The sequence below is a fragment of the Myodes glareolus genome, chromosome 25 (genome assembly GCF_982192425.1).
Source record: "Myodes glareolus chromosome 25, mMyoGla1.1, whole genome shotgun sequence".
NCBI lineage: Eukaryota > Metazoa > Chordata > Mammalia > Rodentia > Cricetidae > Myodes > Myodes glareolus.
This window is the reverse complement of record NC_142050.1, coordinates 45,405,777-45,544,355: the sequence shown is the minus strand read 5'-3', so window position 1 is coordinate 45,544,355 and position 138,579 is coordinate 45,405,777. Positions and strand designations below refer to the sequence as shown.

The 138,579-nt window shown below is 45.3% G+C and overlaps 2 protein-coding genes, 1 long non-coding RNA gene, 1 other non-coding gene and 1 pseudogene across 8 annotated transcripts; 4 read left to right on the top strand and 1 right to left on the bottom strand.

The window, feature by feature from the left end:
* Positions 1 to 794: 794 nt before the first annotated feature.
* Trnac-gca (transfer RNA cysteine (anticodon GCA)) lies at positions 795 to 866 on the top strand. The gene has a single exon. It is a non-coding gene; the product is annotated as a tRNA-Cys (tRNA).
* Positions 867 to 45,367: 44,501 nt separating this feature from the next.
* Positions 45,368 to 67,819, top strand: Znf746 (zinc finger protein 746). Of its 5 annotated transcripts, none has more exons than XM_085683571.2 (7): positions 45,371 to 45,652; positions 48,282 to 48,581; positions 48,712 to 48,793; positions 49,536 to 49,667; positions 63,250 to 63,441; positions 64,037 to 64,162; positions 65,221 to 67,819. In XM_085683571.2, exons 1-7 carry the CDS (start codon positions 45,629 to 45,631, stop codon positions 66,336 to 66,338), a joined length of 1,974 nt encoding a protein of 657 aa, XP_085539697.2. In that variant the 5' UTR covers positions 45,371 to 45,628; the 3' UTR covers positions 66,339 to 67,819. The 5 variants fall into 5 exon arrangements, with proteins under 5 accessions (XP_085539701.2, XP_085539697.2, XP_085539700.2 ...); XM_085683574.2 differs by having other exon boundaries at positions 45,373 to 45,652; positions 49,536 to 49,649; XM_085683570.2 differs by having other exon boundaries at positions 45,373 to 45,652; positions 65,218 to 67,819.
* Positions 67,041 to 75,871, top strand: LOC146889561 (glyceraldehyde-3-phosphate dehydrogenase pseudogene; annotated as a pseudogene).
* Positions 75,872 to 79,229: 3,358 nt separating this feature from the next.
* LOC148117907 (uncharacterized) lies at positions 79,230 to 83,413 on the bottom strand. Its single transcript, XR_015736696.1, has 2 exons — positions 82,514 to 83,413; positions 79,230 to 81,100 (listed from the first exon to the last, which is right to left on the bottom strand). It is a non-coding gene; the product is annotated as an uncharacterized LOC148117907 (long non-coding RNA).
* Positions 83,414 to 83,636: 223 nt separating this feature from the next.
* On the top strand, positions 83,637 to 111,041 carry Znf777 (zinc finger protein 777). Its single transcript, XM_085683565.2, is given in 9 exon segments — positions 83,637 to 83,825; positions 84,125 to 84,179; positions 86,901 to 87,065; positions 87,067 to 87,342; positions 87,344 to 87,760; positions 88,894 to 89,020; positions 92,448 to 92,561; positions 106,541 to 106,792; positions 109,440 to 111,041. Coding segments are annotated over 7 exon segments (2,514 nt in total). The 5' UTR covers positions 83,637 to 83,825; positions 84,125 to 84,179; positions 86,901 to 86,915; the 3' UTR covers positions 110,618 to 111,041.
* Positions 111,042 to 138,579: the final 27,538 nt, after the last annotated feature.

The following is a 138,579-nucleotide window of genomic DNA, read 5'->3' as shown; positions in this document are numbered from 1 at the left end:
CCCTTGGGAAGTCCCTCCTGAGGCCCCAGTGAAGCCCCTTTTACATGCTGTTCCCCCCGCCCAGCCTGTGCTTTGATTTCTGCTACTTCGGAGGACAGACTTGGGCCATATTTGTGTCCAATTGAGACTAAGACTCTGAGGAAGAGGAAAATGACTGACATTTCTTTTGTTGTTGTTTGTGGTTTTTCAAGACAGGGATTCTCTGTAGCTTTGGAGTCGGTCCTGGAACTAGCTCATGTAGACAAGGCTGGCCTCAACCTCACTGAGATCTGCGTGCCTCTGCCTCCCCAGTGCTGGGATTAAAGGCCTGTGCCACCACTGCCCGGCCGACTGATATTTATTTGTGTCCTCAACATGGCTGAGAGTGACCACAACATAGAAAGTGTCATGGTGTTTGTTGAGTGAATAAATGATATTGTGAAATAAAGGGCATCCTCCTCATATCTAGTAAAGGGCATCCTCCTAAAATTCTTTCCAGGCAAAAGATTTGAACCATTGAAAATTTAGAACCATCACCTCTCGCCTTGGCCACTCAAGGGAAATTAGGTGTGTACTTAAGAAAAATATGAGTTAAGGGTTCTTTCCAGGGCCAAAGCTGAAGTCTTTAACAAGCTTGAGAGAAAGGACATTGAAATGGGCAGATGTTGGAGAGGAGGAAGTGGAGGGCTGACTTAAGTAAAAATCTTGTCAGGTCAAGATCAAAAGGAGAACCAGTAGATCCTGAACATATAGGAAGCCTAGGTGTGGTGCCAAGGTTGAAGACGTGCTAATGACATGCTGCCTTAAGTATAAGTGGGGGTATAGCTCAGGGGTAGAGCATTTGACTGCAGATCAAGAGGTCCCTGGTTCAAATCCAGGTGCCCCCTTGCTTAAATATGATTTTGGTAGTTAGCTTATCACATTCACCTTGGGGAGGACCTCAGTGTCGATAAAAGTTCTCCTCTAGGTGAGAGTTCTTGAATAAACTCCATAACCTATCTCTCTCTCTCTCTCTCTCTCTCACTCTTTCTCTCTCTCTCTCTCTCACTGAGCTCCATCACACAGAGTAATTTCATGTCTTACATGGGGATGACTTAGCCTCTTAAGAGAATTCTCACTCAAGGGCCCAAACACTCATGACTCTGAGTCCACACTTTACCCGCATTAGCACAGTGATCAGGAACTAGAAATGATGGATTGACAGAACACAAGAAGATTTCCCAGAAAGGAAGATATAGGGTTGCATCAGGTTTAACAAGTACTCAACACAGTGGATGACATGTGAACTCGGTGACAAATGCCAAAGAAATCTAAGACCAGAGGGAAGATCTTAAAAACCTAGGTTTCTAGGAGGTGACTCACACAGGACTGAAATCGTCATGGTAATTAGCCTTCCTATGCCAGTTCGTGAAGCACAACTAATAAAACCTAGAGACAGAAATTATGGTTCAACCTTAAGACCAGATAATAAAAGCAGCCGCCACTATCTGCTACCTATAACTCATTCTGAAAATGTTGTCCAGCCTTCAGGAAGCCTCAAAATGAGACTGAACCTGAGAGCTGTTTCCCTCTGTTCTATAATTCTCTCCAGTCTGGGATTAAGGGCATGCACCACTACTGCCTGGTTTCTATGGCAGGCTAGGGCAAGTACTGGGATTAAGTTGAGTGCCATTGTGGCTATTGGGATTAAAGGTGAGTGTCATATTGCCTGGTCTGTAAGGCTGGCCAATGTGGCTGTTTTACTTTTCTTATCTTCAAGCAAGCTTTATTATTAAAATACGGATGAAATGACACTAAAATTTCTTAACACTAGAAGACAATAAGAAACATGTTTGGGGGTTTCAGGATACCTCTGGCCAACAACTCAAAGGGTTGTACCCCATGCCTGGAACTGCATGTTTTATTTGACAATCTATGGATTCTCAGATGAGCAGAATTCCCTGTGTACAATAATTCCAATTAAGCTCTGGGATTCCAGGGCTGCTCCAGGACTGTTCAGACTATCACCATAGCTCTGTATTGCTCACCAGAACTTGCTGAGAGATCCCTGTTGCTGAAGACACTGTACATATTAGTCACAGAGGGTAGGGACCCAAGTTGATACTGACCAGGAAGCTTTTTCCCTGTTGACTAATTTTGGTTGAGCTGGAAGGTGATTTGCAAACTGTCCTACCCAGCATTGTACTCTAAGAAGTGCAATGTAGTGGCATTTCCATTGTATTTTAATAAATAAAGACTGCCTGAAGATCTGAGTTAAAACAGTTCCACTGGTCAGTCTTACAGACCAGATTATGGTAACACACACCCTTAATCTCAGTAGCTATAATGACCCGCACCTTCAATCCCATAGCCACACTGGTTGCCACAGAAACTGAGTGGTGCATGCCGTTAATGACAGTGGTGACTTTAATCCTGCCCTAGAGAGAACTATAAAATTAGAGGAAACTGTTCTCAACACAGTTCCATTCTGAGATTCCAAGAGGCAAGATCGCCGTTTCTGACTGAGGTTGAGGTAAGAGCCACTGGCTGACTGTTTTGCTTTTCTTATCTTCAGGTTGAACCCCAATTTTTCTTCCTGTGTTTTTTAAATCATGTTTAATTTGGCACCCATATGGATTCCGAAGCCATGACTACTGAGTCCAGCTCAAATAGTGCGCGGCCGAAGGTCTCCCACACCCCACACACACACCTGGCTTGTCATCATCTACTAAGTGTTTTTCCCAAAAATCCCGCCACAGTGGAACTTCCCCTTTGGTGTGCAAGCCGCATGCTGACGTGGCAATTTCATGGACTTGTGCACACTTTTCCCCCTGCTGCTCTCCCTGCCTTGTGGCGACTTCTACAGCTTCCAGTTTGTGTTCCCCGACAACAATTTACTAAAATCTCATAACGCAGGTAAGTTCATTTGATTAATAAATAAATCAATAAATTTGTAAGTTATATAATTGCAGACAGTATCCTAATCGAGGAATTTAATTGCCTTTTTTCTTGTATTATGGACGATATACTGCAAACCCTATATGGTTTTTCTGATACACTCATTTATTTGATATTGTGACTTAGCTTTGATTTTTATATTATAGCCTTAAAAAGGTTATGATGACAGAGATAAGAATGAGTCATTTTTATAAATAATACAGTCTTTATGGACTAATAATGAACAGCTAGCTGACAGGATTTATACCTTCAAAAATCAAAAGGTAACTGAAAAGATCAATGCCATTGAAAAAGATAACATTAATTTGACAGAAAAATTCTATCCGTGTCAAAGGGTGCTGAAAAATCATCTGAAAGAATTCATACTGTTGACTTTGACAATCAAAATCTGTTAAAACATTGTGATACTTAGCAAATAGAAATCTCTCCAGGAAGGCACTCGGCATCCCATCCAAATAATATCCAAGGGTGGGAATTTATCGTTAATGGAACAACTTCATACCTTGGAATCATATTTGCAGAATGAGGTTCAGCGGTTATGTGAGTCGATGAAATCACTAGAAATATTCACAGGTCAAGAGATTTAGACTTTACAAAAGACAGTGGTGAAAATATTTGAAATGACTGAGGAAATTATCAGAATTGATGAGGAGGGGATGGAGGTACAAGCACAGGATTTAGCATTGCCAGTATATGTTAGAGTCAAAGATGACTTACCAAGGGTTTTAGCTACTTATCCAATAATCACCTCTGACAAACCATCCAATACTAAATACCCAAAAGGACTCAGAGAATGTAAATGGAAACAATTTCAGGATACAGTCACTTATTTCACCGAGATCAAGGCAGCAGGAACTTTACAAGTTAGTCACATCACATCTACCCTTAACAGCAGAGAAGAATGAACGCGCGCATGCTCGTTAGTGCTGAGCTCACGTCCACACTCACACTGCCCAGGGTCCCTGCCTAGGGAACAGTGCTGTGTCCTCATGTATCAGTTGACCTAATCATCAAGACAATCCCTACTGACAGGGACACAGGCCAACCTGATCTAGACACTGTATCCTTTGTGGAGACTTTATTTCTAAGGTGATTCTACAGTGTGTCAAACTGACAATTAAAACTTACTATACCAATGAGGATGAGGGAAAAAATGCAGATGGGGGGAAACAAGAAGGCAGAGAGGACTCAACACAGATCAGAGGTCAGCTGTGTGCACTGTATGAATGTACTTTGGGGGTTCCAGGCTTTGGGTTAGTGGGTGATTATAATGTAGCTGAGAATGGAACCCACCGAAGTAAATGGGGCATAGAAGCTCTGATTCCAGAAACCTCAGCTAATGAAGACATTATAATCATGGGTGCCCTGCCTAAGATGAATGCAGTAAGTCAGCAACCAGATTCCAATATAAATAAGGGGGCACCTGGATTTGAACCAGGGACCTCTTGATCTGCAGTCAAATGCTCTACCCCTGAGCTATACCCCCACTGGTACCAGTGTGCCCAGTTAAACATTTCATTTGTGTGGTGATAAATTTTGACTATAAAGCTAAATTACAGGTCCTCTGAGACCTACTTTCCAGAAGCAGCCAGACCTGACTGGTGAGATGCCTTCCTCGGCTCTGAAGCTCTCCAGGTCGATCTCTTTGTTTCTTCTTCTCTCATACAATGCATCCTGACTGAAGCCTGCCCTCCCTCCACTCTTCCTAGTTCTCCCCCAACCTCCCCGATCCCCCAGACCCACTGAACCGCTGTTCCTTTCAGAAAAGGCAGGCCTCCCAGGGATAACAACTGAATGTGGAATAATGATGCAATCAGACTGGGCACAAACCCTCATATCAACGCTGAATGAGGCAACCCAGTAGGAGAGAAAGGGTCCTAAGAGCAGGGGAAAGGGTCAGGGACACCCCCACTCACATTGTCAGGAGTCCCACATTATCATCTATGCAGAGGCCCTAGCATAGACACAGGCAGGCTCTGTGACTGTTGCTCCCAGTATCTGTGAGCCCCTATGAGCCCTGCTTAGTTGATTCTATGGGCCTTGTTTACTGATGTTTTTGACCCCTGGGGCTCCTGCAATCCTCCTCCCACTCTTCCCTGGAGTTATCTGAGCTCCCCCTGATGACTGACTCTTCCTGGTTCATATTTTGTTTCCTCTTTTTCTGTTGTGTTGTGCTTTGTGTTTTGCTTTTTGGTTTGTTTTTGTTTTTTGGCTTTTACTGGCCTTTTGTGGGTTTCACACCCTGCATTTCACTCTCACTCATTTCCCCAACCCCTCATCTCTGCCTTGTGCCTTTGAGACCTTCCCCCCACCAAGGAAAACAAACTTTAAAAGCATTGCCAAAAGAAGAAAGATTGAATTCACAACCTGTTGTTAAAGCTGTATTGTGGCCCAGTGAGTCACACTGTATTCCTCTTCGTCCACACATCTTTACTTGTGTTTATTGAAGGGATCATTGGTCTGACTCAGGGCCTCTGGCTTCTGCTACCCTATCAATACTGGCCCTCCTGGGACTCCTCCTGGGTGTCCTGTTGTTTTTGCTGTGTCATGGAGATCCTGTAGCTTTGGATCTGCAGAACTGGCCCCTTCACAATCTCCAGCAGTTCATAGACGAGGTGGATGCTGAAGTGGGATAAGTCATAGCCCTGACTCAGCTGTCCCTCATCGTCACAAGGGCCAGCCCTCCAACATAGCTCACCCAGTGCAGCAGGCAGCAGCAGGACCTGTTCTCCTGCTCTCCTGCCCTCAGGTCTGGCTCACAGTCCTCACCATCAGGGCCAGATCTACTGTTTTCCCAGGGGAGGTGTATGGCCTGCTCTCCTGATTGCTACAGTCAGTGGGGTAGAGGGCCAGATCCTCTGATCTCATGCCCCGAGGCCACCTCTTCTGCATGCTGAAGTTTGCCATGGGTTGGAGGGAGGGCATAGTTCCCTCATCCAATGCACCACATGTCATACGAGGAAGGGACAGACCAGCTCTCCATGCTGCCTGATTGTGGTGTAGGGCCAACTCCCCACTCTCATGACCTCAGGGTCAGCTCTCCCACCCACCACAGGAAGTGAGGGGCGAGGTAGAGGAAGAACTTTTCTCCCTCACACACTGCACCATATGGCAGAAGAGGGGTGGAGCTATAGTCCCCATGCTCTTTTGTAGTTGGGGATCCCCTGCACCCCATTAGCAGGTGCGGCTCTACTGTACTGGAAGGTGAGGTGTGCAGGGCCCACCCTCCTGAGTGCTGCAGTTGGTGAGGAGCGGGGCTGCCACTCAAGGTTCCCAGGGCCCCGGCTGGCACTGGAGCAGCACCACTGCAGGGTCCTCTCTCCCTGGTACAGCAGCTGAGAGGGGCTTTAACCTGAGAGAATGAAACAAGAGAGCAGTGGGCTCTGCAAAGGAAGAAACTCACATGGGTAATGTCCACCCGCCACAGAAAGCCCGGTTCTGGGATTTGTGTCCTTAGTTCTGAATACATGTTCACCAGACAACAATGGAGGGAGAAAATTAAGGTTAGGCCCTCCTTTCTGATCCCTGGACACTGGATATCTGTGTGGATGCTGACCTGGGAAATTCAGAAGAATATTCCACCACAGTCCTTGCCTTCCCTTTAAGAGGCCAACAGAACCAGAGAAACTAAATAGATGCAGGAGGAGTGGAGACATTAAATAAGAATAGGAGAGACACGGAGCTTGTAGGAGGAGAAAGGAGACAGCCATCCTTCACATGGTTTGTCCACGTCCAAAGATCCAGATCAAAGGTGGGTCGTCTCACTTCAAATGATTTATTTAAGAAAAACACAAAACACAGGGCTGGAGAGAAACCTCAGGGCTTCAATTCCCTGCACCCACATGGCCGCTCACAGCTGTCTGTAACTCCAGTTCAAGTAGATCTGACACAGACTTACATGCAGGCAAAACATTAATCGGTGCTCACAACATAAAAATAAATAATCTAAAATAAAAGGAGAAAAGCCCTCGCAGGTGTACCCAGCTAGTTGAGTCTGGTTCAGCCCTGGTGTGGTGAGGTTGGAGGCCAGGAATAGTTAGTACAGGGTTTGAAGTCTTCCCTCCATGAGTCCTCCCTATGAGTCCTCCCCATGAGTCCTCCCCATGAGTCCTCCCCAGGACCCTCATCCAGTACCGCAGCCTAAGCTGGCCACCCCTGCCCACCTCTAATCCTTAGGTCCTCCCCACATCAACCTCTCTGCCTTGACAGATATTGCACATGCGGTGCTAGGGTCTAGCTAGGTTAATCATCTTAGCTTCCCTTCACACACCCTCTCCGAGATCCAGATTATCCCTAAGCTTCAGGTTTGGACCAGAATGCCCATCAACCATCACCCCCGTGTCTACCTGACTTCCTTCCATCTAAGTCATCTCTATCCTTTAAGCCCAACCCGGCTCACACATCCTGGGTCTGCCCCAACTTGTTCTGTTCATATCAGACATAGAACTAACCAAAGATGTCCACATGCCCAAATCTCAACACAAAATATAAACAATATGAAAAGCCAAGGCAGTAGCTGCCCCCCTGCAAAAATAACCACCAGTCCTATAGAAATGTTCACCAAAGAGAATTGCCTCGGTGAACCCCCAGGACACAGAATTTAAAAGTACCTCATGAACTTTGTGACACAGCAAGAAGGCCCCTCACGGAGGCAGCCCCTCTCCAGACGTCCCAGCCTCTAAATCTATGAGATGCACCCTTCTCTTTATTGAAAATTCCCCATGGCAGAGCTCATCACTACAACACCACCAAAGGGACAAAGCCCATCCTCACCTGATACAAATGTCACAGGAGCTCAACATTGCTTCTTGGATGTTTAGTAATCATCTCAAATTTGGCATTTCCAAAACCACATTGATCCCCTTCCTGAACCATCTCTTCTTCAAGTCTTTCCCCTTCTCATTAAGCAGCCACTCTGACCTCCTAGCTGTCTGGTTAATTTAGTGAAAATGGGGAGTTTGCATACTTCCTACCTGGTGCACAGAGCCACTGGCAAGCTCTAGGTGCTTTACATATAACTTTGGGGAAGCTATCTCCACCCATTTTCCACCAGAGAGCCAACCAAGAGGCTTCACTTTATCTGACACTAGTGTGTCTCAGTAGAAGTTTCCTCTCCTTGTCCTTTCCATGTGGAATTAACACTTCTGCATAGGAAGACAAACACTCAAGACCACACAGGCTGGGAAGATAGAAGTCCAATATAGAAGAGAATAGCTTGAAACTGTGTGTAGTGGACCCAGTCAGACCTGGGTACCTCCTCTCTTTCATGAAGAATCTATATCCCAGGGCATGGTAGGGAAAGGAAGGTGGAATTCTGACACCAAGGTTATATGCAAAAGCAGTAGGTAAAGACTATAACTGGATTTGAACTCATGAACCTCTTGATCTGCAGTCAAATAACCTAACCCCTGTGGAGGAATGGTACTTAGCTAACAATTTTCTTTTGTTTGGTAATATTCAGACCTGTAAAAGTTAAACTGCAGGGCCCCCTCAGGCCGGCTCCCTAGAAGCTGCTAGACATGACAAGCAAGATGGATCCTTCAGCTCCACAGCCCTCCAGGCTGTCCTGGGATGGGGACAAGAAAGAGGAGAGAAGCCGCCTGCTGCCCTGAGCCCATTTCACGCTGCTGCCCTGGGTCAGCTCCTGGGCTGGCCAGCTGGGTCCTGCTTTGGCCCAGACAAACCTCCTCTCCTCCATGAAGACAGAATGGGCAGATGTCACACAGATGTTTTCAGTGCCTAGCTGGCCTTTGCACCAACACTCCAGAATCCCTCACAGCCTACAGTGAGCAGCTGAGCCAGGCTTCTGGCCTCCGAGGTGAAGGAAATGAGCGGTGTCACTGGCATAGGAGAAGCAGCTCAGGTTTCATCCACCGTAGACAGAAAACCTGGGTTCTGATTTCTCCCAGTTCTGACCCCCAATGTCCAAACTACTGTGTATGACAAGAAGAGAATGAAAAAACACTTTAGGGTTGGTGGTTGCCATCTGCTCCTGGCAAGTTGTCTCTGCGTACAGATGTCTTCTCTGGCCTAGAGAACTGTCCATCACAACCCCTACCTACTCTCTGAGAGTTTAATAGACTCAGAAATTCCAAATATACAAACATATGAGCTAGACACTGGGAATAAGAGGGACATTCAAACCACAGAAAGAGACAGGAGGCAGTTTTCCGTCTCTATGTCGTGTTCAAGGGTTGGCCTGTGGCTTCCAATTCTATCAAGGAACATAATGAGAATAAATGAAAGAAAAGTAGAACTGAATATAATCAACAACTCGTATGAGTGAGAAAATAAACAGCAATTAAACAAAAAACAAAAAACAAAAACAAAAGAGCAAGCAGGGGATACCCAGGCTTGAACCAGTGAACTCAGGAACTGAAGTCAGATCTTCTACCCATGAGCTGTATCCCACTGCTCTGCCCAGAAGGTCTCCTAACCACCTTTTATAGTCACAGACATACACAGCGGTCCCATATGAGACAGGAAATGTCTCCTTATCTCTGGAGAGTAAGACTAATACAGAATTCTTCCAAATCCAATCCAAAAAGATCCTTCCCCGATCCGCAGTGTCCCCAGCTCTACCCTGCTCACACATGTCTTCACATCTCCTCTTCAGGCTGTGGGTACAGCAGACATAGACTACACGCATAATATTCCTCATGTCATAGACCACTAAAGCCCCGGTGGGAAGATACCGTGTCTAAATTCTTCGAGACACCTGTAGTACCTACATCAGAACACACCCGTCCAGCCTGTGGGTCTGTACATTCCCTGGTCGTGACTGGACAATGACGGAGTTCTGAGAACCACCCGGAAGACACCATAGAACAAGGACCTTTAGAAAGCATCTCTATGGAAACAGCTCTGCTGTGATCCTTACCCCACTACATGAATGTGTCCGCGGTATTCCTATCAAAATACCTCTCACAAGTATTTTTCCAGGGTAAACATTGCTCTTAAAATTTATCATTTAAAAAAAAAAACCCTCTCAGTTCTTCGTGTATCACTCCTGACATCTAGAGACGGCCATTTTTATAGCTTGGATTCTTTCTTCTAGATAAACTCAGTGAGATGTGCTTTGTCTAAGATAATCACATTAGAAATCACTAACGCTTCTGTGGAAAAGAGTTTTAATTCACGACTCCCATCTGTTCTCATTGTCAGAGGTACACACCGCAACTTTAAGTTCAATTTCTTTGTTTTTATTATGGTTAAGAGTGCTCACAACTCATCTAACTGTGCTAGGGAGAACTAAGAAATCTGGGAGGACTTTGTTTTCCTGGAGTTAGTGACAACCCCATGTTCTACTCGGCTTTGATTGTCAACTTGACACAGCCTGGGGTCACCTGAGAGAAGCTTCAGTTGGGGGTTGCCTGTATCAGATCGGCCTTCATCATTTTATCTTTTTATGATTTCATTGATGTTTTTATCTTTCTTCAACATATTTGGTGACTCCCCTTGATTACTAATTGACATTGGAAGGGTGGTACCATTCTCTAGGTGGGTAGTCCTGACCTGAATAAGAAACAAAGCTAAGCATGGGTCGGCCAGAAAGCCGGCAAACTTGTTTCTCCATGGTTTCTGCTTCAAGTTCCTGCTTAGCTCTCACCATAACCCTCTCAATGGAGGACTGTTCCTTAGATGTGAGCCCTAAACCCTGCCCTCCGCTAAGGTGTCTTCACAGCAACAGATCAGGAACTAGGATGCCTGCGTTTGCAACTGCCTCGTCTCCTTAAAGTATCCAGAGTTTCCCGACCTGTGAGGTCTCTATAAATGCCTTTCAGGTGCCTGGCAGTGGTGGCGCACGCCTTTAATTCCAGCACTCAGGAGGTAGAGGCAGGCGGATCTCTGTGAGTTCAGGGCCAGCCTGGTCTACAAGAGCTAGTTCCAGGACAGGCCACAAAGCTACAGAGAAACCTGGTCTCAAAAAACAAAAACAAACAAACAAATAAAATTCTTCTCAAGACCGTGTTCCATACAGGAATGCTTCAGATCATGAATTCTTCCACTTTGTTTGCCAGTAGTGAGCCAAGCTCCCGCTCACTTTGTCCTGCTGACACCAAAAAGTTCAAGGCACAGTCACGGCCCCATGACATCACCGTCACAAAAAAAAAAAAAAAAAAAAAAAAAAAAAAACAAAACTTTCTCTCTGATGTGTGGGGGCTCCTCTTTCCCACATTTCTAGTGTTGAATTTAAAAAAACAAAAAATCTTCACCTTACCAGGTGACTTCGCCCCATTGCTTTCTGTGAGAGCCGAATGAGAGGAAATTGCTCAAGACTTTGGTGTCTAATGACGCGGCCATTCTGTTTGTGAACTGACTCACGGTCTGGATGGCACTGATTTAAGGACAAATGTGAGTCCTTTCTATTGTGACTATGTTTCCTGATGTCTTCTAGTATCTAGTGTTCTGCTTAGCCACTGTGGCTTCCTGCCCTGTGTGTGTCTACTGTTTCTTACGCAGGTTACATTTTTAAGAGCTTCCTTCTGGCTCTGATGTTCTTTGGTGTGCACTTTGACAGACTTGGTGATGATCATTTTTTTTTAATCTATTGTGCTCAGTTCTAGAAAGATCTTTTCTAACGGAAAACCTTGACTTTCATTATGAGAAAGCTTATCGGATTTTGTTCTTCCATCATTTTATCTTTCTATGATTTTCATTAGTTTTTATTTATTTTCAATTATGTGTACTATCCTGTGTCTGTGTATGGATATGTGCATGTGATACTCGGTTCCTGCCAAGGCCAGAACAAGGCATCAATTCCCCTGGATCTGGACTTACAGGTCACTGTAACTTGTCAGATGTGGGTGCTGAGAACCAAACTCGGGTCCTCTAGAAGAGCATTATATACTCTTAACCATTACACCATCTCTCCAGTCCCTCGTGAGCTGTTTTTTTATACATTTTAGTTTTAAAAATATATTTTAGTTTTAATTTTAAGAAGACATTAATTTGCCTTTTTTACCTTTTTAAGACTGTTTATTGTTTCTAAATTTACCTTAATATTTTCTATATTTTATTTCTTCCTTTTTTAATTTCTTAAGAGGAAAACAAGCTGTAGAATGGTTCTACTCACATCCAGGATGAATCCTCCCTCCTCAGATAAGCTTCTGAGCCCTAAAACACACACAGAGATATACTTCCTTGGTGAATATTAAGCCAGCCAATCTGACCACTGGAATTAACCATCACACTCACCAAGTCTCAGTTTCATAGAAGACAATTATGTCAAATTCCGGGTCCTTCCAACGAGAGACTGCCAGCCCTGCCTAATGTGCAGCACTAGGGTTCAGAGGCTGGGAGAATAACAGATTGAATTTGGCTACGAGACTCTCTGGAGCTGGCACCTAAATGGGCGTCGAGCCTGACACCAGCAGTGCCCACCTCTCTTGACCCGCTTCCCGGCACTGTGTGTTGAGTAGCTTTGCTCCATCACACAGTTCCACGCATGACAATCCACCTCAGCACCAGCCCAGGAACAGCACAACTACATGGGCATGGAAGGAGGCCTTGAAGTAGGAACAAAAATAAACATGTCTTTCTTTCCAGTGTCTATCTCAGGCCTTTGTTCATAGCAGCAGAAACCTGGAGAGCAGAGAAGCTGTGCACAGAGGAGATCCCAGCTTCTCTCCACCACGGAGGAATCTCACCATGAGTGCTGGAATTTGGTTTTCCCTCGCCACCTCTCTTGGAGGTATAGTGTTGCTTTGTTGAAGTGTGTGTGTGTGTGTGTGCGCGCACGCGCGCGCATATGCGTGTGTTCTGTCTCTGAATTTGTCACTCTAGGAGACCATCTGATCTCCCTGTGGTGTGGGAGAATGAGAAGAGGAAAACTCAACTATGGACATTTTCTTGATGGATGATTGAAGTAGGAGGGCCAGGTTCGCAGTGGGCGGTGCCACCCTTTAAGGACGCAGTCTCAGGAATCCCTGAGGAACAGCCCATTAAGCAGCCCTCCTCCATACCTCTGCCTCTCCTCTTCCTGCCTCCAGGTACCTGCCTTGAGTTTCGGCCCTGATTTTCTTTGGCAACAGACAACAGTATCAGTATTTGGGAGTAGAAGACAAAATAAACCTTTTTTCCCCCAAGTTGCTTTTGGTCATAGTGTTTTATCACAGGAATAACAAAGTAATGAAGACAGAAGCCTTTATGCCTAACTCCTTTGTTAAAAAGACCTACTCATGGAGCGGGCCTGGGAGAGCGAACTCCACAGGAACAGGAACGAGCCAGAAATGGAGGAAAACACAAACAAAAAATTGGAAGACAATCTTCTAAACTTTCTTTAAGACAAATCTCTTAAAGGAAACCAAGAAAAAAGCAATGAAAGAAACTATTCAAAACTTGAAAACTGAAATAGAGACAATAAGGAAAACATAAGCTGAGGGAATTACAGAAACAGAAATCATGAGAAAATGATCAGGAACCACAAATGCAAGTATAAACAGCAGAATACAAGAAAGGGAAGAGAGAATCTCAAACATTGAAGATACAATAGAGGAAATAGACTCATCAGTTAAAGAAAACATTACATCTAACAAAAGCTTAACCCAAAATATCCAGGAAATATGGGACACAATGAAAAGACCAAACCTACGAATAATAGAGATAGAAGAAAGTGAAGTCCAACTCAAAAGCACAGAAAATATATTTAACAAAATCAAAGAAGAAAACTTCCCCAACCTAAAGAAAGATATGCCTGTGAATATACAAGAAGCTTACAGAACACCAAATAGACTGGATCAAAAAAAAAAAATCCCCTCGTCACATAATAATCAAAACACTAAACATACAGAATAAAGAAAGAATATTAAGAGCTGCAAAGAAAAAAGGCCAAGTAACTTATAAAGGTAGACCTATCAGAATTATACCTGACTTCTCAATGGAGACAATGAAAACCAGAAGGTCCTGGTCAAGTATTATGCAGACATTAAGAGACCACAGATGCCAGCCCAGACTACTATACCCAGCAAAACTTTCAATCACCATGGAAGGACAAAACAAGATATTCCATGATAAAAGCCAGATTTAACCAATACCTAGCTACAAACCCATCTCTACGCAAAGTACTAGAAGGAAAACTCCCACCCAAGGAAGTTGGCTACATCAACAAAAACACAGACAATTAATTATCTCACAACAACAAATCCCAAAGAAGGAAAAAAAACACACAAATTAACACCACCAACTGGTGCGAGAGAATTGTCTGTATTCTGTCAATCATGTATTTTAATAAAACACTGATTAGCCAGGCAGGAAGTATAAGCGGGTCAACCAGACAGGAAGAAGAAGAAGATGAGAACAGGAATATTCTGGGAAGCAGGAAGCTCCCTCTGCCACTCCTGCGCAGACCACCGAAGAGGCAGGATGTAACCTGCCCAGCTGAGAAAGGTACTGAGCTGTGTGGCTAATGTAGATAAGGATAATGGGGTAACATAAGTTATAAGAGCTAATAAGTAGCCTGACCTAATGGGCCAATCAGTTTATAACCTAATGTAGACTCCGTGTGATTTTCTTTGGAACTTGCCAGCTGTGAAGTACTGGGTGGGACAGAAACCCCAACAAGCTGGCCCCTCATGCTACAACCAACAACGAAAACTAAATTAGCAGGAGATAGCAATCACTGGTCACTAATATCTCTTAATATAAATGAACTCATCTCACCTATAAAAAGATACAAGGTAACAGATTGGATACAAAAAAAGAAACCATCCTTCTGCTGAATACAAGAAACACACCTCAACCTCAAAGCCAGACATTAATTCAGAGTAAAGGGTTGGGAAAAAGTTTCCAATCAAATGGACCTAAGAAACAAGCTGCTGTAGCTATCCTAATATCTAACAAAATAGACTTTAAACTAAAATCAATCAAAAGAAACAAAGAAGGACATTTTATATTAGTCACAGGAAAACTCCATCAAGAGGAAATCTCAATACCGAATATCTATTCCCCAAATACAAGAGCATCCTCATGTGTAAAAGAAACACTTCTAAAGTTTAAATAATACATTAAACCCCAAACACTAATAGTGGGAGACTTCAACACTCCACTCTCACCACTGGACAGGTCTGTCAGACAAAAAAAATGAACAAAGAAATAAGAAAACTAGCAGATGTTATGACTCAAATGGACTCAAAAGACATCTATAGAATATTCCATCCAAACATACAAGAACATACCTTCTTCTCAGCACCTCATGGAACCTTCTCAAAAACTGACCACATATTCGATCACAAAACAAACCTCAACAGATAGAAAAAAAAATGGAATAACCCCATGTTTCTTATCAGATCACCATGACTTAAAACTAGAATTCAACAGCAACTTTAATTCCAGAAAGCCCACAAGCACATGGAAATTAAACAGTGCTCAACTGAATCATCAATGGGTCAAGAAAGAAATAAAGAGAGAAATGAAAAAGTTCCTAAAATTCAATGAAAATGACCACACAACATACCCAAATTTATGGGACACAGTGAAAGCAGTGTTAAGAGGCAAGTTCATAGCACTAAATGCCTACATAAAGAAGTTGGGAAAATCCCACACTAGTGAATTAACAGAACATTTGAAAACTTTAGAACAAAAAGAAGCAAACTCACCCAAGAGAACTTGATGACAGGAAATAATCAAATTGAGAGCTGAAATCAACAAAAAGAAACAAAGAAAACAATACAAAGAATCAATGAGACAAAGAGTTAGTTCTTCAAGAAAATCAACAAAATAGACAAACCATTATCCAAACTAACCAAAGACAGAGAGAGAATATCCAAATTAACAAAATCAGAAATGAAAAGAGGGACATAACAAAAGACACAGAGAGAATCCAGAGTATCATCAGGTCATATTTTGAAAATCTGTACTCCACAAAATTGGAAAACTTAAAGGAAATGGACAACTTTCTGGATAAATATCACTTACCAAAATTAAATCAAGACCAGATAAGCAAATTTCTGCTGGAGAAATAGAGACAGTCATCAAAAGTCTCCCAACAACAACAAAAAAAAAGCCTAGGACCAGATGGTTTCAGCTCAGAATCTACAAGATTTTCAAAGAAGAACTAATATCAAGACTCCTCAAATTGTTCCACTCAATAGAAACAGAAGGAACATTACCAAACTCTTTTTGTGAGGGAACAACTACCCTGTACCCAAACCACAGAAAGACATTACTAAGAAAGATAATTTCAGACTAATCTCACTCATGAACATTGATGCAAAAATACTAAATAAAATACTGGCAAATCAAATCCAAGAACACATCAGAACCAGCATCCACTGTGATCAAGTCAGCTTCATCCCAGAGATGCAGGGATAGTTCAACATATGAAAATCTATCAACATAATTCAATATATAAACAAACTGAAAAATAAAAACCACATGATCATATCATTAGATGCTGAAAAAGCTTTCAACAAAATACAACATCCCTTCATGATAAAGGTCTTGGAGAGAGCAGGGATACAAGGAACATACCTAAACATAATAAAGGCAATACACAGCAAGTCAACAGCCAACATCAAACTTAATGGAGAGAAACTCACAACGATCCCACTGAGATCAGGAACAAGACAAGGTTGTCCACTCTCTCCATATCTATTCAGTATAGTTCTTGAGGTCCTAGCTAGAGCAATAGGGCACCAAAAGGAGATCAAGGGGATACAAATCAGAAAAGAAGTCAGACTCTCACTGTTTGCTGATGATATGATAGTTTACATGAGTGACCTCAAAAATTCTACCAAGAAGCTTCTACGACTCATAAACACTTCAATAATGTAGCAGGATATAAGATTAACTCAAAAAAATTAGTAGCCCTTTTATTACACAGATGATAAATTGGCCTAAAAAGAAACTGGAGAAACATCACCACTCAAACTAGCCACAAATAGCATAAAATATCTCGGAGTAACTCTAACCAAACAAGTGGAAGACTTGTATGACAAGAACTTTAAATCTTTGAAGAAAGAAATTGAAGAAGACATCAGAAAGTGGAAAGATCTCCCATGCTCTAGAGTGGGTAGAATTAATATAGCAAAAATGGCAATCTTACCAAAAGCTATCTACATATTAAATGCATTGCCCATCAAAATCCCAGCAGTTTTTCACAGACCTCGAAATAATGGTACTCAACTTCATATCGAAAAGGAAAATACCCAGGCTAGCCAAAAGAATCCTGTACAATAAAAGAACTTCTGGAGGCATCACAGTCCCTGACTTCAAATTCTACTACAGAGCTACAGTACTGAAAACAGCCTGGTATTGGCATAAAAACAGACAGGAGGACCAATGGAACTGAATCAAAGACCCAAATTTTAATCCACACACCTTCAAACACCTGATTTTGACAAAGAAGCAAAAAATATCAAATGGAAAAAAGAAAGCATATTTAACAAATGGTGCTGGCATAACTGGATATCAGCATGTAGAAGACTGAATATAGATTTATATCTCTTACCTTGCACAAAACTCAAGTCCAAATGGATCAAAGACCTCAACATAAAATCAGTCACACTGAACCTCATAGAAGAGAAAGTGGGAAGTACACTTTAATGCATTGGCACAGGAGACCACTTTCTAAATATAATCCCAATAGCATAGACACTTAGAGAAACAACTAATAAATGGTGAAATGGGTTAATTAAAAATATGTTGCAGATCCCCAGTGACAGCCGGCCAGGTGGCAGGAGGCAGGGAGCAGGGGGTCCCCGAGAGCAGCCAGTCCCAGACAGGAATGGCTGCAGGTCCCCGAGCACTGGCTGCTCCCAGGCGAGGGAGACATGCGGTGGCCAGCAAGAGACAGAGACATGGATAGGCAGGCCATGCAGAGTGAGGTTGGATATTTATTAAGTGGGTTATGGAATGAAGAGGGAGAAGGAGAAGAGCAGAGAGAGAGAGAGAGAGAGAGAGAGAGAGAGAGAGAGAGAGAGAGAGGTTATTTCCTGGGCCTGAAACTTGTCCTACAGAAGTGAATAGCTTGCTTAACTTGTGAACTAAGATGGCTGGACTATGACCAAATACAGGTCTTTGCTCCCAGCATCTGCCTGCCTCAGCAGATAGAGGAGGGGTGGCATGGCTTGGGACAGAACAGATCATTGCAAATGGGACCTCTTGAAACTGAAAAGTTTCTCTAAAGCAAAGGACATGGTCAACAAGACAAAACGGCAGCCGACAGACTGGGAAAAGATCTTCACCAACCCCACATCGGACAGAGGTCTGATCTCCAAAATATACAAAGAACTCATGAAATTAGTCATCGAAAGAACAAATAATCCAATTTTAAAAAGTGGAGTACAGACCTAAACAGAGAAACCTCAACAGAGGAATCTAAAATGGCTGAAAGACACTTAAGGAAATGCTCAGCATCCTTAGTCATCAGAGAAATGCAAATCAAAACAACTCTGAAGGATTAGGAAGATTGCCGTGTGTGGCCTTGTTGGAGAAAGTGTGTCACTCAGGGAAGGTTTTTGAAGTTCCAGAAGCCCATGATCTCTCTGCCTGCAGATCCGGATGTAGCTCTCAGCTCCTGCTCCAGCATCTGTGCCACCATGTTCCCACCATGGTGATAATGGACTCACCTCTGAAACTGTAAGCAAGCCCCAGTTAATTCTTTTCTAACAGTTGCCTTGGTCATGGGATCTCGTCATAGCAAGAGAACAGAGACTAAGAAGTTGGTACTTGGAGCGGGGGGGGAGGGGGTATTGCTGTGATAGGCCTGACCATGCTACTTGTTGATAGAATGTGGACTTTGGAACTTTGGATAAAGAAAGCAATTGAATGCTTTAAGCAGAGCTTAACGGGCCATCCTAATAGGAGCATGGAAGACAAGGGTTAAGGTAATTTGCACTGTGAGGGCCCAGCTCAAGAAGTTCAAAAGGGGAAGGATGTTTGTAAGTGGCCTAGGGGCCTTTCTTGCTGCTTTTTGTCCTTGTCCTAAAAGTCTGACTGAGGCTAAACTGAAGGCTTTTGGATGAATGAAATTGGCAACAGAGATTTCAAGGCAGCCTGGTATTGACTGTGTCATGTGGTTCTTAGTGGCCACTCTTAGACAGAGCTACAATAAAAAGGAACAAGCTGAGCAAGGAAAAAATGCAAAATGTACAGTTTAAGGAGAAAAGAAACAGCAAGAAATGTAATATTGGAGCCATGTTCAGTGCTCAAGGACATAAAAGGTTTAAAGAAAAAACCTGATGCTAAGTGGATAAAGGGAGGTCAGGGAAGACCCACCATCGGTTTCCAACTCGTGGAAAGGAATAAAAAGAAATTTGAAGCAGTCAAGGAAGGCGCCCGAACCGAAGCAGAACGTGATGCAAATGCACTTCCAGGACGGGAGTAGAGCACCAGTCCCATCAAGCAGAGGAACTCGGCAGCTTCAGCCACTTGGTTCTGGTCTTCCTGTCAATGATGCAAAAAAATGGACTGTGGAATTTCTCTCCATGGCTAGGGACAGTGACTGAGGCCAAGTGTGTGTCATGTGTGTCCCTGCTTGGAGGCCTAGGGAGGTCATTGTGTTAAGCTGTGAAGCTGAAGCCAGGATTGCCTTGGAGACCCCAGAATGCCGAAGAAGCCCTGCTGAAGAGAGCTGTTAATAGGGAGTGGACCAGTCCAAGAGAAAGCAGTGTTTTGCAGTCAATAAAAGTGGAAGAAGTTGGAGATCCTAAGCTTGCTTTGACATCCGACCTGGTAGAGTTTGGAGTTTGCCCAGCTGGTTTTAGTCTTGCTTTGGTCCAGTATTTCCTCTCTATGATCCCTTTCCTACATTTTAGAATGGTAATGTACATCCTGTGCTATTGTGTGTTGGAAGTATGTGATCTGCTTTTTCATTTTGATTTCACAAGGGATTACAGTTAAGAGATCACTTGAATCTCAGAAGAGATTTGGAACTTTAGACTTTTTAAATAAGTCTGAGACTGAGAGACACTATGGAGACCTTTGAAGCTGTACTAAACGCATTTTGCATTACAATATGGATGGCTACCAGCCTATGGGAGCCAGGGTGTAGAATGTGGTGGTTTGAATAAAACTGATCTTCATAGGCCCACAGGGACTGACACTATGAGGAAGTGTGGTCTTGTGAGAGTAGGTGTGGCTTTGTTGGAGGAAGTACGTCACTAGTGGGTGGGCTGTGAGGTCTCAGATGCTCAAGTCATCCCAGTGGCTCAGTCTGTTTCTGCTTCCTGCTGACCCAGATGCAGAAGTCTCAGCTCCCTCTCTAGCACCATGGCTGCCTTGCTTCCCACCGTGACAACAATGGACTAAACCTCTGAACTGTAAGTCACCCACAATTAAATGTCTTCCTTTGTGAGAGTTGCATGGTCATGGTGTGGTGCGGGAGAATTGTCTGTGTTCTGTCAATCATGTTTTAAATAAACGCTGATTGGCCAGGCAGGAGATATAGGCGGGAAAACAAGACAGGAAGTGAAAATGATGTAAGGAGAGCAGGAGATTTCTGGGAAGGAGGAAGCTGATTCCTCCCACTTCTGCCCAGATCACCAAAGCAGCAGAATGTGAGCTGCCCCACTGAAAAAGGTATTGAGCCACGTGGCTAACATAGATCAGAAAAATGGGTTAATCAAGATGTGAGAATTAGCCAGTAAGAAGCCTGACCTAACGGGCCAATCAGCATTATAACTTATAGAGATCTCTTGTGTGATTTTACTTTGGGACTAAACAGCTGGGGGAACTGGGCAGGACAAAAACCCCAACAAGCAGGCCCGGCCTTTTCATGTTACAGTGGTGTCTCTTCACAGCAATAGAAATCCTATCCTAACTAATACAGTTCATTTTGATTTGTTTATTTTTGTTTTATCAAATTTTATTTTGTTATTATTCCTTAGATACTTGTTTGTTTTCTAATGAAAAACAGAAAGAGTGTGGAGTCAGATGGGAGGGGAGGTGGGGAGAAACTGGCAAGAGAGAGAACTATAATCAGAATGTATGAAAAATATGTATTTCAATAAGAGAAAAAAATATTTTGGAAGTCAGGAGTGGTGGCCCACATCTTTAATCCCAGTACTTGGGAAGGCAGGGATAGGAAGATCTCTCTGAGTTTGAGGTCAGTCTGGTCTATATAGGAATTCCAAGAAAGCCAGAAAGACTGCATAGAGAAATCCTGATGCAGAAGAAAATCTATTTTGATCATCTTCAATCAGCCAGTTCATTTGTGTTACCATTACTTCTGATGTGGTTATACTTGCAATTTGAGCCTGTTTGTTCCTGTTTTTCTTCTTTGCCGAATGTGGCTGACATGGCGGATGACTGAGAAGCCATTGATAATGGCACTGGGACTTGTTTCTTCTGCATGTACTGGCTTTTTGGGATCCTAGTCTGTTTGGATGCTCACCTTCCTAGACCTGGAGGGAGCGGGGAGGAACTTGGACTTCGAGACCAACCTGATCTATAAAGTGAGTTCCAGGATAGCCAGAGCTACACAGAAAAAAAAAAACTTCCCCAAAAAGAAAAACAAACAAACAAACAAACAAAGTAAAAAAGATCTTGGAACTGGGGTGATGGCTCAGCCTGTAAAGATTTTATCGTATAAGCATAAGGACCTCAGTGAGGATCCCTAGCACCATGTAATCTCAGCACTGGGGCAACAGAAACAGGAGGCTCCCTGCAGTCTCACTGAACTGGTGATCTCCGGGTTCAGCGGGGAGCCTGGAGAGAGGCTGACTCAATGGTTAAGACCCTTGTTCTTGCAGAGGACTCTGGTTTAGGTCCTAGTGCCACATGGTGACTCACAACCATCCATAACACCAGTTTCAAAGTATCTGGTCTCCTTCTGACCTCCTCAGGCACAGACACCCAAGAGGTACACACATAAACACAGGTAAAATACCCATACACATAAATAGAAGATAAATCTCTAAAGATTGTTTTGGATAAGATGGAGAACTCCTGGACTCCACACACATGTACATTCATACACACACACACACACACACACACACACACACACCCCTTCAAAACATTCCATTTTATCATCTCTTATTTCTTTCTCTGTTGCCGTAATAAAATACCACGACCAAATGTAACTTAAAGGAGAAAAGGGGTCGACATGCCATACGATGCCAGAGGGAGTGCCATCATGGAGCAGGGATGGCAGCCAGAGCGGGAAGCTGGATTTTGTTTTCATCCACACCCAGGAAGCGAGACAGACTATAAGCCCTCAAGCCCGTCCCCACTGACATTCTTCCTGCAGCAAGTCTCCACCTCCCAAAGGTATCACAACCTCCCCAAGCAGCACCACCAACTGGACCAAGTCTTTAAAGACACTTCTGATTCAAGCCACATCATCTGCACTAAATTTTGCATTATGCATCTTTATTTTGTTGCGATTCCTTTGTAGGTTATAATAGACATTGTCTTTTGGGGGGTGTTTTTGAGACAGGGTTTCTCTGTGCAGCCTTGGCTGTCCTGGGATTCGCTCTGTAAACAGGTTAACCTCAAACTTACAGAGATCTGCCTCCTTAGTGCTGGGATTAAAGTTGTGCACCACCACCACCTGGCTACCACACTTAACGTAAGCATTTTATAACTGAACTTCTACCCTGTCTTTCCTGCCCTGTGTGCTATTACGGCCACATATTTTATATATTTACATTATAACTTCAGGGTATACAGGGATTTGTTTAATCCCTGGTTTGTCTTTTTCAAAATTGTTTGGATTAGTCTAGATTCTGGCACTGTGTATACACAGGGTAGAGACTTTCTGATGCCGTAAGCTGGGGCACTCTGCTAGGACACTTCCATCATCCATGGGTTTCTATATTTCACTGCCTCATTCCAGGATCTTGAAAATGATTATTTCACATTCTCACCATGTCTTGATTGTTTGAGGTTGGGTGATAAAAATACAGTTAGAATTAGCACGAATCTTGGTCAAGAGGTATCTACTCCTTCAAAAAAAAAAATTATGGACTTGGCTCTGGTCTTGCCGCACTGTGAGGACCTGCATTTGGACCCCAGTCCCTGTGTAGAAGCCAGGCATCCAATGCACAGTTCCAACTCAGGCAGCACTGGCAGGATGGAGACAGGCAGCTCACCAGAGCTCACTGGCTAGACCTCCTTGCCAAATAGGTGAGCTCCAGGTTCAGTGAGAGACCCTGACTCAAAATAAAGGACAGAGACCAGCAAAATGGCTCAGTGGACAAAGGCTCTTGCTATCAAGACTGAGGATGTGAGTTGAACACCAGACCCCACATGGTAGAAGGAGAGAACCAATGCCCATGAGCTGTCCTCTGACCTCTGCACACTGGCATACACACATGCTGGCTGGGTTTTGTCTATATCTTGGAAGAGGGAATCTTAATTGAGAAAACGCCTCCATAAGATTGATCTGTAGACAAGTGGGAGGGCCCATCTCACTGTGGGTTGTACCACCCCTGGGCAGGTTGTCTTGAGTTGTATAAGAAAGCTGAGCAAGCATGATAGGCAAGCTAATAGCAACACCCCTCCATGGCTTCTGCCTCAGTTCCTGCTTTTAGGTTTCTCCCCTGACTTCCCTTAATGAAAGAGTCTAAGTTGAGAGTTGTGAGGTAAAATTAGCACCTTTCCCACCAAAATTGATTTTGTTCATAATATTTTATCACAGCAATGTAAACCCTAACACACACACACACACACACACACACACACACTGCACAGTAGGAGAGTAGATGACAAATGTAATTTAAAATAAAAAGGTGGAGAGCAATAGAGGAAGGCACTTGATGTCAGTCTTGTCTGCAGGCACACACATGTAGCACACACATGTAGCACACACCACACATATACATACAAAAAAGAATAATCTATATGAGCTTCCCAGTCTGGAGCCCTGCCAACTCCTCACACTCAGCACGGGCTACACTGACTATCCTGTCCCCTCATGCCCGTGGTCTTCCCCATCTGGAGTCTTCGTGTAGGAACAAGCCATGAGTTTTCATCTAAGCCAGAGCCTGAGCCACTCCTCAGATGTTCTTTCCTTTAACCCTGTAACTCTTAACGAATCTGACCAGTTCGACCTCACCTGTCTCCCAGCTTTTCTCTTTCCTCCCTGCTCTACTCATGTGAAGGCCAGCATCATTTCTCTAGTGGCAGTTTGGCCTGTATCAGCTCGGTGTGACTGGAACTACTTTCCCAGTATGGTCTCCCCAGGTAGACTCAGGTAAGAGCTAAGCCAAAGCAGCCTCCCATTACTCTCTGAACGTGTTCGTTGCGGGGCTCACAGACACAGCAATCTCACGCTTGCGCTGCTTCTTCCCAGTGGCCAGCCCTGTCCATTAGCAGCTGTCCCAAGGCCACCACAAAACACATAGCTGAGTATCTACAGGAACTGGAGTTACAGGCAGTTGTGAGCTGCCATGTGGGTGCTGGGAATTGAACCCAGGTCCTCTGGAAGAGCAGTCAGTGCTCTCAACCGTTGAGTCATTTCTCCAGCCCTAATTTTTTTCCGATTATTGATAACGATCGATTGATCTATCGAAGTATCGCTATTAGAGCCAGGCGGGACTCAAACCCGGGTCCTCTGGCACAGGAGCGTTAGGCGCTCTTAGCAACTGAGCCACCGCTCAAGCTGCTTAGAGCACATTACTTATTTACCGCGTGGGCAGCTGGAGAAGGGAACTGTGTCAAGGTCAGACATCCAGGCCTAGAGTCTTCCTCAGATAAGGCTAGGCAGAGAGCAGGAAGCCCACACTGGGAGGCAGTCCTCCATATTGTGCCAAGCCTGGAGAGAGCTCTAAGCTGTGGTAGATTGCAACCTCTAACCCATTCCCAAGCAAGCTGCTAGGTGTCTGTGGTCCTGGGTTCTCCCTTTACTGCAACTAACTGGCCCCAATCTCTAGACTACAAAAAGGCTGGCTAGTTAGTGACTGTTCTTTGATCTTTCAGCTCCCCCTTCTGGACCGTTCGCTCTAACTCGCTCCATAACCATGCACGATCTTATTCCTGGGACAGTTCCTCCATCCAGTAATACTTAATGATCCACTTCACTGACCGCCACATCTCACCAGCTAGACTTCCTGTTGACTTTTTTCACGTGAGCAGAAATCATCCAGGTCTGCAGGCCATCCATACTCAGCTACAGACATCACGTTTAAAATCACGTGTATATCCTCACATCCAAATCAAGAAATAGCAAATGAGTCAAAGAAGTAATGACTATGAGCTGGAAGAGACGGGGTGGCAAGTGGCCCCTCTATCCTGCCCTCCCCCCACCCTCACATGGGCACGTGTGTGTGGGTGGGGGGGTTGGCTCAGCCTTCAAATCACTTTAGTATTTTATATAAATATTAAAACAAATATTTACATAAATATTAAAATAAAATAAAACCACAAATAAGAGGAGATAAACCAAATTAAAAATGAAAACCATTAGACAGGATAGCAAACCCCTTTAATTCCAGCACACAGAAGACAGAGGCAGAAGGATCTCTGAGTTTGAGGCCAGCCTGGTCTTCATAGTGAATTCCAGGACAGCCAGACCTGCATAGTGAGATCCTGTCTCCGCCCCCCCCAAAAGAAAAATAACTAAATAATAGACAACATTAACCTGGTAGTAAAATCACATTAATAACATGATCCACTGGTAATATTACCTAAGAAAAAAGAGATGTTGAATTGCAATGAAATATTAAACTTTATTCAAGAAGTTGTTTGAGGGTAACTTTCTTCTTTTTGTTTGTTTTGTTTTTTTTCAGACAGGTCTCATGTCGCCTAGCTTGGCCTCAAAGTCACTTATGTACCCTAGATCTCCTTTCCCTCCTGTCTCAGCCTTCTGAGAGCAGAAATGGCCTTTGTTTGGGTAAGACTATATTTTGGCACTTGGGGGAACGAGAGTTCTATTTGAGGAACACTGGGCATGTAACTAATAGAGGGAGACAGGAAAGTATGGTGGTGGTAGAAAGAAAACGCACACCACACGCTTCCTAATTCTTCCCATGTCTAGGCCATTCAAAACGCCTCTGGAAGAAACTGAGAGCGCTTGACAAACAGTGCATTCCGGGGATGCACCGGACCTGGGAACTTGATGGTGTGTGGAGCATTTTGTGCGAGAACTTAAGGGAGCTCAGAAGCTTATGGGCACATGTCAGGCAGCACATGAAAAACTCCCTGCTAGATAAGTTTGGGGTAACTTGAGTAAAACATTAAAATACGTTATAGCTCATTAAAGAATCTGTGAAGTCCTATTAACAAACTCCTTTTAACTTGCAGTGAACAAAGGAAAGCTCTTCTTTATTGAAAAGTTAAAGAATGTAAATGATGTGATAAATTTTTAAACTCACTTGTTGCGGGCTCCTTCAGCCAATAGCCTTTAAGATACCGGCCCACCCGGATTCTCTGAATGTGGCTGGCATGGGGTCTTTCGGAAAAGCCATTGACAATGACTCTGGGACTTGTTTCCTCTGCATATACTGGATTTTTGGGATCCAGTCTGTTTGGATACTCACCTTCCTGGACCTGGGGGTGGGGGGGACTTGAACTTCCCACAGGGCAGGAAACCCTGACTGCTCTTAGGGATGGAGAGGGAGGAGGAGAGGGAGTGGGGGGAGTGGGAGGGTGTTGGGAGGAGGGGCGGAAATGGAAACTTTTATAATTTAATAAACTTTGAAAAAAAAGCAAAAAAAAAAAAGATACCGGCCCACTTTGTGCGTGGTCTCGTGTACTATAAATGCAGACAAAACATGTGTGTGGGGGGGGTCTCTTGGCTGCTGGATTCAGTTCCAGTTCCCAGCGCATACAGAGGACTGCAGATCGCCACTCCATCTGTGAGTTTATCCCCAGATAAATAAACCTTTGCTGTACTCTAGTCTGAGATATTGTGGAACTCTTTTGTATGCCAACAAATTGGTACCTACCATCTGGGGCATAGATCCACATAAGACCCAAAAAAGCTTAAAAAGAGAAAAAGAAGGCTTCTAGAACCACAGAAATAGGAGCCAAGCACAGCTTCTTAGTAGCCACATTTTTTTTTCAGACAGGCTCTGTTTGCTGGCCACAAGTAGTGGTGCAGCTTTTTTAAGGCCGGCTTCCTGGTTCATGCTGATATCACAGAACAGCTCTTTCGAGAGGTCCTGTCATGGAGCAGTTAAGTGGGGCTTCTGAGCAGAGTGCTACACGGTGCTTACTGGTGACAGAGACCCACTGCATCCCTGGAGCTGGGGTGGGTAGCATGACTCACAGAGCTGACGGCAAACACATCTCCACCATGTTGGACTGGGTGGAGCCAAAGGGCAAAGCAGCCTTAGTCCTAGCCCCACTGCTTAGCATTTTCAGAGGTGCGCCTGGTCAGAATATGATTATAGATAATAATAAAGATGGATTCAGACATAAAAGACCTTTCAATGAGTCACAGTGTGTTTTTAAAATGTACATAGGCTTGGGAGAGAGAAGAAAAGGAGTATAAGCAGTTATAAAAAGTAGTTTTAAAAAATAAAAACAAAGTCTTTAAAGAGACAGTAAAAGTAATATAAAAGATTACAGACAGTCATAGATTAAAGGAGTAAAGAAAAATAAGTCACATAAAAATGGAATATACACAGAGAATCTGGATGGTGTATATTATTGTGTTTTCTTTAAATTTTTTGACTGCAGAGAGATATTTGATTCTGGAGACTGTTAAGCTAAACCAACATATATTTTAAAGATATCTTGACTTCAAAATTTGAGTTTAAGGATATGTTACTTTGGAAAAGAGGTTCCGCTTTTGTTTCCACACAAGTTGAGAACCTGTGGATTCTTTCCAGGCTGATGTGGTTTGATGGAACAAGATCCCCAAAAGGTCTCTGTGAACCCCTAAAAATATTTCTCCCAACAAACAGCAGGAAGCAGTTTGGAGAAAACTGTGCCCAAATTCCCAAAAATATTGTTTATAAATATTTGTTTTCATTTTAAAAGTGTTGGTTATAAGTGATCAATGGTCACAGTCTATTTTTTTAAATAGATGGATAGATAGATATATAGATAGATAAGAGGGATATGATCTATAAAGATGAATATTTTATATTGATAAACAGTTTGGTCTATTGATACAAATTTAAGGTCCTGTTTCAGTTCCTGCATCCAGGTTCCTGCCTTGAGTTCTTGTTTTGACTTCCCCTGATGATGGACTGTAACCTATAAACCAAATAAACTCTTGCCTCCTTGAAAAAAAAATTTAAGGTCAATTTGCCACACTGTATGTATATATTTCTGTTCTTGTTTAAGGTATTGTGTTTGTGCAGCTCATTTAAAAATATAATGTATAGGGGCTGGAGAGATGGCTCAGCAGTTAAGAGCATTGCCTCCTCTTCCAAAAGTCCTGAGTTCAATTTCCGGCAACCACATAGTGGCTCACAACCATCTGTAATGGGGTCTGGTGCCCTCTTCTGGCCTTCAGGCATACATGCAGATAAAATATTGTATACATAATAAATAAATAAATATTAAAAATGTAATGTATAGTTAAGAAATACAGATTAATAGATAGTCATATGTAATAATCAAACATTGTAGTCATGTTAGTTAGGTTTTCTAGATATACAGAGATAAGTTTCACATAAATTTGTAATCATCAAAGAACTGTAGAATATGGCATTTAAATAACTTAGGATTCTGTTGACATGAGACTTGATTGCTCTTGGAAGCACTGGTCTATTCCTGAGATAATGTTGGGCACTGAAGACACTCCACTTAGAGCTTGTTTTCTTCTTGACAGAACTGGCCTTTGGTTAAAGAAATGCTCCACCATAACCACTGACAAAATTCACAGTTGGTATCCAGACTGGGCAAGCAGGATACAAGCAAAAAGACTGTCAAACCATGCCAAGACAGGGTAAGACAGTTTTTCAAATTTTTCTGCCTCTTTCTTGCCAACATTGGGGCAACCAACTGTGGCTAAGACCTAAAGTATCTGACAGACCATTTTCAAACGAGACTTTGGGTGATTGCCCAGGTAGCCAGTTGTCTCTGTCATTTCTGGACCTTTTGGAAGTTGCTTGATTGCACTTCCTGTTTACTCAAGTAATATTATTTCCCTTCTCAGGGCTTTGATGGGGTTAAAGACTAGATAGTCATAGTTACTTTCCTTTCATGACTTAGCCAAGCCATTTTTAATATTAGACTTAGAGTCCTTGGGATAGGATAACTACTAAAACATTTAGTATATGTTTCTTGTTTGATGTTGTTCATGATGGTTGTAATTCTAATTTTATGTATGTTTTTGTCTCTTTTTTTCCCTGGACAGTACTTGATATTTGTTCTTATTATATATAGTTTTGTATTAGGCTTAGAACTCTCTTATTTAAACAAAAGGGGGGCTGTGGGAACTCCTTCAGCCAATAACTTTTAAGATACCAGACCATTTTGGGCATGGTCTCATGTACTATAAATGCAGATAAAAAATGTGTGAAGGGGGCTGGAGAGATGGCTCAGCAGTTAAGAGCATTACCTGCTCTTCCAAAGGTCCTGAGTTCAATTCCCAGCAACCACATGGTGACTCACAACCATCTGAAATGAGATCTGATGCCCTCTTCTGCAGGCAGACACACAGACAGAATATTGTATACATAATAAATAAATAAATAATATTTTTTAAAAGCTGTGTGCAGGTCTCTTTGCAGCTGGATTCAGTTCCAGTTCCCCGTGCATGCAGAGGACTGCAGATTGCTACTCTTTCTGTGAGTTTATCCCCAGATAAATAAACCTTTAGTAACGTATACTCCATTCCAGGTTATTGTGGAACTCTTTTGTAGGCCAACACTCACTATTCTATGGTGATCATCCTAACCATTGAATGGGATCAGAATCATTGATAGGTACTAATTTTTCTGGACAAGAATTCTTGTGGAACAGACTATGGAAATATATGTCAGATGTCATTTTAATTGAACCGTGTGTGGTAGTTTGAATGTAATTGGCCCCCATAAGCTCATAGGAATGGCACTATTAGTGGGTGTGGCCTTGCTGGAGGATGTGTGTCAATGTGGGGGTGAGCCTTCCAGTCTCCTGTGCTCTAGATACTGCCCAGTGTCTCAGACCAGTTCCCGTTGCCTCCAAGTCAAGCTGTAGAGTCCTCAGCTCCTTCTCCAGCACCTTGTCTGCCTCCCTCTTGCACCATGATGATAATGGACTAAATGTCTGAAAATGAAAGCCACCCCAATTAAATGGTTTTTTTTCTTTATAAGAGCTGCTGTGTTCATGGTATCTCTTCACAGCAGCAGGAACCCTAAGACAGGTGTGCTGCATTTGTTTAACTGTCTACAGGTGTGTCGCATTGTTTCCTTTCTTCAGTTAGACATTTTGGCCCATTGTTGAGCCCTACATATTCGTTCTCCTAGGGTTTTATTTGTGAGACTCCGCTATGCTGGTGAACCTATGCTGGATGCAGAATGCAAAGCAAGCAGCTCTGACTTCTTGGACATCAGAAAGGCTAGAGAACTGATATAGACTAAATCAGTCTGGAAGCCCTTGAAGCCATGGCCCTGAGCTCATGCAAATCAAAGGCCGCTATCGCCGACATTGTTTGGATAATTGAGAAATAAAGGGTATAGTTTAAAATATATATATATTATTTTTTTAATTTCATGTGTATATGTGGGAATGGGAATGTGAGTGCAGATGTCCCTAGAGGCGTGAGGAATCTGATCCTCTGAAGCCTAAGCTAAAGATGGTTGTTAACTACCTGATGTAGGTGTTGGGAACTGAACTCAGGTCCTCTGGAAGAGCAGCAAGTGCTCTTAATTGCTGAGCCATCTCTCCAGTCACAGCTGTACTTTAAAGAAGTAAGTCACAAAACAATCCCACACCAGTTTGAAATTATGATTAATAAAAGGGTTATTTATTTAAAGGGAGAAACTTACAGATCACCATCCTAGACAACAGCCTCCTGCATGACCAGGAAAAGCATCTGGAAGCCAGAAGTGGAGTCCAAAGCAAGAGCGCGAACAGAGGGCTTTAAAGTGAAAGATACCACGCCCCAGTGGACTGGTATCTCAAAGGCTATTGGCTGAAGGAGCAGAAGGAGCTCCCACAGCATCTCCCCCTTTTGTTTAAGTAAGAGAGTTTTAAACCTACTACAAAATTAAATACAATAAGAACAAATATCCTATTTTAACTATCTTAAGTCTTATATATTAAATAACTTGGCCAAGCCATGAGAGGAAAGTAACTACATTTATATAGTCTTTAACCCCATTGAAGATCCGAGAAGGGAAATAATTTTATCTGAGTAATTAGGAAGTGTAAACAAACAACTTTTAAAACATGCAACAAATCACAGAGACAACTGCTTACCTGGACAATCACCCAAAGTCACGTTTGTAGTGTTGAAGCAACCAACTTTGGCTAAGACCTAGAATAACTGACAGATTATTTTTAAAGGCAAGAAATTTTGGCAAGATTTGACAATTTTGTTTATTCATTTTTGGATATTATATATTTTGTCAGCAGTTGGGGTATGGGCAATTCCTTGCCCAGAGGCTGGTTTTGTCAAGAAGACGACAAGTTCCAAGTGGAGTGTCTTTAGTGTTCAACAATCTCTCAGGAATAGATTGGTGTTGCCAGGGGCGATTGTGTCTCATGATCACAGAACTCTAAGTTAGATTAAATGTCATTTTTTACAGCTCTTTGAAGAGGTTGAAGATTATTTATACAGAATATAATCTCTATGTATCTACAGAACCTGATTAATCTAACTATAAATATGACAAACATAGATGACTATTGATCTACAATTCTTAATACCTATCTAACTTAAAGACTAAGAGAATAAACAACCGTGCAATAAATGAGGACAATCCAAATGTAAATATATATATTAATACATAAACAATATATAAGTGTCTTAATCAGAGGTAGAAATATACACTGTAATATGGTAAATATGTATATATTAATACAATATATATATCAATACATAAAAAATGTTTTAAACAGAGATAGAAGTATGTGTGTATACAATATTTAATATAATTTAACTTTGTATCCATATACAAAAATCTATGCCAGTGTAATTATCTATAAACAATAACTCACAAATACCAATCTATTATAATTAATCTTTGCAAAAAGTCAGTATAGGGTTCTCCCTGTCCCTGCATAACCACAGTATATGACTCTATCTTTTTTTCTGGTTTTGGAATTCTATTTCAGGCATTTAAGTTTGTTTTGTGGCATAGGGACAATACTTCTTCATCATAAAGAGCTTGGACCTGTGAATCAGCGTAAGCTCCTACGACAAAAATTTGATCCTGTGAAACCTCCACACCTTTTGCTCTGTTTTGTTGTTCCATATGTTTGGATTCTTCTCTGAAATAAGCTCCAAACATCAAGGAAGATTCATCTTTTAACACCACTGAAGCTAACTTGGAGAAAGCATGGGGTATAGCCCTGACATTAGAAGCCCAAGTTCTTATCATTTTCTTAACAAATGTAGAGTGCAAGCCATAATTAATGTCAGCTTAATTAATTCTCTTTAGGTCATTCATTCCTACTGGCGTCCATCTAGCTTTTTTGGCTCCGATGCTTTGTCAGAATAAATTATAGGTTATGTCGCTAAAACCCTGGGTAAACCAGTTTTGACAGTTGGTGGAGGCATTGTATCCTATCCTTGTATCTTTTCACCTGATTCATCAGCTCCGATAATTTCCTCAATCATTTCAAATTTCTTAATCATTGTCTCACGTAAGGCCTGGGTCTCCTGACCTGCAAAGGTTTTTAGTGAATTTTTTTATGGTATTAATTTTTTGGTCCTCATTTTGTACCTGTGATTTCAAGGTTTTAATGTTTTCTTTTAAAGATAACATCTCCTCCTTGAACTGCCCCTGGATATCATGTAAGTTGTCATCCTGGAGGTATATTCTGTCTGTTACCTTATCAAAACTCTGTGATAACTTCTGAAAGTCAAATTCAACAGCCTGGAGGCTTTTAGGTAAGTTCCTAGTACCCTTAGATAAGGAGTCAATTTTTTTATCATAGTATTAATCCTATCAATTAATGCCATATACTTCCATAATGATATAATATGAAGAAGGAAACTGAAACCTAATAACCAGGAAATTGAGGTATCTCCATAGGCATATAAGCCTCTTGCGATTTTTTTTTAAAGTGGCAGCAAAAACCGTGGCAAGAGTCCCATTAAAAATGAAACCTGCCATTTTACCTGTTAACCAGCAGATGGCACTGTTTCTGAGTCGTGACTGGAACCATTGCAAGGGTTATGACAAATCCTGTTTTAAAATCTGTTCTATTATTTGTTTAAAAACTGGGGGGGAAATTAGTCACTTGAGAGATTAGATGTAGTACACAGAGAGAAAACCCAGAGGCCGGGCACAGAGCACAAAAAGTCAGAGAGCTTCTAGTGGCTGATGAAAAGGATGGCCCACCCCGGCCCAGACATGCCTGCTCTGCTGCTCCGCAGGGGGTCGAGACACAGTCGCTGAGAGAGAAGCCGATTGTGGATCCCAGTGTCCCTATGCTGGGACCAAGGGTCACGTTACAAACACAGCAGCGCTCCCAATCAGTTATGGCAGGGATTTTATTTTTTTTATTTTTTTTAAATATTTATTTATTATGTATACAATATTCTGTCTATGTGTATGTCTGCAGGCCAGAAGAGGGCACCAGACCTCATTACAGATGATTGTGAGCCACCATGTGGTTGCCTGGAATTGAACTCAGGACCTTTAGAAGAGCAGGCAATGCTCTTAACCACTGAGCCATCTCTCCAGTCCCTATGGCAGGGATTTTAAACAGCATTGCTGGGACTTTAAAGGGAGATTTTGTCCCAAGGGGTTGGCAACTGCTTGTGCTTGTGCTGTGAGCTCTGTGACTCACGTTGGGGGGGAGGGGATTTAAAAACCCGCTCAGAATAGATCAATCAGGCTGATAGAGACTGTCCCGGCCTGTGGATCCCCAGAGGCGTGGAGGTTACTGCTGGCTGCACACACAGGCTGTGGCTGGTGGGGGAGGGGCTCGAGCCAAGCCAGAGGGTGGAGGGGAGATGGGAGAGTTTGTCCCACGTTGGGCGCCACTTAAAGAAGTAAGTCACAAAACAATCCCACGCCAGTTTGGAATTATGATTAATAAAAGGGTTATTTATTTAAAGGGAAAAATTTACAGATCACCGTCCTAGACAACAGCCTCCTGCATGACCAGGAAAAGCATCTGGAAGCCAGAAGCAGAGTCCGAAGCAAGAGCGTGGAAAGGAGGGATGGCACTGCTTTTTTTTTTAAAGCAAAAGATACCACGCCCCAAATAAACTTTGAAAGAAAAGAAAAAAGATACCATGCCCCAGTGGGCTGGTATCTCAAAGGCTATTGACTGAGGGAGCAGAAGGAGCTCCCACAGCAGTAGTTTTTTCAAAGGGGTGTGTGTGTGTGTAGACATGCAGACATTGCAGTCGTGCACATTCACGTGTGTGTGTGTGCTTGCGCATGCATGTCTGGTGCCCACAGAGGTCAAATGGGTGTAGAATCCCCTGGAACTGGAATTACAAGCAATTATGAGTGCTGGGAACCAAACTCAGAGCCTCTGCAAGAGCAGCACGTGCTCTGTGGTGGTCTGAATGAAAGTGACCCCATAGGCTGATGTATCTGCATGCTTAGTCCCCAATTTCGTAAATTATTTGGAAAGGATTAGGAGGTGCGACCTTGTTAGAGGAAATATGGCCTTACTAGAGGAGGTGTATCATTGTGAATAGGCTTTGAGGTTTCAAACATCCTCTCTCTCTCTCTCTCTCTCTCTCTCTCTCTCTCTCTCTCTCTTCTCTCTCTCCCCTCTCTCTCCCCTGTCTCTCCCCTCTCTCCTCTCTCTCTCTTCTCTCTTCTCTCTCTTTCTCACTCCCTCTCTGTCTCTCTCCCTCTCTCTCCTCTCTCTCTCCTCTCTCTTTCTCCTCTCTCTCCTCTCTCTCTTTCTCGTTCCCTCTCTGTCTCTCTCCCCCTCTCTCTCTCCTCTCTCCTCTCTCTCCTCTCTCTCTTTCTCGTTCCCTCTCTGTCTCTCTCTTCTCTCTCTCTTCTCTCTCTCTCCTCTCTCTCTCCTCTCTCTCTTTCTCGTTCCCTCTCTGTCTCTCTCCCCCCCTCTCTCTCCTCTCCCCTCCCCTCTGTCCTCTCTCTCTACCTGCTACCAGATCAGGATGTAAAGTTCTCAGCTTCTTCTCCAGCACTGTACTTGCTTGCATGCTACTATGTTTCCTGTCGTGAGTTTCAGAGGACTAAGCCTCTGAAACTAAGCAAGCCCCAGTTAAATTGCTTTCCTTTTTAAGAAGTTGCCATGGTCACAGTATCTCTTCACAGAAATAGAACATATAGACCATTGACTAAACTCTTAACCGCTGAACTCATTCCTCCAGCCTAAAGCCTCTGGGTTGTATAATGGGTGGTTGATTATATCATCTGTTAACTGCTTGATTATCTGGGGATATATTATAGGAGAAAGTTTCTTGTCGTTTAGGACAGTCTAACTCTATCACCCAGACTGTTCTGGAACTCACCTTGTAGCCCACGCTGGCTCTGAACTTTCTGTCTCCTGCCTCAGCCCCCCTAGTTCAGGATTACAGGTTTGTGTATCCTCCCCTGCTCAGGGTAGAAAGCTTGTGTTTTTAGAAAATACATATCGAAGTATTCCAACCATATTTCTAATGATTCAAGAAACATACAAAGGCATACATGTATCCTTTTATGAGAAATGCAAAGAGAGATTCAACACAGATATGGTCACTGCGGCTGAGACTGAAATGATGGACCCACAAACCAAGAAAGGAATAGCCCCCAGAAGCCGGAAGAGGCAAGCATGGTACCCCGTCTTGACCCATATCTTGATGGCATGTTGGTGAAACTTATTCTCAACTTCTGGCTCACAGAGCTGGAGTATAATAACTGCTGTTGAAGTCACGTAGTCTGTGGTATTTTATTTCTCTGTTTTTGAGATAGGGTCTATTATGTAGCTCTAGCTGCCCTGGAACTCACTATGTAGACCAGGCTGGTCTCAAACTCACAGATAATCCACCTACTTCTGCTTCCTGAAGGCTAGAATTTCTATATTTCCTTGATCGGTTTTTCTCCTTCCAAACCCAGGTCCTCTGCAAGAGCAATAAGTTCTCTTAACCAGTGAGCCATCTTCTTGAACCTTTCCAAACATTTTATATTATCTCCTCATAGTTTCGTTGCTGGCTTCTGAATCTACTCTTTCAGTTTAGACTTTTTTTTTTTTTCCGAGACAGGGTTTCTCTATGCTGCCCTCACTGTGCTAGAGCTATCTCTGTAGAGCAGGTAGGCCTCAAAATCACAGAGGCCCATCTGCCTCTGCCTCTGCAGGGATTAAAGGGGTGTGGAACCAGCCCCTGGCCAGTTCAGTCTTCTGAAAGCTGTTGAAGCGGACTTGCTGGCTCAGCAATTTCTCAGTTTGGGTAAGTGTTCTATCTCTGCACAATGAAATGGAAATTGTCTTTCCAGTCGTTGGGTATCATCTTATATTTGGAAATTAATAGAATTAATTGTGAATTTCAAAGTCTTCCATCTTTGCTGATTTTTCCTCTACTTCTTCTATCAGTTATAAGGAGAAGTTGTTCAAATCACCCATCATGGTTAGATATTTGAAAGTTTTTATTTTATTCCTCTTAATTTTAGTTTTTATATGTTTTTGAGGCTATGGTGTTTATGCATTAACACTTAAATATGAGGTCAGCAAGATGGCTCCAAAGGTAAAGGCATTACCACCCAGCCTGGTGATGTGAGTCCAATCCCAGGAACCCACATGATGGACAGAGAGAAATGACTCCTGAAAGTTGTCCTCACCTCCACTCATGTGCCATGGTGGGTGACATACATACATGTGCATACACACACACATACATAGTAAATGTAATTTTAAAATAAACTTAAACATGCTATATATTTCTGCTCTACTGACATTAGTCATGTTATGAAATTTCATTAAGAAATTTCTAAGAAGGTTTCTTAAATTTCAGAATAAATTAAATTGTAAATTTCTCTACTTTCTTTCTGTTAGGTGTACATAGCACACTGTCTTATCATTTTATTGCTGCTGGTCTGGTATGCTGGTAGCTTATCAGGACCTCTCTTCCTGGGAGTTGGAGACTGCAGTCACCCTCTCCCTGTGTCTCACCTGGACTTTTCTTCTCACCTCTTAATATCTGCTACCCTTCCCTCAACGCAATTGTTCGTACAACTCCAAGGGTAATCTTGTCAAGTATCTATTCCGTATTTCATGCTCGGCTCCAAATGCACCAGTTACTTCCCAGATCCTAAATCAATGGTAGTCTTTATTTGATATTTATTATTTTATGCTCATGAGTGTTTTGCCTGCATTGTATGTCTGTGCACTATTTGAATGCCTTATCCCTGTGGAGGTCAGAAGAGGATGTTGGATCCCCCGGAATTAGAATTACAGATGGTTATGAGCCTCCATGTTGGGGCTGAGAACCAAACTTTGAACCTCTTCAAGAAGTGCTAAGCCATCTCTCCAAACCCCATCCTCTTCACGTTTCCTTGCACACCACTAGACAATGAAATCCTTAAGGAAGACTGTGACTTTCAACCTTCTGCTCAGCCCTGGGAGTCTGTGCTGAACCAGGGACCATGCCTACCTATCTACCTAGGTCAATTATAAGTCTTTTGCCCAGATGAAGATAAAAATTGTTCCATTTTTCTGTATTTGGGGCCCAGGCTCTTTCTCCCCACATCTCCCAGCAACAATAAATGCCATTGAAAAATTTTTTAAAATACAAGAATCCCTGAGTTTGGGATTAGAAGATACTTGTTTCTTTATTCTATGCCTGCCCAGCATACCTAAAACCAGCCAGAAGCCCCAGTAAGAATTCCATGTAAACTTGACTAATCCCTGTCAAGTGGGTTTGTCTGTACCCAAGCTAGAGAGGACTCAGTGTCCCTGTAAAGCGTTCTTAATTTCTGACTGGCCTTTGATGTGACATCTTTCTCCCACTCTAAGTTATAAAGCCGTGTTGTATTGACTGTGAGGTCATCAACATTGATGAGTCAACCGTCAGCCTTATAAAACTTAAGAATCTCTTGTAAATATGAGTCAGGGTCTGAGTAAGAAGCTTGTCTCTGTTATAATTACTAATGTCATTGCTGGGGCGCTCTGGACTCTTGCATGCTGGTGTTCCCGAACTACAAAGTGAGAAACTCAACTTTTTATGCCTAGACCATTATTCTCAAAAAGCCACGGAGAACTTAGTCATTCTGCGACTTTTCCCGGGAAGATGTGAGTAAACGCCTCCCCCACCCCCAGAGAGTACACCAAAGAAACTCTTCTACCCCGGTCTAGCTTGGTTAGCCAGTGAGTTTTGGGGGGTTACACACAGGACTCAAAGGAAGCGGCACCACCCGAAACCGACTCCAATGTAGGGATTACTCAGAGAAGCTGCATCCTGGAGATCCTTGCAGGCCTTGCAGTCAGCATCATCAGAGAGGGTGCCCCGCCCCCAGCACTGGTTACAGCTCTTCTCAGCTTGGGGAAGGGGCTGACAATCTTGGAACTTTGTAAACATCCTGGATCTTGTAGTTTCATTAGCTTCCCAAGTCTTGCGAGTCTCCTTCCTCTGAGGATTATTTTAACGTGGAACTTAAATGGCATTAATTACATGGAAATTTAGTAACCTTAGTTCCTGACGTTTTCAAATAAACACACACACTGGTACTTCTTTTATGAGTCTGGATTTTTTTCTTATTTGAAGTTTACTTAAAGACAGCCCCGCCTGGCTTTTATTTCATGACTTTCTTCCTCTGCTGGAGCGGTGACCCCCTTTCCTGTCCTGGAGAGCTCAGGCCTAAAGCCCTGCGACCTGTGGAGAAGGGGTTCTGTCCACCCCTTTCTGCTGCTCAGAGCGCTATCCCTAGGGAACGCAGAGGCCCTGGGACGGGCCACCCTCTAAGCAGTTCTCGGTCACTGGCACCCTTGTTCTTAAGCTCTGACATCAACCCTCACAATAACTGTGACTACAGAGGGGTCTAGAAAACAGAAGGCAATCGTGGACCTCAGGGGTTTTCCCCACACGTGCTGTATGTCCATCTCATCTCTGGTTCAAAGTCACGTCAAAATCTTACCTCCACTGGTCCGAGAGTGTTGTCTTTCTGATGAAAATCCCACCTCAGGGCTGTTTCTCAGGCTGAAGCTTGGGCCTCTCCAAAGAAGTAGCCAGAGCAGTACTGATATGGGAACAAGAGGAGCAACAGAGGGCTCTTCCCACATTTTTTTTTCTTTGTTTTGTTTTGTTTACTGTTTTTTTTTTTAAGGCAGGGTTTCTGTAGCTTTTGAGCCTCTCCTGGAAGTCGCTCTTGTAGGCCAGGCTGTCCTCGAACTCACAGAGATCCTCCTGCCTCTGCCTCCCGAGTGCTGGGATTAAAGGCACGGTGCCACCACTGCCTGGCTAGAGGGCTTTTTTCTTTTAAGATTGACTTTTCATTTTATGTATGTATATCAGTGTTTGCCTGTATGTATGTCTGCACTGTGACAGCTCCCCTGGAACTGGAGTTACAAACAGTTGCTAGCTGTTGTGTGGGTGTTGCGGTGCCTGGGCCCTCTGGAGGAACAACACGTAACCACTGAACCATCTTTCCAGTCCAAGGGAGGGCTCTTGAAGCAGCGCATCCTTGATTTTTACCCAGTAGTCAATAAATCAAACAAACTTTTAAAAATGTTTTATTATGTTGATTGATTGATAGATTGATTGATTTAGTGTATGCGTGTACATGCATACACTCAAGTACCCACACATACGTGTCATAGCAGCGTGTGACGGTCAGAGGACAACTTGTGGGCCCTGGTTCTCGGCTACCTTATAGGTTTCAGAGATTGAAGCTCAGTGGGCAGACCTAATGGCAGGTGCTCTAACCCATTAAGCAATCTCTCTAGACCAAACTAATCTTTTAAGAATTTATAATTTATTACTTTATGTGTATATTTTGGTTTTGTGGGTATGTGATGGCGTATGTTTTGTTTTGTTTGTGTTTGTTTTTTGAGCTGCATACACGTCTGTGCCTTGATACTTGGTGCTTGTCTCTGAGGCAAGTGGATTTGCTTCTCTGTGCCTTCCACTTTGCCAGAAGGGAGTGTAAGAAACCTCATGTTGTGAACTACCATACAGATGCTAGAATCAAATCTAAGTCATCTGGAAGAGAATCTTGTGCGCTTAACTCCTGAGCCACCTCACCAGCAAGCCATGTCTCCAGAGCTTCCCCCAAACAATCCTTTAAAACTCAAACAAGTGTGGAGTTTTATAAAGGAGACTACAAGATTTACGTGGATTGTTACAGTGTGACAAGTCGATACTTCTGGCCCTGAGGAACATGTGGCAACTTTTAAAGTATTTTATATTTATTTATCTTATTTTAAGTGTATAGGTGTTTTGTCTGCATGCATGTGTATGCACCACTTGTGTGTCTGATGCCCAAGGAAGTCAATATAGGGTGTCAGATCCCCTGGAACTGGAGTTACAGATGGTTGGGAGCCACCATGTGTGTGCTGGGAGTCAAACCTGGGTCCTCTCCAATAGAACAAGTGCTCTTAACCACTGATTCATCCCTCCAGCTCCCAAATGCTCATTTTTTTTTAGTGCACTGGTGTAGGATGTTTGTGAGGTACACAGTCACAGACATCCCAGCCCAGGTCCCCAGATCCGTGTAGTTTGGATAGTGAATGTGTACTAAAATCCATGAAGTTCAAGGCTTGGCCCCCAGTGTGGTGTTAATGGAGATGGTGGAACCTTCAAGTGGGAACCAACTGGAAATCTTAAGTTCAGAGGGCATTGTGAACCCCAACTTCCTCCTTACTCTGACTTGCTGGCCATGAGGTGAGTGGAATTCGCTCCTCTGTGTACTTCCACTTAACTAAATTAGAGAGTCTTCCCAGTCCTGGAGGGAAACTCGAAAACCATGAGCCATATGACTGGAGAGGTGACTTAGCTGTTAAGATCTGACATCCTCTTCTAGTGTGTGCGTGTGTGTGTGTGTGTGCGTGTGTGTGCGTGTGCACAGGGGTGTGTTCATGCACACATGCACTGATAAATATATTTACACAAATGTGAGCACACATACCTAAATAATAAAATCAATTAGGTCAAAATAAGCTTTTCATTGTTCGTTTTGTATCAGGTATTCAGCTACAGCGACAGACAGCTGTCTAGTCACTTATTTCCTCCATTGTTCAAGCTTTAATCACACTGGCCTTCTCTCCTTTTTCTAAAATTTATCTGTCTGCTTCAGGTTTTTCCCAGGCTGACACCAACTCCCACCATTATTGCCACCCTCAGGTCAGAAACTCTCTACTAAAATTCTGCCTATCCTACAAGATCAGTTCAAATTTTACCTTCTCTGTCAAGTCTTACCATTTTGAAGAAAAGAAAATGATGAAAAATATTTTTAATTTTTATCTTACATGTGTGGGTGTTTTGTCTGTGCTCTATGTGTCTGCTGTGGAGGTGAGAAGGGGGTGTTCGGTCCTTCCCTACTGGAGCTACAGGTGGTTGTGAGCTGTTGCTTGGGTGCTGGGAACTGAACCCAGGTCCTCTGCAACGAGTGCTCTGAACCCCTGAATCATCTCTCCAACTCCAAGATGTATTTAGACACATACATCTCTTGCATACTTTCTTAGCAGTTGGCTAGTCTTGGGATGCAAAGAAAAGCAAGCTGTGGTTCTTCCGTCACTTAGGAACGTCCATCCTCAACAGGCCAGAGCAAACAGTGGGATGCAAATTGGAAGAGGTCTGTGGAGTTAAAGCGTTCTCATGCCCACAGATCCCTTTGAAAGAAAGTAATTCAAGGTAATTCTCTCTATATAACCTCAGTGACAATCTGTGCCAAGTACCTGACAGTGCCGTTCTGGCCTCCTACCTATTGAGGGCCTTGGTTCAATGCTGCCCTGCATTGGATGGCAAGAACTAACCAACTAGATCCCTCCCCCAGAATTCCTTTGGGGGACTCACAGGTGATCTCTTAAACCCAGGCAACGCCCTATCAGGATGCTTGTGTCCTCAAGGATGGAGAGCTCTTTCACCAAGGAAGCGGTGGGAGGAAACAGCAGGAGTCCTGAGGCTAACTCCATGTCCACAGGCAGCAGCAAGGCCCTTTCTCTCTGAGCAGTGGCTTCAGGCAGAATGAAATGGGCTGACCTGCCAGGAATGGTGGTGTACCAGGCCTATAGTCCTAGCACTTGGAAGGCTGAGGAAGGAAGATCATAAGTCAGAGTAGACTGGACTTATATTGGGTATTGGGGCCGGGTAGGAGGCCTGTGAGACTATAAGCAAATAATCATGTAGAGGGACTAGCAACTGGTTGTTAGTTGCTGCTCTTCTCCTGCTCCTTCTCCCCTCCTCCTCCTCCTCTTCTTCTTCATCTTATTCTTCTCTTCTTCAGCTACTTCTTCTTTTCCTCTCCTCCTCTTCTTTTTTTTTCTTCTTTTGTTCCCCTTTTTTTGTTTTTTGAGACAAGGTTTATCTGTGTAACAGAGTCCTAGCTATCCTGGAACTCACTCTGCAGACCAGGTTGGCCTCAAACTCACGGAGATCCACTTGCCTCTTCCTCCTGAGTGCTGAGATTAGAGGCAATCACCTCCACCACAGCTCCTTAAACAGCAGGTATGGACTCTATACAAAGCTGTGAGACTGAGCATGAGGCTCGTGAAACGCAATGGGGGCCTGAAACATTTGGCAGCAGTGAAAGGTCTCTGAAGGCATGAAGACAAAAACTTAATTTAGAATCAAATGTGTAGCCCAGCATGGTGGTTTATGCCTGCAATCCCACCACCCTGGCAGAGACAGAGGCAGGAGGATCTCCACTATAAATTCAAGGTCAGTTGTCTGGATAGGGAGGTTCCAAGACAGCCTGGGTTTTGTGTCAAGACCTTGTGCCTCAAGATAAGCAAGCAATCAATAAATAAACAAAACACAAAACGAATTCTTGGTGCATCTAGCATCACCTGCCTGTGTTGCACTGAACAACCTCACTGAAAACTGGGTTCTGACCTGAACCCAGGCACTTTGTGCTGCACCCTCCGTCACAGCACACAACACCAACAAACACTGACTGGGACGCCTGGGCTCAGACTCAGAACTGCTGTGTTATAAACTGCATTGCTTTCCCAGTCGTACGCTTATATAGAGACATAATGGTTTACAGAAAATTAAGACAAGATTGTCCTACCATCTTTATCAGTATGTAAGTTTCGTACTGTATTATAGCACGACTTTGGACTATTGTATATGTGAATGTTGGAAATGTAAAACTGCTGTGTGAAACACTGACATGAATTTCATTTTTTAAAAAAAATCCAAAGAAATTTTGGATTGAGATTAGGGTAGAATTTCCAACAATTTCTGAAATGGTTCAAAACAAAACTGCCATTCTGTACTACGTACTTACGCAAAGTGCAGTTCTCCGTATTAAAAATTATGAAATCAAAATATTCAATCACTCTCAGCAGATGTTCCCCATCCAGGATTATCAAATGTTCAGCCAAGATTTATTTTTTTTTTCTTTTTGGTTTTTTGAGACGGGGTTTTATGTCCTGGAACTCACTCTGTAGACCAGGCTGGCGTCAAACTCAGAGATCTGCCTGCCTCTGCCTCCAAAATGCTGGGATTAAAGGCTAAAGGCATGTGCTACCACCACCACCCAGCTCTGGCTCCAAGATTTAATTCTTAGCATAAAAATAAATAGGCATATCTATCACATTAGTACGCAACTTGATTTTCCCTGTAAATAATTGGTAAGGTTATACATATGCCAAAGAGTCATTCTAGAATAAATCTATGCTTACTATGAGAAAATGTTTGATTTGGAGACTCATTTATATATACATAAGGTCATAAAAAATTTTCTCAGCAATCTGAAGCATAAAAACTCTAAGAACTGAGATTGGAGAGATGGCTCAGTGGTTAAGAAGCTGGCTGTTTTCGTAAAGTACCTGGGTTGGATTTCCAGCACCCACATGGCAGCTCACAAGCATCTGTAGATCTAGTTCCAAGGGATCTAATGCCCTCTTCTGTGCACAAGTGGTACACAAGCATCCGTGCAGGCAAAACACTCAAACACATTAAACAAAAATGTTTTTAATTTTAAATCTCTAAGAAGGTCTGAACTAAGGCACAGTGGAAGGCTTAAGGGAATGCTGGGCTTCAGCTGGGTCCAGTATTAAAGCAAGTTAGTATCTCCTAGGTGCTGACTCGTCTCTTCTCACACCCCTACAGGCCACGCCTGCTGAGGAGAGAATGGGAGGGAGTGTTAAGGTCTCAGTCAGTGTCTCAGGGTTACTATTGCTGTGATGAAACACCATGACCAAAGCAACTTGGGAAGGAAGGGGGTTTATGTGGCCTACACTTCCACATCATTATTCATCAAAGGACATGTGACCTCCCTCCCACACCCACACGTGAGTACACATATTTACATACAGACACATGTATACATAATCAAAAATAAAAGTATATCATAAATAACCATAGCAACAGCAAAAAGATCTCAGCCACTAGCTAGCCCAGGTCTTACAAGTTCCTACTTGGGGGTTGGCACAGAAGGCAATTCTCAAAGGCAATACCTCTTTGTTGCCACACGGGGGCTCCACACCAGGCTTCTGGAGGAATTTTACATTTTAATTTTTTTCTTCTTTCCCTTGTTATTACAAAACAAATACATGAATTGAAAAGGTTAGGAAATGCCCCCCAAACAGTCTGTGGTCTCTCTATTAACATAAAACTATTGACACTGCGTTAATGTATATGCTTCCAAATCTGCCTAAACTTCGCAAGACATAAAATTTTATATGAATATTTATATGACCATTAGCTGAACATGAATAATACACAGGATAACATACATCCTAATATACACACATTTTAATCTCTCTCTATATATACATATATATATATATATATAATCAATATCTTTCAGTGAATACCTAATGTCCAGGTATATCATGGGAGGGGATCGGATCTCTGGAAGCTGGACTTACAGATGGTTGTGAGTTGTCATGTGGATGCTAGAAACCAAAACCCCGCCCTCTACAAGAACAAGTGCTTTTAGCTGCAATCCCTCCAGCTCCACTCAAAACATTTTTAAACGACGGCGTTTTATTCCACGTTTGTCATTTAAATGTTTATTATAATACACATATTATAGAAAATCCTACACGAATGCCTCCTGTGACTTATCAAGCCTTTTTTCCGTTGTTGGAAGTAGTCATTCCATTTCAAGGCAAAGATAGTTGTGCTACAACTGGCCAGTTGCAGATGCGACCGAGCCAGGGGTACGCACTGCCCGCCGAGTTTTATCCAGCCAAACCAAGATGCCACTGCTGTCTGTCCCTCCCGCCCCAACACTTGCGCCGCAGGACCGCAAGGGGCGGGGCGATGAGCGGGGGCGGGGCTGGAGGCCGGAGTGAGGCGGGGCCTCGCGAGGAGGGCGGGGCCGGGGGCGGCGGCGGGCGGGTGCTGGAGCTGCCGTTCGCCGCTCGAGCTGCAGGTGGAGCTGTGCCGCCGCGCTGCCTCCAGGAAGCCTCACGGGCCTTCGTCGGCCTGGCCGCGGCGCCGGCTCCCAGGATGCAGTGTGGAGTGGCCGGGCGCTGACGGTGGCGGTGCGGCTGCGGGCAGAGCGGCGGGAGGCCGGCCTGCGAGGAGCGCGGCGGGGAAGGCAGCGTTGCTGCCGGCGGAGAGGACCCGGCGGCCGGGCCTGCGTGGGGCCGCGCGCCGCGGCGTCGACTTCCTCCGCGCCGGGCAGGACAGCGCAGGGCCATGGCCGAGGCGGCCGCGGCTCCGGTAAGGGCGGCCCGCGCGCTTGGCCCGCGCGGCCTCGGGCCCCGGAAGGCCGGGGCCCAGCACACAGTGCCGCAGGCCCCAGGAGGACTTCCGGGCCAGACCGGGCCTGCGGGTCCTAGGGCTGCGGCGAGCGGCCGCGAGGTCCGCCGGGGCCTACCGGACCGGGTGGAGCCGGGCGCCGGGAACGGCCGTCCGCGCTCCAGAGGCCGACCCGCGCCAAGTTCCCGGTCTGCGCGTCCCCGGGCCGGGCTCCTTCCTCAGCGCCGGGCCGGTACTTCCCTCCCCCAGCTCCCCCAGCGGCCTGGTGGCACCTGGGAGGTGTCCGACGTCGATTCCGCATACACTGAGCACCCACTGTGTGCCCGGCCCTCCCCGGGCGGCGCGCGAGGGCTGCTCCCATTTGTCCAGCCAGGCTGGCGCTGTGCTCAGCCCGGTTTAGGCATGATTTCTGTCCGCACTACAAACCTGTGGGGTAGTTACTATTATAGTTATTATTTTGTACAAAAGAGAAGCTGGAGGCCCAGCGAAGTTAACTTGCCGAGAATCTCGGAGAGAAAGTGTGGGAAGACAGTGCTTACAGTTCAGTGACTGTGATAAGGAAAGCAGACAGGTACAGGAGTAGCCATATGGTCAAACAGAAAGAGCTTGTAGCAACCTGGTGGAAACGAAGTTCGAATAAGCAGGTGCTTAGCAGACCCTGTTCCTCCTACCTGGCCAGGTAATCTATGCTTCTGTGAGCTGAGTTAACTAGGGCTTCGGCCGAGAGAGGCAATGCACAGAGACAGGACAGTACAGGACCCGTCCCCAGAGAGATGGTTTTGGTTATGAGCTGCAGAGTTGGAAGGGGCTGGAAGGCCTGGACTTCGTCATGTGGGTGGGGAGCAGTGGAAGGCTTTGGCGTCCCTGCCTGTTCTGCAGTTGGTTGTTCCACCTTCCCTTTGAGTGAGCAAGATGCTAGGCTTAAGCAGAGCACAAGCCACATAGTTCAAAGGTCCATGGACCCCACAAAAATAGTTCAAACAACAACAACCACAAAAAACTCGACCCATTGTTCAGATGTTGAACAAGAATACCATCACTGAGGGAGATGTTTGTGCAGATGCCCTTTTGTGTAACACAGAGGTTGCAGCAGAGGGAATGGTGGCAAAGTACAAGGATACATCTGAAATAGACTCTGGGAAGAAGAGGCCAGGGGTATCCTCCCACATCAGATTTTCCCTTACAACAGTTCTGCCCATCAGAATCGATCTTCTGAGACCCACTGAAAGTCCTCAGTCAGAGCTAACGTGCCTCCTGTACAGCCTGAGAAACTCTGGAGCACCATGCAGACCAGCTTTTCTGCCTCTGGTCAAGCCCCCTTGGTCTCATTTTCTGATGTGTCTTTCCACATTCTGGTTCCCGGTGACTCAGATGAGTCCACACTAGTTCCTAGATGTCACTTTTATTTTACAAGTAGTCATCCACCTTTTCTTGTTAAAGAGTATCCTTCTGGAATGTAAGGAACATCTGTCTTCAGGCACTGACCAGAAGAGGCACCCATGCAGGTATCTCCAATCAGTCCTGGGGGTTGCACCTTGGATGTACATGGAGGAGCTCTTCCCGTGCCCCACCCAAAATGTGTTCTTCATCTCCAGTGGGCAGTCACTAAAGCCTCTGTGCCGTTCCCAATGGCAGGGATGTATCAGTCTTGTGATTGTTGTTGCATGTGTAATAGTCTACCTTCCCCACCAGATTAAGTATGTCCCTGATCTCAGGACAGCTCGTGTCTGAGACTGATTCGTACCTTGCAGGAATTTCAGTCCAACTCTTAATGCCAGGCATTAACAGTCACTTCAGGACTTGGGGTGGTAAAGGCAAGGAGGAGCAAGGGTTCAGCACCATCCAAGCAGGTTCTAGGTCAGCCTGGACTATGTGAGACTTCATCACATAAACAAATACTCATCTCTTTGATTGGTTAAAGTTGGCAGTAATTTTAGCTCATGGGGAAGGGGCAGTTAGGAAGGGATCAAATCAGGTTGTCCTGGAGGAAAGGGGGTTGGCCATTGAGCTTATCTGTCTGTAAGAGGGGACATGAGATGCTCTTCTAAAAAGCACTTGAGCAACCCTTGTTTGTGCCTCTCAGTTGAAGCAGCTGGAGTTTTTGCTGGGTCATCATCAGGCAGTTCCTGTGTGATTGTGACAGAAGTGCAGGCTGGGCCCTAGTCAATCTGCAGTTTATCGTTTCTCCACTAAAACGCCCCGGCAATGCTAAGTCACTGTTTATTTTGCAAAATCGCACTGTGTGTTTACCATGTGTTTAGCGCTGTACTGTGGAAAGAAACAATGTCCACCAGGAGAGATGTTCAGTGTAGGGACATACAGGAGCTGACTGAATAGGGTGGAAAGGGCCAAGGTAGAAATCTGCACAGTGTGCTGTGGGGTCCTGAGCAAGGCACCTTCCAGCCTCAGGCCAGATCTTTAAACCCAAAGAGGTTGTCACTAAGGCAAGATCTGGTGCATGACATAGGATGTTCCTACTGTTCCTACTTCCAGCATACTTGGGCTCTCCACTCCCAGCTTGGCTCCCCCATGCGTGGGATAGAAGGATCACAATGTGAAAAATAATGCTGGTTTCTCCTCTTTCTTGAAGATTTCTCCATGGACAATGGCAGCTACAATTCAGGCCATGGAGAGGAAGATTGAATCACAGGCCGCTCGACTGCTTTCTCTAGAAGGCCGAACTGGGATGGCAGAGAAGAAGCTGGCTGACTGTGAGAAGACAGCTGTGGAGTTCAGCAACCAGCTGGAGGGCAAGTGGGCCGTGCTGGGGACCCTGCTGCAGGAGTACGGGCTGCTGCAGCGGCGGCTGGAGAACGTGGAGAATCTGTTGCGCAACCGGAACTTCTGGATTCTGAGACTTCCCCCTGGCAGCAAGGGCGAGGTCCCCAAGGTAGCTTTTGGGGGCCCTGGGATGGGGAGCCCAAGGGTCCATGCCTGCAAGGATGTGGGTGAGTGAGTGTGAATTGTGGTTTCGGGTTCCTGTGACCTTTGATGATGTGGCTGTGTATTTTTCTGAGCAGGAGTGGGGCAAGCTGGAGGACTGGCAGAAGGAGCTCTACAAGCATGTGATGAGGGGCAACTATGAGACGCTGGTGTCCCTGGGTAAGGCCTGACACATGCCTCTGTAAGGTGGGATGTGTGAGTCCCCAGACCTCTTTGTGATACAGTTTTCAGTGTTGTCTATATAGATCCCTAGATACTGTGAACAAGGAGACTCCTCCCGTGTTGTGGGGTGAAGAGTCGGGTACTCCCTTCTGTTTGGAGTAGCAGACCTAGGAAAGCGATAGCCTCTGTCCTCACCAGGCCCAAAGTGTGGACATCTCTGCTTTTGCCGAGACTAGAGTGCAGGTGTGCCACAGCTCTCCAGTGTTTTTAATCCACTCTACTTTAGCGAAGGGATTGTTCTTTCACCCTCAATTGGGTGACTTTTATGTGACACTCCACAGGGTGCCCCAGAGCCCTGTAACTCCAGCCCCCTCCTCTTGGCCTTACTTTCTAATCAGGAGTGTTTGGTGGACCGTGAGTGAGTGCACTCACAGTATGTTCTGCTTTGCAGGCATGCTGCTGCTTAGTGTGGCTCTGTATCCCACACTGCTAGATCTGTGGACAGATGACTCTTGGGGTGGGGTCTTTCATGTGCATTGTTCAGTATGCAGTAGCACTCTCCCAGTCCCTAGAGTTGACACAAGCTCGTCCCTAGACGTTGCAGCAGAATGCCTACCATTGAGAACTGCTGTTTGATACCAGTCAAGACATTTAGTTTCTAGGCTATTAGTGATTTTACAGCAGCCTGTCACCATTTCTGATGAGAATGTGGCCAAATTAACCCTCTGTCTTTCCTCAGACTATGCCATCTCCAAACCCGAGGTCCTCTCCCAGATTGAACAAGGCAAGGAGCCATGCACTTGGCGTCGCACCGGCCCCAAGGTCCCGGAAGTTCCTGTGGACCCAAGTCCAGGTGAAGGGTTGGGAAAAGGTCAGGGACACACCAGGTGACCAAATGAACATAGAAAAATAAAGGTCGGGGGCTAGAGAGATGGCTCAGTGGTTAAGAGCATTGCCTGCTCTTCCAAAGGTCCAGAGTTCAATTCCCAGCAACCACATGGTGGCTCACAACCATCTGTCATGATGTCTGGTGCACTCTTCTGGCCTGCAGGCACACAAGCAGACAGAATACTGTATACATAATAAATAAATAAATCTTTAAAAAAAAAAAGAAAAAGAAAGGTCTAGGGTTGGTACTACTCTTCTTTTCAGAAAGACAGGGTGTTTCAAATGTAAATCCTTCATGGTTGAGTCATAACTGACTTACTCAGCCATGGTGTAGAAACTAGTAGTTTGTATCCTGACATAGATAGCACAGCCAGACGCAGGGTCACAGGGTCAGGGAGGAGAGGCAGTGAGGAGCGCGAGCTGCTCAGGGAGACACCCAGTTCTAAACACTGGAAGTCTCCAAACCCAGTGTGACTAGGGTCGGGGTTTATTTCAGGTGCCTTGGGTACCGAACACAGTGTCTCACATTTCTCTGAAGAATAGGGATGCCGGGTTCCTACATGGAAGACCTTGCTGAGTCATTTGCAAGAGACATTGACTCTGCTAAGCCTCTGCCTCCCTTTCCTGCCCTTCGCCTGTCCTGCCACTTGGGTTTGTCATTTTTGACACTGTGTCACTCAGATCTTCCCGTGGTTAATTCCTGTGTAGTTAATTGTGTTGAGTTTTGTTGGTACCAAGGACGGTGGGTCAGCTGGATGGTGGAAAGGTGTCTACTGAGTTCGCTGCCTGTGGGGGACAGATGTCACCTTGACTTCCAAGCCAAGGGTGAAAGGTTCCTGGTGTCTGCTTTTATTTCTTAGTGTTTGTAACATGTGGTACTTTCCCTGGTGAGAACCAGTAGGGTCCAAGAAACAGCCAGTTGGTGGCCCTCAGTCTCCACTGCCCATTGGAATTTGTCGCAGGAGTCGCATGCTGCCTGTCTTCCCTCCTCAGTCCTGGCATCTGGGTCCCTGCCCTCCTCTCATTCTTGATTGAGTCAGGGCATGCCCTTGTCAGGCCTCATCTCTTCTCTTCACACGCTAATATCTCCATGGTACTTCTCAGGACCCAGCATGGGCCCAGTGTATTCCCCGTGCCCCTTTGACGCTGGGCTTCCAGGAGGCAGGTGTCCTTGCTGAGCTCTCCTCTGGACACTGCCCTGAGAGCTCTGCGCTCCTCTTCAGCCTCACTACTTGTGAAGATTGCTAGAGCCATGTAGCGGTCCTGCCACTCTTGATGTTTGCTTCATCCCTTCCACTGTCCCCATCCCTGGTGTGTGTTCCACAGCCACTTCCTGCTTCTAGTTCTTCCGGTCCTTAGAGCCTCAAGTCCAACAGGCCCTCGATCTGTAGGACCTTCAGAGCCTCCTCACTCTCTCCTCATCCTCCTCTCCTGTGGTCATCACTAATTGCCCCCTTCATACACTCTCTCACTTTCCCTCTGATTATTCTGTCTACTTGGCAAAACCGTAATCTCAGAGAAATCATCTGCCTGCTCTGCACCTGCATCTGGTATTCCTGACCAGCATTTAGTGGGGCTTTTTATCTGCCAGTAGTCACCAGCATTATCTCAGTTGCCTCACTAGCTCAGGCTGGCAAATTATGGCTCAGAGACCAAACCTAGCCCTATTTATAGAGACCTCACAACCAACAATTTCAGTTTAGTATTAAAAGATCATTTTTAATTTTAAAAATCTACTCTTACAGGGAAGGGCTAAAGAGGTGGATCAGTGGTTAAGAGTACATGTTGCTTTTGTAAAGGACCCAGGTTCTTTTCCCAGCACCTACATGGTGTTTCACAACCATCTGTAATACCATTCTAAGGAATCTGATACCTTTTGCATCAAGCACACATGTGGTGCATGTACATACATATAGACTGAACATTCACATACATGAGATAAAATAAATCTAAAATCTATCCATATATGGATATATCATATATATCATAGGTATAATATATATTAGTGGTTTTTTGTTTTAAGAAAAAAATTCTCATGGCCCTCTGACTCCTGGTGCCCTGCTGTTCTGTGCCTGCTGCTCTGCTTACCTGACCACTCTGTGATCTTTGGATGTTTTTTGATATCCTTTCTGCCTGGCCCAAGACTCTGCCTTATGCCACCTTCACAAGGGCAGCAGACATCCCCGCCCTTGATCCCACTCCTCTCCCAGAACTGCCCCATCTCTCTGGCCTCCAGTCAGGCTTCAGAGGGAGCATATACATTTCCAAGCCATCCCTTTTAATCTGGGTGCCTCTTCCACTAATCCTGACCATCTCAGTCTCCAGTGAACTGCTAGTGCCAAAATGCTGGCCTTCCTCATGGTGTCTGGAGTGTTTGCCCCATAACTCACTGTCTTAATCCATTCTCTGTTATTACTGAATACCATAGACTGGGTCATTATAGAGTCCCCCACAGTCCTAGCCTGGAGGCTGGAGAGTTAAGGTCAAAGGGCCATACCTGGTGAGACCCTTCTTGATGAAAGCAACAAGGATATCCCATTGTGGGACAGCAAATCCTCCTTCCCCTTGTTACAGAGCCACTCAGGCTATTTTGGGGAATCCCACACTCCTGACCTTATCTAATCCTGATTGCCTCCAAAGGCTCCGCCTCTAATACCATTAACAAGAATCAAGAGACTAAGTTTCCAGCACAGGGATTCCAGGGACCCACCCAACCATAGCACTGCTTCCTGAAGTCATGTCTTTGGAGACACAGGACAACTCCATCTCCTGTGGTTCCTGCCCCACCCCTGATGTCCTTCCTTTGCTGTTTCCTGTGGCCTTGGGACCTTTCTGAAATGGTATCCCCCTCATCCTCACAGTCCCTTCCTCATGACAGCTTAGGTCTCAGCACCTATGTTTAGGTGTGTGCCCCTAGCCTTGACGTCTGCCTGAATTTCCCACTGCCTACGCTGTGTCTCCACTTGGATGGCGCATAGATAGCCATGGCAAGTGTATCCAAGGCAAGCTAGTAGCCTCTCTGTGAAACCCATTCTTCCCTCGTTCTCCTTGGCTTCTCCATCCATCCATCTGTAAACCAAAAACCCAAGTTCTCTGGCCCTCTGTTTACAACACACATCCACTTTCTCTCTCCTTAGCCCTCCCACTCAGTTATCTAGACTGATTCCAAGCCTCAGTCTCTTGCTGAGAGATTGACATCATTGGTCCTGCCTTTAGCCCCTACAGTCTGCTTGGACCCAGCAGAGAGCCCCGTAAAATGCACGTTCTAACTTTTCCATCCAGTCTCCACAGCCAGCCGTCCTCCCATCTTCCTGTCTTTCTGCTCTCATCCCACCGTCCTCTAAGCTTCTGGGTCCCAATCCCTGAATGCTGTACTTCTTCAGAGCCACTACAGGAAGGCCTTTGAGTGGGACTTTCCTCAGAGTTCCCCATCTAATATTCTAGTCTCTCTTTGTTCCAGGTGTTGTGTATTTGTCTATTCTTTATATGCATGTCCTCCCTCCCATTTATAAATCTATAAATATAGACAATAAAAAGTATGTGTTTTTTGTTCATGGAATCATTCCATACTCAGAATATTTCATAACAGAGTAGGAATTCAGGAAGTGATTTTGAGTGTATGCTCAGTCCATCCTTTAAGATATGTCTATGGTTTGGTATTTGGAATGTGTCTCTGGTATCGTTAGCTGCCTTTGCAGACTCAGTCAGTCTCTGTTACTGGATTTTTCTTTTCTTTTCTTTTATTACTCTTTTCATCTTTTGGGGTCTGCCACCTAGCTCCCATATAAGTTACACAGAAACTTTTTTTTCTTATAAATGCCTTAGCCTCCCTTTTTCTAGCCAACTTTTTTTTTTTAACTTAAATTATCCCGTCTACCTTTTGCCTCTGGGCTTTTTCCTTTTCTTACTTCTGTATACCTTACTTTCACTCTTACTCCATGACTGGCTGTGTGGCTGGCCCTCTAGTCCTCTTTTCCTTGTTCTCTTGCTCCTTGATCTCTCTTGCTTCCCTATCCCTCTCTTTATCCTGTTTATTCTCTCTGCTGCCAGCCCCACCTATCCTTTCTCCTGCCTTGCTATTGCCCATTCAGCTCTTTAATAGACCAATAGGGTATTTTAGACAGACACAGTAACACTGCTTCATAGAGTTAAACAAACGCAACATAAAAGAATGCAGCACATCTTTGCATCCTTAAAGCAGATGTTCCACAGCATAAACAACTGTAACACATCTTAAAATAATATTCCACAAGCCCACTCTTCATGCAGTTACTACTTGCCCTTGTGTTTTAGAAAGCCAACATAAATGTCGTTTTATCTTCACGCTGTATTTCACATTTGTCTGTACTAACGCATTAGGGTGTTGCTGCTGTGGAAGACAGTGCTGCTGCTTTAGTTCAGGCCTTCCAGCCACAGCCTCAGTACTTGTGTTAGAGGCGGGGCCTATTGCACCTGGACCAGGCTTTTCAGCAGGTGCTTGATATTTGAAAAACAGCTATAGCTGGGTGTGACACATCCCTGTAATCTCAGCATTTGAAAGAAGAAGACTCTTGATCAGCTAGGAGTACATTAGTGAAGGCTCTCAAACAAGATAAAAGAAAAATCTAGACATCTTAATGTATGCCAGTGTTTTGAAGGCTGAGACAGATAGATTGCAATGAGTCCCAGGCCACCCAGGGCTACATAGTAAGACCCTATAGCAATAAAACAGCAACAACAAAAGAAGAAAGAAACTGTTGCAGTGTATTTTCCAGTAATGTCTATTTTTTTCACTGCCAAAAGCAGCATGGTAGTGGCATCCTTGAGCACATCTTTGTATCAACACGTAAATGTTTCTTTGGAGCAGACTAAGGTGCTTCCCTGTGTCAGTCTTGGTCACCGCTTGCAGTACCACTGCCCTCCCCAGAATCAACAGAAGCCTCTTCCATCAGCATTATGAAATGTGTTTCTGACATCTTTTCACAATTAGCATTTGACAGTGAGGCAGGTGTGAAATTGTATCTCAGTTTAATTTCTCTTTCTCCAACAGAATATCACAGCACACAGAGGAAAAGAGTCTGTTCACCTCAGGGCAGACAGAAAGCAAAGCAAAGATGTTATCTTAATTTTTTCTTCCTTAAAAGATTTATTTTATGTATGTGAATGTCTTGTCTGCATTTATGTATGTACACCATGTATGTGCAGCTCCTACAGAGGCCAGAAGAGGGCATCATATTCCCTCTAGAACTAGAGTTATGGACTGTTGTGAGCCGCCATGTGAATGCTGGGAACTGAACCTGGGTTCCAGGCAAGAACAACAAATGCTCTTAGCAGCTGAGCCATCTCTGCAATCCCTTTGAATATTTTTAAATTACACTTTAAATTTAGGGGTATGGGTGTGCATGTACACTTGCACATGCCATGGTACACATGGAAGTCAGAGGCCAGCTTGTAGGTTCTCTTAGACCATGTGGACCCTGGGGAGCAAACTCAGGAGCTACACATTGAGCCATCTCACCAGCCCATGTATTTTCCAAATACATTTTTTAAGGTTTTTAATCCATCTAGAATTAATATTTATATAGGCTGCAAAGGAGAATTTTAAATTTTTCCATGGGTACAGTGGCACATGTCTCTAACCAACTGGAAGTGTAGGCAGGAAAATCAGAAACTTTTTTTTTTTTTTTTTTGGTTTTTTGAAACAGGGTTTCTCTGTGTATCTTTGGCTATCCTGGAATTCACTCTGTAGACCGGGCTGGCCTCAGACTCACAGAGATCCTCCTGCCTCTGCCTCCAAAGTGATGGGATTAAAGGCATGTGCCACCACTCCCAGCCAAAAATGGGAAACTCAGAATCACCCTTGACTACTGAGAAAGTTGGAGGGTTGGCTAACAGGCCCTGCCCAAAATACTTGCCACCAAGCCTAGTGACCTGGGTTTAATCCTTAGGACCCACATAGTAAGAGAGAACCACTCCTAAAAGTTTCCCTCTGACCTCTACACATATGGGCACTGGCACTCACACACACATATGCAATAATAATAAATGTTTAAAAACTAATTGGAGACCAGCTTAAAATACATGAGACCCTGACTCAAAGCATACATTAATTAGTAAATACTCCTGTCCCAGCTGGTTTGTAATATCACCTCCAGCTTGAACTAGTTTCTGCATACCCACAAGGCTGTTGGAGGGCTCTTTGTTCTCTCTGTTGCTCTATCTGTTTCTACCAACACCACATTGTTAAGCTCCTCCAAACCTTAACTCATGGATCAAACCTGCCCTGCTTGCTCTTTGAACTGTTCTGCTGTTGTTGGATCTTTGTTCTTTGATATGCATTTTGGAATCTTTATGTTCTCAAGAAAAATCTTCTTGGGAGCATGGGTGAATTGTATTCGCTTGCTTTATAACTTAACTTCTGGAGAATTGCCATCATTACAACTCTGAGCTTTTCTGTCTACAGGAAGACTCATTTATTGACAGTTTCTTAGGTGGTTGAATAAGGTTTCACAGTCTTGTTCTGGTAGTTGTTTCTCTAAAAGATAGGGTTTTCTTTTAAACTTAATTTTGTGTTTTATATAGTTGTAACAGGGATACTTGTGATATGCTTTGACTTCATTAGGTTAAAAAAAATGCCGCTCTTATTAGGTATGATGAGTCATCTGTTCAGACATCTTTGGTTCTTTAAACCTTTACAGAAAAGTCATAGTGGTGCTAGGGATAAAGCCCAGGGACCTATACAACATTGTTTTTCTGCTCTAACAATAAGATATTGTGGAATAGACACCTTTGCTGCTAATGTTTCTAGAGTTTCCACCTACACTGTCATTTTATCACGTGGTTTGTTTTGTTTTCAGCACTAAAGATCAAACTCAGGGCCTTGTTCATGGCAGGCTAGCATTCTATCACTGAGCTATATCCCAGCCTCCTTTTAAGTTTATTCTTGATTTTTCACTTGACATGGCGTCACCCTGTGCTACCCAGACTTGCCTTGCACTTGAAATCCTGCCTTGCCTGCTGAGCACTGGGACTGTTACCTGGGAGATTTCTTGGGTGCTTATCTTAAAGGAAAGAATTCATCAGAGTGGCTCAGTTTAAGCTATGATTTACTTAGCACAGTTAAGCAAAGTCATAGTGTGTTCCATATAGCTGGGGAATAAGCTGACCCAAGGGTGGGTAGCTGAAAAAGATCTTGCACTTGTTATTTTTGTAAGAAGTGTTATGAATATTTATGAGGTGCATAGCCTATTTGTGTGGTAAGGTAACCTTTTCCCTCCAAAATCATGGTACACTGGAGCACATTTCTAGGGCATTTCTTCCCCTGCTCTTTTTTAGAAACCCACTAAAGAGATCAAAAATCACAATATCGATGATATTTTGAAACCTGGGTCCTGGGAGGGTACATATCCTTTGTTAGTTCACATGTGTGGCAACTGGGAAAGTGCCCCCTCCTTCTAGTGGAAATAACCTAACTGCAGTTTAAGAATGTTCAGCCACAGAATGGCATTTTGAACATAGACCCAGCTACCAAGATAACGGATTCCATTTCCTTGGTTACCTCACATCTGAAGCCTGCTTACTGAGACTCAGGATTACAGGTGTGTGTCATCATATCTGGCTTGGAATTTTCTTTAAAGTGTCTTCTAAAGGGGGCTGGAGAGATGGCTCAGCGGTTAAGATCACTGGCAGCTCTTCCAGAGGACTTGGGTTCAATTCCCAGCACCCACATGGCAGCTCACAAATGCTTGTAACTCCAGTTTCAAGGGATCCAACACTGTCATATTAGGCAAAACTCCAATACACGTGAAATAAGAAAAAAAAAATCTTCTCAAGGGCCAGGCATGGTGGTGCACACCTTTAATTTGGGAGGCAGAGGCAGATAGATCTCTGATGTACATAACAAGAGTCAAGTGAATCTCTGGTCTGCATAGCAAGTTCCAAGCCAGCCTAGAAACCAAGACCACATAGTGAGACCCTGTCTCAAAAAAACAAAGTATCTAGCTGGGTGGTGGTGTACATCTTTAATCCCAGCACTTATAAGGCAAGGGCAGATGGATCTCTTGTTAGTTCAAAGCCTGCCTGGTCTACAGAGTGAGTCTAGGGCAGCCAGGACTGTAACGTCCATACTACTAAGTGTACTATGGTCCTGTAGCGCCTGTCCTACATGTACTACAATACGACGCCTGTAGCTTACTGCCTGCACTATGGAAAGGTTGGCAAGCTGTGCAAGGGCCTGGAGATTGAAACACACACAGACACACAGAGACAGAAAGACGGGTCATCCTTGAAACAAGAATGCCAACTTTATTGTGTTCCAGGGTAGCTTATATAGTGTCTTCCCTGACCAGTGGCCACGCCCTAGGTCTCGGGATCTTTCAGCTGCAAGCACAGGAAAACAAGCTGTTTACTCTGGCAGGCAAAGGGTCATAGAAAATCCAAGGTCTGGGTTTCCACAGTCCTCGACATAGGACTACACAGTGAAACCCTGTTGTTAAGACCACTCTTTCTGCTCTTCCGGAAGACCCAAGTTCTGTTCCCCAGCATCCGTGTCAGGCTGCTTAAATTATTTTAGACTATTCTATTTAATCAGCAATTTATTATATAGTTTTAAATAAAATACAGTTTTATGGCATAGCCGTGTATACCTATAATCATGACATTCAGAAGGTAAGACTATCAGAAATTTGAGACTGTCTCAAAAAACAAAGGCTGAGGATGTAACTCGGTGATAGAGTTCTTGCCTAATATGCAGGGTCCTAGGTGCTGCCTTCAGCACCATGCACACATGCATACACCCATTTCCTTCTACTTGTATCTAGCCAAAAGTTGTGGGTGGTTTTGGGCAGTTGTGTGGAAATCCAGCATAGAGACTTGTGCACCTGGTCACCAAGCACTTTATCTCATCTCCAGCCAGAAGTGTTGATTGTGGACAAGTATTATCATCAAACATAGAGGGTTTCTTTTGGTTTGTTTGTTGTTGTTTGTTTGGTTTGTTTTGTTTGGGGTTTTTTTTTGAGACAGGGTTTCTCTGTGTAGTCCCAGCTGTCCTGAAACTAGCTCTTATAGACCAGGCTGACCTCAAACTCACGGAGATCTGCCTCCCGAGAGCTGGGATTAAAGGCATGCACCACCACCACTCGACCTCCTTTTATTTTTTAATAGTGTGATTTTTCTGCATCATACATAATATGAAAAATACCCAGGAACAGGATGGTGAAGTATCTAGAATGCAGTGAACAACTTGGATGCCAAACACCTAGCATGAGAATTGAGCGCCACTAGAACCTTCCAGAGTCTGAGTCCCTCCCAAGTCCCAGCCCTTCCCTTTTTATTAACAACCAGAAATCAGGCACTGAGCAAATCATTCCCTACCTTTCTTTATATTGTTATTTTCTGTGTGTATTACCAAAAACCATTGTTTGTTTTGGCCTAGTTTTAGAGTTTTTATGAATGATGCCATGGTGCAGATTTTCTACTTGAGCTTGCTTTTCTCTTTGGACATTTGTGCTTGAGCCCTCTATGTTGATAGAAAACCAATAACTTGTTCATGTCCATGATTTCTCTTTCAAAGTTTTTAATTAACACATTGCATTCACTTCTTTTATTGTTGGGGAGTATTTGCATTTTGTCTATGTTTTGGGTTATCTGGGGTTAGTTGTGAGTTTTGGTTTGGTTTGGTTGTTTTGCTATAAGGACATGCTGTTGTGAAAATTCTTAGGCATTTGCAAAGGTTTCTCAATTATAGACTGGAAATGATGCCCGTACTGTCAAAGTGATCCTGGAGTGGGGTTATCAGCAGGCCCTGGGCTCCTGCCTCATTCAAAAGGTGTTTTTATTTCTGACCATCATGTGGGAGTGAAGTGGCTTTGAGCGCATGTGAGATGGAGCACTGTGTGCTGTGTTCGTGGGCCAGTCTTCTACTTGTTTGCTTAGTTGTTTTCCGTATTTATTTGTAGTTCTTTACAAGTATGGATATGAATCTTCGTATGTGTACTGATACTTTCTCAAGTTGAAGTGGTTTTTTGATTGTCTTGTGTGCTGGAGCTGGAACTCCAGGCCGTGTATGCAGTAGACAGTCCTCTTCTGCTGAACAGTGTGCTCCGTGCTGGATTTTAAAACCCAGATGCTTCTCAGGCCACTTTACTTAGATTTGATAGTCTTTCCCTGTACGCATGAGTCTTTTGTGTCTCCAGCAATTAAGAAATATTTCCCAGTTTCCAGATCGTAACGTCTTGTATTTCTTACTGAAGGTTTCAAGCTTTGCTTCACACATTCAAGTCCTTAGCCCGGCAGGATTAGGCTTAGGCTGTTTGCTGAGCAGCAGAAAAGACCTTGGTACTTTCTTACTAGCACCTTGTTTTTTTCCTGTACCAGTATGAGGAAACTTTCACTGCCTAATCAAGTACCATGAAAATTACAAGTGGGGTTTTGAAATTGCAAAGTATTGACGCTTTTCACTCTCATAGAGTCACGTTACACTTGATGACCTGCAGTCCTTAAGATATCTCACTAAGTTTTCATAACTTAATGCTCAGAAGGTCTTATACTTTTCCTTTATATTCCTATGATCCATGTGTGCTTTGGTTTTTTTGTTGCTGTTGTTGTTTTAATTGCTGTGCTTAATGGTACCTTGTTTTAACTAGCAGTTTCTCTTTATTGCTGATTTATGGGGACTGGAGGCAGGAAACACCCCTCCCGTCTAGCAGGCGCTCTGTGGAGATGCTGTTTTCAGTCCTCTGCCCTTCATGCAGCCAGCTCTGATAGTGTGAAGCAGCACATCACACTGGAGAGGTGAGGATCGGGAGCTAGAATAGTGTAGTCCCTGCACCGGCTACCTCCTGAGACAAGTGTTTTCATCTTCTCTGCTAGGAACAGACTCCGGCCCAGCCCAGGTTAACTTCTGATACTAGGGTCTTTGTAAAAATGTTTTGTCCACAGACGAACGTGAAAGTCTGAATTATCATCATAAAAATAGCTTAACCTCACCGCTTTCCTCCTTTGTTTCTTGTGTTAAGATCCATGACAGGAGAAAAATAGCAATTGTTTGGCTCCTCAGAACACTAGTAATATATTAAAAAGGTAGTTGTGAGGCCAGGTGTGGTGACGCACAACTTTAGCCCAGCTCTGGGAGACAGGCAGGTGGATTTCTCTTGAGTTCAAGGCCAGCCTGCTCTACAGAGTGAGCTCCAGAACAGTTAGGTATACAGGTCTACACAGAGAAACCCTGTTTCAAAAAAACAAAAAAGAAGGAAAGAAAGAGTAGTTGCCTCTCATTTGTTGACATTTCTAGAAATCTTGCTGAAATTCTTATTAATATTAAATAACTTTTCTAATAATTGTCTAATTCCAAATTTTCTGAGAAATTAATTACATCATTAATTAATAAAGATGTATTGGTTTTTGTTGTCAAATCTGTAATGACTTCAGTAGAAAATAGACACCCTAGTGTGATATAGATGTAATAGTGGGTACCCTAGTGATGTACGTGATAATGGACACCCTAGTGATTCATGATTTTAAAGAGACTGCTTTGAACTTTCCACATTGAAAATGCCACTAAACAAGTCCTACAGTTCCAGGAGGCTAGGGGTTTCCAATATCCAACAGGAGGGACTACAGACTTTTATAGAATGGATTTGTTGTTGACTTTGGCGTCTATCGAGATGATACTTGTTTGTTTGCTCCTGTAGTGTACTAATACAGTAAATTACGTTATTTCCTAAAGTTGAGCCAACCTTGTGGTCCTGGAATAAGACTTACTGCATCATGGCCATTTGTGTACATTGTAGATTTGTTATGTCGCGTGCTCGTCAGTTAGACTGTAATTTACCTTTTGTAGACCGCCTCCTCCTGCTTTTAGTATTAAAGATATAAGCCATTATGTGGTCTCCATTGTTATTTGCTCAGTTTGCTTGATGTTGGAATGATCTACTCTGGGTGTTCAGAAGACACCATTGAAGCCACATGGGTCTCAAATTTTTTTGCTGGAGGCTTTAGACAGATTTAGTGTATTTTAGTTATAAGATTATTTAAGTATTCTGTTCCTTTTGGGGTATTTTGGCACACTGTTCATTTAGAATACCATTCACAGTGTGTTCCTTACCATGCTAACCTAAGCTGCAGCGTGCTCAGTCAGGGTGTTCTCTCCTTTCTCCTCATACTTTTACTAGAGAGGAACTGGCTTAATATTCTTTTCAGCAAACTAATCTTATGTTCTCTGCATTGTTTTCCCATATTCTAATTTACTGATTCCACTCTCATGTCTTTCCTCCTCTCTCAAACTGGCAATTAAACCTAGGGCTTCACATATGCTAGGCCAGTACTCTCTACCGCTGTTTTTGTTTATTCCCCACTTTTTGAGGCAGGGTCTCAGAACATGGCCCAGGTTACCAGAAATAATGTGCTTACGATCCTCTCCCACTGCCTACCAAGAAGCCGGGACCAGAGGCCTGAGCACAGGGCAGCTTCCTTTTGCTCTTTAAAGGCTTTTGTTTTGAGGCCAGCCTGGTCTACACAGTGAATTCCAGGACAGCTGCTGCTACATAGAGAGACCCTGCGTTAGTGTTTAGGCATTTGTACTGACCTGCCTTTAGGGTCCTGACAGGATACGTCCTCAGCTGCAGCCACTAAGGGCACCTCCTGTGCGCATTTGCTATCTTCCCTTTTAAAAGATCGACCTTGCCCACCCCCATCTCTCTCTTCTCTTTTCCTTTCTCTTCTGCCACTCTTGTCCCTGCCCCTCTCTCTGCCCACTTTTCTGTCCCTTCTCTTTCCTCTTCCAATAAACTTCCTATGTGAGCTTTTTGTTACATAGCGTGCCTTCTCTTTGCGGCATTTTTTGAATTACCCTGTCTCAAATAAATAAATAAATAAATAAATAAATAAATAAAGGCTTTTGTTGTCGGCATTGCTTCATTTGTGATACTTTGCATTACCTGATAGCCCATTAATTTTCATTTTGTCTTTTCTGCTATAAATGTGCAAAAGTATGTGTGTGTAGGGGTTGGTGAGCACCTGCCGGCTCAAGGAGCCATCAGTCCAGTCCCCAGCACTGCGTAAAAAAAGGATGGTACATTCAGGTAATCCCAGGACTTGGGAGGTAGCGGCAGATGGATCAGAAGTGTAAGATCGGACTGGAGAGATGGCTCAGCGGTTAACAGCACTGTGGTTGCTCTTCCAGAGGACCTGAGTTCAATTCCTAGCAATGACACGGCAGCTCACAACCATCTGTAATGAGATCTGGTGCCCCTTCCTGGCCCGCAGGTGTACGTGCATGTTCCTCACTCTGTCCTCTAAATGAATTGCTTTCCTTTTCCTCTGGACTCTTTCTTTTAAGCTCATGCAGGATAAGATAGAGTTGAGAGGTTAAGCATTCCTTATTACATACATATGAGAGCAAAACTCCAGGGCAGCTAGGACTTACCCTTGGATCAGCCTAGCCCTGAACCTGTCTGCGTGTTTTTCCTTCTCACCAGCCCACGTACCCAATGCCATGACTTTCTTGCACTGTTAGACCCTAAGGATCTCCTTGATCATATAGACAGCCAGCTCAGACCTGAGGGGCTCACATGCTCTCCTTTTCCTAGGCTCTGGAGCTCCAGTTCCTGCCCCTGACCTCCTGATGCAGATCAAGCAGGAAGGTGAGCTCCAGCTGCAGGAGCAGCAGGCTCTAGGTGTGGAAGCCTGGGCCGCTGGACAGCCAGATATTGGGGAAGAGCCCTGGGGCCTCAGCCAGTTGGACTCTGGGGCAGGAGACATCTCCACAGATGCTACCTCTGGTAAGTAATTGAGACAGGGGAGCAGATTCTGGCATGAGTTTTAGGGACTGAGGGTAGAGGTTGGGAAGGTGCCTAAAAGCATATGAGGAACTGTGAGCTCTCAGAAGCCTAGGAGTTGCAAAGAGGGCTCAGTGATTAAGAGCAGAGTGCTCTTTCCAGGGACACAGGTTCAATTCCCAGCACCCACATGGCAGACTGTCTTAAGGGGATCTGATGGCCTCTTCTGGCCTCTGAGGGTACAAGGCATGCATATGGTGCACAGACATACATGCAGGCAAAACACCCATCTGTATAAAATAAAAATAAATCTTAAAAAGAAAAAAAATCTGGCCTGACAAGAAGCTTTTCAAACCTTCCTTGAGGCATAGGCTCGCCTTTTGTTGGAGAAAGGTGAGTTGATAACATCTGACTTTTCCAGTGCTTCAGAGAAGGGAGCAAAACACACTGACTTCAGAGAGGCCAATGCACATGGACATTCAGAGCAGGGCTTTCAGGGTTTCACTGCCCTCCCTCACCCTTCAGTTTTCATGTTCACTATTCTCCCATGTCCTTGTCCTTCCCCTAACCCACAGGCTACAATTTCTCTTCCTTACAGGTGTCCATTCCAACTTTTCAACCACCATCCCGCCCACTTCCTGGCAAGCAGATCTCCCTCCCCACCACCCCTCTTCAGCATGCTCAGATGGGACACTGAAGCTCAACACAGCAGCATCCACAGAAGGTACAGGAGTAGCAGGAAAGGAGAATGAGTGCCTGGCCTGGGAGCCCATTCTTACTGGTCAATTGTCCCATCCTTCCAGCCACCATGCACTGAGTCTGATCTTACTCAGTGCCTTCTGCTCTCTTCTCCTTCAGAACTCTCTGATTTGAACAGTCTTTCTTGAGAATGCCGATACTTTTTTATAGATAGTTCCTTTTGTGTAGAGTTAGCCAGTCTATTCATATTTGAATATGAATATGAATTTGAATATGAAGAAAGGCTGGTTTCTTGGAGGACAGGCCTTCCCCTCCCCCCAAGCAACCTGTGGCTCCCATGGCACAGATGCAGACAGACTGAGCTAAAACCACTTCCTAGATATCAGTTCTGCCAAAGACAGCGGAAGCCAAAGTTGGAAAGAACAACTCTCACATTCTTGTATTCATTCTCTTGTTTGAAGGCCAATTATCTGTCACCTTAATAAAAATTTCTGTCATCTTTTGCCACCCATAAATACACTAAAAATCCAATAACAAGCCTTGGGGTTAAAATTCAATATATTTAGATAAAGTCAAACAGTTCTATTTGTTCAGTAACATTTTGGTCATCAGGTAACTGCAGTTACTGTGTACCAGATGACATGCTGAGGTACCTTTGGATCTGTTGTCCAAGCTAATCTTGTTGCCCTGTGGAGTTGGGCATTCACAGTGGAGCTGTGGTTAAGAAATGTGTCTGACAGCTGTACAGAGTCCCAGATGCCTCAGAGGCCAAGCTTGTGCTTATGCATTATTTTTAGTACATGGCCATCACATTCAGAATCCCTTTCTTAGAATAAACTCATGATTTAACAGCCAAAGAAAGAGAAAACAGAATCTGGGGATGAAATTTAGGGTTGCTTTTACAGTGGGGAAGTCACCGGGCCAGATCAAGCTTTTGGCTGGCCTCTCAAACAGGACGGACTGCTCGTCTGAGCTGTGGTGTTCCGATGGGGCAGGCTGATTGCTGCGCTTTCAGATGAAGGGCTGACCCTTTGTCCTTTAAAAAGGTCCAGAATGATCTCTGCTCTTTTCTCTTCTCAGCAGACGTAAAAATTGTTATCAAAACAGAAGTCCAGGAAGAGGAGGTGGTGGCCACACCTGTGCATCCCACCGACCTGGAGGCTCATGGGACTTTGTTTGCACCAGGCCAAGCTGCAAGATTCTTTCCTAGCCCTGTCCAGGAAGGAGCATGGGAAAGTCAGGGCAGTTCTTTCCCTAGCCAGGACACGGTGCTTGGGCTGCGGGAGCCCACTAGACCAGAGAGGGACATTGGTGAGCTCAGCCCTGCCATAGCACAGGAGGAGGCCCCTCCAGGGGATTGGCTCTTCGGTGGTGTCAGGTGGGGCTGGAATTTCCGGTGTAAACCTCCAGTGGGCCTGAACCCAAGGACGGTGCCTGAGGGGCTCCCGTTTTCCTCTCCTGACAATGGAGATGCCATCTTGGACCCCAGCCAGGCCTCAAGACCCTTCAACGATCCCTGCAAATATCCCGGCCGGACAAAAGGCTTTGGTCATAAGCCGGGACAGAAGAAACACCCAGCAGCGCCACCCGGAGGGCGGCCCTTCGCCTGTGCCACATGCGGAAAGAGCTTCCAGCTGCAGGTGAGCCTGAGTGCTCACCAGCGCAGCTGTGGACTGCCTGACGGGGCGGGCACAGGGGCAGCTTCTACCGCTACTGGAGGTGGAGGTAGCAGTAGTGGTGGTGGCGGAGGCAGCAGCGGAGGCGGGGGTAGCGCACGGGACAGCAGCGCCCTGCGATGCGGGGAGTGTGGCCGCTGCTTCACACGCCCTGCACACCTCATCCGCCACCGCATGTTACACACTGGCGAGCGACCCTTCCCTTGCACGGAGTGTGAGAAACGTTTCACAGAGCGTTCCAAGCTTATCGACCACTACCGAACGCACACGGGTGTGCGGCCCTTCACCTGCACAGTGTGTGGCAAGAGCTTCATCCGCAAGGACCATCTCCGCAAGCACCAGCGCAACCACCCTGCAGTGGCCAAGGCGCCCACCCATGGGCAGCCACTCCCACCACTGCCAGCTCCTCCTGACCCCTTCAAGAGCCCCGCAGCCAAAGGACCCATGGCTTCCACAGACCTTGTGACTGACTGGACTTGTGGCCTAAGTGTCCTGGGACCCGCTGATGGTGGAGGGGACCTGTGAGGGCCCCCAACCCTTCTGTGGTCCCTGCAGGCCACAAATGTACAAAGTCCCGTGTGCAGACAGCAGGGTGGCCAGAAAGCTCAGAAGCAAAAAGGGAGACTTGGCAGAGAACCAAATTTCCCTGTTGCTGAACTGATCATTGGAAAGAAACTATCAATGCAGCCTCCACGTAAAGAGAGTAGGATTCCATCTGTGAGACTGAACATCTTAGTAGAATCTTAAGTAATTTAATTACAAACCCGTTTTTGTTTTTCTCTTTAATTCTTGAGAAAAAAAGATGGAAAACAGTAGCAACACCGGTTGAAGTTCTGAGGTGTACTTGTGGCTTTCAGGGGTGTGTGTCCACCTTGTCTTACTAGTGTTGGAAAGGTGGTCATTGGGAAGACCAGGCAAGGGTATTCCCAACCTTGGATCATACAGTCCTGTGGCAGGCGAGTTCCCATTCTGTCCGGGCAGCTGGTCTGGACCTTAGGCCCTGGGTGACGAGGACACTGCGGCCTAGACAGCTTCCGCTCAGCAGTAAGGACTCCTTACTTTCTGAAAAGACCCTAATGCCCAGCCCTGACTTTTCCTTTTTTGAGCCATCGGTGGTACCTGTCCAAGGTGGTAACATTCACTGTAGTAGTGACTCCTGGACCTGGCTAGGAAGAGTCGTATTGCACTGTAGTAGTGTTAGATCTGGAGGGTGTTGGGCCCTCGAACATGAGGTCACAGAAAGCCAGGGCCACCCATCTTGGGCTGTGTCTATCATCCATAGATGCTTCCCTTGGCTGCCCATTGTGCAGTATGTTCGTTTTCAAAATGGCTCCACCTCACATTGGGAAGCAGCAGATGGGTGGTTCTTTTTAAAGAACAAATAAAGGGCTCAAAGGGGACACAGCCTCTAAGTACAAGTACGGTGTGTTCCAGGAACTGGGAAGAGCTCCAGCTGAGTCTCGGTTCTCGTGGAACACCAGTTTAGGGAAGGAGAGGTTTTTGAGGTCTTGCCCTCTTAAAAAAATTGTCCTATACAAATGGATCAAATCATCAGGACACAGAGAACGGCCTCGGCAGCTCAAGCTGGACGGCCCCCAGTATGTGTGCTTCCGCATGACTAGACACACAGGTAGTTGGAATGCCAGGTAACTGGGTAAGTGGCTTCCTCAGGCTTGCCTGGATTATCTTCACAATGGAATTAGAGCTAGGTCCAAGTTTCTGTCAATACAGTGCTGTCCCCACCACACATAGCCATTCCCATTTTGTTAAAGCGGCCACTGGTCCTCTTCCCCAAGTGGATAATGACTCCCTGAGGAGGGCAGAGACCATAGTGCCCATTCGACTCCCTTCTGCGTACTTTTATTAGAAATAGACTAGTTAAGAAGATTGTTTCTATGTACTGTATATTTTGTACCTGTTTACACTTCTAATATTGATATAACTGATATTTTGAAAAACAAATGAACAGAAAACATCCTGTTAAAATAAAACCTAACCAGCACCAAGGCTGTTTGATGGATCCATTCTTAGACAGTTGGCCATTTTCCCTGCTGCTTCTGAACAGCTTCTCTATGAGCCCATGCCCCGAGCCCACAGCTAACACTTGGCCACTCTGGGAACATGAGAGGGTGATTTCAGGGCAGTTTGACTCCCTGGAGATAAACTGGATTTTGGAGAGAGAATCAAAACCTACCAATCACTTTGCTACAGACTGTAAATTCAGTTTATATACTTTAGTTTACTCTGAGATGGTATTCAGGAAGATAGGATACTCTTGGAGAAAACTATGGAATATCAAGAAAATGGATTTAAACTATTGAGTCCTCCCACCCTTCCTTGCCTGGAGAGGTGGCAGTACCTCTAGATGAAACCTGGTTTTGCTGCTTCCAGTGGCATTTCTGCCATACTCCCACCCAAGGGCTAATCAGTGTTGACATTTTACCTCATACTTTTGGAATTTTTCATCTTTGTCATAATTTTTTAAGGAAAAGAAAAAAAATATTTTTTGGGCTGGAGAGATAGCTTAACAGTTAAGAGCACTTGTTGTTCTTGCAGAGGACCCAAGTTCAATTCCCAGCACCCGTGTTAGGTGCTGTGAGCCTCCTGTAATTCTAGCTCCAGTGGCTCTGACACCTGGCCCTCAGAGACACCTGCACTCATGAGCACACGCTCCCACACAGATATGCATAATTAAGAATAAAGATATATACAATTTTATTTTTCACTTATTTCATAATATTTTTTCCATGAAGGACATAAGAATGTGACAGAGGGATGGTTCTACCAGGCCCATGATGGAGAATCATAACAATGCCTAACTCTTTGCTAACTTGACCCCTTCCTTCACTTCTGGTCATCTCTCCCATTGGATGTCCCCAGTACTGAAATCCAGCAAGGAGGCCTACCCAGTTCACTGCACCCTTGCTCTACCCAACCCCTCCACTCCTGCATGCATTCCCACACTCTGCAATGCAAAACTAACAAGCCAGAGAGCCTGGCCGTGGTTCCCCAATAAAGAATTTCTCCATCCTGGGTTGAGTGCCACTTTCCAGATGACAAGACAAGATGGGTGAAGCTGCATTTTAACCATATCAGTAACATCAAGTGGTGGTGCATTCCTTCATCCCAGCAACTAGAAGGCAAAGGCAGGAGGGTCTACATAGTTCCAAGTAAGCCAGGACTTTTCATAGTGAGACCCTGTAAAAACAAATAAATAAATAAAACACAGCTGGAAAGTAACTATCATTTTTTAAAAGTTCTTTTCATGTGTGTGCTTATGTGTGTTCATGTGTGCTATGTGTGTACAGCAGCCCTCAGAAGTCAGAAGAGGGTATTACATTCCCTGGAACTGGAGTTGCAGGCACCTGTGAGCCACTACACTGGTTCTAAAAATCAAACTAGGTCCTGTGCAAGAGCAGCAAGTCCTTTCATCTGCTAAGACATTATCTCCAACCCAACTGTGATCTTTCTGAACACTTAAGTCTCCTACATCACTGAAAGTCTCACTGCCAAAGAGGCCCTGCTCCATGCTCCCTGGCTGGCAAAGGAGTCTCCATTGCCCGCTGGTTAAAATCTAAAACTGAGCATAGCACTTCTAACCCGGGGGGGGGGGGGGATTCGTTGTGCTTTCCCATGTTCCATTTGCATCTCACCCTAGACAAACTGAGCCACTGCTCCCCTGAACTCTATGCCACAGCAACCGCAAACAATATCCACCTTCCCTTGTCCCCAGTCCATCTGGTACATTCCTACCTCCCCTTGCTCCTGGCTCAAAGAATCGTGCAGCCTCCCCTGGTCTCTGCCAGTGGAACTGACACCATCTCTGCCTATGTCCCAGACTCCTGTGTAGACTCCATCTGTCACCTTGTCCCACCCTTTTCTACCTTGTAGATGTCTATGAAAGTTGCCCATTTAAAAACACAACAACAGGCTTAGAAAACAAGGCCTTTTTTTTCTTTGACAATTGTAAGGCAGAGTTTCTAATTTGGGTGTAATTGACATAGTATCCTACAATGTACACATGATTGTTTAAAAATATTAAAAGACCATTTAGACAATAATATATACTGTCCACTAATTTCTATGTCAATTTTTAAATGCGGGGTATCAGGTATGGTGGCTCACATCTATTAATACCAGCATTTGGGGAGCTGAGGCTGAAGGATCACTTTGAGTTTTAGGTCAGCTAGGCTACATAATAAACTTTCCAAGCCAGTCTAGGCTGCAGAGTGAGGCCATTTTAAACAAGGGGGTGGCGGGGGTGGGGAGCCACTGGAGAGATGGTTCAATGGGAGCACTTGATCTTGCAGAGGACCTGGGTTTAATGCTCATGGTAGCTCACACCCATCCATAAGTACAGTTCTGGGACACCCTCTTCTGACCCTCTTCTGACCTCCACAAGTACAAAACATGCATAGCACACATACATACATGCATGCAAAACACTCATATACATAAATCTAAAGAAGCTTTTTAAGTAATAAATGCAGATATTGTGAACCATATGACCCAAACATATTTCTGATATGCATATCTTGAAATTCTGAATATGATTTAATAAACATGCTTTCAGATACAAAGCTAAGACAAAAAATAAAGGGAAAGACTATATGCCCAAAATGAAGAAAACTGCATGCCCAAGTTACAATCATAGAAGTCCCTCTTGCACCTGTCTGGGGTTGGGTGGGTCTGGAGAAGGACACAGCCATAAGTCCAAGGATTCCCCAAAACTGGACTCCACAGAAACCTTGTACACCATGTCATCAGCACACACGAGCTTCCAAAACACGTCCTGGTACCATAGCACCATGTGAAGGTGAAGGTGGGTCTCCTGGGAAGCAGATGCTAAAACAATTTGAAGCACAAGAAGTTTACTTGTGAAGATGAAAGGAAGAGGAAGCCAGTTTTTACAGGCCACAGGCAGGTGGAGCACCTGTGACAGGAAGATGCAAGGAAGCAGGTTTGGAAATCAGGAGCACAGCAGGATGTAGACCTGGCAGTTTCAACCTGCCAAAAGGTGATCTAGAGCCCACTGAAGGACTCCAACCCTAACCCTAAATGGCCAGGCCCCAACCGCCTGCTTCTCAGTCCCTGTCAAGCAGAACATGAAAACCAAAGCATTTCCCAAAGGTGTCCACGGCAAGCTGAATGCGAGTCCTTAAACTGAGATCCAAGTTGTAGAGCAGCATGGCTGCCACAGATGACAAACGCTGGTCTAGCTCAAGCTGGGCTCTGGCCGTGGTAAGAGCAAAACCCTCCTTGAGAATTCAAAACCAGAATTTGGAGTCGGGCAATGGTGGTGCACACCTTTAATCCCAGCACTCTGGAGGCTGAGGCAATCTGGTTTATAAAGTTCAAGGACAGCCAGAGCTGCACAGAGAAACCCTGTGGAAAACAAACAAACAAACAAAAAGACAAACAAAACAAAGCAAAAAAACAAACAACAGAGCTTGTATCTGTTAGTACCATACCTAGCAGGTTAGGGGTTCAAATTTACACTATCCGAGGGGTTGATATATGGGCAGAAAAACTGGGCAGAGAACAAAGATACAACTGAAGTTTCCAGGTGAAGCAGGGTTGGCAACAGGAGGAACCACCCCAGAATATGGACCTCAAACCCTGCTCAATATAAACACACAAACTATTACAAAACCAGAAACAATCTCGCTGAGAGGTGGTGGTACACGCCTTTAATCCCAGTACTCTGGAAGCAGAGACAAGCAGACTTCTATAAGTTCGAGGCCAGCCTGGTTCACAGAACGAGTTCCAGGATAGCCAAAGCTACACAGAAAAACTGTCTCAAAAATAATAATAATAAATAGAAACAAAACAATCTACCATTATTAAGAAACACTAACATCATGGTTGTATTCAAGAACTCAAATTCATATAAAGATACTCCTAAAGTCAGATGCTGTGGCTCACACCTCTAATTCCAGTACATGGGAGGCAAAGGCAAGTAGATCTTTGTGAATTCGAGGCCAGCCTGATCTACACAGTGAGTCCAGGACAGTCAGAGCTACATAGTAAGACCCTGTCTCAAAAAACAAAAGATAATATGACTGTTTAGTGCGTATAAAACTAACAGCACAAAGGGGCAAAGTAGAAAATGCATAGTCAATAGAAACCACTAAGCCTTCAATCTTCTATGCAACTGTGAACCCTACAAGCTACAATAAAATCAGCCTTGTAAGATGTGCCCATTGGTCCAATAGTGGCATGAATGTCATGGGAGTAACTGACCCCTTCTGACTGGATTTAAGCCCCATTCCACAGATGGAACCTATACCTGGCACCATTATCAGGGCCAAGAACCTGTGGCTAGACAGGCCTTAGGCTCTAGGGTAGAACGTACTATTATTCTCTCCGCTAAAGGGACACAGCATTAAACTGACTCCTGCTATAGATTAGTGTGTCTCTCAAACCTCACCAGCCTCATCAGAAAAGCTATTTAGTGCACAGCAATTAACACAGAGGCCCACATTTGGTCAACGTGCAAAGAATAAGGAACTACCAAGCGTTTGCCCCTAAATGGTGCATCCTTATCACTCTCTTCTTCCACCAAGGCTCAGGGATCGTGGTGGGAAAAGGGGTGAGGGGTGGAAGGATTATGAGAGCCAAAGGTGGTAGGTGACTACACGAGAACCCAGCAAGGTGGCTGCAAGTGTGAATTCACAGCAAGCACAATACCTGCCACAGCTCAAGCCAAACAAAATCCCAGCACGGAGGGAGAGGGTGGGCACAAAGCCAACCCTTGCTGTGTTGCTATTGGTAAATAGACAGTTGCCAAGACAAGGGGAGTTAGTTTTCTTTAAGAATATGGTCCTGGGTAGGTGAAACACTCTACAGTGGATGGCCACACAATGATATAAACAGTGCTAATTGGATTGGATTTTTTCTTTCTTTCGCTCTCTTTTTTTTTTTTTTTTTTTTTTTGGATTTTTTTGAAACAGGGTTTCTCTGTGTTGCTTTGGAGCCTGTCCAGGAATGAGCTCTTGTAGACCAGGCTGGCCTTGACTCACAGAGACCCGCCTGCCTCTGTTGGGATTAAAGGCATGTGCCAGCCCAGCATCCCTGATGTGGGGAGCCCTGTGACCCATAGCGTCTGCATCAGGAGGGCTACACGGAGAAACCCTGTCCTGGCAGGGGAGGGGGGAACAGGTGGGAAGGTATTTCTAGACAATCATGGGATCCCACATTTTCTTTAAGATTTATACATGAGCGCTCTATCTGCATGTATGACTTTATGCAAGACGGGGCATCGGATCCCACTATAGATGGTTGTGAGTCACCATTTGGATGCTAGGAATTGAACTCGGGACCTCTGGAAGAGCATTCAGTGCTCTTAACGACTGAGCCATCTTTCCAGCCCTCTATCTTACAGCTTTAATCCTAGCAATTAGGAGGCAGTGACAGGTATATCTTCTGAATTTGAGGCCAGCCTTGTCTACACATGGAGTTCCAGGCCAGTCAGGGCTACATAGTGAGAACCTGTTGCGAAAACAAATAAATAAGGTATTTCCAGAAGTAAAAGAACAGCATCTTAGTTAAGGTGTGTCGGTTTCTGGGGCTGTGATGAAACCCCAGGACCAAGAAGCAATCTGGGGAGGAAGGGGTTCACGTGGCTCACACTTCCACATCGCAGTCCATCACTGAAGGAAGTCAGAACAGGAACCCAACAGGGAAGGAACCTGGAGGCAGGAGCTGATGCAGACTCCATGGAGGGGAGTTGCTTACTGGCTTGTCCCTTATGGCTTGCTCAGCCTGCTTTCTTATAGAACCTAGGACCACATGCCCAGGGATGTGGGCTGGGCCTTCCCCCATCTATCATTAATTAAGAAAATGTCCTACAGGTGGATCTTATGGAGGCATTTCAAATAAGGTTCCCTCCTTTCAGATGACTTAAGCTTGTGTCAATATGACATAAAACTAGCCAGGACATATCATCACAAAAAATGGGGGAAAAAAACGTAATGACCTGATTAAACAACAGAACCACCAATAGTTGAAAAGAATCATGGTCCTCATTCATCAGTATTGGGGAGAACTCATTCCAAAGCCCTTACCCCATAGTATTTGTATATAGCCTATGCACATCCTCCCAGATGGCTTCAATCACATCAGTATTTCTAGTGCCATCTAACACAATACAAATGCTATACAAATAGTTGGTATACTGTATTATTTAGGGATTAGTGACTATTTTTTTTAAATATTTTATGTCTAATCCCACAAATACTGAGAACTAACGGTAGCTACATTAAAGAGAAGAAAGATCCTAGAATGAAGAGGAGAGAAATGATAAGTGGAAACTGTAGCTTTGGAGCCTATCCTGTAGACCAGGCTGGCCTTAAACTCACAGAGATCTGCCGTCTCTGCCTTCTGAGTGCTGGGATTAAAGGCGTGCGCCACCACTGCCGGCAGGCCCTGGGATTTCAAAGGTCAGAGATGTCAGAAGTAGTGTACCCCTGTAACCACAGTACCATGGAGGCAGAGACATCAGGAATTTAAAACTAGCCTGAGCTACATGAGCTTCTGTCTTTAAAAAGTTTTTAAATAAAATTAATTTTTTAAAAAGAAACAAAAAGACAGATGCCAATTTGATTTAGGCTCTTCTGAGACAGGGTCTCACTTTGTAATACTGGCTAGCCTAGAATTTACTATACAGACTAAGCTGGCCTCAAACTTACAAAGATCCACCTACCTCTGTCTCTACTGAGTGCTGGGATTATTGGTTATGTGCCACCAAATCCAGTGAATCAGGTTTTAGACTTTTTAAGTCAACCATACAATTTAAAATGTTCATTCACAACACTAAAAGAATAGCAGAATGGCACCTAGCAGAGGGAAAAACGAAGAAAACCTGCTTTGTTGAGCATAGTTGTGTATGCATTTAATTCCAATACTCAGGGACAGAGGCGAAAGAACCTGTTGAGTTCCAGGCAGCCTGGGGTATATAGTGAAACTCTATCGTAAGGAAAGAAAGGAAGGGAGGGAAGGAAGGAGGGAGGAAGAAGAGCAGGCTCTGTGATCCTCCAGAGACAGCCATATCTTCTCTCCTCATGCAGTACCAGCTCGGCCCTGAGAGTGAATGGATTTGGTAGTATTGGGCACCTGGTTACCAGGGCAGCCATCAATTCTGGCAAAGTGGATACTGTTGCCATCAATGACTCTCACTGATCTCAACTACAAGGTCTACATGTTCCAGTATGGCTCTACCCACAAGTTCAATGGTACAGTTAGGACTGAGGACGGGAAACTTGTCATCGATGGGAAGGTCATCTCTATCTTCCAGGAGTGAGATCCTGGCAACATCAACTGGGGTGATGCTGGGGCCAAGCGTGCTGTGCAGTCTACTGGGTTCTCCACCACCATGGAGGTCAGGGCACATTTGAATGGTGGGACCAAAAGGGCCATCATCACTGCACCTTCTGTCAGTGCCCCAAGGCTTGTGAAGGGTGTGGACCATGAGAAGTATGACAACTCCCTCAAGATTTTCAGCAATTCTTCCTGCACCACCAACTGCTTAGATCCCCTGGTCAAGGTCACCCACGTCAATGTCAACATTGTACGACTCATGACCACAGTCCATGCGAGCACTGCCACCCAAAAGACTGTGGGGGCCCCTCTGGGAAGCTGTGATGTGATAGCCAAGAGACTACCCAGAACATCATCCTTTGCATCCACTGGTGTTGCCAAGGCTGTGGGCAAGGTCATCCCAGAGCTGAACAAAGCTCACCGGGTTGGCCTTCTGTGTTCTACCCTTAACATGTCTACCTTGAATCTGACATGCCACCTAGAGAAAGCTGCCAAGTATAATGACATCAAGAAGGTGCTGAAGCAGGCAGGGTAGGGCGCACTAAAGGGCATCCTGGGCTACACTGAGGACCAGGTTGTCTCCTGCGACTTTTCCTCCTACCCACTCTTCCTCCTTTGATGCTGGGGTTGACATTGTTCTCAGTGAGAATTCTGCAAAGCTCGTATCCTGGTATAAAAACGAATAGAGCTACAGCAACAGGGTGGTGGGTATCATGGCTACATGGCCTCACAAAGAGTAAGCAGCCCTGGCCCACGCACCCCAGTGAGAACTGAAAAGAGAGAACTTCACTCCGCTGTGAAGGAGTGCCTGTCCCAGCTGAGCGGCTCCCCTCAGCTGCTGTCCCAGACCTAGAAGGGGCGGGGTTTACGGAATCCTACTCTCCTTGTAACCCAAAAAGTAAAATTAATAGGGAGGGGCGAGGAAGATGGTTCAGCAGGCTAAGGTGCGTGCCCTCAAGTCTGATGACCTGAGCTGATCCATGGGGCCCACACAGCTCTGTCCTCTCACTTCATGCGTGCCTCCTCACACACAAAATACACAGGTGAATGCTAATCTCTGTATTATTCCAGCTTTAGTGCATGAGCTGCGGCAGCTACAGACAGCACTAATATTAAAGCCTTGTGGGACTTGGCTTTTTGTTGTTGTTGTTTTGTTTGGTTTGTTTTTTTTAATAAATAAGTCAGTTTTATTTATTTTTTAACTTTATTTCTTTTAATTTTTATGATTTATTTATCTTTTATTTTATGTGCGTTGGTGTGAAGGTGTCAGATCCCCTGGAACTGGATTTTCAGACAGTTGTGAGCTGTCATGTGGGTGCTGGGAATTGAACCCGGGTCCTCTGGAAGAGCAGTCAGTGCTCTTAACCGCTGAGCCATTTCTCCAACCCCCTTGTTTGGTTTTTTTTGAGACAAGGTTTCACTGTGTATCCCTGTAACAAGCTATATAAACCCGACTGGCATGGAACTCAGAGATCTACCTGCCACAGCCTCTTGAGTTCTGGGATTAAAGGTGTATGCCACCATGCCTAATTTAAAAAATGCTTTTTATTTTTGTGTGTGTGTTTAAGTGTTTGTACCATATATCTGCGGGTGCCCAAAGGAGCATTACGAAGGCGTCAGTGTCTCTGGAGCTGGAGGCGTGGGTGGTTGTGAGCCTCCCGATGTGGGTGCTGGGAACAGGACTGTGTCCTCTGGAAAGACTGCAGCTGCTCTTCGTCACCGAGCCGTCTTTTCAGCCTTCATTTTTTTAATGACGGGAAAATCCAAACCTTCACTATGAAGTAGAAAAGTTCTTTGGATGAAGAACAAACTGTGCTTTCAAGTTTCAGAAGCATGAACCCACTGGGGCAGGAAATCATTTTTCTTTTCCTAGTGACTGTCCTGTTCCCGCACTGTGTCAAACCTTCCTTTCTCACTGGCTGTTCGGTACCATAATGACACCTCGCTAAGATGCCAAAAGGTTTCGTTGCTTGTGCTCATCAAGAAAAGCACCATGCTTCTCTGATCCTGACTGCATTTAGGGTTCAGTGTGAAACATTCAGCAAAGAACTGGATGGCTCAGCAGCTGTGACCCAGCAGAACTCTTCCCGCCTTCCCTCCTAGCTTTCTTTCTCTTCCCGTATTTTCTTTGCTCAGACTTTGGCCTAGACTTAATTTTGAGACAGGGTTTCCTTAGCCCTGACCAGCTTGTAACTCAGAGATCTACCTGCCTCTGCCTCCTAAGCAAATTAAGGATTAAAAGTGTGTGCCACCATACCCAGCTAATGGCCTAGACTCTCACAGAGTCTTCTGGCTTTAGGAGTTTATACAGGAGCTGGTCCTAGTGGCCCATAGCTTTAATCCCATACCTGAGAGGCAGATGCAGGTGGATCTCTATGAGCTCCAGGACAGCCTGGACAGCCAGGGCTATAGAGAGACCCTATCTCTAGATAGATTAGATTAGGTTGAATTTGATATATAGAAATTAGGGGCAGAGGATACATAACCTTCCATCAGCTTGGCTCCATGTTTGCCCGTGAGTACCCCTTAGATGCGGAGAATCAGTCCTAGAGAGGTAGACGGAAATCCCTGCCTTTTTGTGATACAGGCATCCCACCCTTCGGCAGGAAGCCCAGTGGACAGCCTGAGACCACCCCCTTCATCCATGATGCTTTGTAAGAAGGTAAAGAAGCTGCTGAACTCTTATCTACTTCGTGTACTTGCAGGGCTCAAGAGGTGTTGGGAAGGTCTGGAAGCCACCCTGTCTTTAAAATCTCTGCAGGAAAGGTGGTGGCACAAGACTTTAATCCCAGCAATCAGGAGGCAGATTGCTGTGAGTTCAAGGCCAGCCTGATCTACAAAGGGAGTTCCAGGACAGCAAGGACAGTTACACAGAGAAACCCTGTTTCAAAAAGCCCAAAACAAAAACAAACAAAAAAAAAAACAGTAACAAGAAAACTCTACACTAAACCCTGTTTGTGCCTTAAGTGTGCCCACTCCTGAAAAGAACCGATAGAGATCACACCGCTTATGCTAAGCTCGTCTGCTCTGTACGATGCGGTCAGGTCAGTGGTTGGTCAGTCCTGAAGCTCTGTTCCGTCTCTTGAGATCACACAGAATTAAGTGGGTACCTTCAACGTCAGTCAACGGACGAGGAGGAAGACATCGGCAAACACGAGCCCACAAGAGCCAGCGCACCGCGACCACTGTCAGACCACGCAGGCTTCGATGCCAGAGGCACTAACGAGGCACTACTTACTAGGATATGAAGTCACAATATCAAAGGGAAAACATGTTTAATGTACCGAACATGGCCTCAAAATTACATAAGGCAAAAAAATAAATAAACTATAGAACTATAACGAAAAATTGGGAATGAGGTATTTTCACATGCTTTTCTCAGTAATTGATAAATAAGACTATAAGAAACCTGAAAGGTAGTCAGGCGGTGGTGGCACACACCTTTACTGAGGCAGACGCAGGCAGATCTCTATGAGTTCAAGGACAGCCCAGTCTATAGAAACAAAACAAAACAAAACAAAGCAAAAACTTGAAAGGCATGGATTTCCAGAGACTTTTCAGTCATTTACAAAAGCCAAGATCTGGGTGTGGTGCTGCACACCTGTGACCCCAGCACTCAGGAGGGGAAGCAGAAGATCAGGAGTTCAGAGTCGGTCTTACCTACAAAGCCAGTCCAGAGCCAATACCTGAGATCCAGCCTCAGAAACAAAAACAAAGTACCAGCCCCCTGCAGAGCAAAACACAGCACATTTCAAATAACGTGTTTTGTTCACGTTGCTCTTAAAAATCACAATACACTAAAATAAAAAGTAAATAATAAGATGATGCATAATTTGTGGCAAGAGGGTACTGAGAATTTGACCAGGAGCCTTTTATACGCTAGGCAAATCTTTTACCACCCAGCTATAATCGTGACCCTATAAAATGTTTTTGTGATCCAGGCATGTAGGCAAATTCCTTTAATTGCTACAGAAGAAGGCAGCTCTCTGAGTTCAATGCCAGCATGGTCTACATATTAGTTCCAGGGCAGACAGGGATACACTGTGGGACCTGTCTAAAATTAAAAAAAAAAAAAAAAACCACCAAATCAAACACAAATTGTAAAGAAAATAGTCATTTATTGAAGAAAATGTAAAATATTTAATAGTGTTTTAGGGAAGCAATTCTCCCTCCCATCCAAGTACTAACCAGGTCTGACCTGGTTTAGTTTCTGAGATCAGACCAGTTCAGGGCAGTTTGGAAACAAATCAATCTTTTCTATGGGAAGTTCATAGCAAAATTTCATCTGATTACAGAACATATAACATTGATGTTTAAATATACAGTTGGTAATCCCGAGGGGGAGTAATAGAAAGAGTACATACAATTACAGAAACACACACACAAGTATAAGAAACAAAATACCGAGAGACAGAGAAAACTACATTCCTACAAGATATGCAAGAGAACACAGTCCAAGGCCCCGGTGGACCCAAGATGTTCAAGGGAATAGTCCAAGGCTCCAGCGGACCCAAGATGTGCAAGGGAACGCAGTCCAAGGCCACGGTAGACCCAAGGCCTCAGAAAACACAGCACTCTAAGCTGTGGGATTATTGGTTTTAGGACCCCTACCAAAACCCATGGGTGCTCAGACTCTTACCTAAAACGACAGTATATTTATACAGAACTTACATGTGCCTTCTCACATACCATATGTCATCACTAGGTCAGTTATATCTAATATACGCAAATGATTTGCAAATACTTGCTATACAGTATTGTTTGGGGAATAATGGTGAAGAAAAAGTTCTGTAGAGATACAATTTTCTAGACTTTTTCTTCACATTTACTTATTTTGGGGTGAAAGGTGCCATGAGGCTGTGTGGAGGGTCAGTGGGCAACTCGTGGGACTTGGTTCTATTCTTCCACTAGATGGGTCCCAAGGACCAAATTATAGTCGCCAGGCTCAAGGGCAAGGGTGCCCAAAGATGGCTCACTGAGCCATCTTCCTACCCCAGATTCAACTTTTTAAAAAAGATCCTCTGCAAGAGCAGCAAGTACTCTTAACTGCTGAGCCAGCTCTCCAGTGATAAGAACCATGACCAGAAGTAACTGCAGAACAAAATGGTTTATTAGGCTTACACCACATAAGAGCACCTCATGAAGTTTGGAAGTCAGGGCAGGAATTCAAGGGAGGAATCTGGAGAGAACTACTGCTTACTGGTTTGCCCCTCGTGGTTGCTCAGCTGCCTTCTTATACAAACCAGGACCACCTGCCCAGAATTGGCGCCACCCATATCAATGATCAATCAAGAAAATGACCCTCAGTCTTGCCTACAGGCCAATCTGCTGGCAACAATTCTCAATCTATGGGTCGTGACCCCTTTGGGGAGGGTTAAATGACACTTTCACAAAGGTGGCCTAAGACCTTCAGAAAACAGAGATATTCACATTATAATTCATAACAACAGCAAAAATACAGTTACGAAGTAGCAAGGAAAAGAATTTTACGGGTGGGGTCACCACAACATGAGAGACTATATTAAATGGTTGCAGCCATCAGGAAGGCTGAGAACCACTGTGCTAGAGGCTTTTTCTCAATTTATGCTTCCTAAATGACTGGAACTTGTGTCAAGGTCGACAAAAAACTAACTAGCACAGAGACCCTACAGTCTATAACTTAAGGCACCCACTTAAAATGAATGTAACTAAAACGTAAATGGTGAAAAGCAAGAGGTAACTTCAGAGTCAGAATGCTGCCAGGGTGCTAGCTCACTTCTACAACCCAGCACTTGGGAAGCCGGGGCAACAACACTGCCGGTGAATGCTAGCTGGGGTGCACTGTGAATTCCAGACCAGCCTAAGTTTCAGAGTAAGACTTTTGTCTCAAAAAGAAAAAAAAGAAAAAAAGAAAAAGAGAAGAAAAAAGTAAATGCTAATATACTTAGCCTATAAAAGCCGGGGGGAGAGAGGGAGAGATCTTCGAACATCTGTAAGAGGTAGAAAATAACTCATAAGATGGTAGATTTGAGCAGGATCATCTTAGTCTAAAGTGGAGCAGAGTAAACTGCGGCTACGGTTTATTGGGTATTTCAAAACAGCCAGCAAGGCCTGGGGATGCTCGGTAGTGGAGGGCTTGCCTCGCATGCCGGAGGCCTTAGCCAGGAGGATCTTGGGTAGACCCAGCACTAAGAATGGTAAAGGTGAACTGATGAATAAGCCAGTTGTCCTGACCTCTGTTGTATAGACAAGCTGCAACGCTGAAATGCCGTACTGTAGTTCACCAAGCCTAACGGTCTAAGTTCAATCCTAGGAACTCACATGAGGGGAGAACCAACTCTCCAAAAGTTGTGATCCCTACAGGAGCTCACCGCATATGTGTGCCCGTACCCGCCCCACATACACACACGTAAGTAAATCAGTGTAAAGAAAAAAATAAGAGCTGGGATGTAAGTCAGTGGTAGAGCAGTACTCTAGCATGCACGAAGCCTGGGTCTCAGCACTGCATTCAATAAACAAATAAATAAATGCAACTGGTTACATTAAATGTCTGGTAGGTGATAGGATTAATAACCAGGATGCATTTTTTTATATAAAACACTATAAACCAATGGGAGAAAAACCAACAGAACAGGCAAAGGATATGAAGAGAACTTTGCAGGGAGAGAAAACTATTAAGTGCTATAAATATAAAAAGACAATTTCTTTAATGAGGGCATCATAGACAAGTAATAATAAGTTGCATTTCTCATTCAACTTTTGGACATTTTCCAAATCACTTATCAGTGACCATTGGCCAGGACATGAAAACAGGAAGCCAAGCACTGTTAGGTGGTAGGGTAAGTGGGCACCATCTCCGCTGAGCAGTTTGAAGCCTGGGAGAGTTGAAGGGACTCTTGCCACCCACTAGTCCTTATCTGGTGCACAGCACAAAGGGCCACGTATGCCTGTCACGTGTATGTGGCCTCCTGGTGGCAGGGTTGTTTTCATTCCCCCCAAAGGATAATGAAATACTATACAGTGGTTAACATGAATAGACCAAACAGACTTGTTTACACATGCCGGATCTCAAAATAATTGGCTGTGAAAACAAAAAGCTGCAACAGGATGTGGGCTGAATACCATTTGTGTAAAATTTCAAGAATACTGAACCCAGTAGTGTACACTGTTGGAGGATGCACACACGATAGGCAATTCATAGACAAACTGGAGAGGAGGGAAATTAGATGGCCCGGGCCTGGTCTCCTTTTTTTTCGTGAGAGCTGCATATTGCCCGGTTGCCTTCTAAGACCCGTTCCAACCCCGACATCCCCAGGGTTCCATGAAGTGAAAAAAATTATTCTGCCTTTTCCTCTCGGTTCCAGTTGGGGTTCATCCCTAACTTAACCAGGGCACCTGCTCACTTTTTTTTCTCGCTTTCTTTTTTTCACTCCGTTCCCAGATCTTGCCAGCTCCTCGGCATTCAACAAACACGCGTTTCCGTGAACCTGTCCAGGAAAGAGGGTCATCTGTCACGGTTGGAAAGAGCACTGTGTACACGGGGGCCAAACAGCAACTTGGGGTCAGCAAGCCGCTCCCCGCTCGGCCTCAGTTTCCTCCTAAGCAGCCCGTCTAGCCCCTTCCAGCCCGTGCCCTCAAGGATTCCAGGAATTCTGTCCTTTCTGGCCGAAAACAACACTGAGGCTTTTCACAAAGCACTCCCACCCCCACCCCTCGCTCCCCTTAGATCCACAGCCCGCGTCCCTGGAACCCGGGCTGCACCGCGCTGGTCACATGAACTCCGGCTTTCTCTGGTGTGACGGCTCTCTCCGATCCCTTTGTGAGCGCAGGTTTTGAAAGCCAACGACCGGGTTCTGGGTTTGAGACGCGCAGGCGGCCGCCGGCGGAAGGCTGTCGGAGCCCATCGGCCCGCCTCCAAAGCCAACGCGCCGCGCGGGCCGCGCGCCCCGGATTCCGCTCCTCCGCCGCCGCTGCCCGCCGCGGCCTGGCCCGAGGGCGCCGGGCCGCCAGGACGCCAGGTGAGCCGCGAGGGCCCGGGAGCCGCGACGGGCTCAGGGCGTGTCCGGCGCCGCGGCGGCCCGCGCCTCACTGTTCGCTCCTACCGGCTGTAGATGGAGCTGTCTGGGTTCCGGCCGCCTCCGACGAGCCTCCGAGCGCTCCTCTTGAAACGCCTGAGAGGGACATGCCTCCCAGGATGCAGTTTGTAGCAACATGGCAGCTGCGGTGCAGCTCCCCTGCTGAAGAGGCGCCGGGACGGCCGCGCAGCTCGCAGCCGGGGCCCGGGCCGCAGCCGGGGTCGCAGCGTCGGCCGCTCGGGGCGGGCGAGCGCGCCGGGGGCGGCCGCGGAGCGCCGGGGCCCAGCTTGCCGCGGGGGAGCAGCCCGCACAGCCGCGCTCCGACGCCGCCGCCGCCGCCCGCGCCCGCCCGCCGCGCGCAGCCCCGAGCAGGCCGGGGCCCGACGGCCGCGCAGCCCCGGCGGGCGAGGCCAGGCCGCGCCGCACTGCCAGCCCGCCCACGACTCCGGGCCTGCGTGGGGCTGCGCGCGGCGGCGGCGGCGGCGGCGGGGACTGCGCGGCGCGGGCCGGGCGGCGCAGGGCCATGGCCGAGGCGGCCCCGGCTCCGGGGAGGGCAGCTCGCGCGCGCACGGACGCGCGGCCTCGGGGCCCCGGGGACTGCCTGCGTGCTCCGGGCTCGGCGGCCCGGCCTGGGGTCTCGGTAAGGGCCGGGCGCGGCGACGTTAGCGGGGAGGGGGCGCCCTGGCGGGCTCGCGCGCCCCCTGGGGGGGAGGCCGGCCGGGGCGGGCGGGAGCGGCGGCCGTCCGTGCGAGGCTGCGCGGCCGCACGGCGCCCGGACACGCGGCCCGAGGTGGGGCGCGGGCGGCGCGCTCGCTCCCTGGCTGCGGAGCCGGCGCTGCGTCCGTCGGGGTGGCCGGCGGCACGTTTTCCGCAGAGCTCGGCCCCGCGGAGCGGCTCCCGGCCTGGGCGCGGCGCTGACGCGGCTCTCCCATTTCGCAGAGCGGAGACACTGAGGCACGGACACCCGGCGGCGACCTGCCCTGCCTGCCCCAAGGTCACGTAGCGAGTCGGCCGGGGCTGGGTGCCCGCAGCCCCGTTGAGGCCTGTCCTGCGTGCTGCGGGCCTGGACGGGGAGGGGGCGGCGCTGGCGGCGGCTTCACCGGGGTGGGCGGCCTGGGCTGGCTGAGCACTGGCTGCGGCCCGTCGGGGGAGGAGGGGAAGGCCGGGCAGCGCCCAGCCCAGCGTCTCTGATGTGGGGGGCCCTGTGACCCACAGCGTCTGCATCAGGAGGGCCCCGAGTCAAACTTGGGGTACGGATGGATGGGGTCTGGCGAGTGAGCACCTAAGAGGTTGACGTACCTCTTCAGAGGGTCATTCAATAATTAAACGCCCTCCCACCCTACGTGCTCTCTGAGGCACCCTATCTCTGCTAGGCAGGTCTCTATCTCTGCTGCAGGGGGTCCGTGCCTTTGAGCCTGTTTCCTATGTGTTCAGGAAGAGCTGAGATAGATGGCTTTCTAAAAGCCTCGCAGTTCTTAAAATAACAATAACAAAACTCATGGGAAATAAAATGAAGATTTAAAAAAAAAAAAGCCTGCCTACCTCTGGGCTTAGGTCTCCAGAACCCTTTCATGGCATGTAATTCTGGCTGAACCATCCTGGGTCATGTAAGAAAATGCCACATCTCTTGTAAGAAGTCTGATGTGTTTCGTTATGCGTTTTTCTAGTATGTTGGCATGGATTCTGGAGCCCCCGTTCTTTTAACCATACAAGGAGGGAGAAAGAGAGACAGGTAGAATCTATGAACTGTGGCACAGAGGAGTTCTACCCTTCCTCTCTCTTCTAGGAGTTTGAGGATTTGAGCTTGTTCCTCTTAGGTATCTTTATTTAAGGGTAAGATCAAGCCACAGGTTTACTGGAACTGATGACATTGTATCAGGACTTAAGTAGCAAAAGGGGAAAGGGACGGGCCTTGTGATTCTTCACCCCTTTCCAGTACTCCAGGTCCCTAAATGGAGGAAACAAAATATACTATTTTTCTTTGAGCTCAGATTCAACTGGCTAATAAAGATGTCTTGCCCTGTTGGCTGTTTTTCTTGTTAAAACCTTGTGTTAGGCAGGCACCTAACCTGCCCTCAAGGTATTTTTTTCCTTCTTCCTACTAATTGTAGGCAAATACCCCTCAGGTAGACAGTCTTAATGTACCTCTTGTGTTGACTCTGTTGGTTCCTTTACCTGTGTGAGTGAAGCTTCCATCTAAGGGATCTGTCTAGTCTTGCTACCAACTCAACAATGAAGGGCTGAGAGTTAAGACGCCTTTGACCACTTTGAGTGTTTGCAGAAGTATACATCTGTGTGTGTGTTGAGAACTCATCATTTGCATTAGGTTTCCTAGGGGATCTCAACACCACCTTAATCAGCCATGTCTTTAAGGGATAGGGCCTTCCATCCCCACGTGCCTGTGGTAAGCCTCCCATACGTGTTAAATCACCAAGCCTCTGACTTGGCTCACACCTATCAGCTGCCTGTCTATAATTGAGGCCTAGAGTCCGTGTGACCTGAGGCAAGGTGCATGTGACCTCTCCTATTTTCTGTGTTTTTGTAGGCTAAAGGTGGATAACTCTAGTAGGGTCTAGTTCATCAAGTTTTGTGGGGCTCAGGTGAGGTAATCCTTTAAAATGCTTAACACAGTTTATGGCACATAATAAATCCTAAATATTTACCCTGCTAATGAGCTCCCATATAACAGCTATGGGTCGTACTTTCCCAAAGATCTGTGCTGGACAAGGTCTCAAAATCTTTAGTCCTTGGCTTAAAAGTATGTTGCTACTATGGTGAAGTCACGTGTGCAGTTGACTCACTCCGCAGCCATTTATCGAGTGCAAGTTAATTTCCTTACAGAACATTTATAGAGAACACAGAGGCTGAACAGGGAGATCTTGGAGGAATATTATGAAGAAAAGAACAAAAATGGTTACGGAAAAACTCTGTCTAGATCCGGTAAAGGTATTGAATGGCCTGATAAATAGACTGGGCACTCAAGAAGAACATGGCTCCAGTTCCCTCGTGGTTCAAGATTTTAACGTGGATGTGGCAAGATGGGGCTCAGAGTGCCAAAAGAAAGCACATCTTTATTCTGCCTCTGGTCCCTAACACCCTTGCCACACTCAAAACTAGTGTAATATCTGCACGGCTTCTGTCGTTGCAGGCCTACCTTCTCCCTCATTCCCTTCCTCAAGAGCCACAGTCAGGGAGCCAAGCCCAGCAATGTACACCTGTCCCAGTGGGCCATCTACCTAGGAAACCTGGACTCCTGAGGAGGCTGAATTGCCTGTGTTACCCGCCACCATATCCCAGTGTCCTTTACTCGGAGCAGAAGGCAGTCGCCATGCCCCAAGCCCCAGCCTCTGCAGACAAACAAGCAGGCCATAGTGGAAAGGGCAGCAATAGGTATTGATGGAACCAGCAGCCAAGGGCTCTGATTTCTCCCTGGTCCCCTTTCTGCCTGCACACCGTTCATCATATCTGACCGTGTTGGGGGAAGCATGGCGCTGTAGGAAACAGAAGGTGGCATAGCCGTCCTTTATGTGGTGTCCCTAATAGCTTTACCATCGATGTCTACATCAGTGCCGCTGTCGGAAGAGATTTGCTTCCTTGGAGTGTCTTATCGTTGCAAAAACTGAGGGCCTTTCAGCATGAATGCTTTTCTCTTGGATTTGTTTTGCCAGCTGGAGACGGTGACCTTTAATGCTGTCTGTCCTCTCCTTGAACACAGGTCCAGCAGCTGGACATGGAGGACGAACACTCATCACCTCTGTCATTTTCCAGCGTTCCACACGAAGAGTCTGTGCATCAGGCCCCTGCTGGACTCCCCAGAGAAACTGTGTTCCCTTCTTGTGTTCTTCCCCCCAAAGAAATTCCTTCCTTGTCTCCCACTGCCCCCCCGGCAAGGCGCCCTGCCCCAGACTGACAGTACTCCTAAGCAAGAGACTTCTGGCCAGATGTCACATGTTCTCCAGAAGGGACCTTCACTCCTGTATCCTGCCACCTCTGAGCAAGACACACACCACCAGGTATCCCTGGCTTCCCAAGAAGAAACTCAGTACCCTCCTTCAGCTGCTGGTCGGGGGACCCCTCTCCTTTCCCACTCCATCCAACATCAGGAGGCTCCACCCCACTCTCCTGAGGTTCCTGAGAAAGACTCGCTGACTCTGTCCCCCCACGGATCCGGAGCCCGACATGGATGCCCTGCTCCAGAGCCCCACCTCGCAAAAGGATACTCCTTTTCCTACCTCCTCTGCAGCCCAGAAGGAGCAGCCGCTGCCCACCGCAGAGATCACTCGCTTGGCTGTGTGGGCTGCCGTCCAAGCGGTGGAGAGGAAACTGGAGGCCCAGGCCATGCGGCTGCTGACCCTGGAGGGCAGGACAGGGACAAATGAGAAGAAGATAGCAGACTGTGAGAGAACGGCTGTGGAGTTTGCAAACCATCTGGAGAGCAAGTGGGTCGTACTGGGGACTTTACTGCAGGAGTACGGGCTGCTGCAGCGACGCCTGGAGAACATGGAGAATCTGCTGAAAAACAGAAATTTCTGGATCCTGCGGCTTCCCCCAGGCAGCAATGGAGAAGTTCCCAAGGTACACCCATTCGCTGGGGTCTTCCCGAGAAAACCGTCTGCAGGGGAACATGGCTTAGGGACTTAGTTCAGTTGAAGGAAAGTGATGGTTGGGAAAGGAAAATGAAGAAGTAAGGCTCCCTGCTGTCAGTATTGCCTCAGCAAGAACAGTTATTTCTGCTGTTGTTAAAAGCACAGATTGGTATAAAAATTCCCGTCCAAAGCTGTGAGTGAAGCCCTTCCCAGAGCCTGAGCCAGGATGCAGAAGGAAGGCTTGGAGGGGTGTGTAGAGCCTGTCCTTTCAGTCTGCCCTCCACACTCTGGTTCTGCACGCTGATCTCTGCCCACTCCCGGTTAATATGTCTGCACTGGACATGAACAAGTTCCTCTAGCTGCCCCCGAATGATAAATTATAACAAGTGTACCCAGCGTTCACACTGAGGCAGCATTGCGTGCCATCCAGGGATGATTTAAAGTGCCGGAGCTTTTTTATAGGTTTTATGAAATTACTGTGCCATTATATATAAGGACTTCAGCATCTGCAGACTTGGGCATCCTGAGGTTCTGGAACCAATCCCTCGCAGGTACCGAGGGACAATTGTACTAATGAGCAATGCTTAATGCTTTACCATCAGACGGCACAGGTAGAAGAAGGCAGTTTCACTGTTAGAGGTTTTGTGCTATCTGACATTTTTTTTTTTTTGTCAGTTTACTTCTAAATCTTTAATGCTCATTTCAGGAAGTATCCTTGAGGAGCTAAAAACCAGGCTTTCTTCTTATTTTCCAGACGGCTCCAAAGGAACATGAGTGTACAGCAGTTTTCTTTATGTTCCAAACAGCCTGTAAACCAGTACCTCCTGAGGGCTGGTGTGCATTAGAACTCTAGAACCTCACTAAAGGCATCCTGGTCCCTGAAGGTCCAGGGTGAGGCCTAAGAGTCTGCATTTCCTGCAGGTTCCCTGTTGCTACTGATGCCACATGTTTTAAAGTCGGGAAAGGCCCAGGGCAAGATGGGTTCTCCAGTCCGTAAAGCCCCGTAAGCAAGGGCAGAGGAGGAAAGCTTTCTTCTCCCGTCCTTAAGAAGGGGAGCTGGGGTTCAACAGTCTGTGGTATTAGATCCCTTTGGTCTTTTCTGACCCAGTTGTTTGGTTTCAGGTCCCTGTCACATTTGATGATGTCGCCGTCCATTTCTCAGAGCAGGAATGGGGAAACCTCTCTGAGTGGCAGAAGGAGCTCTACAAGAATGTAATGAGGGGCAACTATGAGTCTCTGGTCTCCATGGGTAAGAAGGCGAACATTTGGGTTGGTTTTGGTTCTATTTGGTTCATTGGTGGGGGTGCTTGTTTGGGTTTGGGTTTGTGTGTATGAGTTGTTTTGTTATAGAGCTGCCCTAGCTGACCTAGAACTTGCTATGTAGACTAGGCTGACCTCAAACTCGCTGAGATCTTCCAGCTTCTGCCTCCCTAGTACTGGGATTATAGGAATGCACTGCCATGCATATGATAAGTTTAATAGGATCTTTCTGTTGAAAAAGGCTAGCCTGAAACAACCATTTAGCCCAGGCTGCCCTTGAATTTACAATCCCGCTGCCTCAGCTTCCTGAATGTTGGGATTATAGACATGCACTACCACACCTTGCTTCAGAGAGAATTTTACTTGTTTTGTGTGTATGTATATAATATGGTGTATGCATATCTGCACGTGGAGGCCAGCGGTCAATGTCAAATGTTCTCCTTAGTTTTTTGAGATGAGGCCTGTCACTGAGCTAGTTCACTTGACTTGGCTGGCTGGCCAGAATGCTTCTGGGACCTGCTTCCCCCAACCCCCACCCTGCCAGCACTAGGGTTACAGATGGTCACCACCACACCTGGCTTTTACATGGGTGCTGGTGGGAATCAAGCCCTTGTTCTCATTCATACTGAGCAGGCACTTTACCGACAGAACCATCTCCCTGCCTGCAAACAGAATTTTAAAGAGTGCCACAGATGGGTTAGAGTTGCTCAGTGGTTAAAAGTTCCCAGCACACACATCAGGTGGCATTCAACTACATGTCAGGCCTGCTCCAAAGGTCTGACACGCTTCTGAACTTTGCAGACACCTGGAATCACATGTATACAAACATACATGTACATAAGATAATTATTTCTTTTAAAAAGTAACATTAATAAAAACAACAATAACAACAAAAAAACCAAGCCTCTCACAGACTCTTGTGTATCAGTATGGCACAGCTGGAACAATCTATACATAGAGACACCACACTCTGGAAAAACACTAGGGGCAGCAGGGGAAAAGCTGGCTGGAAATCTCTAGAAGAGAACACGTGTGCTGAGGGCCTGCTGTGTGTCCGCAGGTGTGAAGTGCTTCCCAAGGATGACATGTAGTGAGGGACTGAGGACAAGCTCAGAGACCTAGTTTTCTTACTCATACAGCTAAGCACTGTCACTTACTGAGGCCATATGGCCGCAGGGTCCTGGTTCCATTAGGAAGTCACGGTCTCATAAAAGTCTGTCTTCTACCAAGGTCTGTCAATTCTTGTTTTCATTGAAAATGTGAAGGGACAAAAAAATTGAAAGATGGACTTTCTGTATGTATTCTTTTCTCTCACGTGAAAATTTTTTTGCATAGTAAAAGAAAAATGTGAGGGTCTCAGTAGATAAAGAGCTTGCTGTGCCAGCATAGGAAACCTGAGTTAAGATTGCCACCACTCAACGTAAAAGTGAGACACAGTGATGTATATCTGTATCTCCGGTGCTGGAGGCGCCTGGAGCTTTACTTTCTAGCCAGTCTAGTCAAAACAGCTTCAGGTTCAGGAAGAGATCTGTCTCGAAAATGAGGAAAGAGATGGGTGGTGGTGGCACACACCATTAATCCCAGCACTTGGGAGGCAGAGGCAGGCGGATCTCTGTGAGTTCGAGGCCAGCCTGGTCTACAGAGCGAGTTCCAGGACAGGCTCCAAAGCTACAGAGAAACCCTGTCTCGAAAAACAAAACATGAGTGAAAGTAAAGAGAAGAACACCTGATGTGAAACTCTGGCTTCCATACATGCACACACCCGGAAGCACAAACACAAGAGAGAAATGTTTGCATGCTGAGTACACTGTTGGACAAATACTTTGATTCAGGTGCTAGGGTATCTCAGCAGTTAAGAGCACTCTCTGCTCTTGCAGAAGACTTCAGTTTGGTTCTCAGCACCCACATGGCAATTATCTGTAACTCCTGTACCCTCCTGAAGCCTCTGTGGGTATGACGCACACATGGTACACATACAGACATGCAGGCAAACACTCATACACATAAAATAAAACTAAATAAATATGGGGCTGGAGAGAGAGCTTATATTACAGGCACCTGCTGCTCTTCCCAAAGACCTGGATTTGATTCTCAGCACCCACATGGTAGCTCACAACCATGTATAACTATAACTTCAGTTCCAAAGGACCTGATGCCCTCTTGCCTCTATAAGCACTGTATACGTGGTGGACATACAGACATGTAGACAAAAATGCCTGTAGATGTAAGCAAACTGATTTATGCTACCATGGTGCCTCCTAGCCGGCTGACCCGGTGTCTTCTCTGAGCACCTGAGGATGGATTCCTTCACACCCTTGTTTGTTCTGTTGTTTTCAATCTCTGCCATGTTCTGTTTTGTTTTGTGAGACCAGATTTTGTGACCCAGCCTGGTCTCAGATGCTGACCTTGAACTCCTGATTCCTCTCCGTTCCAAGTACTTCATACAGGCAAATATTTGCCCTTTCGATAATGAAAAACTGGTACTGTTTTTATTCGAGTGTATTTATTTGGTGGTTAGTGAAGTTGTGCATCTTTTCTGTGTGATTGCTAGTCATTTGTCGCCTGTGAATTACCTATTCATACTTTTGCTCCTTTTTCACTGATTATAAAGGTTGCTTCTGTATAATTATGAATTAACCATTTGCTATATGTGATGAGTGTGTATGTTTCTAATATTTCTGCCACATTTCTTCATCTTTTGATTTTAAAATAATCTTAAACTTTTTGAGGAGTATTGAGGATTGAACCTAGAGTCTCATATATGTAAAGCACATGTTTTACCACTGAGCTACATGCCTGCCTTAACTTTTTTCTTTTTCTTTCGGAGACAGGGTTTCACTATGTAGCTTTGGCCAACCTGAAACTCACAGTATAGCCCAGACTCACCTTGAATTCACAGAGATCTGCCTATCTCTGTCTCCCAGTGCTGAGATTAAGTGTGCATGTCACCACATCTGGCATCTAATTTTGTTTCTTTTTTTTTTTTTTTTTGTCTTTTTGTGGGGGGCAGGGGTACAGGATCTCCCTCTGTGGCCCAAGCCAGCACTGGACTCACAGCAGTTCTGTCTCCGCCTCCCAAGTGCTGGCATTACAGACATGAGCCATCATGATTGACAACCCTTTTTATATAAGGAACTCTATCAGTATTTTGTTTTATGAATTTTATACTTTATCAGAGTTAGTTTTTGCTTCATACAGTCTGAATTTCTGAGCAAGCTTCAGTACCTGTGAACAGCATGAAACACACATGCTCAATGGGCCTGGAGAAAGAGGCTGAATGCTTGCCCATTTATTTTCCAGCATTGCTAGTTCCCGGAAGAGGGGCTGTTCTAGGCTACACCCCCTCAAATGATACCTTTACAGAATACCGTGCCACCTCTTACCATGGAATATTTTCTTTCCTCCCTTCTGACCAGACTATGCAATATCCAAACCAGACCTCATGTCACAGATGGAGCGTGGAGAAAGGCCAGCCATGCAGGAGCAAGAGGACTCTGAGGAGGGTGAGACCCCCACAGACCCCAGTGCTGGTGAGTGGCAGATGAACGGTTGTCCCAGGCCTGCATCCTGGGCCTTTCAGTAGTCAGGTGGCTACAGTTTGGAGTGCCACAGTAAGAGGGGAGCTAAAAAGCATGATATGGTAGCAAGCTGTTCAGGAAGGAGGCCTGCAGATAGATGGTCTTCCTGGGTCTCCCATGACCACCAGGAGCCCAGGTAGCTGATAAGTAGGAAGGCATAGAGTTCGTTGTCTTAGAGTTTTTTTGTTTTTGTTTGTTCGTTTGTTTGTTTTCTGACATGACCCATTCTTGCCATCCTTTTTGCGGGAAGAATCACAGAGAAGGCATTCCTGTGTTAGGTTCGTTCCTCCTAGATTTCCCATAGAAGGCTATGTCTTCAGAGTAGAGGGCAGGAATGGACATTTCTAGGCAGTAGCCTGTACACACTCACTGTGAGTGATATCTTGGTGCATCAGTTTTGTAGGCTCTGCCTGGGGACTTTCCTTTGGACATGTATTACTTGCCCCAGAGATTTTGAGTAGAAACATCCCTTTTCCCTTCAGTGGGTGAACATAACCATCAAGAATAATAGAACATCAGCCACACCTCTAATTCCTTCACTGAGGAGGCAGAGGCAGGTGGATCTATGAGTTCAAGGCCAGCCTGGTCTACAGAGTGAGTTACCATACAGCCAGAGCTAGCAACACAGGAAAACCCTGTCTCAAAAAAAAAAGGAAAAAGGAAAGAAAGAAAAAAGAAAAGGAAAAGAAGAATAGATCAGCATTGGGGATTTTATTGCTTGCAGAAAGGAAATCAGGAGATTTTCCTGCTGGGGAACTCAGTGACAACAGACAGACTTGTTATGAGTGAATGTCATTGATTTGAAGACTATAAGAAACAACCCAAGGCAGAAAAGATTTGTTTGGGCTCCCAACCTCAGAGGGGTCAGATGAAGGGGTGAGGCTTACCCCAACTCAATACCACAGATAAAAATAGATGAATTTGAAAGTAGATGAAGTTGGGGGTTCGTTGGTTGGAGGAAAATCTGTACTTTAAAGGTTTGAGTGACCACATCTGAAAGTAAGAATTGGGTAGGAATAGAGAGATTCTATATGGAAGAACTCAGAGGCAGGGAGGCTTATTGTGACCAAAACCCTGAAAATAGGACTGTTGCCCGCACTGATTTTGAGGTCCAGGGCTGCCCTGGTAGCATCCAACTCTTCGGCTGTCTACTTTTGTCATCTGTATCACGGATGGGCCTCCTATTGAGTAGGGTCCGAAGTGAACTGCAAATAACCAGGCCAACTTGCCCTGAGCTGGGTTCAGTCTGGTGCACATGTCCAGGCCTGAGCTGCAAGGCAGTGGGCTCATGGAGACAGCCATACTGTGTTACTTGTTGCTCTTCTCCTTCCCAGCCCCTGGAACTGACATCAGTAGGAGAGCAGGTGACGCAGGACCATTGCACCGCATATTTAGCTTAAGACAGCTGCAGCCTGAGAAACTGTAGGTGCCTCATACATATCTGGAATAGTCTGTCCAGTGTCTTCTCCCTAGCAAGAAGGTGGCAGAGGCAACCCTGAACCAGATCCAAAAGGTATGCTACCAAACAGGAGCATCTAGAAAACAGAATTTTCTTAGTTCCACATATGTCAAGATTGACAGTTTTATGAGCTGCTTCAGTAAATTCATTCAGTGCTTTTGGCCCCTAAGAGATCCAAAGAAAAGTCAGATATTTGCACTTACTTACAAATATCTCACAGCCCTGCAAGAACCAAACAAGCCAGATGGCGTGGCAGAAATAAGTATTCTCATACGTTTTAAACATTTTTAAAACATTAATACATTTGACCTAATAATGTCCTTTGAGAGAGTCTAGAACATTGGACAGAATCTAAAATACAGTTTAAAAATACTATGTATATCATAAGCTTTCTGTCACCTCTGACATCACATGAAGAATCTTTCCACCATAAGATACCCTTGTTTGTTTATTATTTAGTTCATCAGATTTGTTTTTATATCAGGTACTTTGTCCGTAGCTGGGTACCCAAGAGGTCCTTGCTCTTACTTAGGCTTATCCACCCCAGTAGAGAGGACCAGTTCTAGCAACCGCTTCTATGCTATATGTAAATAGTCACCGCACTGGAAAGATGGTTCGGCCATTAGCACGGACAGCTCTTGGAGAGAACCCATGTTCAGTTCCCAGAACCCACATCAGATGGTTCGCCACTGCCTACCATTCCAGCTCTAGGGGATCCACTGCCATCCTCAAGCATGTTTATGAACATCGTGTGTGCACATGACGTCTGTGCAAAATAAGTCTTTAAAATAAACCAGAAAAACCACAGTCGCCCCCCATAATACAGCTGTGACAAGAAGCAACCAGGTTGCAAGACAAAACACAGAAGGTTTTGCTGAGCTTGGTCAGAAAGGCATCATACGGACTGGCCAGATGACTCAGCGGGTAAAAGTGTTTGCTGCCAAGCCTAAGCATCTGAGTTCAAATCCCAGGAGAGAACCAACAAGTCCCCTGGCCTTCACATGCATGCCTTGGTATGCTTGCACTCATGAATGCGCACATAGCACACAAATATAGTGAAAACATTCAATTAAGAAAGCAAATTTTGGAACAAGGAAATTTTAGTAGAGATCTAAATAACAACTAGGTTCCTTGCTCCTCGGAGAACTAATTGAAGGAAAGAGACTGGAAGCTGGGAAATGGCAGTACGTGAGGCCTTGGCACAGCCCAGGGGGATCAGTGGCTATTTGTAAGATATTGGCCAAGAGAAACATGGTGACTGGTGGATGTGAGTAAGGGGAGTGGAGGATGCAGAGGATGACTTCTACCCCTGACCCAGCTCACGGGGAAGATGAGAGACGAGGCTTGGGTGAAGAGAAACAACAAAAATTCACTTTTGAACCTGTGGGGTGAGACCCCAGTGAGACCCCGAGGAGAAAGCTGCTGTTCAGAAGCAGAGGTCTGAACTAGAGACAGTTGGTTTCAGACACTGGGACATTTGGACATTAGGTGTTGATAGTATAAACAGGGTTAGATTGGTCTGTAAAGAACCCTGACTCTTGGCAGATTTGGGCATCTGGAATCTGTTGATCAGAAGGAACTCAGGTCTTGGTTTTTTGAGGTTTTTTGTTTTCTTTTTTAAGTTTTCAAGTCAGGGTTTCTTTGTGTAGCTTTTGGCTGTCCTGGAACTCACTCTGTAGACCTGGCTGGCCTTGAACTCCCTGCTTCTGCCTCCTGGATGCTGGGATTAAAGGCGTGCGCCACTGCCCAGCCCCCAGGTCGTTTTATCTTAATTTTTCTATGCGTGTATGTGTAGTGTGCATACATATATGTGTGTGTATGCAGGTTCCTGTGTCTGTGTATGATGTCAAGAGTCTTCTTCAATTGCTCTTCACCTTACGTATTGAGGCAGAGTCTCTTATTAAACCTAGAGCTCACTGATATGGCTAGTTCTGGTATCCTTGTCTCTGCCTTCCTTATGCTAAGATTACAGGGGGCCCCTATGCCCAACCAGCATTTGCATAGTTTCTGGTGATTCAAAGTGGTTACTTATGTAACAAACACTTTAACCACTGAGCCATCTCCCTAGGGTGTTTTTTATTTATTTTCTGTGTATGAGTATTTTACTTGAATGTAATCTGTGTATACCACATGCATGTATGGTGTCCATGGAGGACAGAAAAGGGCACTGGGTCCTCTGAAACTGTGGAGTTATTGACAGTTTGAGCCACCATGTGGTGACTTGGAATTGAACCCAGGTTGTTGTTGTTTGTTTTGTTTGAAGCAAGGCCTCTCTGTGTAGTCTGGGCTTTCCTGGTGCTCTCTGTGTACCAGGCTCTCCTCAAACTCACAGAGGTTCTCCAGCCACTCCTCTACCTCCAGCAAATAAAAGGGGGGAAAGGAAGAGATGGGAAGAAAATGAAGACAAAGTGGGACTCTGTGAGAGATGCTGGTCACACCAGAAGGTCTAGGATTTTTACAAATAGATGAAAGTAAATAAATGCTACATGTGTGTGAATGCTTTGAGCGTGGAGTTACATAGCTGAGGGGACTGAGGAGAATTTGAAGCTGAGTGTGTGACCATTAACAGTGAGCAAACCAAAAGAAACCAAAAAGAAAAGATGATCACCTCTAGGGAAAAGCCAGCTGCAGACAAGAGCGACGCTGGCTGTGGCTCCACGTCAGGCTTCCTGAAACCATGAGAAATCTGGTAGCTAGGGAGGGCTTTGGAGGGGACAGTCCTGTCCAGCTGACTCAAGAAGTGTCCATTCAGGTGTGGTTTTAGGAGCCAGGAGGTAAGAAGTATGGATCCTTGGAATCCCTGGCCACCAAGTGCTTTTGAGGCCAACCTGAGCTACCTGAGACCCTGTCTGTAGAACAGTTAGTAGCGTGAGACAATACTGTACACACATCAGTCTTCCGAGAGCTGACAAGGGCATCAGAATACTGTTTATACCAGCGCTTCCCAGAGAAAAGTCAGGCTGGGGTAGGATGACAAGAGTAAAATCCTAAGTCACCTTTTTATTCTTTCCAGTATTCTAATACATGCTTATGCGTATGTTTTAAACTATAAATGTACTCTACTGTAAAACAAGTTCAGATGTTAGAGAAGCACATCACTTGCCAGCTGTTTTTGCGAACGTATCTGAGCCAGGCAGAGTACTTTATTTACATCTTTAGTTCCACCAGTCAGAGGGCAGAGGCAGGAGGATTAATAATGTGTCCAAATATTCAGTCGAGATTACTTTTAATAAGAGTATAATGTTCATAATCTATTTGTAGACTTTTCTGTTGATACACATTTAGTAGATCCAGTAAAGACCCTTCCTTATTAATATCTTTCTGCAGTGTCCTGAAACTTTTAAAAATGGGTTTTCTAGGTCATTTAATAGATATTGGCAGATACCCTTCAACTACTACCCCAGTCTCTCTGCTTTCATCTAAGTATGAAAGTAATGCCATACACTCTGGTCAGTAATCAGTTTACCTTTGCATGGCTTGCGGGAGTTATGGGTATAAGCCAGTGGTTCTCAGCCTTCCTAACGCTGTGACTCTTTAATACAGTTCCTCATGTGGTGAAACCCCAGTGAAATAAAATTATTTTGTTGCTATTTCATAGCTGTAATTTTATTACTTTATGAATCGCAGTGTGAATATCTGATACACAGGATATGTGATACGTGACCCCTGTGGAGGGATAGATAGTTCAGCAAGACCCTCAGGTTGAGAACCTGGTATAAACCGTATTCTGATGCCGTTCTTAACTCTCAGAAGACTGGTGTGCATACAGCCTTTGCTTTGTGTCTGACTCTGTTAACTCTGTTACTCCTCCTCTTCTTCTTTGAGATTATTTCTTCTCATTATTGATTTCTAAAAGCTTTTTATTAGTGGTATCAGGGTCTCTTAGCCCCAGGCTAGCTTTGAACACCTGATCCTTCAACCTCCCAAATGCTATTCTAAAGATGTTTTAAGTATCAAAGGTATGCTTGGTGGTGACTCTCTATGAACCGAGCTTTGGCAGGTGGAAGCTGTACAAACACCTATCCCAGCAGTGGGAGGCTGAGAGGCAGATCTCTGTGAGTTTCAGGTTCCACTATATAGTGAGACCTTTCTCTCAAAGAACAAACAAACTCAAAGATATTAGCTCCTGTCCGTCATATCTATGAAAATATTTCCCTAAGGTGGGAAGTACTTTTTTATATAGTATTTATATTTGTGTTGGTATAACCATTTTAAGTTTTTCTTTATTGAGATTAATCGGTCATTTTCTTTATGGTGTCTGAGTTTCACATCATCAACTACAGAAATATTGGGCCATTTTATTCAGTAAATACTGTGAACACAGGACTTAGGCAGAGGAGGCAGGAGAGGGCTGGGGTCAACCCTGAAGGTATTTGAACAGCTTTTTATATTAGAGAACAAAACAAAACAAAAGAATGTGAAACATAACCAATTGTTTCTCCAAATATAACACTGCATAAGTTCCATTAACAGGTAATCCTTATATATTCAAAATCAGTTTGTGGGATAGTTTTTCTGTTTCTTAACAGTCTTTATGAAAAACAATTACAGAGATTAAAAATCAGTCCAGCCAGGTGCAGTGATACATGTTTGTCCTCCCAACAGTTGGGATACAGAGGCTAGCCCAGACATAGCATAGCATTACAGATTAAATGAATTTCTTGTAACCAAATAAAAACAAGATGTAAAAATACTTCTAAAATGACTTACAGGGACCAGATTATAGCTCAGTGGGCAAGAGCGCTGACAACTCGATCCTTGAATCCACATGTGGTGCAGAGAGAGAACCTGTAAGCAGGGTTTCTGTCCTGCCGGTCACCTCTGTCCTTCCAGCTCCCCGAGTAACCACACAGAGACTTATTATTAATTATAAATGCTTTGCCGATATCTTAGGTTTGTTAATAACTAGCCTTTAAATCTTAAATTAACCCATATTTTTTAACTGCACTCTACCACATGGTGGTACCTTTTTTTAGCATGTTATATTCATTTCCTGCTTCTTCTGCATCTGGCTAGCATCTCTGCATGACTCCACCCTTCTTTCTCCCAGCATCCTCTCAGTTTGACTTTCCCACCTAATCTTTTCCTGCCTAGCTCTTGGCCAGTCAGCTCTTTGTTAACAATGATGACAATACATAATTCACAATATACAAAAAATTATTCCACAGCATTTCCCCCTTTTTGTTTAATTAAAAAGAAAATTTTTAACCTTTTTTTGTTTTTTGCTTTTTCAAGACAAGGTTTCTCCATATTTTTCAAGCCTGTCCTAGAATTTGCTCTGCAGACCAGGCTGGCCTCGAACTCACAGAGATCTACCTGTCTCTGCCTCCTGAGTGCTGGAATTAAAGGCATGTGCAACCACCACCTGGTAGGAGGTTTTAACTTTAACATAGTAAAACAATATACAACAAAAACAGTTATCAAGTAAGAATGATAGTTATAATATCCAGCCCATTTGTATTTGACAAATTTAGAGAAAATATTCCACTATCTATCTTATCTTATGCATCTAAAGTTGTATATCTAATTTACTTTTTATCATAACTAAGGAAAACTGTAAGTTTAATTATTTAGTCTTTAACTCCATCAAAGACCCCAGAAGGGTGTAATGTCACCTAATGACAGGAACATCTGGCTGCCCGAACAGTCCCCAAAGTTCTTCTGTAGCATTAGGGCATCCGTCTTTGGGCTTCAGGCTAGTATATCTAACCGACATTTCTGAGAAGCAGGGAATTTTGAAGGTGTATCTTACCTTGTCTCAGCAAAGTTCGCAGTTGCTTTCTTTTGCATCCTGCTGGTCCAGTTTGGACAGCATACTATCAGCAATTAAGGCAATGGCAGTTTCTTTGCCCTGTGGCTAGCTTTTGCCACAAAGAAAGCAAACTTCATATGGCGTTTCTTGGATGCCCATCATCTTCTTGGAAGTAATTTGGTACTTCCAGGAGCAGATGTATCTCACTGTCAAGAAAAACCTTATCACCAGGTGGGTGGTGGCGTATGCCTTTAAATCCCAGCAGTTGTGAGATAAAGGCAGGTGGATCTTTGTGAGTTCCAGGACAGCCAGGGCTACACAGAGAAACTCTGTTTGGGGAAAAAAAAAAGGCTTATGTTATTAAAACATTTTAATGCCAAATTCTGTAGATCTTTGAAGTGTTTGAAGATGACTTGTCTATCTAAATATGCCTATGTATGACATAGAAAATATACCTAACATGACTATGTGTTTGATAATTATGAGTGACTAACTGTTAACCTGTATTTCTTTATTCTAAATAGCGTTCAATGATGAAAACTTTACATTACATAATTAAATAAACTACATAGGTATAATACCTTAAATAAAAATAGAAATATATATAAAGTACAACAAAAACATTAAGTTTGTAAGAATAAACCAACATCCGTACCAATGTAAAATGTTTAAGACTAGTAGTTGTTTCTATCCTTTTACCCTGTTATTTCTATATTGTACCCCCTTTTTTCCTTCAGAAACTGATCCTTGAATCTAACTGCTTTGTTTAGCTTTTGTTTTTGACTGTGACCAATAATAACATAACTAACCCCACCATAAATGATGACAAACATCCATAACCCTTCTCTTGGGAATGTGTGCATTGCTTTTTCTAGACTACTTCCTGTTGTTTTCTGTAGTCTGGGAGCACTGGCATTTGGGGGGAACCTTGAGAAAATCAGGATAATGGTTAAGTCTTAGATGGAGTAGTCTGTGAGGCTGGATCATTTCAGCCAGCAGCCTTGAAGCTGATCTAGATGCAGAACTCTGAGGAGACTGTAACAGACTTGTTCTGAGATGCTAGATCACCTGGGCCATTCATTTTTATTGGTACCTGGTCCCCTTGCTTTGAAAATACATAAATTTTTAAAGGTAGCATACTTATCTGCATTAATATAATATAGACTACATTGAACACAAATCAGCCAAAGATGGTTTTTGTTTGTTTGTTTTATGTTTGAGTAGGTGAAATATACTTTACGTGTCTTGTAGTTTTTCTAGGTTTATTTCTTACATGTAGCCAGGATTTTCAGGATGTCAATCTTGATCAAACCTGATCATCTTTCACCTTAAATGGACCACAGCCTTTTGTTTTCCGTGGGAACAAAAGCATAGCCTCTTCCCCAAAGCAACACATCTCTTGACTTCCATTTTGAAGTCAAGACACTTTTAAAATATATAGGTTGGTTTAATCTAGGAGCTTCCATAATCCAATGTCTCTTAGCTATTATTATGAACAAGCAGCAATGAAAAAATTCAAAGACAACACAATAACATACAGGATCTAGATACACTCTGTATGCCATCTCTGTGTGGCTTTAAAGAAAATATTGTTCTAAAGACTATGTTATTTTTAAAACTATTTACTCTTTTCTATGACTGTCTATACCTTTTTTCTTTCACAAGCCTATTTTTAACACACTGTAACCCGTTTAGAGATTTTTTTTTTCCCGTCTGAACTGTCTTTACTATGTATCTGTAATCTTTTCCATTTGCTTGAGCAAATCTACCATGTGCCTTAGCTCAAGTCCTCAGACAGCAGCCAGGAGATGCCTCTTCCATGGGCTGTGCTATGGCCCATGTGAGACATTGCAGGACTAGGAAACTGTGTTAGGCTCTGTTTTTGTGTGTTTGAGACCTTTTAAAAAGCTTTTTCAGATCGTATGTGGATATACATTGTCCCACACTGGGCTCCATTTGTAGACAGGATTTTTGTCCCGCCAGTCAGCCCCATCCTGCCAGCTGATTCTCCAAATAACCACACAGAGGCGTAGTATTAATTATAAATGCTCAGCTAATAGCTTAGACTTGTTACTACTAGCCCTTACATCTTAAATTAACCTGTATTTTTTATCTACGCTCTACCGTGTGGCAGCACCGTTCTTTCAGCACGTGATGTTCATTTCTGCCTTCTCTGCCTCTGGCTGGTGCATATCTCCGCCCCTTCCTCCCCTTGTCCTCGCAGTTACGCCACTGCCTGCCCTCTTCTTGCCTAGCTGTTGGCTCATCAGCTCTTTACTACTAATAATAGCAATACACGTTCACAGTATATAAAAGGATTATTCCACAGCAAGAATCCAGGCCTAAAAGCTGTCCTCTGACCTCCTGTGCCAGTGTGGTACATGTGCCAACTCAAAAGCACACACACAACTCTCATAAAATAACTCGTCATGGCAGCACAGACCTGTAATCCCAGCGATTGCCCCATGATACTGTGGCAAAAGAACCCCAAGTTCTAGTTGGCCAGCCTGGGCTACATAGCAAAAGATTTAACAGCAGAAGCTTATAGTTGATGTGGGTGTGGAGCATTTAATGTTTGTGTGAACAACCAGACAGCTTGTTCCTCCACTCCAAATTAGGAAGTGTATGCACCCAGACTTCGTTCTAATACAGAACTAATATGATTTCATTATTCACATTTAAGGTGTGTGTCTCAAATTTAAAAAGTAAAATACCAGGCGGTGATGGTGCATACCTTTAATCCTAACACGCGGGAGGCAGATTGTTGTGCTTTTGAGACCAGCCTGGTCTACACAGTGAGTTCCAGGACATCCAGGACTTCACAGAGAAACCCTGTACCTCCCCCCCCAAAAAACCAAAAACAACAACAAAAAATAAAATGGGGACTGGCAGCACAGCTCAGTGGTAGACGTGTCTGGCTTGCATTAGATCCCAGGTTCCATCCCATGGACCACAAAAAATACGAGGGCACCCCTGCCTGTCTAGTCTGACATGGAGCATCTCTGAGGTGAGCCCTCTGCGTCACCACCACATGATCCAAAATGGTGGAAGACGAATGCAGAGGCCATTGCTCTTGAACCTGTGTGGCAGGTTTTTTGCAAGTTGGGTTTTTTGCAATATTTTGCTTTACCAAAAAACTAAAAGAACATAACTGTCAGCCATTGGCCATAAAGAACGATTTTTGATGATGCCTTAGCCCCATGGTTTTTGTAATAAGTTCAGAGAATCAAATGACATTTCCCAACTGAGCACCTTCCACAGTACCTGTGTCTGTAAAAAAAAAAAAAAAAGAAAGAAAAGAAAAGAAAAAAAGGAAAACAGAGTAGTAGACCTGATTCTAATCTTTCTAATTATACAGTAAGAATATATGTTTATTCTCTTGTAATTGAACTAATTGAAAATGATTTCTACTTATCTTTAGATTCGTTTCCAAACTTTCTTATTTTCCATATTAGATAGCTGTTTATCGTTCTGTATAATTGACACTAAGGATAACTTCAACCAGGAAGAAATGAACATGTACGGTCTTGTGACTGTTAGCAGTGAAAACAAGATTATATTTCAATTTCCAGGAACATTTTCGTGGTCTATGAGGTGATCAGCAAAGGCTCCTGAGCATGGAAGAGCATTTGATTAGGATAGCATTCGTGGGACCAAGTGGGATTGGAAACAGGCTCAAGGTAGAGAGGAATGGAGTTAAGATCCCAGCTGTCAGGCTGGAGAGATGGCTCAGAGGTTAAGATCATTGGCTGTTCTTCCAGAGGTCATGAGTTCAATTCCCAGCAACCACATGGTGGCTCACAACCATCTATCATGAGCTCTGGTGCCCTTTTCTGGCCTGCAGGCAAACATGCAGACAACACTGTATGTGGTGTGTTTGTGTGTGTGTGTGTGTAATAAATTATACATTTTATATATATATATATATATACTTATAGTTATTAAAAAAAAGATCCCAGCTGTCAAAGAAGAGCTTGTCTGTGTATTTTTTAAGCAAATAATGGATTTAAAAGTGCTGGAGTTTTTAGATTCCATTGGTGACGTTACGGAATGGGGAAAACTCATTTCTGTCTCAGTGTTCACTCTAGAAATTATATTTTTGTTGTAATTTTTTTTAGACAGTCTCACTGCATCGCAGATTGGCCTCAAGCTTATGACATATCTGCCTCACTGTCCCGAGTGCTAGGATTATAGTGGTTACCCAGTTTACATATATATTTATTAAAAAAGGTGCAAAGAGACTGTTTTGAAATTTTGTTTTAGGGAGTAGTAAGTAAACTACTTTCAGGAGTTTATGCAGGTTAGGGAAGTTGTGTATCTGGGGGGCGTACAATGGTTTGATACGGGCCGAAGGCAGGGGAGAGGCACAACTCGAGGGCCTCCAGAATGAAGACAGAAACAGCAGTAAGGAAAGGGAGCGCACATAGGCCAAAGGAGAGGGAGAGATTGGAGACGTGGGGACGGAGTTAATCTGTTCTTACTGCTCTAACAAACTACCCCAAATGTGGTAATTTATACAGAAAACAGTTCTGCTGTAGACACTGTGGTGTGTCGCTGTGACGTCAGTACCTGGGAGGTAGAGGTTGGGAAAAGAGCTCAAGCTAACCGAGGTCCTCCTGGGCTCCAGACCAGCCTGAGCTGACAGTGAGACCCTGACACTGGGAAAGAAAGCACTGTGTTTAGCTTACAGTTTTGAGTGCTGAGTGCTTGTCGCCAGCACCTCATTACTCTTAGAAGTCCTTCTGGCTCCATCATAGCACAGCAGATGGCATCCTGTAGATGAGAGGAGCGAAACCGTGACTCTTTCCTAGCCAGCACCACTGCCTTCACCAGAGCGGTGCCCCCTGTCTGCCCATCTGTTCACCACCTCCTAGTACGTAGGATTGCATGTAAGCCCACAGAACCGTGTTTCTCAAGGGCAAACCTCTACAAAAATATTTATAATTCATAACAGCAGAAAATTACAGTTATGAAGTAGCAACAAAAATAATTTTATGGTTGGGGGTCATCATAACATGAGGAACTGTGTTAGGGGGTCGCAGCATTGGGAAGGTTGGGAAACAGTCCTTTAGAAGATACTTAAAATACCCAGACCACCAGCACTGGAAGTTTGGGAGGCTGGGACAGGAAAATCACAAATTTAAGACCTGAAAGGACTGAAGTAAGTTCAAAGACTGCATGAAAAATTTAGCATGAGCCTCTCTAAAAGGTGAAAAAGAGGAGCTAGAGAGACAGCTCAGCACTTAAGAGGACATGCAGCCAAGGATGACCCAAATTCTTGATCCTCCTGCCTCCACCTCCAAGAGGTGGAGATAAATTTATCTCTTTAAAAAATTAAAAATAGGTAGTACTCACTACACAAAATCATTCTGAAGGACCAGTAGGTAAAGAAAAACATATATAAACCTCCTTAGCCAAGAAATGTAATCAGCCCAGCGTGTTGGTGCACTCCAGTGTTGGTGCCTGTAATCACAGCTTTTCGGAGGCAGAGGCAGGCAGATCTCTGAGTTCCAGGCCAGCCTGGTCTACACAGTGATTTCCAGGCCAGCCAGGCCTGGTGAGACCTTGTTTCAAAAACCAAAACAACAACAAAAAAGAAATAGAATCAAAGTTGCCACTTTTTGCATTTGTTGAAGAAAATGATCATATGTAAATGTTGCTGTCAGTGATGTGGGGAAAGGGTTCTCTCCGAAGATGAGCTGCGTTGCAATCTGTGGTCCATTGATGAGTGATCACAGAAGTGAAACCACTATTTTGTAATTGGGAATATAAACATGTTCGTTGTAGTATTGTTTACTGTAGCAAAAGATGAAGACAGAAAGAGTTTTTCCATTAGGGAATAACTGCTAAATTACATATGAGCCACAGGATGGGATATATGGATCGTTTAAAAGACTGGTTAGCACTGTGGAAAATTGGCTTGAAGGGATGTCTACAAGATAGTTGATCACAGAGGAGAGAAAGAGGCTGTTTTATATGAACTCTTAACAGTGACACAAGAATAAAATTAAGGTATATATGCTGATATGAATGTAACTATATAAGCATGGAGTTGATCATAGCTAATAGCAGGCATTATCTACATGGTCCTAATGGTGCATTGAAAGGAGAAAGCAAATTAATAGGGGAAAAGACTGCACTGAAAAGCAGAAATGTGTACTGTGCTCCCATTTGTGTAGAGCGATGCTGTATCTATAAAGCCCGTCTGAAATTAGTACAGATCTGTGCAAGAAAGCACAGATAATACAGCCATGTACCTAGTGCTGTTCTGTCTGCTTAAAAAGGGACGGAACCCAGACCCCCCCTCACAGTCATACCTGTGCTGCGGAATGATGTGGGTCAAGAGGAGGACCTGGGATTCTGTCTGCCAGAACCCGGTCAGATTGAGAAGTGAGGAGACAGCCCACCTTTTTATGGTCTTTGGTGCATAGATGGACCAGCAAGAGAGAAGCTGGGTTTTGGTTGCCTGACTTGAAAAGTGAAACAATTTTTTTAAACATCTTAGGATTTGTAGGGAATAACGTTTTATTATTATAACTTGACTCCAATTTGTAATCTCATTCTAGACTACAAAGTGTCCAGAAAATTCTTTCTGCTCACCATGAACTCTATTGTATTTTTTAGGGTCTCTTTTAAAAAGACCTGTTGGAATGTAATGCTAGGACTGTAGAAACCTGGGGAGGTGGCATGACTGCTCTGTGTGTCCTCACCTTCCCTCAGCACATGATGGCATCGTGATTAAGATCGAGGTGCAGACCAATGACGAGGGCTCAGAAGGACTGGAGACACCAGAGCCACTGATGGGACAAGTGGAGGAACACGGCTTTCAGGACTCAGAGCTGGGTGACCCCTGTGGAGAGCAGCCAGACCTGGACATGCAGGAACAAGAGAACACGCTGGAGGAGTCCACCGAAGGCTCCAGCGAGTTCAGCGAGCTCAAACAGATGCTGGTGCAGCAGAGAAATTGCACGGGTAAGTTCTGCGTTGTGGGGCTGCAGAGGGCCTGCCTCCTGTGGAATGATCCTAATAATTCAGGATTTGTTAGAGTCTCCCAGCCTAGGAAAGAAGTTGGTCTGCCCAAGATTGGCACAAACAAGAACTCAGAGACAGATGAGGTCAGAAGTGTGTCCAAGGTCACACAGGCAGTGGCAGAGCTCGATCTTCCTTCTCATTTATATTTATCTCATGCTGTTGTGACTTTGGAGTTTGGTAGTTTTGTTTTGCTTTGTTTAATTTGCATAGTGTTGTCTGTTTTTGAGACAAGGTCTCACTAAGGAGCCTTCTAGTGCTGGGTATGAAAGTTTATGCCAACACACCCTGCAAGAAAAGCATGTTTTAAAAACAACATGGGCAGTTCTTCTGAGCCTATTCAAAGGTCTGCTGACTCTGCCTACCATTCTGAGTCCTAACCTAGAAAGGGTTAACTCTCCTCTTTTCTTTGCCCACCCATCCTCCCCCACCCCAGCCCCCAATGCTGGCCAGAGTCTGAGTGTACTTTCTCTTTACTCTTTCTCTGGAGTGCCTCTCATTTCTCCATTCTCCTCCTCTGAACAGCTGCTGAGATTTATAGCTTGCCTGCCCTGGAGTTTTCCTTTTAAACTCTTAAAAGAGAGAGAGAGAGATTCCTGTCCTTCTCTGCTCAGCCCTGGCCACAGTGCTTGTAACTACATAATCCCAGTGTCCTCATTCTGCCCCCCAGTATAGTGTTGTACCAGTGGGCATTCAGTGCTGGTCCTGGTTCATGGCTCCAGTTTTCACTGGTTGGCTGTTTGTGTTTTGTTTATTTGTTTTTTTTTTTGAGACTGGGGACTTCCAGTTGTAGCTTAGGTTGGCCTTATTCTTGATCCCTAATGCCTCAGCCTTCCCGATGCCGAGAGTACAAGCATGCACCACCACACCTGGCTACAATCTGCATCTTTTCAGTTAATAAAAATCTCATGGTATCCTTGGTCAAGTGATCAGTGTCTAATTTATTAGATTTAAGTAAGTGCCCAGAGGCCAGGTACGAGGCTCACTCGGCACGCCCACACTGCCTGTCTAGCACTGTAGTTTACAGGCTTTAGAGCAGGGTTCTCACTCTTCCTGCCGCTGTGACCCTAATACAGTCCCTCACGTTGTGGTGGCCCAAACATAAAATTATTTTCGGCCCTACTTCATAACTGTAATTTTGCTACTGTTATGAATAATCTAAATCTGTGTTTTCCAGTGATCTTAGGTGATCCCCATAAAAGGGTCACTTGACCCCCAAAGGGTCATGCAGTGCTCAGGTACAAAGGACAGGTGTAAAATTCTCCAGAAAGATTTTGTTAGAATTTAAAAACTGGACTGGAGACACAGGTCAGTGATTAAGAGGACAGTTCCCAGTACTCATGTTGGGCAGCTCAAAATTGCCTGCAACTCCAGCTCCAGTGAGATCCCATACCCACACACAGATACACAATTAAAAGATAATAAAACAGCTGAGTAATAGTTAGGAAATTGTGTGTGTGTTTGTGTGTGCACGCACGTGTGTGGGTGGGTGGCATGTAATAACAGCTAAAAAGGAGGCCATGAATTTGAAACGAGCAAGGAGGAGTAAATAGGAAGGTTTGGAGGGAGGAAAGGAAGGGAAGAAATGTTATTTTCACAAAAGAAATCTGAGCAAGGTAGCACGTACCTTTAATCCTTAAGAGGCAAAGAACTCTTGAGTTCAAGGTCAGCCAGGGCTACATAGAGAGACCCCGTCTCAAAAGCAGAACAACCACTGGTTAGGAAATGCCAAATGACTGACTATAAAACACCTGGAGAAATTTGAATGAGTCAGATGTTGCATAGATTCTCAGGGACCCCTGTAGAACTTGGCTTTATTCAGGTCCTATGGGGACAAGCCAGACTTGGAGGTATAGGGAATCTACCAGGTGGGCACTGTGGGGCACTGCACTCTGGATCCTGAAGGAAGCCTCGAGGCTGGTGTCTTAAAAGCACCCTGTTCCTGGCTGCACTGTGAGACCTGCATCTGTAGTTCCTGGGTTACCAAAAACCAGAGCCCGAGTTCCAGCAGAGGAGAGCTCAGCTGTGTTGAATGTCACTCACAGGTCAGGATCACACAGCAAGGCAGAGAGACTGAGAAGGAGGGAGGAATTAATGGAGGTGGGTGAATGAAGGCATGACAAGGAGAAAAACAGGTGGGCTCAGGGAGGAAGAACTGTCTGGAGGAGAAGGATGTTGAGTCTGCAGTGCCCTTTGAGACCGTTGCAGACGCTAGGCCCCAGGTGCAACGAAAGGAGAAGTGGAACTTTGCTGTCCCGCAGACTGAGGTCCATGTGCACAGGCTCAGGCCCAGTGTGATAGTTTCTGAGGGCGAGTGTGGTCCTCCAGCTACTTCATAGTATGAGTACCAGGGCACCAAGTAGCCATCTCCCCTACTTCCTCCCCAACTGGTCATCCGAAGGTAGGAATCATGGGGCAGGGAACTAGATTTTCCCAAAAGGAGGAATTTGGATAAATATATTTATGTATCAAGTTGTGTGTGTGTGTGTAGCACAATGTTTGTTGGTGTGGATGAGGATTAAGCCTTGTGCTTATCCAGGATCAGGGTTCTGGGTAACGTCTAAACTCTTTTTTTCTAACCTTGGAGCAGAGGGGATCGTGATAAAGACTGAGGAGCAGGAGGAGGACGAGGAAGAAGAGGAGGAGGATGAGCTGCCACAGCACTTGCAATCCCTTGGGCAGCTATCCGGGAGGTACGAGGCCAGTATGTACCAGACACCCCTTCCTGGGGAGATGTCCCCCGAGGGCGAGGAGAGCCCCCCACCCCTGCAGTTGGGCAACCCAGCAGTGAAGAGGCTGGCGCCCAGCATTCATGGGCATTCACATTCACATGGGCATGGTGAGCGGCACCTGGGTGAGAACCGTGGGTCCTCCAGTCAGCAGCAGCGGAATCGACGTGGCGAGCGACCCTTCACTTGCATGGAGTGCGGCAAGAGCTTTCGGCTGAAGATTAACCTTATCATCCACCAGCGCAACCACATCAAGGAGGGGCCCTATGAGTGTGCCGAGTGTGAGATCAGCTTCCGCCACAAGCAGCAACTCACACTTCACCAGCGCATCCACCGGGTGCGCAGCGGCTACGCCTCCCCGGAGCGCGGGTCAGCCTTCAATCCCAAGCACTCGCTTAAACCGCGCCCCAAGTCACCCAGCTCAGGCAGTGGTGGTGGCCCCAAGCCCTACAAATGTCCCGAGTGTGACAGCAGCTTCAGCCACAAGTCAAGTCTGACCAAGCACCAGATCACACATACAGGAGAGAGGCCCTACACGTGCCCGGAATGCAAGAAGAGCTTCCGCTTGCACATCAGCCTGGTGATCCACCAGCGTGTGCATGCTGGCAAGCACGAGGTCTCCTTCATTTGCAGCCTGTGCGGCAAGAGCTTCAGCCGCCCATCGCACCTGCTGCGCCACCAGCGGACTCACACCGGCGAAAGGCCCTTCAAGTGCCCGGAGTGCGAGAAGAGCTTCAGCGAAAAATCTAAGCTCACCAACCACTGCCGCGTGCACTCGCGCGAACGGCCGCATGCATGCCCTGAATGCGGCAAGAGCTTCATCCGCAAGCACCACCTGCTGGAACACCGGCGCATCCACACGGGTGAGCGGCCCTACCACTGCGCTGAGTGTGGAAAGCGCTTCACACAGAAACACCACCTGCTGGAGCACCAGCGAGCGCACACTGGCGAGCGGCCCTACCCCTGCACGCACTGCGCCAAGTGCTTCCGCTACAAACAGTCGCTCAAGTACCACCTGCGGACCCACACGGGCGAGTGAGCATGCGCCCCGCCCCTGCCCCGGCCAGATGAGCAGCTAGGTGCAAGGGTCTAAGGCCCCTGGGACCAGTGCCTCAGTTGCCCCCAGGCTGAGCCCAGTGGGCGGGAGCGGGGCGCCCCAAGCCCTTCTGCTGTGAACCCTCCTCCCCTCCTGTCCCTTCTCCCCAGGACGGGTAGTGAAACCAGGTCGCTTGTTGCCTGCTTCCCCCAGGGTCCCGGTGGGGAGCGCTTGGTCCTGGGGAACCCCTTCAGGCTGTTAATTTCCTTGACAATAAAATGGATGAAAACAATCTGCACGGGGGCAGTGATTTGGCTGCCAGCCACTCAGGCGGCGACGCAGGGCCATGTAGTCGGGGATAGAACTTTCTAATTACCTTTTGGATACTGTGGTTCTATTTGATAATAATAGAGTAATTTTTAAAAGACGAGCGTTTCCTGTTTGCTGTTCTTGTTTTGTTTGTAAGGGGAGGGGCTGAAGTGGCCCGAGGGCGTGTACCTAGTATCACCTAACAGCGGTTGTCTCATTGTCCATGGGGGGGGGGAGATAAGGAGAAGCAGGTGCCACTGACTATAAAGTCAAGAGGAGGGACAGTGTAACCAATTTGAAGGCCTGTAGACTCGGGAAGGTAAGCAGTCACAACTAGCTCCATCAGGGCATTATTTTTTTTTTACTTTATTTTTAATTATATGGGGGTGGGACTTGTGTGTGTGCGCATGCATGGGTGTACAGAGGTATCGAGGTAACAGAGCTTATGTAGTCCAAAGTCACACGAAAGAAAATGACAGCCAGGATTTTTGTCTATTTACTTTTTGGGTTTTAGTGTTCTGAAGCAGGGTCTTGCACTCACCCAGGCTGGTCTGGACTCACTGTGTGGCCCAGGCTGGTCTGGACTCACTATGTAACCCAGTCTGGTCTCAAACTCATGGCATTTTTTTTTTAAGACAGAGTGTCACTTTATACCTCTGGCTGTCTGGAACTTACTATGTAGACCAAAGTGTCCTGGAACTGATAGAGATCTCCCTGCCTCTGCCTCCAAAATGCTGGGATTAAAGACCCGAACCACCCATGTCTGGTTGCAGCTCAGATTTGAACTCAAGTCTTCAACCCAAAAGGCCGTGTTTGATCCTAAAGTTCTTTCCCTGGGATCTGGAGGTTGTTGGAAAGAGAAAAGCCAGTCTGTTATCCCATTTATACCAGATTTTTTTCGTTGAAATTAAGATTGAGGGAAAGGAAATCTATTAGGGGAATAGATTATGTTTGTCAAAATGATGAGTGTCCTAAGGATGGAAATGAATTTTAGTGGGAGAGAAAACTCTAGAGCAAGACAGCATTTCCTAGTAGGAGCCATTAAGTGGGCAACTGATGAGTTTTCTCGGCCATCTGAGATTCTTGTCAGGGGCAAGAGGAAGCAGATGAATAAGGTGTGGGCCTGGTACCGTTAAGGTACTTGGTTGTATGGCAAAATTATGTACGGGGCTCTGTGAGGAAACAAAACATAAACCGTTGCTGTCTTGGCAGCGCTGGACTGGGGCGGCTTTGGGCTTTGTTCTCTAGACTGCACGGAGACCTTTCCCGGGGCATGTGTATCAGGTCTTCAGATTAAGGGACCAGGCACTGAGACCTTGTAGGCCCTTCTGTTGCCTGGGCAATGCTGAGTCAGGCCCAGGCCTCTGCATCAGCCTTCTGGGAAGTGATTTGGCGGAAGCATCGTCTTGCTTCTCGTAGTGGAAACCTTTAAATTAAAATTTCTTCAGAGTTGATTTTGAATTGATCACTTCTAGATGGGTTCCTTGAAATGTGTTTTTGAAGTAAACACAAAATTTAATTCTCCCTATTTCTGACAAAGGATAGCTACAGACTCAAAGAGTTGAAGAAGTACAAGGAAAGAAGAAAGAAAGGGAATTCAGCCTAACACGACTGATAGTGGCCTTACATAGAAGCTGAAATCACCACTCCGTTTAGTAAGAATAATGACAATAACCTATGTTTAATTTACTCTTACCATATTCTAGGCATTGTCCAAGACAAATGCTTCTGTCTCGTCCCATGACAAGCTATGAAATTGCTGCCCCCGTCCCTTCTAGGAGGTGACTGTCAGACATCAGCCCAGACTTGCTTGGCCAGAATTTAACCTAAGCTCGGCCCCAAAGTATTTGCTGTCATGCCTCCCGGTTTCTGTCCAGCTGATCCTTAAGAAAAGGAGGCGAAACCTGCAGCTCTGGCCCATGGACACCTCCGTTAACCCTGGACCTGGCTGAAAGCAGACATCTTCCAACCCTGCCATTCCTTAACCAAGATCTAGTAGATGTTGCCCGCTTAGTGGAATGAGACTCGGAGAAGGCTGTCGGTATGCGTGTCTGTCAAAATGATGGCTGTTGTGACATGCGCTACTTTGTGTCCTGAGGTTAGCAAGAGGCTACCACCTCCTGAGGTTCTGTCTGAGGCGGGGACCTAAGAAACCCGTTGAGCAATGATCAGAGCAGCAGTTGGGGGGAGATTCTTTTGTTGTTTGGTTTTGGTTTTTCGAGACCGGGTTTCTCTGTGTAACTCTTACTGTCCTGGAACTCCTCTGTAGACCAGGCTGGCCTCGAACTCACAGAGATCTGTTGTAGACTATTTGTTTACACTGTGAAGATGTCTCTGCCTAAGGTGCCTTCTGATTGGTTTAATAAAGAACTACATGGCCAATAGAAAAAAATAGATGGAACTTCCAGATAGAGAGAGGAAAAACTGAGAGGAGGGATCTAGGTGCGATTTTGCCAACAGACGCGAACAAGTCAGATGTGCCTTACTAAGAAGAGGTAACCAAGCCACATGACAAAATGTAGATTTAAAAAAATATGAGTTTAATTAAGTTATAAAGACTAGATGGGGGAAAAAAGCCTAAACTAAGGCCAAGCTCTCATAAGAAGTCTCCAGGTCATTATTTGAAGGCTAGTGATCCAAAGATAGTCCAACAAGAAAACTACATGAAAACTTGCTACAGAGATCTGCCTGCCTCCTGAGTGCTGGGATTAAAGGTGTGTGCCATCACTGCCTGGCAGGGAACGAGATTCTTAGAAGAAAAAGGCACCATTAAAGTAACACACCCTGCCTCTATGCCGCAGATCAGAGCTACCATCTCTCCCGACATGAGTGAGAACAAATGCTAAAGTAACCCAAGCCGACTTGGGACGTGTGATGTTCCTGACTCAACCTCCAGTGTGGCTGGGATTACAGATGCCACCAGGCCTGGCTCAGAATCTTTTTGTTTGCTTGTTTGTTTTGTTTTCCAAGATAGGGTTTCTTTGTGTAGCCCTGGTTGTCCTGGAACTCACTCTATAGACTAGACTGGCCTCAAACTCAGAGATCCATCTGCGTCTGCCTCCCCAGTGCTGGGATTAAAGGTGTGCGCTGCAGGCTCCAGCAAGTGCTCTTATCTACCACCATCTAAGAAAAATTTTTGTGTGGGGGCTGGAGAAATGGCTCAACAGTTAAGAGCACTAGCTGGTCTTCCAGAGGACCAGGCTTTGATTCCCAGTGCCCACATGGCAGCTCACAACTTTTAATAACTCCAGTTCCAGGGGATCTGCTGCCTTCTTCTGGCCTCTCAGGACACCAGTAACATGTGACATACACACATACATTGCTGGCAGAATGCCCATACACATAAATAAAAAGTCTCTGTGTATATTTATCTACTTGAGCATAGTTAACAATGAAAATTGCATTAATTTTGTCCAAAGCAGAAGTACATTGGTTCTCGCAATTTTACCTCCCAATAATTTAGTGCTAACTAATGTAAAACTAAAACGTTTACTCATTTTTGTTTTTAGTCCTGTGGTTACTTAACTTGAATTAACCAGTGCCTTATTCAACCAAAAGTTTATGATACATCTTCAAGTAAATTTGGGGGAGAAAAATGTTAAAGGTTTCAGAATGGTGGGGGAGGGGGAGCTTCGGCAATGTGTTGGTGCACACCTTTAGTCCCAGCACTAGGGAGACAGGGTCAGACAGATCTCTGTAAGTTCCAGATCAGCCACTGCCGTGTGGTGAGACCCTGTGTCAAAAAGCAAAACAAATAATATGATAATAATTACCAAAACAAACAAAAAAGTCAAAATCTAGACTGATCAAATATACCGAGATGATCTCTGTATATTTGATTCAAACAGTAGACATATTGAAAGAAATAGAGATGTGTTTTTCTTGCCAGCTGCCTGGAGTCTTGGAACAAACATTAACTTCACCCAAACAGATGCGGGTGTTCATTTTATGAAAAAGATTAACTCGCCTTAGCACATAATCACAGAATTTGAAATTTTTACTTAAAAAATTTGCCTCCTCAAATGAAAATAGTAGGTTCTTTCTGAATCCTTTTTCCTTTTGTTTTTCAAGACAGGGTTTCTCTGTGTAACAGCCCTGACTGTTTTGGAACTTGCTCTGTAGACCAGGCTGGCATTGAACTCACAGAGATCCACCCACCTCTGCCTCCCGAGTGCTGGGATTAAAAGCCTGCACACCACTGCCTAGTGAATTTCTGAATTCTAAGCATCAAAAAATTTTATTTGAACAAATGGTTTATTTTTCTGTTAACCAATTTCTCTCCTAAATGTGACCAAAGTAATGTGTGTTAGGTGCCATCTGGCATGAGAACTTGTAGCCGTTTCCACACCTGTGGTGTTAACATGAAGTGTGTCACTAGGAAGGGCCTACTGCCCTTCTCTCTCTTTTTAAGGCAGAGTCTCTTGGAGCCAGGGTGGCAGAGAGCGCACTATGTGTGGAAGGATGACCATCTGCCTCGTCTCCCAACACATAGCTTCATCAACTGTACGAAGATCTGCCAGATCCGCAGTTCTAACTTTCTGCACTGTGTCTGCATTCTCAAACGTTTGTTTCAGCCTCTGAATCCCCTGTTTATGTCTAACCATGTCCATGGGAAGGCATTCTCCTGCTGGCCACTGCTGTGGCTTCTGTGAGGCGACCACCAAGGTGCAAGCTTCCTTTAAGTCCTTCTGGCCAAGTCCCTATGACTCTTCCTAACAGGTCCGAGTCTCAAACCAAGCTGTGTGTGTTTAATTTATTCAGTGACACTTGCCATGGTTACCTCAGTCTTGGATAGAGCAAAGTTTCTTAACTTTAATTTTCTTTTGTGTTTTGTATGCTTGGCACATATTCCTATCAGAAAATGTTAAGTCTCTATAACCTCACCAGGAAAATCTCAGAAGCCAAAACTACCAACTATTCCTGGAAAGCTTTGGAAATGACAGCACAGATGTCCTTAAAGGCTACATTATAATGGCAGCACATGCTTCTGCTGCCTCTGCCAGGGAGGATTCGTGGACCTCACCTCAAGCTTGTGAGCATCCCGGAGAGGCTGTGCTGTCCTAGGGTTAGTGACTCCCTTGGGTCACTCAGTGGCCATCGTGTGTTTTGGTTTTCCCCATGAATAGGGATAGCTTTTACTTTTTTTGTGCTTGCTCTGGAGTCTTTAACACCTGGGCAATAGATAAGGATCTAGTGGCTAAATATGCTACAGGTCAACAGTGGTTTAAAAATTCTGCCTTGGTAGAATTTTGTTGTTGTTTTCTAGACAGGGTGTCACTAGGCCACTCTGGCTGGTCTGGTTGGCCTCAAACTCCCCTGACTCTGTTTCTCAAGTGCTGGGATTCAACACCACCATCCCACCATCCAATACTACCCTTCCAGGCAGAAATACTTCTTCTCCTCCTCCTCCTCTTCTTCTTCCTCCTCCTCTTCCTCCTCCTCCTCTTCTTCCTCCTCTTCCTCTTCTTCCTCTGCTTCCTCTTCCTCTTCCTCCTCCCTCTTTTTTTTTTTGTGTGTGGGGGTTCAAGACAGGGTTTTTCTGCAGCTTTGGAGCCTGTCCTGGAACTCACTCTGTAGACCAGGCTGGCCTCGAACTCAGAGACCGCCTGACTCTGCCTCATGAGTACTGGGATTAAAGGAGTACTCCAGAAATACTTTTCTTAATTATAGGCAGTCCCAAACCAGAGCCATGTGTGGTGGCATAGCAATCCCAGTGCTCAGTAAGCTGAGACTAGCCTGTGCTACATAGCAGATTGGAGGCCAACCAAAATTCTGTCTCAAACAAAACCAAAAAACAACAACAACAAAAAATCATAAACCTTTAAATGATATTCTGTTTTAGTATGCAGTATTCTAGCGTTCCCTCTCATATTTAGCCCACAAACTAAGTGGAAAGAGTCTCAGGGTCAGATCACTGCCAAAGCTTCCAAATGGATACCCGCTGTACAAGAGAAGAAAGGTCACCCAGGAGTCTGATAAGGAATCCGAGGGCAGGCGCGGTGCAAAGTCAGACCCAGGGAAGATGGTGTGGTTGCCCACCTCCACGTCCCAAGGACCACCTTTTTGACTGAGCACAAACTGTTGGAGACCAAAATAAACCATATTCTGAGGCTCTTGTTTTAGATGCTTGACTTGGTTCTCTGCCCACTCTCTAAGGCACACACAGAAGCTCTGGCCCCGGGAAAGATAATCCAAACCCAGTCCTCCAACCCCTTCCAGATCCCCTCAAGCCCTCTGGATTCCCAAAGAACCCACCCCACTCCCAGGGTGGTCTTGATCTCCCTAGCGGCCTCAGAGCCCATCATTTCTGACCCAGAGACTTTATAGCAAACTTGCAAACCCTGAACACTCGTGAGAACCAGCCGTGTGTGCCTCACAGATTTTGTGAGTGTGGCAGAGATAACAGAACCAAGGCTCCAAAAACCATCCTCTCTAATCCCCAAAAGATAGCTTATAGGTCTCTATATTTATATTTTCAATAAACGTAAATAAATATTCTGTTTATACATTTAAACTAATTTTAATGTTGTGAATTCCAAACATCCTCCTGCCCAGCAACTTCTCCCTAGGCCAGGCCCACCGCAGGTTCCTGCAAGCCACGCCACGTCGGGCCGCGCTGGCCGTTGTGCTGCCCCCTGGCGGCCAGCACCGAGAAGGCCTCGGAGGCCAGCGCAGTACCTGGCTGCTGGCGGCCGCTCTAGGAACGAGAGGGGGGCCTCTCAGTGGTGGTGGCGCGGGCCGTTTCCGCGCGCCCAGACCGTGAGCCACGCCCAGGGGTGGCTGGTCCCCCGAAAGGCCAGCCCCAGCGTCACCGGCCAGTGCAGTGCCGTTTTCCTGCAACATTTCCTCAATGCCGGCGTCCGGCGTCCTCGTTGCCCTGCATCCTCGAACCAGCTCGACACAGTTCTCTGGATCTTGTGCAGCCCCTTCGTTCCTTATGCAAATCCCCGTGCAAACACAATTGTGGGTACACCAGGCAAGGTCTCCGGAATTTGCAGCGCATAATAGATACGAGGTTTACCCCAACCGATGGCTCAAGCCTGTTGCGGCGAAGAACGCCAATAGCGAGGAAAAAGTAATTAATCAGTCCTTTAAGGTTTAATTCATTTAAATAATTTTTTGTGTATCTCCGAACGTGGATGCGTACACATGAGTGCAGCACCCACAAAGACCAGAGGTTGTGAGCTGCGTGATATGGGTGCTGGGACCTGAGCTCCAGTCCTCTGCAGGAGCAGCAAGCGCTTACAAGCCATCTCTCTAGTCATTCTGGATTTTTGTTTTGTTTTGTTTTTAACATTTATTTATTTTCTTGTATGTGTATGAGTGTTTTACCTGCATGTATACATATGCACCTCAGAGGTCAGAAAATGTTGGGTCCCTTGGCACTGGAGTTATGAGACATCATATAGGTGCTGAGAACTGACCCCTGGTCCTCCAGACTTTTTTAGAGGAAGATCATACTACATGGCCCTGAATGTCCTAGAACTTGCTATGTAGATGACCTCCTCCCAAGAGCTGGGTCACCACACCCACTGAGTCTTAAACAGTTTTGGAGGCCAGAAGATCAAGTTCAATCTGTGACAGATTGATTCTTCCTGGATGTGTTAGTCTGCGTTCTGCCTGGGTAACCCATACCCCATTCTTACCGTTGAAGATAGGGTGCCTGTAGTCCAGAAGTCCCTCTTTTGGTGGGCCATCAGAAACTAATTGGACTTAAGACAACGTGTAACTTCATATTAAATCCTGTCTGCATGTTAAAGAACACACCCTCCATTGACATAATAGTTGACAATTCCCATGTCTATGCCTGGGAAGAACCTTTGAGACAGATATGGTGGGAGAGAGGTGTCAGACTTCTCTGCAAAGCTCTCAGAAAGCGTTCTACCACTCTCCTGTGAGCCTGCCTGCTGCCATTCCTTTCCTCTATAACTTCCTAGACACCAAGAGTTGAATTGACTATGGAGTTTATCTCCTACTTCTCCTATTCTAGGAAAATAATAAAAGTCTCCATGCTTCCACAATTCCTAACAGAAAAGGAACCCACTTTAGGTACAAAAACTAGAACCTGAAACTGTGGGGAAATAATCTGTTTCCTGCCTGTCTCTTACCTTCTGATGGTTGCTCAGCAAACTTTGGCTTATCAACCCACCAGCTTCAGCCAGAAACACTGCAGTTCCTACCTGTGGGAGGTCCCTACAGGCTTTATAACCAGCAAGGAAAATATCCCTGTTGTTGGGTCCTAACTATTCCCTCACGGGAAGGAATGAGAAGGTGCGGTGTCAACGGCAGATCTCGAGTCGGTGAAAGGAACATGGCAGACTTGTTTATTTAGCAATGGGGAAAACCTTATATACCTTCCCAGCACCCGGACATTCCCATCTGTTGACATCCCATGGTTGCCCCTCATTGGCTAGGCACGATCAGGATCTCTGGCAGCACCAGGCACACCCCATGTTGGCTCCTCTTGGGCTGGTAGGCTGTAATGTCCTACACCCGGTGACCACTGCTGAACCCAGACCACTTGGGTCTGACATCAGTTCATTCATTTTTGCCATATTTAAGCATAGCACAATTTGGGGGAAGTTTTCATGTAATGACTCAGCCCAGTGAGTACAACAGAACTTAAGGCACGTTTACACTGAACCGCTTTACAAAGAACACGTGACCCGTCTGTAAGATGGGTTCTTCCTGACTTAGACTCAACAGTCAAGAGTCTAGGGAGAATGACTGAGTTAAACATAATGCCTGTGGGAGTCAGGATTTGGCCCAGCCCTGTGGCCCTAAGGTAACACAGAAGTCACGATAAAGTTCAAATGACATTTCTCACAAGGATGAGGTTTATGACCTAGAAGTAATGCTCCAGGTTCTAGGGGGAAAGGGTTTGGAATAAATAAAACATAATTTCTGGAAGATACGGGTGGACCCTGGCTCATCAGAGAGCAAAGGATCAACAGGTTATAAGCTACATCCACTCACAGCATTCCAGGAAGAAGGATCTAAGCATCGCTTTCCTTTGAAGGATGCCTGCGAGTTTAGCTTTCCTGGCTTCTCCTGTGCTTGTCCGTGTGTGCACATGTTTTAGTCCCCCCACCACCACCTGTAGCACCCTAAGGAGAAGATAGAGCTGAGATTATTGGCACATGTCAGAAAAGAATTTCAGAGCTGGTCCCAAAGGTGAACTCCTGTAAGTCAAGGCCTTGGGAGATGGAGGCATCAGAATCAGGTTCAAAGTCATCCTTAGCTACATAGTTAGTAGCTTGTGTTGCATGAAACCCTGTCTCAAACAAAACAAAACAAAAAAGAATCTCAGGACAAGTCATGGTGAAATAAATTTGAAGTTCTTGAAGAACAGAGTTTAATATAATTTGACCACAGATATTAAGAGAAAGCCAGGCAGTGGTGGTGCCCACCTTTAATCCCAGCACTTGGGAGGCACAGGCAGGCGGATCTCTGTAAGTCTGAGGTCAGCCTGGTCTATAGAGTGAGTTCCAGGACAACTAGGGCTGCACATAGGAACCCTGTCTCAAAGAACAAAACCAAAACCAAAACCAAAACAAAGTAACAAAGAAGTAAGAGAGATAAACTGAGTATGGCCCACGGATTCCAGCACTTGAGATCAGAAATTCAAATTCATCCTCCGTTACACAGCTAATGTTAAATCAACCTGGGCAACATGAAGCCCTATATCCGAAGAAGAAGAAGAGGAAAAACGAGGAGGAGGAGAAGAGGAGGAGGAGGTGGGGAGGGGGAGGGGAGCAGCAGCAGGGAGAGACAGCTCAGTTGTTAAGAGCACCTTTGGCCCTTCCAGGAGAGTCAGACTTGATTCCTAACACTCAGAAAGCAGGAGAGGACATCAGACTCCCCCAGAACTGGAGCTCCTAACTGCACACAGTTAGGAGCCTGTGTCCTAACCCCAGTCCTCTGCAAGAGCTCTTAAGTCGTTATCTCTCCTGCCCCAAGGAATTCTAAACTATGCCTAGAACACAAGGAAGTCAAGATGTGTTTTGATTATAAACATACTTCATAATTTTTTGGTTTTATTGTTTGTTTGTTTAGACAGGGTTTCTTTGTGTAGTCCTGGCTGTTCTGGAACTCACTCTGTAGACCAGGCTGGCCTCAAACTCACAGAGATCCACCTGCCTCTGCTTCACAACTGTTGGGATTAAAGATGTGTGTCACCACCACCTGGCACACTGGGAGAGATTGTTAGAACAAAAAATGCTAGTGAACAGCTCAGATTGCAGCCCTTAGCTCCTCTCTGCCGGCCCACAGTGTCACAGCCTCCAGTGGTGTCACAGCCTTCTCTACTGTCCTGTGGGGCTGTCCGAGCCTCCATCACATGCTCAATATTCTCCACCTCCTCAGCCACAAACATCTTAGTCAACTTATCCTCCAGGTCACATCCCCCACTCCCACCCCTGCCACTTTTTGGAAATGTCTCTGTCTGGGGGAGTTCTTGGAACTGCTCAGTTGTGGGTGACATCTTGCCTTGTCTTGTTCCAGGCTCTCAGCACTCACCACAGTTCTACCGAGGTGGCGCTGAATGACTGTGGTGTGCTTGCCTGGACTAGCAACCTCTCGTCAAGGGTGGGGACCAGGAAGGCCGCACCAAGTTTATTGACCTCAGTAACTCAGCATGGCTGAGGTGCTTTCAGGGTGACATGGGAAGCCTGTTTCTACAGGACCAGTCAGAGAATGAATACTTATGTGAAGCCCCTTGGAGACAGTCTATCAAGGAGGTCTCAGGCAGTGACCTGCTCTCAGGAGGCAGTGGGATATTATTTTAACTGGGCAAAGATGTATAACATTGTTAATGATGCGGAATATTACTTTAACTGTATAAAGGTGTGTAACATTGTTAATGATGCGGAATGTTACTTTAACTGTATAAAGGGGGTGTAACATTGTTAATGATGCGGAATGTTACTTTAACTGTATAAAGGGGTGTAACATTGTTAATGATGCGGAATATTACTTTAACTGTATAAAGGGGTGTTACTTTTGTTTATGCTGCATTTGTTTAATTGTGAAAGGATGTGTTGTGTTTGTTTCCCCTTGCCTGCCTAAGGCTCCTGATTGGTCTAATAAAGAGCTGAACGGCCAATAACTGGGTAGGAGAAAGGATAGACAGGCTAGTAGGCAGAGATAATAAAGAGAAATCTAGGCAAGGAAAGAGCTGGCGGAATGAGAGAAGAGAGAGGAGGAGAGAACAAAGAAGATGCTCACGGCCAGAAGTTAGGTAGTTGCCAGTCAGCCAGACACAAGAAACAGTGAAAATAAAATATACAGAAAGAACAATAAAAACCCCCAAGGCAGAAGGTAGATGAAGAGAAACAAGTTCATGTAAGTTAAAAGAGCTAGCCAAGGTCTTTCAAAGGATGTCTTTCACATCTGTGGATGATGCCCTGGAGTGATATCTTTTAACATCTTTTCTTTTGTAGTTTATTGTTGAACCAGTAAAGTCAGTGAACCCTAAGAGATAGAAAGAGAGAAAGAGAGAGAGAGAGAGAGAGAGAGAGAGAGAGAGAACTAGACAAAATGGAGCTAACCTAAGGCCAAGCATTCAGAACTAACAATAAACCTCTGTGTCATGATTTGGAATCTGGTTGGTGGCGTAAAAGGCATAAAAGAAAAAGCCTGGCACATTTTGGTGTTCAAACATGGGCCCCATATTCCATGTAGGGCCTGAGAAAGCTGAGGAAAAAAGGATATGACTCCTTTAAGAAACACTGCTTTACGGCAGAGCATTTCAACTGCATTGTTGATGCTAAATAGAAACAAAAAGGTAAGCAGGGAGCCAGCATTCCAGAGCTGGGGGTTGAATGTGGGGGGTTCTCAATCAAACACTTCCAGACCAGGCTTAGAGCTCTCACAGACCTGAGAAGGGGGCTGAGCCAGCCACCAAAGCCATGGCCGAGGAACCAGCTGCAACTTAGCAGTTTTTTTGCTCATGGAGACAAAGAGTAAAGCTAGGCAGTAAAGCAGATGAAGATGGAAAAAAAAAACCTCTAAATAGGTTCCAGGGTGTATAAAAATGTGCGTAGGCTTAAGAAAAAAAAAAGAGAAAGGATATAGACAGTCATCGAAAAAATAACTTAAGAATGATAAACATTTTAAATAGAGAAGGAATGTAATATGTAAAAAATAAGCCACATGTAGATGAGAATACACGGGGGGTCTGCTGTGTTGAGTTTCAGTGTTCCGAATGCTGGGATTACAACAGAGGCTGCTGAACTAAACCAGCCTAGATGCTTCTTAAGAATGCCTTAGCTTTAAGATAGAGCTAAGATAGATACATTTAACTTTAAAATGTATTGCTCCGGGGAAGAGGTTATGCTTTTGTTTCCACAGGAAATGAAAGCCTGTGGATTGATTCAAGGTGGATAGTGATCATATATTTTTACCAAAGATAAAACAAACAAACAAAAAACCACGAAACAAAAAATCATCTTTGATTGGTTTGTGTACAATGGACAGTCTATACTTGCGTTAATGCAGATATGTATGTTACCTTTGCAAGTTTGTGTGTTTTCAGAGCAAGGGGACCAGACAACAATGAAAGCGGGTGGCCCAGGTATCCAGCCTCTCAGAGTGCTTCTGTTCCAGTTTCCTCGGAGTTCTGCATCCAGAACAGTCTCAAGGCTTCTGACTGAGATGGGGCAGCCTCACAGACTATTCTACTCAGAACTGCACATAAGCCTATGCTTTCCCATTGCACAGAGATGGGACAACAAATATTACAATTAATTTTCCCAGGAGTTAGCCGGGCGGTAGTTTCCTGAATCAATGTCAGGGCAACAGGCCTTACTGGCATAACTGTCCCTGATGGCACTCATGTTCCCCCAGGAAAAGAAGGTTGTATAGTTTCTGAACGTCTGCAGCCACCATTGACACCTGTCCTAAGGATGGACTCTCAAATGGAAGGGAGGAACAGGGATAAGCAGAAGCAAGCCACACTCCAGGGAGGTCTGAGGTTCAGACTTTGAAAACACCAAATCTCCTGAGGCTTGCTTTGAATGTTGCCACCATCCCCGAGGTGCTGGGCAATCTGGAGCTTCTTTGAGACAGAGCTCAAAGGAATTTTCCAGTGGCTCCAAGAGTTTGAGTATTCCTTTATTGTCCTTCCTTTTTTCTCTTTTCTGTTTTATGTTTATTGTGTGTGTGTGTGTGTGTGTGTGTGTGTGCGTGTGCGCGTGCGCACCACAACACATGTGGAAGTCAGAGGATAATACAGTTGAGCACACCAGTAACCTCGCTTCCACTTCCTTTTCTATGTGTATTTAGGTGTTTTGCCTGAATGTGTGTCTGTGTCAGACCCCTGGGGACTGGATTACAGACAGTGGTGAGCCACCATGTGGGTGCTAGGAATTAAACCTGAGTTCTCTTAACTGCTGAGGCATCTGGCGGGCATTCACATCTTTTGTTTTTAATTGTTTTGGTTTTGTTTTGCTTGTTCGAGACAGGCTCTCATGTAACCCAGGCCAACTTCAGAGTCCCTGTGTAGCTAAGGATGATTTTAAACTCCCTTCTGCTGCAGCCTTTCAAGCGCGGGGACTACAGGCATACTCCACCGTGCATGCCAGCCATCCGGCAGCTTTGATGATTTCAATGCAGGCATGCTGTGGATCGCCTGACCGACCACTTTATAATCAAGAGCTACTTATAGACACTCGGTGCTTTAGAGTGTCTGTGTGCTTGATTTCACTCCAGGGCTCTCCAGCACCTGTGATGGCAGGCCGGAAGCCGGCTATATTGTCAGAGGAGGACTGGGGTCAATGGGGTGGTCACAGGCTCGGCAGCCTCACGAGCATCTCAAGCAGAGCCTGTCGTATCCAGCACCGAATGGCTGTTAACGTGAAAGTCCGGAGAGAGATGACTTTGGGTTTTTGTCTGTTTGCTTGAGACAGGATCCTATGCTGTAGCTGGCCTCAAGCTTGTGGTGATCTCCTGCCTCAGTCTCCCAAATGCTGGGATTAAGTCATTACTCCCAGCTTCATTTGCATTTATTTCTAAAATTATTTTGCCTTAGCAATCTGTGAAACTTGAAGCATGGGCATTTATGTCTTAGCCTGTGCACCCGTCTGTATACAAATACAAGCATCAGAATAAACTAAACCTGGGAGGCTAAGGAAGCAATTCCTGTTTAAGGGGGTGGACAAGAAATGGGTGGGGGGGGGAGAGGGGGGCAGGGGGGAGGGGGGGGACTGGCGACTGCGTGAGAGCAAATGAAGTCTTAAGTTTCTCTGAGCAGCATCTTGCGACTTTCAGTTAGGAGATGTGTGGAAGCATTGTTCTTACAAGAGCTAATTAGCTCAAGTGTTCCCCAAAAAAAAACTCAGTTAGCCAGGTACAGTTGTATAGCCTGTAATCCTGGCACGTGGAAGACATAAAGGCCAGTTCAAGACGAGCCTAGGATCCACAGTGTATTCCAGGAAATCAGGGCTACATAGACCCTGCTTGGAAAAAGCAGAAACCAAACAACAAACTTGGGAGGGTAAATGAACCAACTGGAGGAGAATTTTTACTGCTTGTTACGTTCCTTCTGAACATAAGCACTGTGAATCCAGAGTTCATGTTTTAAAAGTACAATTGAGCTGAGCGTGGGGGCACACACTTTTAATCCTAGCACTCGGGAGGCCGAAGCAGGTGGATCTCTGTGAGTTGTTCAGGACAGTCAGAGCTACATACTGAGATCTGTCTAAAAGTATTTTTTTTTAATTTTCAAAAGAAAGGTACAGGGGCTGGAGAGATGGCTCAGCGGTTAAGAGCATTGCCTGCTCTTCCAAAGGTCCTGAGTTCAATTCCCGGCAACCACATGGTGGCTCACAACCATCTGTAATGAGGTCTGGTGCCCTCTTCTGCCCTGTAGGCATACATGCAGAAATAAATAAATAAATAAATAAATAATAAAATAATAATAATAAAAAAAAAGAAAGGTACAATTTAAAGTTGAATGTGAGCTGGAGATATGCTCAGTTCCCCAGGTAATCCACTCAAGGCCCTGCAGAATCTAAGTTCCCCAGGTAATCCACTCAAGGCCCTGCAGAATGAACTTGGATTCGCCTCACTCAGTCTCCCGTGCTTTGCTTTTACGTTTTCCCAGGCTGTGTACTGCAGGACTCGGGAGACTGGCATCAGCAAGAATAACCAGTGGCAGAGCCAACAGGGCATGGCTAGACATCTTCAAGAATATGGTGATGAGACTCTGAGGAGAACGTGGACTTATGCAGGAGGTGACCACAGGGACTCCATATGTGATTGGGAGAGCCTGGGAGGCCATAGTCCCATCATTACCTTACCATTACAGTGCACAGAATGCCAGTTCAGAATTTACAGACATGAGAGACGCCTTGGGTGAAACCCCTAAATCTAGATCATTCGGTTTCTGCTGAACCCAAAATATAGATTAAGTTATTTTATTTTGCATGATTTTATTTGAGACAGAGTCTGACTGTATAGCCCTGTCTGGCCTCCAACTCACTGACAGCCACCTGTCTCTGCTCCTGAGTGCTGGTGTGTGCCTTCATGCCTGGCCTCAGGTTGTTTTAATTATAAAAGAGTAAAGTTAACTATCATCTGCCCCTTAGCTTGTGCCGGAAGACTTTGGCCTGAACAGCAGGTCACAGATCTGAGGAAGCCACGGTGATGAACTGGGCTTTAGAGTTTGCGGGTGTGAGAATATATTCCAACCTCTAGAGAGGGACCAATATTTTGCAACAAGAATAATTCATATTAATTTTCCACAGCCTGAGAAAATGGTCTCAAGAGCATTTTATTCCATTTGTTCTGATGGCAGCTTCACTAAGCAACCTTCTGTTGGCTAATTTGGTTTCCCAGGTAACCTGAAGGGCATTCTGCCTTATTTTGTATCACTCCTTCAGAGTGTAATTAAGGAGGTTTTGAGAACACAGTCAAATCAGGTTCCTGTACAAGTTGAGAGGTCTGGGCTGCAAACCTGAGGTCCAAACTCCTTTTCTGGATGACTGTGTGGAAGATCAAGATTTCTGGGTGCTTTTCTAAGCTAATTATTAGCACTCGGGTGAGGGTTAAGGGGAGACTGAATGAATGCTAGAGCCAGCAGGCACTGTGGTGAGGGAGAGAGGGAGCTGCCAGAAACTCTGTGTTAATCCTGAGACCCATTTGTGAGCCACATTAGTGACAGCAGTCTTGTACCCTAAGATTCTCACATTGAGGAATCAATCCTAGAGGTACAGTTTGATATAGAGAAAGGTGTATGTTCAAATTAATTCAAGTGTTGTTTATGATATTGAAAAGTAATTACTTGATACCTCTGTGTGTGTGTGTGTATGGGGGATATGTGCATCTGAGTACAGGTGTCCATGGAGAGTGGAAACCAGAGGCTTTGGACCCCCTAGCGATGGAGCTATCGGTGGTCATGAGCCACATGATGTGGGTTCCAGTAATCGAATTCAGTTCCTCTGCAAGAGCAAGAGGTACTCTTAGCCTCTGAGCCATCTCTCTAATCCTAGACTACCACAGTCCCCAAACTGGGTGGTTTGAACAATGGAAATGTGTTTCCTTTCATTTCAGAAAGATCCAGACAGATTTCTTTAAGTCCTTCAGGGAATAATTGTGACTGAGGAGGTAAAGACGAAGCATGAAAAATGTCACAATAGGAACACGCACATCTTTTATGCTGGTTTAAGAAATAATTTCTTGTGTCAGTCTACCAGATAAGAAGGGGCTCCATGCCTCCAGTAACAAAAGGGAAAAAAGCCACAGGGGGCCCCTGGATTTGAACCAGGGACCTCTTAACCTGCAGTCAACTGCTGTGCCCTTAAGCTGTATCCCCCAAAGTGTGATAGCTTCTTGTAAAAGTAGCTTCGAGGATCTATGACCTCTCCAGCCGTGCTCAGGCTGTGTTGTCTTCTGGGGGCTACCCAAGCTGTTCTCCTGCCCACAGGGTTAGATCTGCTCCCTTCCCTGGTGGTTCCCACCCACTCACACCCAAGCACTCACTCCCGGGAGCGTCCTCTCCTTCCCCACTGTCACCACCACTGGGTACAACACAACACTCCCTGGTCAGACTTTTTACTTCTTTTGCATGCCCCCCCTCCTTTTCTGGTTTCCTTTCACAGGGGCTAAGGCCTAGGCCGTAGAGGAGGCTGTTGGGGGCTTAGTCAATGCCAGGAAAGGCATCTGGCCAACTAATTAAACTATCATATTTAGGGGAAAGTGGAGTGTGCAGGAGTGGGGGCAGATGTTAGCCGAACTGGAGGACCGAGGGTGGATGTGGAGACTGGCTGCTTAGGGCCTTCAAGAGCACCTGCCTTAGTAAATGTTACACTAGTAAGCTGGGTGTGTGAGACACACCTCTAACCCCAGCACTTGGGAGGTAGAAACAGGAGGACCAGGAGTTCAAGGTCATCCCTGGTGTCTTGGTTGGTTGCTTTGTCAATTTGACACAAAGTAGAGTATCTGGGAAGAATCTCAACTGAGAAAACCTCCCTAAGACTGGCCTGTCGGCAAATGTGTGGGAAATTTTCTTGATTGGTGGTTGATATGGGAGGGTGGGCCGCTGTGCGTGGTGGTGTCCCAAGGCAGATGGTCTTGCAGTGTATAAGAAACCAAACTGAGCAAGCCAGTAGAAAGCATTTCATCGTGGTTTCTCTTTCAGTTCCTGCTTTCGGGTTCCTGCCTTGACTTCCCTCAGGAGACTACAATCCAGGATATGTAAGCCAGATCAGTCACTTACTCCAAAGTTGGTTCTGTTCAATGTTCTATCACAACAACAGAAACCTTGCTAGAACTCTTGGCTACCTAGGGAATTGGAGGCCAGCCTGAACTACAGGGCTCAGCAGGTCAAAGCTCTTGCCCTATACACAATAAGAATAATTGCTGCTCTTGCAGAGGCCCCCACACCCTCACCAGGCAGGTCCACAACCACCTGTAACTTCAGGGGATCCAGCTCACGTGTGTGCATTCAGACACAAAACCAGAAAACATGCTGTTTTGGTTTTCGTTTTTTTTTTTTTATTGTTGTTGTTGTTTTGTTTTGCTTTGTTTTGTTGAGGCAGGTTCTCACTGTGTAGTTCCGACCGGCCTGGAACTCACTATGTAGAACAGGCTGGCTTCTCTTACAGAGTCTGCTTGTCTATACCGCTTCAATGCTACTATCATGCCTGGCTAATTTTTTTTTTTTAAAGAAAATTCCTAAAAGGTAACATCAGAAGGAAGTGGAATTCTTGCTGAAGACAGGAGCACGACTGGAAGGGACCTGTGAGGCAGTGAAGGGTGAAGAGCTGACAAGATGCTGATAAGTGAGCAGATTTCAAGGCGATTCCTGATAAACCGACTGAGCAGAGTGCTTTGCAAAAGACAATTTTACAGCGGCCTGTCTGTGGTTGGGGGTCCCGGGAGAGCTGGGACTGGTGTTCTGCCCTGAGAGTGAGGATCTCCGGTCAGCTATTCCCTGCAACAGTTATCCGCATGCTGCTGGTTTGACAGTGCGGCGGGACTGTACATCCCTCTAATCAGTCGGCATCGCGTTATGCTTGGTCCTAACGAGTGCAGTGGCCCCAGAGAAAGAAGAGTCTATGTTCCTGATGGCAGTGTGCTTTCTAGGCAGGTTCCTGCCGCAGTGGTGCTGGTGGCCTGGGTCTGGACCAGGTGCTTAAGAACAAGGAAACTGTCACTTAGATTGCAAAGGAGCGAGGAATGCTTACTCAAAGCAAAGCGGCTGAACAGACCAGAAACACACAAAGACTGCCGGTGAGCCGGTGAGCCGCATGGATGAGGGTGCCCAAACTCTCCAGTTACTGTTTGGGGTTTCCTTTTATGGGGTTCAAGAGAAGGAGGAGCTAGCTGTGGTGGCGCAGCAGAAGGAAGTGGATCTCTGGAGTGGAGATCTGGTCTTTATAGGGCGTTCCGGGTCAGCTAGGGCTATATCATGAGACCTTGTCTCACAAGGGAGAGGAGTTTGCTTGCTCGGGATTTAGTTTGCTGGTTCTCTGTTTTGACAGTCAGGCTCCAATGACATAAGCCCTTGCTTGCTGCATATGTCCCAACCCATACTACGTCTGATTTTAACCATATACACACCCAACTCTAAAGGCATAAGATATAAATAGGGGATATCCCCTAGAAGCTTGCCTTACTGAGCATGCACCTAAAACCTGGAATTCCCAGAAGTGTTTGAATAGAAGTGGGGCATTATTGAGGAGTGGTTAGGGTTTTTGTTTTGTTGGTGCCTGGTTGGTTAGTTGATTGGTTGGCTGGTTTAGTTAACTTGACACAAGCTAGCGTCATCTGAGAAGAGGGAATCTCGACCGAGAAAATACCGCCATCGAGGGGGCCTGTAGGCAAGCCTGTGGCACGTTCTCTTGATTGGTGGCCCCACAGTGGGCAGGGCCATCCTGGCACAGGTGGTTCTGTGCAAACTGAGAATCAGGTGTGGTGGGGAAAGCCTTTAATTCTAGCAGAGGCTGCAGATCTCTGTGAGTTCTCAGCCTGAGCTACACAGTTCCAGGTCAGCCAAAGCCTTCAGGTTCCTGCTCCGACTTCCCTTCGTGGCTGACTTTAAGCTGTGAGATGAAATAAGCCCTTTCCTCGCTAATTGCGTTGGCCATCGTCTTTATGGAAGCAGTAGAAATCAAACTAAGGTCGCAAATGAGAGCAATGTAAATAAAGCAGGGATCTTGCTTACTGATGGTAAGACATCTAAAGCAGGCACGCTGCAGTTCTAGACGGATGGAGGGGCTAGGTTACAGACAGATTGCTAGGTACTTTATTCCAAGAGGGCTCCAAGCCAAGTGGAGTCCCAGGTTGCTAAGCTAGGTCCCATGTTTGCCTGCCTTAGCAGGTAGCAACTGCTACAGCTCCTGCCTCCCGTGACCAGCAGTGCCCAGCATCACACCCCACCTTGGGGTGCCTCCCCACAGGGTAGCTTCTTCTGACTGTCCTCGGGTGGCTTTCAAGCATGGTTGCACTTTTCTGGTCTACAGCTGAGCAAGACTGTTCCTGACACTCCCTCCCCCGCCCCCGCAGTCTACGCAGTACCTTCTTGAACCTGGAGAGCCAGGCAGCAGGAAGGAAGCGGCCAGTTCAGTCCTCCAGCTTGGTTTCTCTGTGTCCCACAACCAAAGCATTCGGTATAGCCACTGGGAAAGTGTCCAAGCTCTGGCAGAAAATCCCCACACCCATGCTTCCCTAAGCAACCCACTGAGTCATAGTCTTAAGAAGGGGTGAGGAATGGGGGCTCAGCAGGTAAAAGCCTTGCCTGGAAAACCTGGACCTGAGTGTCACCCTCTGAATCCACAGTAAGAGAGAACTGAACTCACAGGCGCTTGCTGTGATGTGCACACCTACCTGCACCCATATTATACAGACACAATAGTAAGAAAGAAAATAATTTAAAAAAAAATCATAGCTGGGAATGGTGGTGCAGGCCTTTAACCTCAGCACTTAGGCATCAGAGGCAGGTGGATTTCAAGTCCGAGGCCAGCTTGGTCTGCAGAGCGAGTTCCAGAACAGTAAGGGCTACTCAGAGAAACTCTGTCTCAAAAAACCAAAACAAACAAAAAGAATTTGGGAAAAGACATGAAAGTAGGAAGGGAGCTAGTTAGAAAGAAAAGGGAGCTAAGTGGGAGTATATTGCATACACGTGTGAAAATGTCATCATGAAGCCTTTGCTATGTAATTATATCTAATATATGCAAATAATTAGTAAGAGGTCTCTGGTTCTAATCCAGATGGCCCCTTCTGGAGCCATGTTAGGCCCTGCAGCTAACAAATCAGGACCGGGAAATCTCAGCTCAGAGTCCGCTTTAGAAGGTCCAGCGGCATCCACCTTTCTACTCCCTGACTTTGACAGCACTGTGGTGGTTTGAAAGTACGTTCATAGGTCTTCGATACGTCTCCCTGACAGCTGCAGAGCTCAATTAGCCTCCCTTTGAATGCGTGCTAACTTGGTGCCACCATCCTAATGAGCAGGATGGAGCAGAAGCGGAGCTGTCACTCTGAACCTGATCAGGAACTCTGTGACTCCCTCTGCTCTCACGTGGAGCTCTGGGGCCAGTCAGGCCGTGTCGTGAGGACACATCGAACTGCTCTGTGAAAAGCCCCATTAGCAAGAAGGGAGGCCCCCTGCCAGTACCAGTGAGGCACCAAATCTTCTCTTTCCAACAACCACAGCTGTGGGCCGGCCCGGAGGGCTCCTCCTGGGACAGCCTGCTGACAACTTCTTGGCCACCTTATGAAAAATCCAGAACCACTAAGGTAAGTCCTTCCCAGTCCAGGGGACCTTAGACACATGGTATGCCCCAGGATGCTCAAGGAGAAACTGACACCCAGCGACCTGCTTTACCAGATTACCACACAAGCTAAAACAAAATTTGAAATTCGAAGCATCTCAAGAAGAGAGATTTTTTTTTTTTTTTTTTTGCCTACTACTCTATGCGGTTCTACGGATCTACGGTGGCCGGTGGAAGGTTGTGTGTGGGTCGTTCTGCAGCCGACAGACGGTCACGGGAACTACTCGCGGTGCCGGGCCAGGAATCCAACTTGGGTCCTCGGTGGAGGGGTCGGGCGCTCTGCCCCCTGAGCCGTCTCTCCGGCTGAAGATGGAGAATTTGAAGGAGACGTGGCAGGGTTCGTCTTCATCTCTACCCGAGTTACAGGAAAGAGACCTGGAATTAGCTGCTTTTCTCATTGCTTTGCCAAAATACATGATAGAATCAAGTTAAGGAGAGAAAGGATTATTGGCTTACAACTGAAGAAGTGACAGTCTACCATGATGGGGAAAGTGTGGTGACAACAGCAGCAGTATGAGGCAGTTGTCACATCACATCCACAGTCAGAGAGCAGGAAACGCTGGTGCTCAGGCTGCTGTTGGGGTGTGTGTGTGTGTGTGTGTGTGTGTGTGTGTAGTACTGTGAGCGTGTATTCATATTCAAATTTATGTAGATACACATGGATGGATGGAGGCCTGGAGTAGATGTTGACCATTTTCCTCAACTCTCTTTGCCTTATGTATTGAGGCAAGGATTCAGCTCGTCTGGCTAGCCAACTTGCTCCATGATTCTGTCTTCATCTGCTATGCTTGCTTGGTAATTACTGGGTGCTGTGGATCCAAACCCTGGTCCCCATGCTCACACAGCATGTGTCTGTCTTACCGTGCCATGTCCGCAGCCTGCTCTTTCACCTTTTTATTCAGTCTGGGATCCCAGACTATGGCATGCCACCACCTACATTTAAGTTGTTGTTGACTGAGGTTTCTGTCCTGCCCAGGTCCCGCAGTCGTTAAGTCCCAAAGAAATCACACAGAGGTCTACATTCGTTATAAATTGATTGGCTCATTAGCTCAGGCTTCTTATTAACTCTTATAACTTATATTAGCCCATTGTTCTAGTATATGTTAGCCACATGGCTTGGTACCTTTTTCAGCGGGTCAGGTCACATCTTGCTTCTTCTGTGTCTGGACAGGACTGCAGAGTGAGCTTCCCTCTTCCCAGAATTCTCCTGTTCTCATTGACCTGCCTCTATTTCCTGTCTGGTTGTCCCGCCTATACTTCCCGCCTGGCTACTGGCCAATCAGCGTTGATTTGAAACATGATTGACAGAATATAGACAATTGTCCTGCACCAAGTGGGGTCTCCCCATCTTCAACCTAATCCAGGAACTCCCTCAGAACTCCTGAGTGTTGGGGACTGCAGACCTTCAGACCCTGACTTTTCTATGACCCCTTGCCTGCCGGGAGTAAACAGCTTGTTTTCCTGTGCTTGCAGCTGCTGTGGGCAAGAGACCCTCATGAGCTCCTGATGGCAGGGGAGTGGTTTCTGGTGAGCTTGCAGCTGAAAAGTCCCAAGAGCTAGGGTGTGGTCATTAGTCAAGGAGAGCCCTATATAAGCCACACTGGAACACAATAAAATTGGCATTCTTGTTTCAAGGATGAACCCCCCTCTCGTGTGTGTGTGTGTGTGTGTGTGTGTGTGTGTGTGTGTGTGTGTGTTTCAATCTCCAGCCTCTTGTTCGACTCACGAACCATCCCTGGTGTTCAGGTGGTACGGTACACCTGAGGTTCGTGTCCTAGGTGAGTCTCGATCCTGTCAAGCTGACAATATTAATGATCATGGCTTCCAAGCTGGCAATGAGAACGCTAGTTTCTGCTCAGAGAGTAACACCTTTTCTTTGGGGTTCGTCTTCTGCCTGGATTCCAAGCCAGAATAGAGCATTATCTCCCGTGGGTCCTGTGATGGCCTCCTAAACTGGTGGCAAGAAGTGATGGGTTTCTTCTTGTTTGTGCTGGGGACAGGATCTTTCTATGTAGCCCCGGCTGTCCTTGCAATTCATACGTAGGCCAGACTGGCCCAGCTCACAGAGATCCTCCTGCCTCCGCCAGGACTGTGGGTGCACACCACCACACCTGGCTGGTGGTGGTTTTGGAAAGTGTGGCACAAGGAAGTCCATTTACGGTAAAGTAGAACTGGTTAGAACAGGCGCCTGTGTGGGTGAGAGTAGAAGTGTGGAGAAGGACTAATGACGGGGGAGCATTTGATTGGCATCAAAGGGTCCAGTCCGTCTGTATTTCTCCTCTCCCTCCCTCTCTCTCTCTCTCTCTCTCTCTCTCTCTCTCTCTCTCTCTCTTCCCTTCCCCCTCTCCCCATCTTCCTCTCCCTCTCAGTTTTTTGAGACAGGATTTCTCTGTGTAGCTTTGGAGCCAGTCCTGAAGCTCACTCTGTAGAGCAGGCTAGACTCAAACTCACAGAGATCCACCTACCTCTGCCCCCTAAGTAAAGGCGTGTGCCAGCACTGCCTAACTGTATTCCTTCCTTAGCCGGGTTTGTAGTCTGTTTCCCTTATGGAGCTGTAATGACAAAATTAAGTCCTTGGCAGAAGGAAGCTAAGTAGAGCCTGTGGACCAAACCCTGTGAATGTCCCTTGTGACACTAAAAAAACAAACACAGCTTCCCTCTCCATAGTTTACACAGTGTGGGTTTGTCCTTGGCTGCTCGTATTGCGTTGGGCAGCTTACCTCGGCTTGTCTGTGTTAAGTCGTAACCCCTATAGCTTCCCAATCATTACCAGTGGCCTAGTTACCGCATCGCGTACCTAGTCCAGTGTCTCACAAACTTTTCCTATCTGTCGCAGGAACTTTAGAATTAAGGTGAGAACTTCTCCCAGAAGCTATTCTCTGATCTGATCTTCATACATGACTCATGACATGTGCACGCCAACACATAATCACATACATATGTATATATAATATATTTGTGTTATATAAATATAATTACATAACATATAAAAAATATAATTCTTTTTAAAAATAAACTAGAATTGCTGACTTGCCCTACCTACCCCAAGCAAAGCCTGTCAGTAATTTGCTTGGAATTCAAAGAGTCTTTTTAAGTTAATTCTATAAGAATTGATGTATTTTACAAATAAAATATGGAGTACTTTATTTTATCTATCTAGTGTACAATCTCCCTCAAGGTTTCATGCTTTTCCAGGTGGAGGAAATTCTCCCAGTATTTTGATTGAGTTAATTCTAATGCTTCATATTTTATGCTATAATGAATGTTATTTTCATATAGTTTATATTTTCTCTTGTGTCTGAAATATAGAAATACAATTGTGATTTTTTCCAATTTTTATTATTGTGGTGAAATTCACAGAACATATAATTTGCTATCCTAACCAAATTTAAATGCACAGTTCAGTGTTTTTTTTAAAGATTTATTTATTATGTATACAGTGTTCTGCCTGCATGTATGCCTGCATGCCAGAAGAGAGCATCAGATCTCATAGTAGATGGTCGTGAGCTACCATGTGTTTACTGGGAACTGAACTCAGGACCTTTTGAAGAACAGCCAGTGCTCTTAACCTCTGAACCAACTCTCCATTCCTTCAGTGGTTTTTAAAACCCATAATGTTGGAGCCAGGGAGATGTGGTTATGAGTAATTGCTGCTGTTGCAAAGGACCCAGGTTCAGTTTCCAGCACCCACATAAATGTTGGCTCACAAACATTAATAATGCTAGTTCCAGGGAATCCTAGATCCTTTTCTGGCCTCTGTGAACACTAGGCGTACACTGGGTGCACATACGTTTGTATAAATATTCATACACATAAAATTAAAAAATCTATTTTAAAAACAAAAATCTACAATGTGAACTGAAGCACACTCCTAAGTAAAAATAATAAACAATTTTTGAAAATGTAGCCATTCCCACCATCACCATATAATATATATCTTTTCCTAACCGGTCCTTTATGACTGAGACATTACCAACCAGTACTTCATCGTTCTCCCCTCCCCCTGCTCTTCAAAGCCACTGATCTACTTTGTCCCTTCATTTTAATGATTTTAAGTATTTCATTTAAATAGAACCACATACTTTGTGTGTGCATTGTAAACCTCTCAATTTTTCATTTATGGGGGGGTGTATGTGCACATGCCAGTCACAACATACATGTGGAAGCTGGAGGACAACTTAATGAGAGTCAGTTCCCTCCTTCTGCCCTGCAGACTCCAGGGAGTCAACTCAGGTCATCGGGCTTAGCAGCAAGCACCTCTACCTACTGAGCCATCTCGTTGGCCCAAGCCTAGCTTTTTTTTTTTTTTAAATTTTTTTTCTTAACTTGGGTGCTGAGGTTTGAACTTGGGTCCCAGTGTTTGCACACTTTACCAGCTGGGCAATCTTCCCAGGACCCACATTAATCATTATGTGACTAGGTTTTTTTTCCCTTGGCATGATGCTCTTGCTGTGGCATATCTGAATGTCCTCCTTTTCATTATTTGTTTCAGTTTTGTTTTGAGAGAGGGTCTATTGTGCAGCCCTGGCTAGCCTGACTCCCCATGTAGATCAGGCTGGCCTAGAACTTGCAGAGATCTACCTGCCTCTGCCTCCTGAGCATGGTAATTAAAGGCGTGTACCTATTGCTATGATGAAACACTGTGATCAAATGCAACTTGAGGAGGAAAGGGTTTATTTCAATCCGTGGCAGTTCATCACTGATAGTAGTCAGGGAAAGAACTCAAACAGCAGAAACCTGGAGGCTAGAGCTAATGTAGACGCCGTAAAGGAGTGTTGTTTACTGCTTGCTTACAGTTTCAGAGTCCCTGACCTTCAAGGTGGTGGGGAACCTTCAAGGAAGGTAGGCAAGATGCTGGGATAGTAGCTGAGAGGTGACTGTGTGTGTGTGTGTGTGTGTGTGTGTGTGTGTGTGTGTGTGTGTGTGTTTGAGATAGGGTTCTGGTACTTTCTATGTAGCCCATGCTGGCTTCAAACTCTGAACTCAGAGATTCTCCTACCTTTGCTATTTCTGGGAATAAAAGCATGCTAAGAGCTTACATATTATCCAAAAGTTGGAGGTAGGGAGAGGGACTGGGCCTGGCGTGGGCTTTTGAAACCTCAAAGCCTGCCCTCAGTGATGCACCTCCTCCAACAAGGCCACACTTCCTAATCCTTCCCAAACAGTTCCACCAACTGGTAACAAAGTATTCAAATACATGAGCCTCTGGGGCTCATTCTCATCCAAACCACCATACCCAGTATCTTCTTTTTTACATTTGAACCAGTAGTCTGTCATATGTCATTCATATATATATACAGATACATACATACATACATACATACATACATAATACATTTTGCTTGCTCATTATCCATTGCAGTCCATGTTGCTTTGGTATTTCAGCTATTATGAATAACATCACAATAAACTTAAGTTGGATTTCCTGTCCTCGACCTCAACTGTCCTCTCTTCCCAACCTGCAAGGTCAAGGGATCTTTGAACTTAAGCTTCAGTGCAGATCAACAAGGATAAGCTATCTCATTGATGTTTTCGTCAGCAGCATGGGGAAAGAAAAAAGCTTGCAAGGGCTATGAGACAGCGCTGTACAGGGGAGGTGGAGTGTCAAGGAGCCACATCCAGCCCAGCCCTTGCCATCGCAGCGCAGCCGCTCCAGCTTCTAGTCTCTCTTGCCAGATCATCCAAGTAATCACGGATAGATCAATGTTTTTGTTTTTCCAGATTCAGGCTGATCATCTCACTCCCTCTGGTGGACACCTATTTATTGATTGTTTCTTCAGCTCTTAATCTTCTCCTTGTTTTCCCAGTATCATCACCTTTTCCTCCCAAATATTACTAGATAGTCGAAAGAGTTACCCATATCTATGGGAGTAGAGAGTAAGGGGGCACCTGGATTTGAACCAGGGACCTCTTGATCTGCAGTCAAATGTTTTACCACTGAGCTATACCCCCTGCTGACAGCAAAGTTGTTACCCCATTTACTTTTAGTTTCTTGTTATGGTCGCACTAGCTACAAAGACAGCCATTACATTTCAGTGGATACAAAATAAAAGGAATTCACCAGACCACAACAGTAAAAGTATCAGAAGCCAATGAATGTCAAGAATTCAAATGCTGTTAGGACTCCCATCTCTCCAGCTTTCTTCTTTGGGTCCCTATGTTTGTCTGTTTGTTTGTTTGCAAAGTGGGAAAGATATTGAGACAAGGTCGCACTTTGTAGCCCAATGTGGACTCAATTGCTTTCCTCCTGCTACCTGAGTGCCGTGGTTGTAGGCATATGTCCATGAACCAAGCTATGGTTCTCTTATGGGTCAGTTTTAATGTCTCACAGCAGTCTCTCCATGTGGTAGGGAAAACCTCCAGCATCTGTAGGCTCACACCCTC

Bases quoted from the DNA above. Each gene is read 5' to 3' on its own strand.
- Znf746 (XM_085683570.2), top strand. From the start codon at position 45,629: ATGGCCGAGGCGGCCGCGGCTCCG. The intron at 63,442-64,036 runs GTAAGTAATTGA...TCTTCCTTACAG, and splicing joins CTCCACAGATGCTACCTCTG to GTGTCCATTCCAACTTTTCA. The intron at 64,163-65,217 runs GTACAGGAGTAG...TTCTCTTCTCAG, and splicing joins CACAGCAGCATCCACAGAAG to CAGACGTAAAAATTGTTATC.